This window comes from Lissotriton helveticus, chromosome 2_1 (assembly GCF_964261635.1).
Source record: "Lissotriton helveticus chromosome 2_1, aLisHel1.1, whole genome shotgun sequence".
Lineage (NCBI taxonomy): Eukaryota > Metazoa > Chordata > Amphibia > Caudata > Salamandridae > Lissotriton > Lissotriton helveticus.
In genome coordinates this window covers 744,729,172-744,873,350 of record NC_136059.1, presented here as the reverse complement: position 1 = coordinate 744,873,350, position 144,179 = coordinate 744,729,172, and positions in this window count along the sequence as shown.

Here is a 144,179-nt window from a genome sequence, read left to right as displayed (position 1 = left end):
AATGTCTCCACCAACCAGCGGTCGGAACACAACCCCTTTCAGCAGGCTAAATAGTTCTGTTAAATGACAACAGAAGGGACAGGCAACAAGAACCATCAGTCAAAGAGGGGAGGGCTAGTTCTTCTCTACCGGGTTACATTGGGGCGCTACCGGAACTGATCGAATTGGTAGTCTACAGTGTTTCTGGATGTTTCAGACTGAAGCTGGGGTTAGCATGAGAGCAGCACCATTTCGTAGCTCCGTTGTGGCCATTCCGCAACCAATCATGGCAGCCGCTCTTTATCGTTATTTTGGGCGGGGTGGGTGGCGGAGCCGAGCTGTTTTGCAGCCATCATTGTGTGGAGTTCAGTTCATCTCACTAGTTTTGTATTTGTCATGAGGGGTTGTTCCTAATGTTTCTATTTTAGCGAGGTCAAAAAGAGATCCCATTAGTGGCCTACTGATTTTACTCGATTCCTTTTCTTTTTTTTTACACGATTTTTCGTTATCTGCAAAGACTAAACAGAGTATTGCGACTCTGTGTTTGTTTGTAAATAGAGAATGAACCAAAGAGAACTAATTCTAAAACAGTAAATACTTGGATAACAATCAATCAAATGGAGAGAGAAGCAGGCACGACGGATTACAACGGGGGCAAAGGCCTGCGTTAACTACCTTTCACTATCTGCAAAGAGAGAGTACTCCTAATAGAAATGAGGGGGGGGGGCACCATTCAAAGCAGATCAGTGTGCATAAACACGAAAATGTTTTCACTTACCACGTACTTGACATTCGACAGCTTATGATATTTTCTATTAAAAAACCATTGAAATTCACTGCAAAAACCATAGGTTATAGACCATATATAGTTAGAAATTAGCATTTACAAAACCTTGAAAATTCACTGAAAAAACCATAGGTTATAGACCATATATAGTTAGGAATTAGCATTTAAAAAACCTTATTTTACTCACACAAAACCATTGAAATTCCATATATAGTTAGTTGCACTAACTATATATCGCGCACCCGCAATCCACTGCTGATCATGTCACATATTACATCATTCATGACATGGTCAGTGACATCACTGATGACATCACTGATGACATCTCAAATGACATCACTGATGACATCACTGATGACATCTCAAATGACATCACTGATGACATCACTGATGACATCTCATTTGACATTACTGATCACATCACTGATGACATCATTCATGTGATAATACGATGAACCTCTTCAGACTCTAATATAACCTTAGATACACTCAGTGTAAACAGACACTCACAGACTGTCACTCATCCATGGAGTTACTCACACACCTAGTCAGTCATGCAAAGAATCAATCACACCTCCATTTCCTCAACTATACAGTTATACACACCTTACTTATTCAAACATATACTAACACATATTTACTCTATTATACAATCCCTGATACAAGTTCACAGTGATCCATACAGCCACTCACACATTCACTGGCTCTTATGCACAGTTATTTATATATGTCAACTCTCACATGTACTGTGTTTTACATATGTACTTACTTTGACATGCAGCACTGAGATATCCATTCACTCACCAATACACTCATGCACACAGTCAACCGCCCATACAGCTGTTTCCACATGCACTTTTGAACCCATACATCTAGTGAATCAACTGCTCACACATCTATGCACAGAGTCATACACCTCCCAGCCACCCACACACACACTCAGTCTCCCATACAAATACTTGGGCAACCAATCAATAACCCATATAGTTACTCATATAGCTACTGATCAACACATGCAGCAGTTTACAGAACAACAGACATAATGATGCACAAATTAAGACAGTTTAGTCACTAACCCATGCACTCAGTGAGACACATTTAATCACTCACTCATACATTCAGTCATGCACCTACTAAATCCTTTGTCCAGACACTTATACTTCCACTCATTCTTCAATATGTAAGACACATTTTAACTTTACAGAAACATACAGTCACTGGATGTTGTCATCAGTGATGTCATTTGAGATGTCATCAGTGATGTCATCAGTGATGTCACTGACCATGTCATGAATGATGTAATATGTGACATGATCAGCAGTGGATTGCGGGTGCGCGATATATAGTTAGTGCAACTAACTATATATGGAATTTCAATGGTTTTGTGTGAGTAAAATAAGGTTTTTTAAATGCTAATTCCTAACTATATATGGTCTATAACCTATGGTTTTTTCAGTGAATTTTCAAGGTTTTGTAAATGCTAATTCCTAACTATATATGGTCTATAACCTATGGTTTTTTCAGTGAATATATATATATATATATATATATTTATATATATATATATATATTAATATATATATCAAAACCAATACTCTTCTCCTAAGACAGAAGGGGCCGACACATGCTCGGTGAGGTAAGGGACTTTTAATTGCCAGTTTCCATCAGCGCACAACACAAGTATTTACAGCAGCGAAACGCTAGGCAGACGCGTTTCAGGCATTCGCCTTTCTTCAGTGCCAATTTCACTTCCGTGTTCACATTGCACCTGGGGGCCTGTTTTAAATATACGATAGTTCACTCCCATCGGAGTCAGTTGGAACGCCCCCTGCCCTTGGTTGCAAAAAGCGCAGGTCCTGTCCTGATCCTGTCCCCTCCGGGTTTGGCAGAAACCGCTGCAGGAACCTATATGCAGTGATTAGGCTCCCGAACACCATGTGGTGCCCCACCTTACTAGCCATGGACACAAAACTCGTAGGACAGCTTCATTGGGAGGCATTGTTGGTAAGTCTCTTCAGCACACACCTTTTCCCAAACCGTACGGGTACATCTCTCCCCAACAGTGATTACGATCACAGTGGATGTTCTTTCCTGCCAGGGGGGCGTTGCGCTGTATTTTCAATACATCACCACAAAGTTTCGCAAGCTGTCACGAAGCTCCTGAACGAGAGGGCGTGCCGGTACTCGGTGCTTGCAACCCTGAGATAAACACCAAAACCAATCCTCTTCTCCTAAGACAGAAGGGGCCGACACATGCTCGGTGAGGTAAGGTGCTTTTAATTGCCAGTTTCCATCAGAGCACAACACAAGTATTTAAAGCAGCGAAAAGCTAGGCAGACGCGTTTCAGGCATTCGCCTTTCTTCAGTGCCAATTTCACTTTGTGTTCACATTGCACCTGGAGGCCTGTTTTAAATATACGATAGTCCACTCCCATCGGAGTCAGTTGGAACGCCCCCTGCCCTCGGTTGCAAAAAGTGCAGGTCCCTGATCCTGTCCCCTCCGGGTTTTGCAGAAACCGCTGCAGTAACCTATATGCAGTGATTAGGCTCCTGAACACCATGTGGTGCCCCACCTTACTAGCCACGGACACAAAACTCGTAGGACAGCTTCATTGGGAGGCATTGTTGGTAAATCTCTTAAGCACACACCTATATACCTATATATATACTGAAAAAAACATAGGTTTCAGGGATGTTATAGTTAAAGATTAGCATTTAGAAAACCTTAGAAATTCATTGAAAAAACTAAGATTTCAGGAACGTTATAGTTAGGCAAAAGCATTAAAAAAAACTTAGAAATTCATTGAAAAAAAACGTAGGTTTCAGGGATGTTACAGTTAGGCTGACATTTCACTCATACAAACCCAGAGAAATTTGACTTTTATATTTAGCTGAGCTAACTATAACTTGCGCCCCCGCAATGCACTGCGAATGACATCACATATTACATCACTCATGACATGGTCAGTGACATCACTCATGACATCACTGATGACATCTCAAATGACATCACTGATAATATCATCCACGTGATCATCTGATGCACCTCTTCACACCCTAATATAAACTTTGATACACCCACTCTAAACTACGGCTACCAATCTCGAAACCATTGACAGACCAATACCAGTTAGTACATACCCGCTCACTGATTCATACGTCTACATACACATCCACTCACTAACCCAAATAGTCACTAATTCACGCAATCATTCATCAATACAGTCACTGATATATCCACTAATACACCCACACACACGCTCACACCACCACTCACCCAAAGAGTTACTCAAACACCTAGTCAGTCAGCCAAAGAATCAATCTCATGCCATTTACTCACCTATCCAGTTATACACACACACCACCTCACTTATTCATACAGATAGTACCATATACTTACTCTCTTCTACAATCATTGACATAAGCGTACATTTATCCATGCAGCTACTGTCACAATCACTCACTGTCACATTTAGTCACTTATACATTCCAACACTCACGTATACTGCCAGTCACTCACCAACACAGCTGTATGTACACCTACTCACTCATACAGCCCCTAACACACTCACTCATGAACCCATACACCCAGTAAATCACCCACTCACACATCCATGCAGGGAGTCACACACATATCCCTCACACCCATACAGACACTCAGGCACCCATACAAGGAATCAGACAAACAATCATTAACCCATATAGACACATGCAGCCACTCACCAACCCATGCAGCCTCTTACACACAAACTGACTGAATGACACACAAATTCGCACAGATTAGTCATTCACCCATGCATTTACTAGAGTATGTTAAATCACTCACTTATACAGTCAGACACACACCCACTAAATCATCCATTCAGACACTCATATACCCACTCATTCTTCAATATACCTTGGCATATATATAAATAACATTCATCAACTTTTAAGAAACACTCATGGTCACTGGATGATGCCATCAGTGATGTCATTTGAGCTGTCATCAGTGATGTCACTGACCATTTTATGAGGGATGTAATATGTGACGTCATCAGCACTGCATTGCAGGGGCGCGAGTAACAGCCATATTTCTCTGGTTTTGTATGAGTAGAATGTCAACCTAACTATAACGTCCCTGAAACCTAGGTTTTTTCAATTAATTTCTCTGTTTTTTTAAATGTTAATCCCTAACCATAACATCTCTGAAACCTGTTTCTTTTTTCAGTGAATTTCTAAGGTTTTTTAAATGCTAATCCCTAAATGTAACGCCCCTGAAACCTCTGTTTTTTTCAGTGAATTTCTAAGGTTTTTTAAATGATAATTTCTAACTATGCCCAACTAGGTTGGACATGTGCAGGAAGAGGAAGAAAGGAACAGAAAGAAGCAAGATAAGTGCAGAAAGAGGAAGAAAGGTACAGGAAGAAGCAAGAGATGAGCAAAAAACACAACAGGGGTGCAGAAAGAGGCCTACTTTAACTGCGCCATGTAATATACTCATACAAAGTACCCTAATCACTAATCGTTCTCTGAAGATGTCTTAAACCTCACTTTTCTCTTGAAGTTTTACTATTATTCTACTGCTCAGAATATTAGGCCTACCAAATATAAAACTGAAATCCTAAGTATATCACTGTTGTAAGTCTGACCAAGTTTGTGAAGGTATGTATGCATCTCTATGCTTTTACTTAGTGACATGTTAAATGAAAATAAACCTACAAACACTTGAATACCTGTGTTTCAAACAGCATACTCTGCACATTTATGTACAACAAGGTGTATGTATTTCTGATCACAATATAGGGCACATGGGTATACAATAGTATTTGAAGGAGTATTTAACACATATATACATAAGACATGTCTGCCTGTACATACAACCGAATGACAGAGCAGAACTGATAATATCTACCCACCTATAGGAGAAGATACCAGCTTTTTAAGCTACCATCTTCAGATGCATAACACATGTACGAACACATATACAACTAGACATATACCTCAGTCATAAGAGCATGCATACCTTTAAAACTTGATAGCTTGCACTTCCGAATTGAGTACAGAAAGACGCGAGAGAAGTTCCAAAAGAAGCAAGGGAGTTGCAGAAACAGGAAAAAGAGGTGCAGAAAGAGGGAACATGGGTGCAGAATGAGGAAAGAGCGGTGTATAAAGAGGTAGGATTTGAGCCAGAAAGGGGAGGAAGGGTGCAGAAAGAATCAAGAGAAGTGCAGAAAGAGAAAAGTAAGTTGCAAGAGGCAAAAGAACTGCAGAAGGAGGCAAGAGAATTGCAGAAACAGGCAAAAAGGGCACAGAAAGAAGTAAGAGGGGTACAGAAAGAGGCAAGAGGGATGCAACCATTTGTAACAGAGGTGCACAAAAAGCAAGAGCAGTGCAGAGAGAAGAAACAGGTGCAGAAAGCGGCAAGAGGGGTCAGAAAGAGGCAAGAAAAATACAGAAAGAAGTAAAACAGGTGCAGAAAGAGGCAAGAAAACTGCAGAAAAGGTAAGAGATATACAGAAAGAGGCAGGAGAGGTGCACAGAGAAGCAAAAGGGGTACTGAAAGAGGCAAGAGGGATGCAGAAAGAAGCAAGATAAGTGCAAAAAGAAGCAACATAGGTGCAGAAAAAAGCAAGAAGTTTGCAGAAAGAGGAAGAGAAGTGCAGAAAACAAGCAACAGAGGCAAGAGAAATGCAGAAACAGGCAAAAGAGGTGCAGAAAGAACCAACAGAGGTACAGAAGGAGGCACGAGGGGTGCAGAAAGAGGCAAGAGAAGTACAGAAAGAAGCAACATAGGTGGAGAAAGAGACAAGAGAACTGCAGAAAGAGGCGAGAGAGTTGCAGAAACAGGTAAAAGATGTACAGAAAGAGGGAACCGGGATGCAGAAAAAGGCAAGAGAGGTGCAGAAAGAGGGAAGAAGGGTACAGAAAGAGGCAAGAGGAGTGCAGAAAGAAGCAACAGAAGTGCAGAAAGAAGCAAGAGAGGTGCAGAAAGAGGGAAGAAGGGGGCAGAAAGAGGCAAGAGGGCTGCAGAAAGAAACAAAATAGGTACAGAAAGAAGGAAGAGAATTACAGTAAGAAGCAATAGAGGTGCAGAAAGAGGCATGAAAGGTACAGATAAAGGCAAGAGAAGTGCAGACAGAAGCAACAGAGGTACAGAAGGAGGCAAGAGAAGTACAGAGACTGGAACAAGAGGTGCAGAAAGAAGCAAGAACAGTGCAGAAAGAACCAACAGAGGTGCAGAAGGAGACAAGTTGGGTGCAGAAAGAGGAAAGAGGGGTGCAGAAAGTTGCGAGAGAGGTGCAAGAAGAAGTAACAAAGGTACAAAAGGGGACAAGAGAATTGCAGGAAGAAGCAAGAGGCTTGTAGAACCAGTCAAGAGAGGTTCAGAAAAAAGGGACGGGGAGCAGAGAGAGGCAAGAGCGGTACAGAAAGAGGGAAGATGGGTGCAGAAAGAGGCAAGAGGGGTGTAGAAAGAAGCAACAGAAGTGCATAAAGAAGCAAGAGACGTGCAGAAAGAAGCAACAGAGGTGCAGAAAAGGCAAGAGGGATACAGAAAGAGGCAAGAGAAGTGAATAAAGAAGCAACAGAGGTACAGAAAGAGGCGAGAGAGGTATACAAAGAGGGAAGAGGGGTGCAGAAAGAGGCAAGAGGGTACAAAAAGAACCAACAAGGGTGCAGAGACAGACAGGAGGGGTGCAGAAAGAGGCAAGAGAAGTTCAGAAAGAAGCAACAGAGGTGCAGAAGGAGGCAAGTTCCGAAATAAGCAAGAGAAGTACGGAAAGAAGCAAGATAAGTGCAGAAAGAAAAGGCAGAGGTCCAGAAAGAGGCAAGATGGGTGCTGACAGAGGCAAACGAGGTGTAGAGAGAGGGAAGAGGGGTACAGAAAGAGGCTAAAGGGGTGCAGAAATTTACAAGACAGGTACAGAAAGAAATAAGAGCAGTACAGAAACAACCAAGAGAGGAACAGAAACAGGCTAGAGGGGTGAAGAAAAAGGCAAGAGAAGTGAAGAAAGAAGCAACAGAGGTACAGAAAGAGGCAAGAGAACTGTAGAAAGAGGCAAGAGAATTGTAGAAACAGGCAAGAGATGTACAAAAAGAGGGAACAGGTGTGCAGAAACAGGGAACGGGTGCAGAAAGAGGTAAGAGAGGTGCATAAAGAGTAAAGAGAGGTGTAGATACAGGCAAGAGAGGTGCAGAAAGAGGGAAGAGGAGTGCAGAAAGAGGCAAGAGAGGTGCAGAAAGAGGAAAGAGGGGTGCAGAAAGAAGCAATAAGGGTACACAAAGAGGCAAGAGAGATACAGAAAGAAGCAACAGAGGTGCAGAAAGAGGCTAGAGAGGTGCAGAAAAAGGCAAGAGAAGTGCAGAAAGAGGCACAAGAGTTGCAGAAAGAAACAAGTGTTGCAGAAAAAAGCAAGAGAAGTACAGAAAGAGGCAAAATAAGTACAGAAAAAGGAAGAAAGGTATAGAAAGAAGCAAGGAAAATGCAGAAAGAGGCAAGAAAGGCACAGAAACAAGCAAGAGTGGTTTGTACACCATTAGTACCAACCAAACACCCACATTTAGCAATAAGTAAGAGGTGACCTTTTGAGGTTTGCAAAGGCCTTCCATCATGCTATACCACATGTCGCTGTATTTTTATTAGCGTTTGAGTCATTTGAGCTAGAAACAAGGGTTTGTTCAAATCTGTAGATTATGCTGCAGATGATGGATTATGTGGCAAATGCAGAAAATGTACAATAGTGTGAATCTTGGTACAGCCAAACAGTCACATAATTCCAGTGGCCCTGCTCATACCTCTGACTAGGTCCACAAGTGCTTGTCAGTGGTTCCTTCTTTTGTTTGTCTCATTGAATTTATAGTTTAGCTTCTATGGAAACAAGGAAGACTAAACCTGAGGTTACCACTCCACAACACGGACTACGATACCAAATAATTAATTTCCATAACACATAATCCCATGCAACATAATTCCTTTACACTAAATACCACATACTTTCTATCCACATAATTTAACTGCACAACATACTACATAATTTCACTACACACAACATAGATCCACTCCACTCCAAAAAAGTTAGTAAAATACCTTTACATTTACAATGCCAAAAGCTCTAACTCTCGCAAATGCAATGCCTATTACATTGCAAATGCTTCTTTAACTGGAAGTCGCGATTGCAGAGTGGTGGAGAAAGGGGGCTGGGCCTCTAACCAGCGCTCAGGAATTCCGCTATGTAGGACTTACAGGAGGTACCAAGAGGGATTCTTGACCTCCAAAGTTGCTCCGGAGAAATGTGGACTTCATCCCCCCCACGCGTAGTGTACCAGGAGGTGCATTTGTTGGGCCTGGGGAAAGCATCCCCCAGGGCCTGAGACATTTATTTTTTTTAGCCGGAAGAGGTCCACGCGGCCCCTCTCCAGAGGTGGATTTCAGCCCCGGGTGCCCTATCACGCCGAGCATGGCCATTACTATTTTTTTTTAATGTATTCACATTTATAGGAGGGAGGCGTGCATCCACCCTCCTGAGAAAATTTCTGGCCCCGGGTATCCCATGCCCCTGGGCTTTGCCTCTTTTTAAAAAAAGTTACATTTTTGATTGAAGGGGGCCACAGGGCCCCCCTTCCCAGGGCCACTTTTGGCCCCTGGGACCTCATCCCCAGGGCCTGCCCAGCCTTTAATTTTTTTTTCATTTTGGAGGGGGGCACATGGCCCGCCTTCAGAGGCTAATTTTGGCCCCGGGGACCCCATCCCCCAGGGCACGGCCTTATTAAAAAAAGAATGTAAGGCAAAAGGGGAGGGGCCTCCTGGCCCCCCTCCTGAGGCCACTTTTGGGCCTTGGGAACCAAAAAACATTTACATTTACAACGCCAATAGCTCTGACTCCTGCAGTTGCAAGACCTATTGCTTTGCAAATGCTTCTGTAACTAGTAGTCACGTTTACAGAGCATTGGTAAAAGGGGGCTGGGCCGTTGGCCTGTGCTCAGGAATTCAGATGCGTAGGGCTCACACGAGGCACCAGGAGGGCTTCCTGGTCCCCAAAGTCCCTCAGGAGTATAGTGGACTTCATCACCCAACCAATAGTGTGCCAGGAGGCGCGTTTGCAGGGTGATGAGCAAAGGGTGGCATTACCTTCAAAGACGACTTAGCAATCCCACTGTGTAGGACTTACTGGAGTGATGGGGTAGTTTTCCCCCATGGAAATCCATAGGGAGGGTGCCTTCTATTACCTCCAGTAAGTCTCACTCAGCAGGATTGCTATGTTCTCATAGCAGGCCATGTCCCCTTTGCCCACCACCCTATAAACATGCTTCCTGGGGTGCTCTTGGTCATGGAATGAAGTCCCCTTCACTGCTGGGGGTACTTAGGGGCCAATTAGCCCACCTGTTACCTCTAGTAAGTCCCACACAGTGGGATTGTTGAGAGGTTGTCAGAGGCCACTCCCCCTTTCTCCATCACTCTGAAAACGCTCTTCCTGTTGCGCTGTTGAATGGGGATACAGTCCCCTTAGCTCTTAAGGGGCCCTGGGGGGCAACTAGCCCTCCTGTTACCTCCAGTAAGCCTCACACGGCTGGATTGCTGAGAAATAGTCAGTGGCCATGACCCCTTTTTACACCACTCTACAAACATGGCTCCTGGTGCACTGTTGTTTGGTGGATGAAGTCCAGTGTAGTCCTGAGGTCCTCTGGACACAAGGGGACCTCATCGCCCCACCACCAGTGCACAGAGAGGTGCATATGCAGAGTGGTGTAAAAAAAAGGGCATGTCCTCCTACCACCTCTCAACACACCAGTTGTGTAGGGCTTACTGGAGGTACCTGGCAGGTTAGTTGGCACCTAAGAACCCTCAGTAGTTTCAGGGACTTCATTCCCCAACCAAGAATCCACCAGGAGGCGCATTTGCAGTGTAGTGATGAAAGGGGGGGGTCCGGCGAGTAGCTGGTCTATCTATTTTTATTTAGGAAAGGGGGCTTTCCCTTGGTGCTTTTTCGCCCCGGGAACCCCATCCCCTGAGCCTGACCGATTTAAAATTATTTTTACATTCAAATGGGAGGCAGTATGTGTGGCCTCCCCACCCAAGACCTTTTCAGCCCTGGGCACCCTATCCCAGAAGCCCAAGCAATTCTTTAAAACAAATGATAAGGGAGGGGGGCCGGAGCGGCCCCCTCCCCCTGCTATATTTGGCCCTGGGGACCCCATCTCCCAGGGCTTTGCAAATTTTTATATTTATTTTAAGGAAGGGGGTCACACAGCCCCCCTTTTCCAGGCCGATTATGGCCCCAGGGACCCCATCCCCTGTGGCCAGGCAACTTTATTTTTTTTTAAAAGGGGAGGGGTGCTGAGTGGCCCCCCTCTTGGGCCATTTTCATCCCTGGGGACCCCATCCCCTGCAGCCTGGACTCTGTGTTGGAGACTGAGGGTATCCCCAATGCCCCCGCGGTCCCTGCCGGCTCCCCGCCTGCTGCAGCAGCTAGAATTGCTTTTGGACAAAGGCAGCTGCTGACATCAATCATTCAATCAATCCGAGTACTTGTAGAGCTTGCTACTTACCCGTGAGGGCCTCAAGGCGCAGAGGGGAGGGGGTGCTGCTACTGCTCGAAGAGCCAGGTCTTGAGGAGTGTTCTGAAAGCGAGTAGGTTTTGGGTCTGCCGTATGTGGGTACGGAGGGTGTTCCAGGTCTTGGCAGCGAGGTAGTAGAAGGATCTGCTGCCGGAGGTCGTTCGTTGGATGCGGGGGACAGGGGTGAGGGCGAAGCTGGCAGAGCGGAGCTGGCGGATGGGGGTGTAGACGCTGAGTCTGCTGTTAAGGTAGGCTGGTCCGGCGTTGTGGTGTGCTTTGTGTGCGTGGGTGAGGAGCTTGAAGGTGATCCTCTTGTCGACGGGGAGCCAGTGTAGGTATCTCAGGTACGGAGTGATGTGGCTGTGGTGGGGGAAGTTGACGATCAGTTGGGTGGAGGCGTAGGTGTTTGGCTGGGATTCCTGCATAGAGTGCGTTGCCGTAGTCCAGTCTGCTGCTGATGAGGGCCTTTGTCACCGTTCTTCTTGTTTCGGTCAAGATCCACTTGTAGATCCTGCGGAGCATGTGGAGAGTGTTGTAGCGGGAGGAGGAGACATGCTTAGCCATGGAGAGGGAGGAATCAAGGATGAATCCTAGGTTGCGTGTATGGTCGGTGGGTGTTGGTGCTTTTCCCAGTGTGGTCGGCCACCAGGAGTCATCGCAGGCTGAGGGGGTGGGTCCGAGGCTGAGTACCTCCGTCTTGTCCGAGTTTAGCTTCAGATGGTTGCTCCTCATCCAGTCAGCTATGGCCTTCATTCCATCGTGGAGGTTGGTTTATGTGGTGTGTAGGTCCTTGGTGAGGGAGAGGATGAGCTGGGTGTCGTCGGTGTAGGAGATGATGTTGGGGTTCTACTGGCGGGCCACTTGTGCGAGGGGGACCATGTAGATGTTGAACAGCATTGGGCTGAGGGATGAGCCCTGGGGGACGCCGCAGATGATGTTGGTGGCTTCGGATTGGACGGGTGGGAGGCAGACACTCTGAGTTCTGCCAGAGAGGAAGGACTTGGTCCAGTCAAGTCCCTTCTCTTGGATTCCGGCTTCTACTACGCTTGTCTTTAGAGTGCGATGGCAGACCGTGTCGATCCACTGTCTGAGGTTGCGGGCTGCAGCGTCTGGGTTGGTGGGGTCGGTGGGTGGGTTCTGGGCAAGGGTGGTGATCAGCCGGTCTTCGGTGACTTTGCTCCAGCAGCGGCATGGCAGCTGTTTGGTGCGGTGGTGCGTGGTTGGTTTCTTGAAGGTGAAATGAATGCAGCGGTGGAAAGGAATGCAGTGGAGTTCGGTGGAGTGGTCGAAGGTGACGTGGGTGCCTGTGGAGAAGACGGGGTCTAGCGTGTGGCCGGCGGCATGGGTGGGTGCGGTGACGAGTTGTTTGAGGCCAAGGTTGGCAGGTTGTCGATCAGGGTGGCGGAGTTGGCGTTGTTGTTGTTCTTGAGGTGGAGGTTCAGGTCCCCGAGGAGGATGTAGTCCGTGGAGGCAAATGCGTGGGTGCTGTTGTTTGAGGCCGAGGTTGGCGAGGTTGTCGATCAAGGTGGCGGAGTTGGCATTGTTGTTGTTCTCGAGGTGGAAGTTCAGGTCCCCAAGGAAGATGTAGTCCGTGGAGGTGAATGCGTGGGTGCTGGCGAGGTCGGCGATAGCATCGCTGAACTGAGTCTGGGGTCTAGGGGGTCTGTAGATGAGAGATCCTCTGAGGGTGGTGTTCTGGTCGGTGTAGATCTGGAAGTGCAGGTGTTTGGCGGTGTGGATGGTGTCATCTGCGTGGGTGGCGACCTTGAGGGTGGACTTGTGGACGATGGCTATTCCTCCTCCGGTCCCGTTAGCGCGATCCCTGCGGGTGATCCTTTAGCTGTCCGGGATGGCTATGGCGATGTCGCTCACCTAGGAGTCGTTCCACCAGCTCTCGTCAGGAAGGCCACGTCTGGGGCGGAGGTGTCGAGCAGATCCCAGAGCTCGATGGCATGTTTGCGAGCGGAGCGAGTGTTAAGGGGTATGCAGTGCCGGTGGTTGGGTCCAGTCCTTGGAGGTTTGGTGGTTCTGTAGCAGGTGAAGCTGCAGGTGTGGCAGGAGAAGGGTCCATGGGTCGGTTTCGGGGTGGCCTGGAATCAGGTGTGATTTTGGACGGCATTGAGTGCATGGAGGCTGCTGGCGTTGTAGTGGAGTCTAGTGTCGTGGCATTCACGGAGTCCAGGGGTTCTGGCGCAGGGCACGGTCCAGACGGACTTGACTTAGGCACGCCTTCGGCGTGCCAGTGGCGTGGCCGCGCAACTGATGCCATTTGAAGGGGAGCTGGGAGGCGGGAGGCAGGGGAGTGTGAATGGGCGCGGGGGCGGGGCCGCAGGGGCAGCAGTGGTGGAAAATGAGCAGTGGGCACGGGGGGGCGAGGCAAAGAGCAGCGCCCAGGAATGGGCAGAAAACAGACCAAGATGCTGGCACAAGCGCAGGTGGAGCTGCAGCGGGGGAGCGACCTACCTGGAAGGTCAAGGGTCGCTCTCCTCACCGCGCAGCTGCCGCCTTATGAAGGGGAGCTAGGAGGGAGGAGCAGCTGGGAGGCGGGAGGCAGGTGACAGCAAATGGGCATGTGGTGGCGGGGTCAAGCGCAGGTGGAGCTGCAGCGGGGGGAGAGACCTATCTGCATATCCATTTTCCCAAAAGCAATTCTGCTTTGCTTCATGGAAGCAAGAGCAGTTTTTCTGCTCTTGCTTCCATGAGGCGAAACAGAAGTTTGCTATGGCATAGCAGGAACTTTGCACCTGCAATGCCTTAGCAAATTGTAATGTCCTGGGAGTGGGCACCCCGGATTATTGCCGGAGTCGGGCTGGGGGTCCCAAGGGCCATGGAGGTTTCCACAAGGGGTGCAGCGTGATCCCCCTCCAACATGAGTGTACCCCGGGAAAGTTGAGGTCCTTGGTCCACAACGGACCCCTATATTTAAATTATTAGTGCCCCAGGGAGGTGGTGGTCCCCAGGGCAATGTGGGGGGATTCGAGCCCCCCACACTTAGTTTTTAAAATAAGCCACAGGGAGGTGGCAGTCCCCGGGACTGCGGCGTCTGTCCACCCTATTAAAAGCACATAGCCCTGGGGAGCTAGTGGTCCCTGGGGAAATGTGTGTGGCAGGAGCCCCCTATGACACATTTTTTTTTAAAAAGCCCCAGGGATGTGACTTTCCCCGGGGCTCTGGGAGACCCATTTGCTCCCTCTTATCATTAGCATAGCCCAGGTGCGGGAGACCACACTTCATTTAAAAAAAAAAAATTGACAGGGTCCTTGACTTTTCTGTGGTGAAACAGTAGATAGTCATGAACTATGCATTGTTAAAGGACAAAGGTTAAATTAAAGCACTAAGCTTAATTAAAAGTATAAGACTACAACTCCCACACAACTTGTGAGCATTTAAATCTTGGCAATTAGCAAAACAAACAGTCAACACCCAATTGAGAAAAAAAAAATGCTGAAATGTGTCATGAGAAATTGTTGTTTGAATAAATGGATTGTCAACTACCCCTGGGCGTGAAGTGTTATCTCCTTTGGTGAACAATATTGTGGGGGATGGTGGTCTTTGCTCACCATAAGGAGACAACTTTGTGTAGCAGTCTAATTCAGCGGTAGTGCTGGGCATGACATCTAAAGGAAGTTGACGAGGAGATACAAGCTGTCAGAGCAAGTACTTTACTCTGGAAAACTGCAGTTGGTTTGAGGTCAGGATTTGCAGTGGTGTCAAACACAGCTTCAACGGTGTGGCAGAGGATCTTTAAGCAATATGGGAATCAAAAATGATTGCCCATATAGCACAATGTGTCCCGTTATTGCTGATTGGGAAAAAGGACAAGGAGGTCGGAGGTTTTTCAGTGGTGAAACTGTACATAGTCATGAACTATGCATTGTTATGGGACACAGGTTACATTAAAGCTATAAGCTGAATTAAAAGTATAATACTATAACTCCCACAATGCTTGTTGGCATATAAACGATGGCAAATAGCACAACAAACAGTCAGCAACCACTTGAGACAGACACAATGTTGTAACGTGTCATGAGAATTTGTTGTTTGGATAAATAAATTGTCAACTGCCCCCGGGAGTAAAGCATTGTCTCCTTTGCTGAAAATTATTGAGGGGGTTTGTGGTCTTTTACCCCCAACGGTGCACCTGCAGTGAGAACGCGCCTTTTGGAGACCATTTTGTGTTGCAATATATTTGAAATAACTTTAGCGCCGGTTGACGAATCTTCTCAAAATTGTTGAAACTGGTGGGGCGCTCCGGTCCACACCTACCCTGAAAGTCTTGGGGTGATTCGTGAAGCGGGGTCTGAGAAAAAAGGGGGTCCCAAAACGTGTTTTCCCCATGAAATTTTCCATAGGTTCCGTTAATTGCAGCTAAAGCCCTAACGGCTGAACGGAATTACAACACATTTGGCCAAGTTGTAGTCCTTGGTTCAGACTCATGCCTTTTGCTTATATGGTGGAAATCTGTTCAGTAGTTCCTGAGAAAATTACAATTAAAATTACATATATGACTATGGCCTTGGTGGATCCGCGCATCCTGCTCGGATTATAAGTACACCGTCCCGATCACGCGCTGAATGCTGATTGGCTGTAAAGTGGTTGTCCACATTCAAATCCAGGAAGTGTTGGCACCCATTTTGAGCCTCAGTAGAAGCGAGGATTTAGAAGTTAGTGGAACAAGTGTTTAAAACTTATAAAGGGGGCAGGTAAGAAATATTTTGACCCTCTAGGCCTGCTTAGGTGTACCACAATGAATTTCTAAGGTTTTTTAAATGATAATTCCTAACTATAACCTGCCTGAAACCTATGGTTTTTTCAGTGAAAAAAAAATAAAATATATATATATATATATATATATATATATAAAAAAAATATATATATATATATATATATATATTCACTGAAAAAACCATAGGTTATAGACCATATATAGTTAGGAATTAGCATTTACAAAACCTTGAAAATTCACTGAAAAAAACATAGGTTATAGACCATATATAGTTAGGAATTAGAATTTAAAAAACCTTATTTTACTCACACAAAACCATTGAAATTTGCATATATAGTTAGTTGTACTAACTATATATCGCTCACCCGCAATCCACTGCTGATCATGTCACATATTACATCATTCATGACATGGTCAGTGACATCACTGATGACATCACTGATGACATCTCAAATGACATCACTGATGACACCACTGATGACATCTCAAATGACATCACTGATGACATCACTGATGACATCTCATTTGACATTACTGAGCACATCACTGATGACATTATTCATGTGATAATACGATGAACCTCTTCAGACTCTAATATAACCTTAGATACACTCAGTGTAAACAGACACTCACAGACTGTCACTCATCCATGAAGTTACACACACACCTAGTCAGTCATGCAAAGAATCAATCACACCTCCATTTTCTCAAATATACAGTTATACACACCTTACTTATTTAAACATATACTAACACATATTTACTCTCTTATACAATCCTGGATACAAGTTCACAATGATCCATACAGCCACTCACACATTCACTGGCTGTTATGCACATTTATTTATATATGTCAACTCTCACATGTACTGTGTTTTACATATGTACTTACTTTGACATGTAGCACTGAGATATACATTCACTCACCAATACACTCATGCACACAGTCAACCGCCCATACAGATGTTTCCACATGCACTTTTGAACCCATACATCTAGTGAATCAACTGCTCACACATCTATGCACAGACTCATACACCTCCCAGCCACCCACACACACACCCAGTCTCCCATACAAATACTTGGGCAACCAATCAATAACCCATATAGTTACTCATATAGCTAATGATCAACACATGCAGCAGATTACAGAACAACAGACACAATGATGCACAAATTAAGACAGTTTAGTCACTAACCCATGCACTCAGTAAGACACATTTAATCACTCACTCATACAGTCAGTCATGCACCTACTAAATCCTTCATCCAGACACTTATAAATCCACTCATTATTCAATTTGTAAGACATATTTTAATTTTACAGAATTATACAGTCACTGGATGTAGTCATCAGTGATGTCATTTGAGATGTCATCAGTGATGTCATCTGTGATGTCATTTGAGATGTCATCAGTGATGTCATCAGTGATGTCACTGACCATGTCATGAATGATGTAATATGTGACATGATCAGCAGTGGATTGCAGGTGCGCGATTTATAGTTAGTACAACTAACTATATATGCGAATTTCAATGGTTTTGTGTGAGTAAAATAAGGTTTTTTAAATGCTTATTCCTAACTATATATGGTCTTTAACCTATGGTTTTTTCAGTGAATTTTCAAGGTTTTGTAAATGCTAATTCCTAACTATATATGGTCTATAACCTATGTTTTTTTCAGCGAATTTCAATGGTTTTTTAATAGCAAATATCAAAAGCTTTAAAATGTATTCTTCTTTAATTCCAAAAATATATTTTATATCTTTTTAATACAATTTTTTTATGTATTTTTTTTTATAATTTTTTTTTGTTTCGCTCCCGGTCCGCGAACCGGTTAGCTTCCCGTTAGCTCAATTTGGTGCCGCGATCCGGTCCGCGAACCGGTAAACGTTCCGTTTGCGCAACTGCCGCGTTAGAAAACAACATCGTGACGCGTCCCGTAAGCGCGACGTATGGCGTTCTCGCGTAATGCTCCGGAGCGCGAACCGAGGCGCGAAGCGCAGCTCCCCGGAAGCGATCCGGGGCGCGGCGCGCAGCGCGTAACGTAAGCGTAACAGGTCATGTGACTTGTTAATAAAACTTTCTATTGGTTCATTTCACTTTTGGTTTCCTAATGATGTAAGGCTAGGTCATGTGACCAAAAAATAACACTTTTCATTGGTTTACAACTATTTTTTTTCCAAAATGATGAAAGCCCCCACCTTTTTTCTCACTCTGACTTTCAACTTTGTGAGAGGAAGACCTATTTTCCTTACTAAGAAATGGTTTCAGTAGTAGCTGCAGCTGGTGCACCCACACCACCACCACCACCACCTCCTAGGAAGAGAGGACCACCTCTTCAGGTTATCCTTCAGCAAGAGGAGGAAGAAGAGGAAGAAGAGGAAGAGGAGCAAGGGACAAGGTAGTTTTTGCGTGAGGAGCCAAGGAGGTCCCATGTAAAAGAAAATTTCATTTGGCAATTTTACAAATTTCCCCGGGGCCAAAAGAAAGTAAATGCCCGCTATGTTACATGTCTCATCTGCAAAAAAGATTTGTCCAGAGGGACTGAGAAGAAATACAGCTATGGCAATTTCACCATGCATCGCCACATGGAGAGGTGGCACCCTATTAATTATAGTGCTGCGCAGGTACGTGACCTGCAGGATAACCCCCCTCCTGTGGCCAGAACATCAAATGAAGAGACAGTGACGGGACCAGAGGCGAGGGAGACGGTCTCAAATATCCAGCTGAACTTTGGGAATGTGAAACAAGTGTGCGTTTATTGCGGCCAATTGATTTGCTACAGGGAGAGTACCATAAATTTAATCAACGTAGCTATTGACAATCATAATTGTCCAAAACGCCCCAGAAAATAAATTATCTTTTTTTTTTGTTGCTCCTGTTGAGCTCTTTATAATGAATAATTTTCGTTTCCCCCCCCCCAAAAAAACATAAAAAATATAAAACCGTTCAAACAATACAAAAAAAGTACAAAAAGTTCAGAAAAATAATTAAAAAAATATAAAACAACAAAAACAATAAAAAAAAAGTTCTTTTCAGAACTACCTCCCATTTATAAAAAATTGCTAGAATGTTTAGCACTCTGGCAACCTCTATTTCTTTTGATTCGCTTCCCGGTTCGCGCGCCGGTACGCGAACCGGAAGCGAAACAAATGTTTTTTTTTTTTTAAAAAAGGAAGAGTGAGTATAAGGGAAGGAAACAGAGAGTAATTTTAAAAGAAAGACAGCTAGAGGGAGTAACACAGAGATACTGTTTAATAGATCTATTTACCGAAGAAAAGATGGAAGAGGGTATAATTGTGAAAAACAAAATAGATAAGGAAGTAAAAGAACAAAAGGAGAGTAGAAGAATAATAAACAAGAGTTTCTTAGAGAATGTGAGTGAATGTTGAAATTAAGAAGAAAAACAGTAAAAGATGTGGAATGAGAGGTAGGGATAGAACCGGACTAAAAGAACAACCCTGAGGGAAAGTGTTAAGAAAACAGTGAGCGAAAGTAAATAGGAATAAAACAAGATGTATGACAGTGACTAAGGTTAAAACATGTGGAATAACAGAGAGAAAAAACAGAAAGCAGAAAAGAAGAAGTGACAGAAAAAGAATGATTGAAACAGCAAAGAAATGTAAATAACATAGTGTGCTTGAACTACAGGGAGAAAGCATAATGAACAAGTAGTGAAAGAGTGATGAGTCAGAGATAGTGAGAGTAATAGAGACGGAGTGAGTGAACAGGAGTGAGGAACTATGAGAACAGAGGGACTGAGAAAAGGAGTGGAAGGAGTAGAGTAAGTAAGTAATAGAAAAAGAAATGAGGGAAGTAGCAAAGGCAGAAAACTGAGGGTTAAAGAAATGAAGCAGTGGAACTAATAGAAGTTAAATGTGATAGAAATGTAACGAAAAGAGTACAAAACACTTACCTTATAATTGTCGTTTACTTAGTCACTTGTTATTTTTATACTTTCAATCTGTGAAAGAAACAACAAAAATTTGAAAAATATTAAAACATGTATTTAAAAATTAGAAAAGACAAGGGAAAAGATTGACAATCAGCCAATTTTACAAAGAAATAAAGTTAGAGATAAACATGCAGAAAAAAAAGAGAAAGAAATGGTGATAGACAGTCAGTGACAGAAAAGAAGGATAGAAGAGAAAACTAAATTGAAGTTGTGTAAGCTACTAAAAGAAAGTGAGTAAGGTAAACTATATAAGGAAAGGGTGAATAAGGAAAAGAGAGTGAGGGAGAGAGGAGACAGAGGAAGTGAAGGAAAGGGTGTCAGATATAGACTGAGTGAGGCAACAAAGAAAGATAAATGAGTCAGGGTGAGTTATACTAACTGATTGCACCAAAAAAGGAGAACCCAAAAATATTTAATTTAGAAAACAAAGGGAGGAAAGATGGAAAAGACAAGCGAATCAGAAGGTGTAAAAGCTGGAAAATGGTGCAAGCGAGAAAAGCAAAAAGCAGAGTTGGATTAGGGAAACAAAGGTTGAAAGATAAGTGGAGTTAGAGAGCAAGGGTGAAAGAGAATAAAACAAAAGGCAATGTGAGTATGTAAGGAGGATTGATAGAAGGTAGTAAAAGATGTGTGAGCATGAGATAAGACGAGTACAAATTAAAATTAACTATACAAAGTACAGAATTATTTATACATGTTAAATGGTTTAGTTTTGCTGTTCTCAGAATATATCAAATTTCACTAAAAACAGTGAGTTGAAGGTATTCATCATATAACAGCGGGGAAAAAAAACCACAATCAAAATGATTGTGTTTAAAAAACCCATATAACATAACCAATCAGAAATCAGAACTCCTTAAAAGTAACTTACTTTCCATGATGTCGAAGGATGTCCTATGAACAGATTATACTCTGTTGTGCTGTTATTATTTTCAGCCCGCCACTTTCTGAAAGAAAAGCTCCATCGTTTTGACAAATATGTTACATACAATAAATGACTTCTCGCTCTCTACCGCACTTCTCCTCAAGGCCAAATCGCGTAAGAGCCATTTATAACTCTTGGAATTCTTCTAAGCAAATCCCGTCATTTTCTTTTTCCGCAACTTTCAGAAAGAAAACGTTCAAGATCACTTTCAAAATCCTGTACTAGTAATTTCTCACCCTTCTTGCCCACTCATATTCCACATTTCCTATGACACTGATACTGCTTAATATGAGGCAGACTTACACTACCTCTATGACTATTACAATTATTTAATTCTCTTGATAACTGTTCATCACAAAGCAATTTAAAACAGTACATAAAATTATATCAACTCCTACAACCATTATAGGCCAGTTACCTACCCTAAATTCTCTCTTGTGAAAACACAAAGTAAGAATATTTTAAGTCAAAAGGCAACATTGTTTCATAGTCAAATGAGAATCATTTCCGAAACACCAGCTTCTTTTACATTTTAAATAAGCTGTGTAATAAGCGGATGTTGTCAAAGGACCATCATGTCATATAATAGCTGCAGTTACAAATGTTCTTCCTAAAATCAACGACTGTGTAGCCACAACATTGGTAATTAAAGTTGAAAACTTACTTTCATCACGTTTATATAGTTGGAATTTTAAAATGACATTATAACCAAAAGTTTGTACAAAAAATGTGGACAGCATTGCAGACTTACATTACCTATATTCCATGTTTTGATTGGCTGCTTGAATTAGCTTATTAAAAGAAACAGTTTTTCTGAACTCATTCAAAGTGCAGTTATTTTTCCATGACGTCAAGTGTTATGGTAAGAACACCGTTTGCTTTGGGAAATACTCTGTTGTCCTTTAACTAATCTGTGCCCACCACTTTCTGTAAGAAAACCTTCTTATTTTTCAGGAACTACTTAAAACTCAAGAATAACTTTTCACTCTGTACTACACTTATCCTCAAGGCCAAATAGTGTAGGAGCCATTAGAACCTCTTGAAATTCCTCAGAGCAAATCCCGAGATTCTTTCCCTAAAATTTTGGTTGTAAAAACACCAGGTAAGAATTTGTAAGGTCAAAAGGCAATTTTTTTTTTAAAGTTAAAAGAGAATCATTGCAGAATGACCAGCCATTTCTAGACTTCAAATAAGCTGTGTAATGTCCTGATGTTGTTGAAGGACCGTCATGATATATAATTGCTGCAGTTACAAAAGTCCTTCCTGATATTGACAACTGCGAAGCCACAACATTTTTAATTAAAGTTGTCAATTTTGTTCCATCAGGCCTACATCGTTGGAACATTAAAATGACATACTGGCCATATGTTTATATAAATAATGTGGACAGCATTGCAGACTTACATTGGCTACACTCCATGTTGTGATCGGCTGCTTTTACTAGCTTATTAAAGGACACTGATTTACTGTCTGGCAAAGTTAAATATATAAATCTTTCTGAGTCTACACTAGTAGTACTTGATACGCTACAGTTCTCACAGTCATGCTGCCATTGATAAGAAAGGCCAAACAGATGATCTACATCTACACCTTCATCTTGCAATACATCAAGCATATATATTAAAAACTCCTGACAATCTTGCTGAATATTTTTAGAGAATTGCGTTTGACCTGAACATTTGTCTAACAGATTTCGAATTTCAGACACACTTTCTATTTTTGTTCTATCAGTGCTACATTTCTGTAACACAGAGTTCAGTAAACAGCAAAAACTTTGATCCGAATAGATCACAATCTGTTCTTTTAAAGTTTCTAGAGAAAAGACAACATTAACCACTACATTAGCATAGCAGTTGACACCAGAACTATTTTCAAATTGAAAACCAACAACATCTTCAACAGAATCCTTTTTCTTTCTGCTTATAATTTCAGGTTCATTGACTTTTCGTCTTTTTGCTACAACCTCTCTACTATTGGTCACATTTCTTCGTTTCCGGCCTACCACACGTTTCTCAAACAAAGGATATTGAGGCAAATGTGGCGCATACTCTCTTCTTAACCTATTGTATTCCTTAACACAATCTAGATCCGCACAAATGTTTGTGACATCACACTCAATGATGTACAATCCCGATAAAGTTCTGACTCGTGACAATGCCACATATGCCATACCCTCCTTGAACACAGAACTGCCAATATTCACCAATGCACTGTCTACACTTAAACCTTGCGATTTATGGATTGTCACCGCATATGCCAAGCAAACAGGAAACTGCTTACGGCGAACATATAAGTCTTTTACAAGCAAAAACCTAGCAGAGCAACGACCAATTAGCTGTACTTCCTCAATGCCATCAAATTTAATTTTTAAAAATTCAATTCCATCTCTATTTCTGTATTTCTCAAAATCAACAACATTACCCATTGATCGATTTACCAGACCTCTTTCAACATGTAAATTCCTTCTCAAAATGATACGGCAATTTAAGCACACATTCAGAGTCTTTTCAAAACCAGCAGTTTTAGATATAGTCTTCTCTAATGAATCCAATTTAGATTTCAAATTCTCAGACAAAATAATTGTTGCTCCCATATGCTCTATTCTGTCAATAGCTTCCAGTTTCACAATCTCTTGGTTTTCTAAATTCAACATTTTGTTGTTGAAGATGGCACATTCTGCAAGAGTTGGCATCAAACATATTCCAGATTTCTTCTCAGTAATTTTCCGAAAAATATTCTTTGGCACAACGTCTTCTTCTGGATACAAATTTGACAGTAATCATGCATGTAAAGCTTCTTTCCCATGCTCGGTCACTTTTCCGATTCTAACATCTTGTAGAATATTCTTATAATCTTCATCCTTCGCTTGACGCATATTTTCACGCAGTTCAGCATAATTGAAGTTAAACCATATATTAACGTTGCCAATGCTCCCTAGGCACTTCCTGGTATCTTCATGCGTAAGTAGTTTAAAAACTGGTTGTCCTTTCACTGGTGTCAGCTGCAGAAGATCACCGAAAACAATGATGTGTTTGCCACCAAATAACACATCATACTCTGTTTTGAGAACTTCTTGCATTCTCAAATGCACAAAGGCAAGCATGACATTGGAAACCGTGCTTACTTCGTCAATGATAAGAAGTTTCATTTTCCTCAAGACTCTGGAAACTTCACAACAAGCATCTCCAGATAACTTGTGGTATTGTAATTTGTTATCATGCTTCACTGGCAGCATCAGTAGACGATGCAAAGTAATACCTTTAATGTTATGTGCTGCCAGTCCAGTTGGAGCGGTGACAACACAAGACAGCGATGACTTAGTCCTTTTCTGCAAATAACATAAAATTGCTTTAATGAGGAAACTATTTCCAGTTCCCGCTTCTCCACTCACGTATAGTCGGACAGGCTTCAACGACGTACATGAGCACTCTTTCTTCTCATGACTTAATCCATGATCAATTTGGTTGGTAACTTCGTCATATATTTTCCTCTGCTCAACGTTGAGTTGTCTTTCCAAGTCTTCTAAGTAAACCGCATCCTCCTGAGCATGTGCCATGGCTCTTTCCACTTCAATCATGGCAGTGGCAGCTTCATTTTTGATAACTGGTCCTCCTAGTGGATCCTGACTCAATGAAACAGAACTCTGACTGTCCTGAGAACTGTCTCTAGCAATCTCGGCTGCAATCGTTGCTTCCTGCTCGATTTCCGCATTCAACATTTCTACATATTTGGGAAAAACAGGACATTCTATGGTCTCCTTGGCGGCATTGAAAGAGTCTTCGTAACAGAGGAAATCTCCAAGCAGTTCCTCTTCTGCTCGCCAAGGCTTGAAAAGTTGCAAAAGAGCTAAATAGAAAAACTCTTTTCTTTCAGGAGATTCGCCACTCAATTTTCGATGGTTTACCAATTGGCATTTTCTTTGCTTGACCAGACATCCCTCACTTCCAATTACAGCATACACTCCTTTATCAATATCTTCTTTGATGTTCCTCTTGAATATGTAATTTTGTAGAACCTCATACAGACAAACATTCTCGAGGTGACTGCTTCTATTTGGATAATATGTATCCAACATGTTGGTCTTCAAAATATCGGTACTGTTTGGCTCCTTTTCCGCCAAATACTCAATTTCCCGCACAGGTTTCAGAACTCGACTACGCGTTGCAGCAAGACCAAGACTCGCCCAAATGATACTCCTAGATTTGGCATAGAGACTTGCTGAAGATAACCGGTCAGAACATTCGTAAGCTCCGATTTATCGATGCGACAACATCTTCAGACTGAAACTGTACAACTTCTTACTGAGGCTCTTTTCATGGGAAATGTCCTCCCACATATCCTTCAATTCTGTCTTTTCTTTTTTGGTGATGTAAGATGTCACATACCGAGCCACAGCCATACAGTTATCAGCCACAAACTGTATATCCATGTTAGCATTCCACATGGACAAAATCACTGGGTTGTAGTCGTTGATGTACTTGGACTCTTCGTTCCTTTTCAAATCGTATGTATTTTTGGGTGATTTCCTCGTCACATTATGTCGCAGCGAAGACATCAAACTGTTCACTCTTCCTTTTGAAATCACCGGTCGTAGAAAGCTGAAACGACATTTTGTGTAGAACTTGTCCTTGTTTCTGAATTTACAACGACAGTACTTTCCACAACGATGGCTTTGAAAGCGTAAAACTTGTTCTCTTAGGCTTTTCTCTTCCTTTGTCTTTGGAACAGCACATGTAGAATACTGTTCTATGAAACTCATCACTAAGTCATCCGGATCTGTTCCAAATTTGGGTGCATCTTTGATCCATAGCAGCATATGTATATGAGGAGCACCTCTTGCTTGGTACTCCTTTCTCCAGAAGAAATCCAACACCTCTCCAAGAGGTGGATTTTTCTTGTTCATGATGAAAGACATCATAGCTTCAAATCTATCATTGAAGTACCTGCATACATTCACTGGATCCAAAGAGCACAGTTCTCCGGGTGTCTTGAATTCGATATTTTCAATGTTTCCATTTGCCTCTCGTAGAAATTCAATTAAGTCTTCCCAGCCATACTCGGCACAGCTGAGAGTGAGGAACCATGTGGGAGTTCCTAAGTTCCTCAGCATACATTTTAAATCACCATGACGACGGTACCAGTACTCATTAGTACCACGCTGACACGCCATGAGATTAATCAGGTGAGAATCCAAAATACTGTCTTGCACATTGACTTTATCCATAAAGTCCCTTGCCGAGATATTTTGCATCTGTACACCACTTTTCAAAATGTGGTTCACTGCATATGACAGTCCAGACAGATCGCTTTCAAACAGTAGATGAAACAAATAGGGAATGCATTGACGAAACCTAGGATCTTCTGCATACAATCGTAAAGCCTGGTATTCAGAAGCAGGAATTTGATGAGGTCGCTCATCATATCGTCCTCCTTGACCTGTTGGAAATAGCTGTGGGAAACACCGAGCTTCCAAACTTTCCTCCCAAACACTAATGGGACTCCCTTTGGCTTGTTTCATTTGAAACAACTCAATAGCATTCCCCATGACTTCCTTGGAATGCAAAGGATGAACACTATAATGTTCATATATTTCTTCATTTTTAGAGGCTTCTACTTTCTCAATTTGTCCAGCACACAAATCACTGTCCTCTTCTTCACTTACTTCCTCTTCTGCAACACATACATTCATGTCGTGCTGATTGTTTTTCATCAAATACAATGTTGCCTTTTTGACTTTCCTAACATCCACTAAATCTTGCCAGAATTTTTTACTCTTTGTCGGAACCCCGTTAACTAAGATAACCAGAGGTTCCTCTTCCACTTTCTCTACTCCAATTGTATTAATGTTTTTCTTCAAATCTAGAGGCAAATAAACAACTCTTCCCTTTAATCCTCTCTGTAAATCTGATGGAGGCAATTTCCCAGTCTTTGGCTCCATTCGTACAATAGCCTGAAAGGAATGGACACTTTGAATCAAAATAGATTCATAAGTATTTAAATCCTTCAATTCAGAAGGAATGTCAACCAATTCCAGATTATTATGAACCGCTCTAGCAGCCATCTGGTTTTGATTTAATTTGCTACAACAATAAGTAATGATTCAGAAAAGGGGGTGGTGATGATCAGAGTGCCTGAATTAAGCAGACCACTCTTACCCAGTCCAAAGATCAGGGCTTGATCCATCACCGTTTTTTAGCTCACTGCACTATCCCAGCTCAGAACTTGGCTATATGCAAATTAGTCTGTTCCTGTCCCAGTGCATGATGGGAACAGGGCAAACCAAACTACCAAGCCAATTCTTATACTGGGAAGGAAACAAGCTTCCGGGGATCGGTTTCTGCCATTTCAGGCGTCGTCGGCCCGGCTTGCTTGAATCCTGATGGTGCAATGAGCAAGGGACTCACATCTGAGTATACCCTTCCACGCTTATGGTGGACAAAATGATTCAGAAAAGGGGGTGGTGATGAACAGAGTGCCTGAATTAAGCAGACCACTCTTACCCAGTCCAAAGATCAGGGCTTGATCCATCACCGTTTTTTAGCTCACTGCACCATCCCAGCTCAGAACTTGGCTATATGCAAATTAGTCTGTTCCTGTCCCAGTGCATGATGGGAACAGGGCAAACCAAACTACCAAGCCAATTCTTATACTGGGAAGGAAACAAGCTTCCGGGGACCGGTTTCTGCCATTTCAGGCGTCGTCGGCCCGGCTTGCTTGAATCCTGATGGTGCAATGAGCAAGGGACTCACATCTGAGTATACCCTTCCACGCTTATGGTGGACAAAATGATTCAGAAAAGGGGGTGGTGATGAACAGAGTGCCTGAATTAAGCAGACCACTCTTACCCAGTCCAAAGATCAGGGCTTGATCCATCACCGTTTTTAGCTCACTGCACCATCCCAGCTCAGAACTTGGCTATATGCAAATTAGTCTGTTCCTGTCCCAGTGCATGATGGGAACAGGGCAAACCAAACTACCAAGCCAATTCTTATACTGGGAAGGAAACAAGCTTCCGGGGACCGGTTTCTGCCATTTCAGGCGTCGTCGGCCCGGCTTGCTTGAATCCTGATGGTGCAATGAGCAAGGGACTCACATCTGAGTATACCCTTCCACGCTTATGGTGGACAAAATGATTCAGAAAAGGGGGTGGTGATGAACAGAGTGCCTGAATTAAGCAGACCACTCTTACCCAGTCCAAAGATCAGGGCTTGATCCATCACCGTTTTTTAGCTCACTGCACCATCCCAGCTCAGAACTTGGCTATATGCAAATTAGTCTGTTCCTGTCCCAGTGCATGATGGGAACAGGGCAAACCAAACTACCAAGCCAATTCTTATACTGGGAAGGAAACAAGCTTCCGGGGACCGGTACCTGCCATTTCAGGCGTCGTCGGCCCGGCTTGCTTGAATCCTGATGGTGCAATGAGCAAGGGACTCACATCTGAGTATACCCTTCCACGCTTATGGTGGACAAAATGATTCAGAAAAGGGGGTGGTGATGAACAGAGTGCCTGAATTAAGCAGACCACTCTTACCCAGTCCAAAGATCAGGGCTTGATCCATCACCGTTTTTTAGCTCACTGCACCATCCCAGCTCAGAACTTGGCTATATGCAAATTAGTCTGTTCCTGTCCCAGTGCCTGATGGGAACAGGGCAAACCAAACTACCAAGCCAATTCTTATACTGGGAAGGAAACAAGCTTCCGGGGACCGGTTTCTGCCATTTCAGGCGTCGTCGGCCCGGCTTGCTTGAATCCTGATGGTGCAATGAGCAAGGGACTCACATCTGAGTATACCCTTCCACGCTTATGGTGGACAAAATGATTCAGAAAAGGGGGTGGTGATGAACAGAGTGCCTGAATTAAGCAGACCACTCTTACCCAGTCCAAAGATTAGGGCTTGATCCATCACCGTTTTTTAGCTCACTGCACCATCCCAGCTCAGAACTTGGCTATATGCAAATTAGTCTGTTCCTGTCCCAGTGCATGATGGGAACAGGGCAAACCAAACTACCAAGCCAATTCTCATACTGGGAAGGAAACAAGCTTCCGGGGACCGGTTTCTGCCATTTCATGCGTCGTCGGCCCGGCTTGCTTGAATCCTGATGGTGCAATGAGCAAGGGACTCACATCTGAGTATACCCTTCCACGCTTATGGTGGACAAAATGATTCAGAAAATGGGGTGGTGATGAACAGAGTGCCTGAATTAAGCAGACCACTCTTACCCAGTCCAAAGATCAGGGCTTGATCCATCACCGTTTTTTAGCTCACTGCACCATCCCAGCTCAGAACTTGGCTATATGCAAATTAGTCTGTTCCTGTCCCAGTGCATGATGGGAACAGGGCAAACCAAACTGCCAAGCCAATTGTTATACTGGGAAGGAAACAAGCTTCCGGGGACCGGTTTCTGCCATTTCAGTCATCGTCGGCCCGGCTTGCTTGAATCCTGATGGTGCAATGAGCAAGGGACTCACATCTGAGTATACCCTTCCATGCTTATGGTGGACAAAATGATTCAGAAAAGGGGGTGGTGATGAACAGAGTGCCTGAATTAAGCAGACCACTCTTACCCAGTCCAAAGATCAGGGCTTGATCCATCACCGTTTTTTAGCTCACTGCACCATCCCAGCTAAGAACTTGGCTATATGCAAATTAGTCTGTTCCTGTCCCAGTGCATGATGGGAACAGGGCAAACCAAACTACCAAGCCAATTCTTATACTGGGAAGGAAACAAGCTTCCGGGGACCGGTTTCTGCCATTTCAGGCGTCGTCGGCCCGGCTTGCTTGAATCCTGATGGTGCAATGAGCAAGGGACTCACATCTGAGTATACCCTTCCACGCTTATGGTGGACAAAATGATTCAGAAAAGGGGGTGGTGATGAACAGAGTGCCTGAATTAAGCAGACCACTCTTACCCAGTCCAAAGATCAGGGCTTGATCCATCACCGTTTTTTAGCTCACTGCACCATCCCAGCTCAGAACTTGGCTATATGCAAATTAGTCTGTTCCTGTCCCAGTGCATGATGGGAACAGGGCAAACCAAACTACCAAGCCAATTTTTATACTGGGAAGGAAACAAGCTTCCGGGGACTGGTTTCTGCCATTTCAGGCGTCGTCGGCCCGGCTTGCTTGAATCCTGATGGTGCAATGAGCAAGGGACTCACATCTGGGTATACCCTTCCACGCTTATGGTGGACAAAATGATTCAGAAAAGGGGGTGGTGATGAACAGAGTGCCTGAATTAAGCAGACCACTCTTACAAAGTCCAAAGATCAGGGCTTGATCCATCACCGTTTTTTAGCTCACTGCACCATCCCAGCTCAGAACTTGGCTATATGCAAAATAGTCTGTTCCTGTCCCAGTGCATGATGGGAACAGGGCAAACCAAACTACCAAGCCAATTCTTATACTGGGAAGGAAACAAGCTTCCGGGGACCGGTTTCTGCCATTTCAGGCGTCGTCGGCCCGGCTTGCTTGAATCCTGATGGTGCAATGAGCAAGGGACTCACATCTGAGTATACCCTTCCACGATTATGGTGGACAAAATGATTCAGAAAAGAGGGTGGTGATGAACAGAGTGCCTGAATTAAGCAGACCACTCTTACCCAGTCCAAAGATCAGGGCTTGATCCATCACCGTTTTTTAGCTCACTGCACCATCCCAGCTCAGAACTTGGCTATATGCAAATTAGTCTGTTCCTGACCCAGTGCGTGATGGGAACAGGGCAAACCAAACTACCAAGCCAATTCTTATACTGGGAAGGAAACAAGCTTCCGGGGACCGGTTTCTGCCATTTCAGGCGTCGTCGGCCCGGCTTGCTTGAATCCTGATGGTGCAATGAGCAAGGGACTCACATCTGAGTATACCCTTCCACGCTTATGGTGGACAAAATGATTCAGAAAAGAGGGTGGTGATGAACAGAGTGCCTGAATTAAGCAGACCACTCTTACAAAGTCCAAAGATCAGGGCTTGATCCATCACCGTTTTTTAGCTCACTGCACCATCCCAGCTCAGAACTTGGCTATATGCAAAATAGTCTGTTCCTGTCCCAGTGCATGATGGGAACAGGGCAAACCAAACTACCAAGCCAATTCTTATACTGGGAAGGAAACAAGCTTCCGGGGACCGGTTTCTGCCATTTCAGGCGTCGTCGGCCCGGCTTGCTTGAATCCTGATGGTGCAATGAGCAAGGGACTCACATCTGAGTATACCCTTCCACGATTATGGTGGACAAAATGATTCAGAAAAGAGGGTGGTGATGAACAGAGTGCCTGAATTAAGCAGACCACTCTTACCCAGTCCAAAGATCAGGGCTTGATCCATCACCGTTTTTTAGCTCACTGCACCATCCCAGCTCAGAACTTGGCTATATGCAAATTAGTCTGTTCCTGACCCAGTGCGTGATGGGAACAGGGCAAACCAAACTACCAAGCCAATTCTTATACTGGGAAGGAAACAAGCTTCCGGGGACCGGTTTCTGCCATTTCAGGCGTCGTCGGCCCGGCTTGCTTGAATCCTGATGGTGCAATGAGCAAGGGACTCACATCTGAGTATACCCTTCCACGCTTATGGTGGACAAAATGATTCAGAAAAGGGGGTGGTGATGAACAGAGTGCCTGAATTAAGCAGACCACTCTTACCCAGTCCAAAGATCAAGGCTTGATCCATCACCGTTTTTTAGCTCACTGCACCATCCCAGTTCAGAACTTGGCTATATGCAAATTAGTCTGTTCCTGTCCCAGTGCATGATGGGAACAGGGCAAACCAAACTACCAAGCCAATTCTTATACTGGGAAGGAAAAAAAGCTTCCGGGGACCGGTTTCTGCCATTTCGGGCGTCGTCGGCCCGGCTTGCTTGAATCCTGATGGTGCAATGAGCAAGGGACTCACATCTGAGTATACCCTTCCACGCTTATGGTGGACAAAATGATTCAGAAAAGGGGGTGGTGATGAACAGAGTGCCTGAATTAAGCAGAACACTCTTACCCAGTCCAAAGATCAGGGCTTGATCCATCACCGTTTTTTAGCTCACTGCACTATCCCAGCTCAGAACTTGGCTATATGCAAATTAGTCTGTTCCTGTCCCAGTGCATGATGGGAACAGGGCAAACCAAACTACCGAGCCAATTCTTATACTGGGAAGGAAACAAGCTTCCGGGGACTGGTTTCTGCCATTTCAGGCGTCGTCGGCCCGGCTTGCTTGAATCCTGATGGTGCAATGAGCAAGGGACTCACATCTGAGTATACCCTTCCACGCTTATGGTGGACAAAATGATTCAGAAAAGTGGGTGGTGATGAACAGAGTGCCTGAATTAAGCAGACCACTCTTACCCCGTCCAAAGATCAGGGCTTGATCCATCACCGTTTTTTAGCTCACTGCACCATCCCAGCTCAGAACTTGGCTATATGCAAATTAGTCTGTTCCTGTCCCAGTGCATGATGGGAACAGGGCAAACCAAACTACCAAGCCAATTCTTATACTGGGAAGGAAACAAGCTTCCGGGGACCGGTTTCTGCCATTTCAGGCATCGTCGGCCCGGCTTGCTTGAATCCTGATGGTGCAATGAGCAAGGGACTCACATCTGAGTATACCCTTCCACGCTTATGGTGGACAAAATGATTCAGAAAAGGGGGTGGTGATGAACAGAGTGCCTGAATTAAGCAGACCACTCTTACCCAGTCCAAAGATCAAGGCTTGATCCATCACCGTTTTTTAGCTCACTGCACCATCCCAGTTCAGAACTTGGCTATATGCAAATTAGTCTGACCCCTGTCCCAGTGCATGATGGGAACAGGGCAAACCAAACTACCAAGCCAATTCTTATACTGGGAAGGAAAAAAAGCTTCCGGGGACCGGTTTCTGCCATTTCAGGCGTCGTCGGCCCGGCTTGCTTGAATCCTGATGGTGCAATGAGCAAGGGACTCACATCTGAGTATACCCTTCCACGCTTATGGTGGACAAAATGATTCAGAAAAGGGGGTGGTGATGAACAGAGTGCCTGAATTAAGCAGAACACTCTTACCCAGTCCAAAGATCAGGGCTTGATCCATCACCGTTTTTTAGCTCACTGCACCATCCCAGCTCAGAACTTGGCTATATGCAAATTAGTCTGTTCCTGTCCCAGTGCATGATGGGAACAGGGCAAACCAAACTACCGAGCCAATTCTTATACTGGGAAGGAAACAAGCTTCCGGGGACTGGTTTCTGCCATTTCAGGCGTCGTCGGCCCGGCTTGCTTGAATCCTGATGGTGCAATGAGCAAGGGACTCACATCTGAGTATACCCTTCCACGCTTATGGTGGACAAAATGATTCAGAAAAGGGGGTGGTGATGAACAGAGTGCCTGAATTAAGCAGACCACTCTTACCCCGTCCAAAGATCAGGGCTTGATCCATCACCGTTTTTTAGCTCACTGCACCATCCCAGCTCAGAACTTGGCTATATGCAAATTAGTCTGTTCCTGTCCCAGTGCATGATGGGAACAGGGCAAACCAAACTACCAAGCCAATTCTTATACTGGGAAGGAAACAAGCTTCCGGGGACCGGTTTCTGCCATTTCAGGCATCGTCGGCCCGGCTTGCTTGAATCCTGATGGTGCAAGGAGCAAGGGACTCACATCTGAGTATACCCTTCCACGCTTATGGTGGACAAAATTATTCAGAAAAGGGGGTGGTGATGAACAGAGTGCCTGAATTAAGCAGACCACTCTTACCCAGTCCAAATATCAGGGCTTGATCCATCACCGTTTTTTAGCTCACTGCACCATCCCAGCTCAGAACTTGGCTATATGCAAATTAGTCTGTTCCTGTCCCAGTGCATGATGGGAACAGGGCAAACCAAACTACCAAGCCAATTCTTATACTGGGAAGGAAACAAGCTTCTGGGGACCGGTTTCTGCCATTTCAGGCGTCGTCGGCCAGGCTTGCTTGAATCCTGATGGTGCAATGAGCAAGGGACTCACATCTGAGTATACCCTTCCACGCTTATGGTGGACAAAATGATTCAGAAAAGGGGGTGGTGATGAACAGAGTGCCTGAATTAAGCAGACCACTCTTACAAAGTCCAAAGATCAGGGCTTGATCCATCACCGTTTTTTAGCTCACTGCACCATCCCAGCTCAGAACTTGGCTATATGCAAAATAGTGTGTTCCTGTCCCAGTGCATGATGGGAACAGGGCAAACCAAACTACCAAGCCAATTCTTATACTGGGAAGGAAACAAGCTTCCGGGGACCGGTTTCTGCCATTTCAGGCGTCGTCGGCCCGGCTTGCTTGAATCCTGATGGTGCAATGAGCAAGGGACTCACATCTGAGTATACCCTTCCACGATTATGGTGGACAAAATGATTCAGAAAAGAGGGTGGTGATGAACAGAGTGCCTGAATTAAGCAGACCACTCTTACCCAGTCCAAAGATCAGGGCTTGATCCATCACCGTTTTTTAGCTCACTGCACCATCCCAGCTCAGAACTTGGCTATATGCAAATTAGTCTGTTCCTGACCCAGTGCGTGATGGGCTCAGGGCAAACCAAACTACCAAGCCAATTCTTATACTGGGAAGGAAACAAGCTTCCGGGGACCGGTTTCTGCCATTTCAGGCGTCGTCGGCCCGGCTTGCTTGAATCCTGATGGTGCAATGAGCAAGGGACTCACATCTGAGTATACCCTTCCACGCTTATGGTGGACAAAATGATTCAGAAAAGGGGGTGGTGATGAACAGAGTGCCTGAATTAAGCAGACCACTCTTACCCAGTCCAAAGATCAAGGCTTGATCCATCACCGTTTTTTAGCTCACTGCACCATCCCAGTTCAGAACTTGGCTATATGCAAATTAGTCTGTTCCTGTCCCAGTGCATGATGGGAACAGGGCAAACCAAACTACCAAGCCAATTCTTATACTGGGAAGGAAAAAAAGCTTCCGGGGACCGGTTTCTGCCATTTCAGGCGTCGTCGGCCCGGCTTGCTTGAATCCTGATGGTGCAATGAGCAAGGGACTCACATCTGAGTATACCCTTCCGCGCTTATGGTGGACAAAATGATTCAGAAAAGGGGGTGGTGATGAACAGAGTGCCTGAATTAAGCAGAACACTCTTACCCAGTCCAAAGATCAGGGCTTGATCCATCACCGTTTTTTAGCTCACTGCACTATCCCAGCTCAGAACTTGGCTATATGCAAATTAGTCTGTTCCTGTCCCAGTGCATGATGGGAACAGGGCAAACCAAACTACCGAGCCAATTCTTATACTGGGAAGGAAACAAGCTTCCGGGGACTGGTTTCTGCCATTTCAGGCGTCGTCGGCCCGGCTTGCTTGAATCCTGATGGTGCAATGAGCAAGGGACTCACATCTGAGTATACCCTTCCACGCTTATGGTGGACAAAATGATTCAGAAAAGGGGGTGGTGATGAACAGAGTGCCTGAATTAAGCAGACCACTCTTACCCCGTCCAAAGATCAGGGCTTGATCCATCACCGTTTTTTAGCTCACTGCACCATCCCAGCTCAGAACTTGGCTATATGCAAATTAGTCTGTTCCTGTCCCAGTGCATGATGGCAACAGGGCAAACCAAACTACCAAGCCAATTCTTATACTGGGAAGGAAACAAGCTTCCGGGGACCGGTTTCTGCCATTTCAGGCATCGTCGGCCCGGCTTGCTTGAATCCTGATGGTGCAAGGAGCAAGGGACTCACATCTGAGTATACCCTTCCACGCTTATGGTGGACAAAATTATTCAGAAAAGGGGGTGGTGATGAACAGAGTGCCTGAATTAAGCAGACCACTCTTACCCAGTCCAAAGATCAGGGCTTGATCCATCACCGTTTTTTAGCTCACTGCACCATCCCAGCTCAGAACTTGGCTATATGCAAATTAGTCTGTTCCTGTCCCAGTGCATGATGGGAACAGGGAAAACCAAACTACCAAGCCAATTTTTATACTGGGAAGGAAACAAGCTTCCGGGGACTGGTTTCTGCCATTTCAGGCGTCGTCGGCCCGGCTTGCTTGAATCCTGATGGTGCAATGAGCAAGGGACTCACATCTGGGTATACCCTTCCACGCTTATGGTGGACAAAATGATTCAGAAAAGGGGGTGGTGATGAACAGAGTGCCTGAATTAAGCAGACCACTCTTACAAAGTCCAAAGATCAGGGCTTGATCCATCACCGTTTTTTAGCTCACTGCACCATCCCAGCTCAGAACTTGGCTATATGCAAAATAGTCTGTTCCTGTCCCAGTGCATGATGGGAACAGGGCAAACCAAACTACCAAGCCAATTCTTATACTGGGAAGGAAACAAGCTTCCGGGGACCGGTTTCTGCCATTTCAGGCGTCGTCGGCCCGGCTTGCTTGAATCCTGATGGTGCAATGAGCAAGGGACTCACATCTGAGTATACCCTTCCACGATTATGGTGGACAAAATGATTCAGAAAAGAGGGTGGTGATGAACAGAGTGCCTGAATTAAGCAGACCACTCTTACCCAGTCCAAAGATCAGGGCTTGATCCATCACCGTTTTTTAGCTCACTGCACCATCCCAGCTCAGAACTTGGCTATATGCAAATTAGTCTGTTCCTGACCCAGTGCGTAATGGGAACAGGGCAAACCAAACTACCAAGCCAATTCTTATACTGGGAAGGAAACAAGCTTCCGGGGACCGGTTTCTGCCATTTCAGGCGTCGTCGGCCCGGCTTGCTTGAATCCTGATGGTGCAATGAGCAAGGGACTCACATCTGAGTATACCCTTCCACGCTTATGGTGGACAAAATGATTCAGAAAAGGGGGTGGTGATGAACAGAGTGCCTGAATTAAGCAGACCACTCTTACCCAGTCCAAAGATCAAGGCTTGATCCATCACCGTTTTTTAGCTCACTGCACCATCCCAGCTCAGAACTTGGCTATATGCAAATTAGTCTGTTCCTGACCCAGTGCGTGATGGGAACAGGGCAAACCAAACTACCAAGCCAATTTTTATACTGGGAAGGAAACAAGCTTCCGGGGACTGGTTTCTGCCATTTCAGGCGTCGTCGGCCCGGCTTGCTTGAATCCTGATGGTGCAATGAGCAAGGGACTCACATCTGGGTATACCCTTCCACGCTTATGGTGGACAAAATGATTCAGAAAAGGGGGTGGTGATGAACAGAGTGCCTGAATTAAGCAGACCACTCTTACAAAGTCCAAAGATCAGGGCTTGATCCATCACCGTTTTTTAGCTCACTGCACCATCCCAGCTCAGAACTTGGCTATATGCAAAATAGTCTGTTCCTGTCCCAGTGCATGATGGGAACAGGGCAAACCAAACTACCAAGCCAATTCTTATACTGGGAAGGAAACAAGCTTCCGGGGACCGGTTTCTGCCATTTCAGGCGTCGTCGGCCCGGCTTGCTTGAATCCTGATGGTGCAATGAGCAAGGGACTCACATTTGAGTATACCCTTCCACGATTATGGTGGACAAAATGATTCAGAAAAGAGGGTGGTGATGAACAGAGTGCCTGAATTAAGCAGACCACTCTTACCCAGTCCAAAGATCAGGGCTTGATCCATCACCGTTTTTTAGCTCACTGCACCATCCCAGCTCAGAACTTGGCTATATGCAAATTAGTCTGTTCCTGACCCAGTGCGTGATGGGAACAGGGCAAACCAAACTACCAAGCCAATTCTTATACTGGGAAGGAAACAAGCTTCCGGGGACCGGTTTCTGCCATTTCAGGCGTCGTCGGCCCGGCTTGCTTGAATCCTGATGGTGCAATGAGCAAGGGACTCACATCTGAGTATACCCTTCCACGCTTATGGTGGACAAAATGATTCAGAAAAGAGGGTGGTGATGAACAGAGTGCCTGAATTAAGCAGACCACTCTTACAAAGTCCAAAGATCAGGGCTTGATCCATCACCGTTTTTTAGCTCACTGCACCATCCCAGCTCAGAACTTGGCTATATGCAAAATAGTCTGTTCCTGTCCCAGTGCATGATGGGAACAGGGCAAACCAAACTACCAAGCCAATTCTTATACTGGGAAGGAAACAAGCTTCCGGGGACCGGTTTCTGCCATTTCAGGCGTCGTCGGCCCGGCTTGCTTGAATCCTGATGGTGCAATGAGCAAGGGACTCACATCTGAGTATACCCTTCCACGATTATGGTGGACAAAATGATTCAGAAAAGAGGGTGGTGATGAACAGAGTGCCTGAATTAAGCAGACCATTCTTACCCAGTCCAAAGATCAGGGCTTGATCCATCACCGTTTTTTAGCTCACTGCACCATCCCAGCTCAGAACTTGGCTATATGCAAATTAGTCTGTTCCTGACCCAGTGCGTGATGGGAACAGGGCAAACCAAACTACCAAGCCAATTCTTATACTGGGAAGGAAACAAGCTTCCGGGGACCGGTTTCTGCCATTTCAGGCGTCGTCGGCCCGGCTTGCTTGAATCCTGATGGTGCAATGAGCAAGGGACTCACATCTGAGTATACCCTTCCACGCTTATGGTGGACAAAATGATTCAGAAAAGGGGGTGGTGATGAACAGAGTGCCTGAATTAAGCAGACCACTCTTACCCAGTCCAAAGATCAAGGCTTGATCCATCACCGTTTTTTAGCTCACTGCACCATCCCAGTTCAGAACTTGGCTATATGCAAATTAGTCTGTTCCTGTCCCAGTGCATGATGGGAACAGGGCAAACCAAACTACCAAGCCAATTCTTATACTGGGAAGGAAAAAAAGCTTCCGGGGACCGGTTTCTGCCATTTCAGGCGTCGTCGGCCCGGCTTGCTTGAATCCTGATGGTGCAATGAGCAAGGGACTCACATCTGAGTATACCCTTCCACGCTTATGGTGGACAAAATGATTCAGAAAAGGGGGTGGTGATGAACAGAGTGCCTGAATTAAGCAGAACACTCTTACCCAGTCCAAAGATCAGGGCTTGATCCATCACCGTTTTTTAGCTCACTGCACTATCCCAGCTCAGAACTTGGCTATATGCAAATTAGTCTGTTCCTGTCCCAGTGCATGATGGGAACAGGGCAAACCAAACTACCGAGCCAATTCTTATACTGGGAAGGAAACAAGCTTCCGGGGACTGGTTTCTGCCATTTCAGGCGTCGTCGGCCCGGCTTGCTTGAATCCTGATGGTGCAATGAGCAAGGGACTCACATCTGAGTATACCCTTCCACGCTTATGGTGGACAAAATGATTCAGAAAAGTGGGTGGTGATGAACAGAGTGCCTGAATTAAGCAGACCACTCTTACCCCGTCCAAAGATCAGGGCTTGATTCATCACCGTTTTTTAGCTCACTGCACCATCCCAGCTCAGAACTTGGCTATATGCAAATTAGTCTGTTCCTGTCCCAGTGCATGATGGGAACAGGGCAAACCAAACTACCAAGCCAATTCTTATACTGGGAAGGAAACAAGCTTCCGGGGACCGGTTTCTGCCATTTCAGGCATCGTCGGCCCGGCTTGCTTGAATCCTGATTATGCAATGAGCAAGGGACTCACATCTGAGTATACCCTTCCACGCTTATGGTGGACAAAATGATTCAGAAAAGGGGGTGGTGATGAACAGAGTGCCTGAATTAAGCAGACCACTCTTACCCAGTCCAAAGATCAAGGCTTGATCCATCACCGTTTTTTAGCTCACTGCACCATCCCAGTTCAGAACTTGGCTATATGCAAATTAGTCTGTTCCTGTCCCAGTGCATGATGGGAACAGGGCAAACCAAACTACCAAGCCAATTCTTATACTGGGAAGGAAAAAAAGCTTCCGGGGACCGGTTTCTGCCATTTCAGGCGTCGTCGGCCCGGCTTGCTTGAATCCTGATGGTGCAATGAGCAAGGGACTCACATCTGAGTATACCCTTCCACGCTTATGGTGGACAAAATGATTCAGAAAAGGGGGTGGTGATGAACAGAGTGCCTGAATTAAGCAGAACACTCTTACCCAGTCCAAAGATCAGGGCTTGATCCATCACCGTTTTTTAGCTCACTGCACCATCCCAGCTCAGAACTTGGCTATATGCAAATTAGTCTGTTCCTGTCCCAGTGCATGATGGGAACAGGGCAAACCAAACTACCGAGCCAATTCTTATACTGGGAAGGAAACAAGCTTCCGGGGACTGGTTTCTGCCATTTCAGGCGTCGTCGGCCCGGCTTGCTTGAATCCTGATGGTGCAATGAGCAAGGGACTCACATCTGAGTATACCCTTCCACGCTTATGGTGGACAAAATGATTCAGAAAAGGGGGTGGTGATGAACAGAGTGCCTGAATTAAGCAGACCACTCTTACCCCGTCCAAAGATCAGGGCTTGATCCATCACCGTTTTTTAGCTCACTGCACCATCCCAGCTCAGAACTTGGCTATATGCAAATTAGTCTGTTCCTGTCCCAGTGCATGATGGGAACAGGGCAAACCAAACTACCAAGCCAATTCTTATACTGGGAAGGAAACAAGCTTCCGGGGACCGGTTTCTGCCATTTCAGGCATCGTCGGCCCGGCTTGCTTGAATCCTGATGGTGCAAGGAGCAAGGGACTCACATCTGAGTATACCCTTCCACGCTTATGGTGGACAAAATTATTCAGAAAAGGGGGTGGTGATGAACAGAGTGCCTGAATTAAGCAGACCACTCTTACCCAGTCCAAATATCAGGGCTTGATCCATCACCGTTTTTTAGCTCACTGCACCATCCCAGCTCAGAACTTGGCTATATGCAAATTAGTCTGTTCCTGTCCCAGTGCATGATGGGAACAGGGCAAACCAAACTACCAAGCCAATTCTTATACTGGGAAGGAAACAAGCTTCTGGGGACCGGTTTCTGCCATTTCAGGCGTCGTCGGCCAGGCTTGCTTGAATCCTGATGGTGCAATGAGCAAGGGACTCACATCTGAGTATACCCTTCCACGCTTATGGTGGACAAAATGATTCAGAAAAGGGGGTGGTGATGAACAGAGTGCCTGAATTAAGCAGACCACTCTTACCCAGTCCAAAGATCAGGGCTTGATCCATCACCGTTTTTTAGCTCACTGCACCATCCCAGCTCAGAACTTGGCTATATGCAAATTAGTCTGTTCCTGTCCCAGTGCATGATGGGAACAGGGAAAACCAAACTACCAAGCCAATTTTTATACTGGGAAGGAAACAAGCTTCCGGGGACTGGTTTCTGCCATTTCAGGCGTCGTCGGCCCGGCTGGCTTGAATCCTGATGGTGCAATGAGCAAGGGACTCACATCTGGGTATACCCTTCCACGCTTATGGTGGACAAAATGATTCAGAAAAGGGGGTGGTGATGAACAGAGTGCCTGAATTAAGCAGACCACTCTTACAAAGTCCAAAGATCAGGGCTTGATCCATCACCGTTTTTTAGCTCACTGCACCATCCCAGCTCAGAACTTGGCTATATGCAAAATAGTGTGTTCCTGTCCCAGTGCATGATGGGAACAGGGCAAACCAAACTACCAAGCCAATTCTTATACTGGGAAGGAAACAAGCTTCCGGGGACCGGTTTCTGCCATTTCAGGCGTCGTCGGCCCGGCTTGCTTGAATCCTGATGGTGCAATGAGCAAGGGACTCACATCTGAGTATACCCTTCCACGATTATGGTGGACAAAATGATTCAGAAAAGAGGGTGGTGATGAACAGAGTGCCTGAATTAAGCAGACCACTCTTACCCAGTCCAAAGATCAGGGCTTGATCCATCACCGTTTTTTAGCTCACTGCACCATCCCAGCTCAGAACTTGGCTATATGCAAATTAGTCTGTTCCTGACCCAGTGCGTGATGGGAACAGGGCAAACCAAACTACCAAGCCAATTCTTATACTGGGAAGGAAACAAGCTTCCGGGGACCGGTTTCTGCCATTTCAGGCGTCGTCGGCCCGGCTTGCTTGAATCCTGATGGTGCAATGAGCAAGGGACTCACATCTGAGTATACCCTTCCACGCTTATGGTGGACAAAATGATTCAGAAAAGGGGGTGGTGATGAACAGAGTGCCTGAATTAAGCAGACCACTCTTACCCAGTCCAAAGATCAAGGCTTGATCCATCACCGTTTTTTAGCTCACTGCACCATCCCAGTTCAGAACTTGGCTATATGCAAATTAGTCTGTTCCTGTCCCAGTGCATGATGGGAACAGGGCAAACCAAACTACCAAGCCAATTCTTATACTGGGAAAGAAAAAAAGCTTCCGGGGACCGGTTTCTGCCATTTCAGGCGTCGTCGGCCCGGCTTGCTTGAATCCTGATGGTGCAATGAGCAAGGGACTCACATCTGAGTATACCCTTCCGCGCTTATGGTGGACAAAATGATTCAGAAAAGGGGGTGGTGATGAACAGAGTGCCTGAATTAAGCAGAACACTCTTACCCAGTCCAAAGATCAGGGCTTGATCCATCACCGTTTTTTAGCTCACTGCACTATCCCAGCTCAGAACTTGGCTATATGCAAATTAGTCTGTTCCTGTCCCAGTGCATGATGGGAACAGGGCAAACCAAACTACCGAGCCAATTCTTATACTGGGAAGGAAACAAGCTTCCGGGGACTGGTTTCTGCCATTTCAGGCGTCGTCGGCCCGGCTTGCTTGAATCCTGATGGTGCAATGAGCAAGGGACTCACATCTGAGTATACCCTTCCACGCTTATGGTGGACAAAATGATTCAGAAAAGGGGGTGGTGATGAACAGAGTGCCTGAATTAAGCAGACCACTCTTACCCCGTCCAAAGATCAGGGCTTGATCCATCACCGTTTTTTAGCTCACTGCACCATCCCAGCTCAGAACTTGGCTATATGCAAATTAGTCTGTTCCTGTCCCAGTGCATGATGGCAACAGGGCAAACCAAACTACCAAGCCAATTCTTATACTGGGAAGGAAACAAGCTTCCGGGGACCGGTTTCTGCCATTTCAGGCATCGTCGGCCCGGCTTGCTTGAATCCTGATGGTGCAAGGAGCAAGGGACTCACATCTGAGTATACCCTTCCACGCTTATGGTGGACAAAATTATTCAGAAAAGGGGGTGGTGATGAACAGAGTGCCTGAATTAAGCAGACCACTCTTACCCAGTCCAAAGATCAGGGCTTGATCCATCACCGTTTTTTAGCTCACTGCACCATCCCAGCTCAGAACTTGGCTATATGCAAATTAGTCTGTTCCTGTCCCAGTGCATGATGGGAACAGGGAAAACCAAACTACCAAGCCAATTTTTATACTGGGAAGGAAACAAGCTTCCGGGGACTGGTTTCTGCCATTTCAGGCGTCGTCGGCCCGGCTTGCTTGAATCCTGATGGTGCAATGAGCAAGGGACTCACATCTGGGTATACCCTTCCACGCTTATGGTGGACAAAATGATTCAGAAAAGGGGGTGGTGATGAACAGAGTGCCTGAATTAAGCAGACCACTCTTACAAAGTCCAAAGATCAGGGCTTGATCCATCACCGTTTTTTAGCTCACTGCACCATCCCAGCTCAGAACTTGGCTATATGCAAAATAGTCTGTTCCTGTCCCAGTGCATGATGGGAACAGGGCAAACCAAACTACCAAGCCAATTCTTATACTGGGAAGGAAACAAGCTTCCGGGGACCGGTTTCTGCCATTTCAGGCGTCGTCGGCCCGGCTTGCTTGAATCCTGATGGTGCAATGAGCAAGGGACTCACATCTGAGTATACCCTTCCACGATTATGGTGGACAAAATGATTCAGAAAAGAGGGTGGTGATGAACAGAGTGCCTGAATTAAGCAGACCACTCTTACCCAGTCCAAAGATCAGGGCTTGATCCATCACCGTTTTTTAGCTCACTGCACCATCCCAGCTCAGAACTTGGCTATATGCAAATTAGTCTGTTCCTGACCCAGTGCGTAATGGGAACAGGGCAAACCAAACTACCAAGCCAATTCTTATACTGGGAAGGAAACAAGCTTCCGGGGACCGGTTTCTGCCATTTCAGGCGTCGTCGGCCCGGCTTGCTTGAATCCTGATGGTGCAATGAGCAAGGGACTCACATCTGAGTATACCCTTCCACGCTTATGGTGGACAAAATGATTCAGAAAAGGGGGTGGTGATGAACAGAGTGCCTGAATTAAGCAGACCACTCTTACCCAGTCCAAAGATCAAGGCTTGATCCATCACCGTTTTTTAGCTCACTGCACCATCCCAGCTCAGAACTTGGCTATATGCAAATTAGTCTGTTCCTGACCCAGTGCGTGATGGGAACAGGGCAAACCAAACTACCAAGCCAATTTTTATACTGGGAAGGAAACAAGCTTCCGGGGACTGGTTTCTGCCATTTCAGGCGTCGTCGGCCCGGCTTGCTTGAATCCTGATGGTGCAATGAGCAAGGGACTCACATCTGGGTATACCCTTCCACGCTTATGGTGGACAAAATGATTCAGAAAAGGGGGTGGTGATGAACAGAGTGCCTGAATTAAGCAGACCACTCTTACAAAGTCCAAAGATCAGGGCTTGATCCATCACCGTTTTTTAGCTCACTGCACCATCCCAGATCAGAACTTGGCTATATGCAAAATAGTCTGTTCCTGTCCCAGTGCATGATGGGAACAGGGCAAACCAAACTACCAAGCCAATTCTTATACTGGGAAGGAAACAAGCTTCCGGGGACCGGTTTCTGCCATTTCAGGCGTCGTCGGCCCGGCTTGCTTGAATCCTGATGGTGCAATGAGCAAGGGACTCACATCTGAGTATACCCTTCCACGATTATGGTGGACAAAATGATTCAGAAAAGAGGGTGGTGATGAACAGAGTGCCTGAATTAAGCAGACCACTCTTACCCAGTCCAAAGATCAGGGCTTGATCCATCACCGTTTTTTAGCTCACTGCACCATCCCAGCTCAGAAATTGGCTATATGCAAATTAGTCTGTTCCTGACCCAGTGCGTGATGGGAACAGGGCAAACCAAACTACCAAGCCAATTCTTATACTGGGAAGGAAACAAGCTTCCGGGGACCGGTTTCTGCCATTTCAGGCGTCGTCGGCCCGGCTTGCTTGAATCCTGATGGTGCAATGAGCAAGGGACTCACATCTGAGTATACCCTTCCACGATTATGGTGGACAAAATGATTCAGAAAAGAGGGTGGTGATGAACAGAGTGCCTGAATTAAGCAGACCACTCTTACCCAGTCCAAAGATCAGGGCTTGATCCATCACCGTTTTTTAGCTCACTGCACCATCCCAGCTCAGAACTTGGCTATATGCAAATTAGTCTGTTCCTGACCCAGTGCGTAATGGGAACAGGGCAAACCAAACTACCAAGCCAATTCTTATACTGGGAAGGAAACAAGCTTCCGGGGACCGGTTTCTGCCATTTCAGGCGTCGTCGGCCCGGCTTGCTTGAATCCTGATGGTGCAATGAGCAAGGGACTCACATCTGAGTATACCCTTCCACGCTTATGGTGGACAAAATGATTCAGAAAAGGGGGTGGTGATGAACAGAGTGCCTGAATTAAGCAGACCACTCTTACCCAGTCCAAAGATCAAGGCTTGATCCATCACCGTTTTTTAGCTCACTGCACCATCCCAGCTCAGAACTTGGCTATATGCAAATTAGTCTGTTCCTGACCCAGTGCGTGATGGGAACAGGGCAAACCAAACTACCAAGCCAATTTTTATACTGGGAAGGAAACAAGCTTCCGGGGACTGGTTTCTGCCATTTCAGGCGTCGTCGGCCCGGCTTGCTTGAATCCTGATGGTGCAATGAGCAAGGGACTCACATCTGGGTATACCCTTCCACGCTTATGGTGGACAAAATGATTCAGAAAAGGGGGTGGTGATGAACAGAGTGCCTGAATTAAGCAGACCACTCTTACAAAGTCCAAAGATCAGGGCTTGATCCATCACCGTTTTTTAGCTCACTGCACCATCCCAGCTCAGAACTTGGCTATATGCAAAATAGTCTGTTCCTGTCCCAGTGCATGATGGGAACAGGGCAAACCAAACTACCAAGCCAATTCTTATACTGGGAAGGAAACAAGCTTCCGGGGACCGGTTTCTGCCATTTCAGGCGTCGTCGGCCCGGCTTGCTTGAATCCTGATGGTGCAATGAGCAAGGGACTCACATCTGAGTATACCCTTCCACGATTATGGTGGACAAAATGATTCAGAAAAGAGGGTGGTGATGAACAGAGTGCCTGAATTAAGCAGACCACTCTTACCCAGTCCAAAGATCAGGGCTTGATCCATCACCGTTTTTTAGCTCACTGCACCATCCCAGCTCAGAAATTGGCTATATGCAAATTAGTCTGTTCCTGACCCAGTGCGTGATGGGAACAGGGCAAACCAAACTACCAAGCCAATTCTTATACTGGGAAGGAAACAAGCTTCCGGGGACCGGTTTCTGCCATTTCAGGCGTCGTCGGCCCGGCTTGCTTGAATCCTGATGGTGCAATGAGCAAGGGACTCACATCTGAGTATACCCTTCCACGCTTATGGTGGACAAAATGATTCAGAAAAGGGGGTGGTGATGAACAGAGTGCCTGAATTAAGCAGACCACTCTTACCCAGTCCAAAGATCAAGGCTTGATCCATCACCATTTTTTAGCTCACTGCACCATCCCAGTTCAGAACTTGGCTATATGCAAATTAGTCTGTTCCTGTCCCAGTGCATGATGGGAACAGGGCAAACCAAACTACCAAGCCAATTCTTATACTGGGAAGGAAAAAAAGCTTCCGGGGACCGGTTTCTGCCATTTCAGGCGTCGTCGGCCCGGCTTGCTTGAATCCTGATGGTGCAATGAGCAAGGGACTCACATCTGAGTATACCCTTCCACGCTTATGGTGGACAAAATGATTCAGAAAAGGGGGTGGTGATGAACAGAGTGCCTGAATTAAGCAGAACACTCTTACCCAGTCCAAAGATCAGGGCTTGATCCATCACCGTTTTTTAGCTCACTGCACTATCCCAGCTCAGAACTTGGCTATATGCAAATTAGTCTGTTCCTGTCCCAGTGCATGATGGGAACAGGGCAAACCAAACTACCGAGCCAATTCTTATACTGGGAAGGAAACAAGCTTCCGGGGACTGGTTTCTGCCATTTCAGGCGTCGTCGGCCCGGCTTGCTTGAATCCTGATGGTGCAATGAGCAAGGGACTCACATCTGAGTATACCCTTCCACGCTTATGGTGGACAAAATGATTCAGAAAAGTGGGTGGTGATGAACAGAGTGCCTGAATTAAGCAGACCACTCTGACCCCGTCCAAAGATCAGGGCTTGATCCATCACCGTTTTTTAGCTCACTGCACCATCCCAGCTCAGAACTTGGCTATATGCAAATTAGTCTGTTCCTGTCCCAGTGCATGATGGGAACAGGGCAAACCAAACTACCAAGCCAATTCTTATACTGGGAAGGAAACAAGCTTCCGGGGACCGGTTTCTGCCATTTCAGGCATCGTCGGCCCGGCTTGCTTGAATCCTGATGGTGCAATGAGCAAGGGACTCACATCTGAGTATACCCTTCCACGCTTATGGTGGACAAAATGATTCAGAAAAGGGGGTGGTGATGAACAGAGTGCCTGAATTAAGCAGACCACTCTTACCCAGTCCAAAGATCAAGGCTTGATCCATCACCGTTTTTTAGCTCACTGCACCATCCCAGTTCAGAACTTGGCTATATGCAAATTACTCTGTTCCTGTCCCAGTGCATGATGGGAACAGGGCAAACCAAACTACCAAGCCAATTCTTATACTGGGAAGGAAAAAAAGCTTCCGGGGACCGGTTTCTGCCATTTCAGGCGTCGTCGGCCCGGCTTGCTTGAATCCTGATGGTGCAATGAGCAAGGGACTCACATCTGAGTATACCCTTCCACGCTTATGGTGGACAAAATGATTCAGAAAAGGGGGTGGTGATGAACAGAGTGCCTGAATTAAGCAGAACACTCTTACCCAGTCCAAAGATCAGGGCTTGATCCATCACCGTTTTTTAGCTCACTGCACCATCCCAGCTCAGAACTTGGCTATATGCAAATTAGTCTGTTCCTGTCCCAGTGCATGATGGGAACAGGGCAAACCAAACTACCGAGCCAATTCTTATACTGGGAAGGAAACAAACTTCCGGGGACTGGTTTCTGCCATTTCAGGCGTCGTCGGCCCGGCTTGCTTGAATCCTGATGGTGCAATGAGCAAGGGACTCACATCTGAGTATACCCTTCCACGCTTATGGTGGACAAAATGATTCAGAAAAGGGGGTGGTGATGAACAGAGTGCCTGAATTAAGCAGACCACTCTTACCCCGTCCAAAGATCAGGGCTTGATCCATCACCGTTTTTTAGCTCACTGCACCATCCCAGCTCAGAACTTGGCTATATGCAAATTAGTCTGTTCCTGTCCCAGTGCATGATGGGAACAGGGCAAACCAAACTACCAAGCCAATTCTTATACTGGGAAGGAAACAAGCTTCCGGGGACCGGTTTCTGCCATTTCAGGCATCGTCGGCCCGGCTTGCTTGAATCCTGATGGTGCAATGAGCAAGGGACTCACATCTGAGTATACCCTTCCACGCTTATGGTGGACAAAATGATTCAGAAAAGGGGGTGGTGATGAACAGAGTGCCTGAATTAAGCAGACCACTCTTACCCAGTCCAAATATCAGGGCTTGATCCATCACCGTTTTTTAGCTCACTGCACCATCCCAGCTCAGAACTTGGCTATATGCAAATTAGTCTGTTCCTGTCCCAGTGCATGATGGGAACAGGGCAAACCAAACTACCAAGCCAATTCTTATACTGGGAAGGAAACAAGCTTCTGGGGACCGGTTTCTGCCATTTCAGGCGTCGTCGGCCAGGCTTGCTTGAATCCTGATGGTGCAATGAGCAAGGGACTCACATCTGAGTATACCCTTCCACGCTTATGGTGGACAAAATGATTCAGAAAAGGGGGTGGTGATGAACAGAGTGCCTGAATTAAGCAGACCACTCTTACCCAGTCCAAAGATCAGGGCTTGATCCATCACCGTTTTTTAGCTCACTGCACCATCCCAGCTCAGAACTAGGCTATATGCAAATTAGTCTGTTCCTGTCCCAGCGCATGATGGGAACAGGGCAAACCAAACTACCAAGCCAATTTTTATACTGGGAAGGAAACAAGCTTCCGGGGACTGGTTTCTGCCATTTCAGGCGTCGTCGGCCCGGCTTGCTTGAATCCTGATGGTGCAATGAGCAAGGGACTCACATCTGGGTATACCCTTCCACGCTTATGGTGGACAAAATGATTCAGAAAAGGGGGTGGTGATGAACAGAGTGCCTGAATTAAGCAGACCACTCTTACAAAGTCCAAAGATCAGGGCTTGATCCATCACCGTTTTTTAGCTCACTGCACCATCCCAGCTCAGAACTTGGCTATATGCAAAATAGTCTGTTCCTGTCCCAGTGCATGATGGGAACAGGGCAAACCAAACTACCAAGCCAATTCTTATACTGGGAAGGAAACAAGCTTCCGGGGACCGGTTTCTGCCATTTCAGGCGTCGTCGGCCCGGCTTGCTTGAATCCTGATGGTGCAATGAGCAAGGGACTCACATCTGAGTGTACCCTTCCACGATTATGGTGGACAAAATGATTCAGAAAAGAGGGTGGTGATGAACAGAGTGCCTGAATTAAGCAGACCACTCTTACCCAGTCCAAAGATCAGGGCTTGATCCATCACCGTTTTTTAGCTCACTGCACCATCCCAGCTCAGAACTTGGCTATATGCAAATTAGTCTGTTCCTGACCCAGTGCGTGATGGGAACAGGGCAAACCAAACTACCAAGCCAATTCTTATACTGGGAAGGAAACAAGCTTCCGGGGACCGGTTTCTGCCATTTCAGGCGTCGTCGGCCCGGCTTGCTTGAATCCTGATGGTGCAATGAGCAAGGGACTCACATCTGAGTATACCCTTCCACGCTTATGGTGGACAAAATGATTCAGAAAAGGGGGTGGTGATGAACAGAGTGCCTGAATTAAGCAGACCACTCTTACCCAGTCCAAAGATCAAGGCTTGATCCATCACCGTTTTTTAGCTCACTGCACCATCCCAGTTCAGAACTTGGCTATATGCAAATTAGTCTGTTCCTGTCCCAGTGCATGATGGGAACAGGGCAAACCAAACTACCAAGCCAATTCTTATACTGGGAAGGAAAAAAAGCTTCCGGGGACCGGTTTCTGCCATTTCAGGCATCGTCGGCCCGGCTTGCTTGAATCCTGATGGTGCAATGAGCAAGGGACTCACATCTGAGTATACCCTTCCACGCTTATGGTGGACAAAATGATTCAGAAAAGTGGGTGGTGATGAACAGAGTGCCTGAATTAAGCAGACCACTCTTACCCCGTCCAAAGATCAGGGCTTGATCCATCACCGTTTTTTAGCTCACTGCACCATCCCAGCTCAGAACTTGGCTATATGCAAATTAGTCTGTTCCTGTCCCAGTGCATGATGGGAACAGGGCAAACCAAACTACCAAGCCAATTCTTATACTGGGAAGGAAACAAGCTTCCGGGGACCGGTTTCTGCCATTTCAGGCATCGTCGGCCCGGCTTGCTTGAATCCTGATGGTGCAATGAGCAAGGGACTCACATCTGAGTATACCCTTCCACGCTTATGGTGGACAAAATGATTCAGAAAAGGGGGTGGTGATGAACAGAGTGCCTGAATTAAGCAGACCACTCTTACCCAGTCCAAAGATCAAGGCTTGATCCATCATCGTTTTTTAACTCACTGCACCATCCCAGTTCAGAACTTGGCTATATGCAAATTAGTCTGTTCCTGTCCCAGTGCATGATGGGAACAGGGCAAACCAAACTACCAAGCCAATTCTTATACTGGGAAGGAAAAAAAGCTTCCGGGGACCGGTTTCTGCCATTTCAGGCGTCGTCGGCCCGGCTTGCTTGAATCCTGATGGTGCAATGAGCAAGGGACTCACATCTGAGTATACCCTTCCACGCTTATGGTGGACAAAATGATTCAGAAAAGGGGGTGGTGATGAACAGAGTGCCTGAATTAAGCAGACCACTCTTACCCAGTCCAAAGATCAGGGCTTGATCCATCACCGTTTTTTAGCTCACTGCACCATCCCAGCTCAGAACTTGGCTATATGCAAATTAGTCTGTTCCTGTCCCAGTGCATGATGGGAACAGGGAAAACCAAACTACCAAGCCAATTTTTATACTGGGAAGGAAACAAGCTTCCGGGGACTGGTTTCTGCCATTTCAGGCGTCGTCGGCCCGGCTTGCTTGAATCCTGATGGTGCAATGAGCAAGGGACTCACATCTGGGTATACCCTTCCACGCTTATGGTGGACAAAATGATTCAGAAAAGGGGGTGGTGATGAACAGAGTGCCTGAATTAAGCAGACCACTCTTACAAAGTCCAAAGATCAGGGCTTGATCCATCACCGTTTTTTAGCTCACTGCACCATCCCAGCTCAGAACTTGGCTATATGCAAAATAGTCTGTTCCTGTCCCAGTGCATGATGGGAACAGGGCAAACCAAACTACCAAGCCAATTCTTATACTGGGAAGGAAACAAGCTTCCGGGGACCGGTTTCTGCCATTTCAGGCGTCGTCGGCCCGGCTTGCTTGAATCCTGATGGTGCAATGAGCAAGGGACTCACATCTGAGTATACCCTTCCACGATTATGGTGGACAAAATGATTCAGAAAAGAGGGTGGTGATGAACAGAGTGCCTGAATTAAGCAGACCACTCTTACCCAGTCCAAAGATCAGGGCTTGATCCATCACCGTTTTTTAGCTCACTGCACCATCCCAGCTCAGAACTTGGCTATATGCAAATTAGTCTGTTCCTGACCCAGTGCGTGATGGGAACAGGGCAAACCAAACTACCAAGCCAATTCTTATACTGGGAAGGAAACAAGCTTCCGGGGACCGGTTTCTGCCATTTCAGGCGTCGTCGGCCCGGCTTGCTTGAATCCTGATGGTGCAATGAGCAAGGGACTCACATCTGAGTATACCCTTCCACGCTTATGGTGGACAAAATGATTCAGAAAAGGGGGTGGTGATGAACAGAGTGCCTGAATTAAGCAGATCACTCTTACCCAGTCCAAAGATCAAGGCTTGATCCATCACCGTTTTTTAGCTCACTGCACCATCCCAGTTCAGAACTTGGCTATATGCAAATTAGTCTGTTCCTGTCCCAGTGCATGATGGGAACAGGGCAAACCAAACTACCAAGCCAATTCTTATACTGGGAAGGAAAAAAAGCTTCCGGGGACCGGTTTCTGCCATTTCAGGCGTCGTCGGCCCGGCTTGCTTGAATCCTGATGGTGCAATGAGCAAGGGACTCACATCTGAGTATACCCTTCCGCGCTTATGGTGGACAAAATGATTCAGAAAAGGGGGTGGTGATGAACAGAGTGCCTGAATTAAGCAGAACACTCTTACCCAGTCCAAAGATCAGGGCTTGATCCATCACCGTTTTTTAGCTCACTGCACTATCCCAGCTCAGAACTTGGCTATATGCAAATTAGTCTGTTCCTGTCCCAGTGCATGATGGGAACAGGGCAAACCAAACTACCGAGCCAATTCTTATACTGGGAAGGAAACAAGCTTCCGGGGACTGGTTTCTGCCATTTCAGGCGTCGTCGGCCCGGCTTGCTTGAATCCTGATGGTGCAATGAGCAAGGGACTCACATCTGAGTATACCCTTCCACGCTTATGGTGGACAAAATGATTCAGAAAAGGGGGTGGTGATGAACAGAGTGCCTGAATTAAGCAGACCACTCTTACCCCGTCCAAAGATCAGGGCTTGATCCATCACCGTTTTTTAGCTCACTGCACCATCCCAGCTCAGAACTTGGCTATATGCAAATTAGTCTGTTCCTGTCCCAGTGCATGATGGCAACAGGGCAAACCAAACTACCAAGCCAATTCTTATACTGGGAAGGAAACAAGCTTCCGGGGACCGGTTTCTGCCATTTCAGGCATCGTCGGCCCGGCTTGCTTGAATCCTGATGGTGCAAGGAGCAAGGGACTCACATCTGAGTATACCCTTCCACGCTTATGGTGGACAAAATTATTCAGAAAAGGGGGTGGTGATGAACAGAGTGCCTGAATTAAGCAGACCACTCTTACCCAGTCCAAAGATCAGGGCTTGATCCATCACCGTTTTTTAGCTCACTGCACCATCCCAGCTCAGAACTTGGCTATATGCAAATTAGTCTGTTCCTGTCCCAGTGCATGATGGGAACAGGGAAAACCAAACTACCAAGCCAATTTTTATACTGGGAAGGAAACAAGCTTCCGGGGACTGGTTTCTGCCATTTCAGGCGTCGTCGGCCCGGCTTGCTTGAATCCTGATGGTGCAATGAGCAAGGGACTCACATCTGGGTATACCCTTCCACGCTTATGGTGGACAAAATGATTCAGAAAAGGGGGTGGTGATGAACAGAGTGCCTGAATTAAGCAGACCACTCTTACAAAGTCCAAAGATCAGGGCTTGATCCATCACCGTTTTTTAGCTCACTGCACCATCCCAGCTCAGAACTTGGCTATATGCAAAATAGTCTGTTCCTGTCCCAGTGCATGATGGGAACAGGGCAAACCAAACTACCAAGCCAATTCTTATACTGGGAAGGAAACAAGCTTCCGGGGACCGGTTTCTGCCATTTCAGGCGTCGTCGGCCCGGCTTGCTTGAATCCTGATGGTGCAATGAGCAAGGGACTCACATCTGAGTATACCCTTCCACGATTATGGTGGACAAAATGATTCAGAAAAGAGGGTGGTGATGAACAGAGTGCCTGAATTAAGCAGACCACTCTTACCCAGTCCAAAGATCAGGGCTTGATCCATCACCGTTTTTTAGCTCACTGCACCATCCCAGCTCAGAACTTGGCTATATGCAAATTAGTCTGTTCCTGACCCAGTGCGTGATGGGAACAGGGCAAACCAAACTACCAAGCCAATTCTTATACTGGGAAGGAAACAAGCTTCCGGGGACCGGTTTCTGCCATTTCAGGCGTCGTCGGCCCGGCTTGCTTGAATCCTGATGGTGCAATGAGCAAGGGACTCACATCTGAGTATACCCTTCCACGCTTATGGTGGACAAAATGATTCAGAAAAGGGGGTGGTGATGAACAGAGTGCCTGAATTAAGCAGACCACTCTTACCCAGTCCAAAGATCAAGGCTTGATCCATCACCGTTTTTTAGCTCACTGCACCATCCCAGCTCAGAACTTGGCTATATGCAAATTAGTCTGTTCCTGACCCAGTGCGTGATGGGAACAGGGCAAACCAAACTACCAAGCCAATTTTTATACTGGGAAGGAAACAAGCTTCCGGGGACTGGTTTCTGCCATTTCAGGCGTCGTCGGCCCGGCTTGCTTGAATCCTGATGGTGCAATGAGCAAGGGACTCACATCTGGGTATACCCTTCCACGCTTATGGTGGACAAAATGATTCAGAAAAGGGGGTGGTGATGAACAGAGTGCCTGAATTAAGCAGACCACTCTTACAAAGTCCAAAGATCAGGGCTTGATCCATCACCGTTTTTTAGCTCACTGCACCATCCCAGCTCAGAACTTGGCTATATGCAAAATAGTCTGTTCCTGTCCCAGTGCCTGATGGGAACAGGGCAAACCAAACTACCAAGCCAATTCTTATACTGGGAAGGAAACAAGCTTCCGGGGACCGGTTTCTGCCATTTCAGGCGTCGTCGGCCCGGCTTGCTTGAATCCTGATGGTGCAATGAGCAAGGGACTCACATCTGAGTATACCCTTCCACGATTATGGTGGACAAAATGATTCAGAAAAGAGGGTGGTGATGAACAGAGTGCCTGAATTAAGCAGACCACTCTTACCCAGTCCAAAGATCAGGGCTTGATCCATCACCGTTTTTTAGCTCACTGCACCATCCCAGCTCAGAAATTGGCTATATGCAAATTAGTCTGTTCCTGACCCAGTGCGTGATGGGAACAGGGCAAACCAAACTACCAAGCCAATTCTTATACTGGGAAGGAAACAAGCTTCCGGGGACCGGTTTCTGCCATTTCAGGCGTCGTCGGCCCGGCTTGCATGAATCCTGATGGTGCAATGAGCAAGGGACTCACATCTGAGTATACCCTTCCACGCTTATGGTGGACAAAATGATTCAGAAAAGGGGGTGGTGATGAACAGAGTGCCTGAATTAAGCAGACCACTCTTACCCAGTCCAAAGATCAAGGCTTGATCCATCACCGTTTTTTAGCTCACTGCACCATCCCAGTTCAGAACTTGGCTATATGCAAATTAGTCTTTTCCTGTCCCAGTGCATGATGGGAACAGGGCAAACCAAACTACCAAGCCAATTCTTATACTGGGAAGGAAAAAAAGCTTCCGGGGACCGGTTTCTGCCATTTCAGGCGTCGTCGGCCCGGCTTGCTTGAATCCTGATGGTGCAATGAGCAAGGGACTCACATCTGAGTATACCCTTCCACGCTTATGGTGGACAAAATGATTCAGAAAAGGGGGTGGTGATGAACAGAGTGCCTGAATTAAGCAGAACACTCTTACCCAGTCCAAAGATCAGGGCTTGATCCATCACCGTTTTTTAGCTCACTGCACTATCCCAGCTCAGAACTTGGCTATATGCAAATTAGTCTGTTCCTGTCCCAGTGCATGATGGGAACAGGGCAAACCAAACTACCGAGCCAATTCTTATACTGGGAAGGAAACAAGCTTCCGGGGACTGGTTTCTGCCATTTCAGGCGTCGTCGGCCCGGCTTGCTTGAATCCTGATGGTGCAATGAGCAAGGGACTCACATCTGAGTATACCCTTCCACGCTTATGGTGGACAAAATGATTCAGAAAAGTGGGTGGTGATGAACAGAGTGCCTGAATTAAGCAGACCACTCTTACCCCGTCCAAAGATCAGGGCTTGATCCATCACCGTTTTTTAGCTCACTGCACCATCCCAGCTCAGAACTTGGCTATATGCAAATTAGTCTGTTCCTGTCCCAGTGCATGATGGGAACAGGGCAAACCAAACTACCAAGCCAATTCTTATACTGGGAAGGAAACAAGCTTCCGGGGACCGGTTTCTGCCATTTCAGGCATCGTCGGCCCGGCTTGCTTGAATCCTGATGGTGCAATGAGCAAGGGACTCACATCTGAGTATACCCTTCCACGCTTATGGTGGACAAAATGATTCAGAAAAGGGGGTGGTGATGAACAGAGTGCCTGAATTAAGCAGACCACTCTTACCCAGTCCAAAGATCAAGGCTTGATCCATCACCGTTTTTTAGCTCACTGCACCATCCCAGTTCAGAACTTGGCTATATGAAAATTAGTCTGTTCCTGTCCCAGTGCATGATGGGAACAGGGCAAACCAAACTACCAAGCCAATTCTTATACTGGGAAGGAAAAAAAGCTTCCGGGGACCGGTTTCTGCCATTTCAGGCGTCGTCGGCCCGGCTTGCTTGAATCCTGATGGTGCAATGAGCAAGGGACTCACATCTGAGTATACCCTTCCACGCTTATGGTGGACAAAATGATTCAGAAAAGGGGGTGGTGATGAACAGAGTGCCTGAATTAAGCAGAACACTCTTACCCAGTCCAAAGATCAGGGCTTGATCCATCACCGTTTTTTAGCTCACTGCACCATCCCAGCTCAGAACTTGGCTATATGCAAATTAGTCTGTTCCTGTCCCAGTGCATGATGGGAACAGGGCAAACCAAACTACCGAGCCAATTCTTATACTGGGAAGGAAACAAACTTCCGGGGACTGGTTTCTGCCATTTCAGGCGTCGTCGGCCCGGCTTGCTTGAATCCTGATGGTGCAATGAGCAAGGGACTCACATCTGAGTATACCCTTCCACGCTTAGGGTGGACAAAATGATTCAGAAAAGGGGGTGGTGATGAACAGAGTGCCTGAATTAAGCAGACCACTCTTACCCCGTCCAAAGATCAGGGCTTGATCCATCACCGTTTTTTAGCTCACTGCACCATCCCAGCTCAGAACTTGGCTATATGCAAATTAGTCTGTTCCTGTCCCAGTGCATGATGGGAACAGGGCAAACCAAACTACCAAGCCAATTCTTATACTGGGAAGGAAACAAGCTTCCGGGGACCGGTTTCTGCCATTTCAGGCATCGTCGGCCCGGCTTGCTTGAATCCTGATGGTGCAATGAGCAAGGGACTCACATCTGAGTATACCCTTCCACGCTTATGGTGGACAAAATGATTCAGAAAAGGGGGTGGTGATGAACAGAGTGCCTGAATTAAGCAGACCACTCTTACCCAGTCCAAATATCAGGGCTTGATCCATCACCGTTTTTTAGCTCACTGCACCATCCCAGCTCAGAACTTGGCTATATGCAAATTAGTCTGTTCCTGTCCCAGTGCATGATGGGAACAGGGCAAACCAAACTACCAAGCCAATTCTTATACTGGGAAGGAAACAAGCTTCTGGGCACCGGTTTCTGCCATTTCAGGCGTCGTCGGCCAGGCTTGCTTGAATCCTGATGGTGCAATGAGCAAGGGACTCACATCTGAGTATACCCTTCCACGCTTATGGTGGACAAAATGATTCAGAAAAGGGGGTGGTGATGAACAGAGTGCCTGAATTAAGCAGACCACTCTTACCCAGTCCAAAGATCAGGGCTTGATCCATCACCGTTTTTTAGCTCACTGCACCATCCCAGCTCAGAACTAGGCTATATGCAAATTAGTCTGTTCCTGTCCCAGTGCATGATGGGAACAGGGCAAACCAAACTACCAAGCCAATTTTTATACTGGGAAGGAAACAAGCTTCCGGGGACTGGTTTCTGCCATTTCAGGCGTCGTCGGCCCGGCTTGCTTGAATCCTGATGGTGCAATGAGCAAGGGACTCACATCTGGGTATACCCTTCCACGCTTATGGTGGACAAAATGATTCAGAAAAGGGGGTGGTGATGAACAGAGTGCCTGAATTAAGCAGACCACTCTTACAAAGTCCAAAGATCAGGGCTTGATCCATCACCGTTTTTTAGCTCACTGCACCATCCCAGCTCAGAACTTGGCTATATGCAAAATAGTCTGTTCCTGTCCCAGTGCATGATGGGAACAGGGCAAACCAAACTACCAAGCCAATTCTTATACTGGGTAGGAAACAAGCTTCCGGGGACCGGTTTCTGCCATTTCAGGCGTCGTCGGCCCGGCTTGCTTGAATCCTGATGGTGCAATGAGCAAGGGACTCACATCTGAGTATACCCTTCCACGATTATGGTGGACAAAATGATTCAGAAAAGAGGGTGGTGATGAACAGAGTGCCTGAATTAAGCAGACCACTCTTACCCAGTCCAAAGATCAGGGCTTGATCCATCACCGTTTTTTAGCTCACTGCACCATTCCCAGCTCAGAACTTGGCTATATGCAAATTAGTCTGTTCCTGACCCAGTCCGTGATGGGAACAGGGCAAACCAAACTACCAAGCCAATTCTTATACTGGGAAGGAAACAAGCTTCCGGGGACCGGTTTCTGCCATTTCAGGCGTCGTCGGCCCGGCTTGCTTGAATCCTGATGGTGCAATGAGCAAGGGACTCACATCTGAGTATACCCTTCCACGCTTATGGTGGACAAAATGATTCAGAAAAGGGGGTGGTGATGAACAGAGTGCCTGAATTAAGCAGACCACTCTTACCCAGTCCAAAGATCAAGGCTTGATCCATCACCGTTTTTTAGCTCACTGCACCATCCCAGTTCAGAACTTGGCTATATGCAAATTAGTCTGTTCCTGTCCCAGTGCATGATGGGAACAGGGCAAACCAAACTACCAAGCCAATTCTTATACTGGGAAGGAAAAAAAGCTTCCGGGGACCGGTTTCTGCCATTTCAGGCATCGTCGGCCCGGCTTGCTTGAATCCTGATGGTGCAATGAGCAAGGGACTCACATCTGAGTATACCCTTCCACGCTTATGGTGGACAAAATGATTCAGAAAAGGGGGTGGTGATGAACAGAGTGCCTGAATTAAGCAGAACACTCTTACCGAGTCCAAAGATCAGGGCTTGATCCATCACCGTTTTTTAGCTCACTGCACTATCCCAGCTCAGAACTTGGCTATATGCAAATTAGTCTGTTCCTGTCCCAGTGCATGATGGGAACAGGGCAAACCAAACTACCGAGCCAATTCTTATACTGGGAAGGAAACAAGCTTCCGGGGACTGGTTTCTGCCATTTCAGGCGTCGTCGGCCCGGCTTGCTTGAATCCTGATGGTGCAATGAGCAAGGGACTCACATCTGAGTATACCCTTCCACGCTTATGGTGGACAAAATGATTCAGAAAAGTGGGTGGTGATGAACAGAGTGCCTGAATTAAGCAGACCACTCTTACCCCGTCCAAAGATCAGGGCTTGATCCATCACCGTTTTTTAGCTCACTGCACCATCCCAGCTCAGAACTTGGCTATATGCAAATTAGTCTGTTCCTGTCCCAGTGCATGATGGGAACAGGGCAAACCAAACTACCAAGCCAATTCTTATACTGGGAAGGAAACAAGCTTCCGGGGACCGGTTTCTGCCATTTCAGGCATCGTCGGCCCGGCTTGCTTGAATCCTGATGGTGCAATGAGCAAGGGACTCACATCTGAGTATACCCTTCCACGCTTATGGTGGACAAAATGATTCAGAAAAGGGGGTGGTGATGAACAGAGTGCCTGAATTAAGCAGACCACTCTTACCCAGTCCAAAGATCAAGGCTTGATCCATCATCGTTTTTTAACTCACTGCACCATCCCAGTTCAGAACTTGGCTATATGCAAATTAGTCTGTTCCTGTCCCAGTGCATGATGGGAACAGGGCAAACCAAACTACCAAGCCAATTCTTATACTGGGAAGGAAAAAAAGCTTCCGGGGACCGGTTTCTGCCATTTCAGGCGTCGTCGGCCCGGCTTGCTTGGATCCTGATGGTGCAATGAGCAAGGGACTCACATCTGAGTATACCCTTCCACGCTTATGGTGGACAAAATGATTCAGAAAAGGGGGTGGTGATGAACAGTGTGCCTGAATTAAGCAGAACACTCTTACCCAGTCCAAAGATCAGGGCTTGATCCATCACCGTTTTTTAGCTCACTGCACCATCCCAGCTCAGAACTTGGCTATATGCAAATTAGTCTGTTCCTGTCCCAGTGCATGATGGGAACAGGGCAAACCAAACTACCAAGCCAATTCTTATACTGGGAAGGAAACAAGCTTCCGGGGACCGGTTTCTGCCATTTCAGGCGTCGTCGGCCCGGCTTGCTTGAATCCTGATGGTGCAATGAGCAAGGGACTCACATCTGAGTATACCCTTCCACGCTTATGGTGGACAAAATGATTCAGAAAAGGGGGTGGTGATGAACAGAGTGCCTGAATTAAGCAGACCACTCTTACCCAGTCCAAAGATCAGGGCTTGATCCATCACCGTTTTTTAGCTCACTGCACCATCCCAGCTCAGAACTTGGCTATATGCAAATTAGTCTGTTCCTGTCCCAGTGCATGATGGGAACAGGGCAAACCAAACTACCAAGCCAATTCTTATACTGGGAAGGAAACAAGCTTCCGGGGACCGGTTTCTGCCATTTCAGGTGTCGTCGGCCCGGCTTGCTTGAATCCTGATGGTGCAATGAGCAAGGGACTCACATCTGAGTATACCCTTCCACGCTTATGGTGGACAAAATGATTCAGAAAAGGGGGTGGTGATGAACAGAGTGCCTGAATTAAGCAGACCACTCTTACCCAGTCCAAAGATCAGGGCTTGATCCATCACCGTTTTTTAGCTCACTGCACCATCCCAGCTCTGAACTTGGCTATATGCAAATTAGTCTGTTCCTGTCCCAGTGCATGATGGGAACAGGGCAAACCAAACTACCAAGCCAATTCTTATACTGGGAAGGAAACAAGCTTCCGGGGACCGGTTTCTGCCATTTCAGGCGTCGTCGGCGCGGCTTGCTTGAATCCTGATGGTGCAATGAGCAAGGGACTCACATCTGAGTATACCCTTCCACGCTTATGGTGGACAAAATGATTCAGAAAAGGGGGTGGTGATGAACAGAGTGCCTGAATTAAGCAGACCACTCTTACCCAGTCCAAAGATCAGGGCTTGATCCATCACCGTTTTTTAGCTCACTGCACCATCCCAGCTCAGAACTTGGCTATATGCAAATTAGTCTGTTCCTGTCCCAGTACATGATGGGAACAGGGCAAACCAAACTACCAAGCCAATTCTTATACTGGGAAGGAAACAAGCTTCCGGGGACCGGTTTCTGCCATTTCAGGTGTCGTCGGCCCGGCTTGCTTGAATCCTGATGGTGCAATGAGCAAGGGACTCACATCTGAGTATACCCTTCCACGCTTATGGTGGACAAAATGATTCAGAAAAGGGGGTGGTGATGAACAGAGTGCATGAATTAAGCAGACCACTCTTACCCAGTCCAAAGATCAGGGCTTGATCCATCACCGTTTTTTAGCTCACTGCACCATCCCAGCTCAGAACTTGGCTATATGCAAATTAGTCTGTTCCTGTCCCAGTGCATGATGGGAACATGCACAGAGTTATCTCCTGCTCTAGCAGTAACATGTTTGATTGGCCTTTCCTTTCCGTTTTAATTGGCTCTCTTTTTCTGGACTAAAACATGTTCTGTACTGATACTTTTTTTTCTGGAAATGTTTCTTAGGAATGATTTCGTTGTCTTACCCGGAGCTTTCTTGGTGACTTGACGAGTTTTTATTGTAGAGGACTGCTGCAAGCATTTAGTAAGCTGCTCCTTCTTTCCTTCGAAGGCATTCTTGAATTTTGAAATGATCTGCAGTTGAATCTGTGGTAAAATATAATAAAAAATGTTATTAACCACTATTACCAAACAGTAAATCAATAACAGTCATCAAAAAATTAACACACTAGTTATCAATTCTACATACAATAATTTTTAGTGCATTGACAATTTTAAAACTTACAAATAGTAGCAAAGAAATGGAATGCTTCTACATTTGACCTGTGCTCTTTTATATGTGAATCTCAACTAATTGTATTAGCATATTTCACTATTTTATTAAAGACACTTCACACAAGCTGTTTTTGAAGTTCTATTTAATTTTAAATGAAACGGTTAACATGGTTACTTTTCATTTCCAGTAATTTAAATTTATTTTTAAAAATCTTTATAGGTTAATAGACTCGAGCAGGTCAGCTGCCCACCCTATGTCATACAATTCTGACAAATCAGCATCCTCATCATATTCTTCATCATCCACAGGATATAATTCATCCAACGGATCTACTTCCACTGACGTTTCAATGACAAGTTCAATGATAAGATCGAGATCAACAGATTGCTCATTATCACTCATGGTTGATGTCCTCGTTATCTTTAAAGAAAGAGAACAACAATGAGATGTTGCAGAGTAAGAGACAAATCTCAGAGACTATAATAGTAAAATTGTTTAACAAGAGTAACATTTTGCAGATATTATTTAGCCATGTCTATCGATGCTGAGGAGATAAGGCCTATGTCCAAGTTTTCAATGAACAGGACTGATCTCTTCTTAACCTTGGATAAGCCTCACTGACTCTGTGTCCCCTGCTCATACTTAAATGTAAAGGGGCAGATTTATGTTAACTGGCGCATCCCCAGGGATGCACCAGTTAACGTGCGCCGCTGCTCTGCCACCCATGGTGTGCCGCATTTACAATACGGAGCACTATGGGGCAAAAACAGCACAGATGCATCACGCATCTGTGCCGCAAAAGCAGCTCATTGCAGGAATCATGTCGCAAGCGCGACATGACTACTGCAATGCATATGGGCAAGCCACAAATTGCATGGTTCGTCACTCCTTATGCCTGTTTCAAACAGGCGTAAGGATTTGATTGAGCAATGCCATAAAGCTGACTCAGTGAACTCTTGTAAATTTCACTGTGTTAGTTTTACAGGGCTTTCATGCAAGTGAACGCCCACCCTGCAACAAAACGCCCACATGAAACCTGACGCAGGTTTCATGTGGGGCAATTACAGCGTGTTGTAAATATGTCGCAACATAGCGCATCTTTTGCTCCGCCGCTGCGTCACAAAAGTGACGCAACTGAGGCGCTAAAGAGGCGCACGGCCATCATAAATCTGCCCCTAACATTTTAAATGATTGTTTCAGGATGCCGATAAGGTGTGGCCTATCCAGAGATTTGTTTGAGGTGAGGCCTACTCAGGGTTACAGATTAAATTTAGGTTTGTTGAAGAGTACAGAGGAGATAATACATGTGCAGGCCTACCAATGAAGTGAGTCATGTCCACTGCACTCTTGGGCATCAAGTTGTAAATATGTCGCAACATAGCGCATCTTTTGCTCCGCCGCTGCGTCACAAAAGTGACGCAACGGAGGCGCAAAAGAGGCGCACGGCCATCATAAATCTGCCCCTAACATTTTAAATGATTGTTTCAGGATGCCGATAAGGTGTGGCCTATCCAGAGATTTGTTTGAGGTGAGGCCTACTCAGGGTTACAGATTAAATTTAGGTTTGTTGAAGAGTACAGAGGAAATAATACATGTGCAGGCCTACCAATGAAGTGAGTCATGTCCACTGCACTCTTGAACAAAGGCCAGACCTCCTCTGTCTCCCTGGACATGCCTAAACCTCATCTGCACAATGTGATTCGTAATGTTAGGAAACACAGGTGATATAATTGAAAAACGTGCAAATATTTTTGCTCATTTAACAATCACATCACCTGTATTTCCTCAGCTTAGGTATCTCAGGTGATGTAATTGAAAAACATGCATTTTTTTTCCTCATTTCACAATCACATCACCTGTGTTTCCTTTGCTTAGTTATCTCATTGTGCAGATGAAGTCTAGCATATGAAAGAGTACGCAGAAGGTGAGCACTGTATACAACAACTTTGCCACTTACAGAAGCCTCAGCTTCTCCATGCCCCCTACACAGTCCTAAATATATACAGTTTAAACTGACGGTATCTTGTTGCAGATGAAGTGAGGCCTATCTTGCAACATGGTGCATCTTTTGCATCACTGCTGCGTCACAAAAGTGACGCAACAGCGGCGCAAAAGAGGCGCACGGCCATCATAAATCTGCCCCCAACATTTTAAATGATTGATTCAAGATGACGATAAGGTGTGGCCTATCCAGAGGTTTGTTTGAGGTGAGGCCTACTCAGGGTTACAGATTAAATTTAGGTTTGTTGAAGAGTACAGAGGAGATAATACATGTGCAGGCCTACCAATGAAGTGAGTCATGTCCACTGCACTCTTGGGCATCAAGTTGTAAATATGTCGCAACATAGCGCATCTTTTGCTCCGCCGCTGCGTCACAAAAGTGACGCAACGGAGGCGCAAAAGAGGCGCACGGCCATCATAAATCTGCCCCTAACATTTTAAATGATTGTTTCAGGATGCCGATAAGGTGTGGCCTATCCAGAGATTTGTTTGAGGTGAGGCCTACTCAGGGTTACAGATTAAATTTAGGTTTGTTGAAGAGTACAGAGGAAATAATACATGTGCAGGCCTACCAATGAAGTGAGTCATGTCCCATGCACTCTTGAACAAAGGCCAGACATCCTCTGTCTCCCTGGACAGGCCTAAACCTCATCTGCACAATGTGATTCGTAATGTTAGGAAACACAGGTGATATAATTGAAAAACGTGCATTTTTTTTCCTCATTCCAGAATCACATCACTTGTGTTTCCTTTGCTTAGGTATCTCATTGTGCAGATGTAGTCTAGCATATGAAAGAATACGCAGAAGGTGAGCACTGTATGCAACAACTTTGACACTTACAGAAGCCTCAGCTTCTCCATGCCCCCTACACAGTCCTTAATATATACAGTTTAAACTGACGGTATCTTGTTGCAGATGAAGTGACGCCTATCTTGCAACATGGTGCATCTTTTGCACTGCTGCTGCGTCACAAAAGTGACACAATGGCGGCGCAAAAGAGAAGCACGGCCATCATAAATCTGCCACTAACATTTTAAATGATTGTTTCAGGATGCAGATATGGTGTGGCCTATCCAGAGGTTTGTTTGAGGTGAGGCCTACTCAGAGTTACAGATTAAATTTAGGCTTGCTGAAGAGTACAGAGGAGATAATACATGTGCAGGCCTACCAACGAAGTGAGTCATGTCCACTGCACTCTTGAACAAAGGCCAGACCTCCTCTGTCTCCCTGGACAGGCGTAAACCTCATCTGCACAATGCGATTCGTAATGTTAGGAAACACAGATGATATAATTGAAAAACGTGCAAATATTTTTGCTCATTTAACAATCACATCACCTGTATTTCCTCAGCTTAGGTATCTCAGGTGATGTAATTGAAAAACGTGCATTTTTTTTCCTCATTACACAATCACATCACCTGTGTTTCCTTTGCTTAGGTATCTCATTGTGCAGATGTAGTCTAGCATATGAAAGAGTACGCAGAAGGTGAGCACTGTATACAACAACTTTGACACTTACAGAAGCCTCAGCTTCTCCATGCCCCCTACACAGTCCTAAATATATACAGTTTAAACTGATGGTATCTTGTTGCAGATGAAGTGAGGCCTATCTTGCAACATAGTGCATCTTTTGCATCACTGCTGCGTCACAAAAGTGACACAACAGCGGCGCAAAAGAGGCGCACGGCCATCATAAATCTGCCCCTAACATTTTAAATGATTGATTCAAGATGACGATAAGGTGTGGCCTATCCAGAGGTTTGTTTGAGGTGAGGCCTACTCAGGGTTGCAGATGAAATTTAGGCTTATTAAAGAGTACAGAGGAGATAATACATGTGCAGGCCTACCAATGAAGTGAGTCATGTCCACTGCACTCTTGAACAAAGGCCAGACCTCCTCTATATCCCTGGACAGGCCTAAACCTCATCTGCACAATGTGATTCGTAATGTTAGGAAACACAGGTGATGTAATTGAAAAACGTGCAAATATTTATGCTCAATTCACAATCACATCACCTGTATTTCCTCAGCTTAGGTATCTCATTGTGCAGATGTAGTCTAGCATATCCAAGAGTACGCAGAAGATGAGGACTGTATGCAACAGAGCAATGTACATTACTCACCTCCCTTGACACTTACAGAAGCCTCAGTTTCTCCATGCCTCCTACACAGTTCTAAATGTATATCATTATCATCATAGTGACTATGAAACTCTTGCAGAACATATTGTGAAACCTTAATGACTTCAAGAAACGTGTTTTTAAACCGGCAAACAAGGAAAATTATTCTCACATATTCATGGTGGAAAGTGAAATATTTATTTAAAGAAGCAGACACCAATATGACCTTCTCATAAATGTGAAAAGCATTTCTTTTAAAAAAAAAACGATTTTCTGGTCATAATTTGAAAACACAACACAGGTCCTATGTAGAAGCACACCCTGTCAGTACTTAAATTTGCCAAGCACACATGGGGGCGTATTTACAAGGACCTTGCACCACGGGGAAATGTCTTAAATTAAAATGGGAAAAATAACATCAAAGTGACTCAAAGTCCTTCTAAATATGCCCCAGGCAGCCTATGAAACTCTAGCAGTACATATCAAGAAACCTAATTGACTTCAAAAAACTTTTTTAAACACATCAAATAAACCAATTATTTTCCCACAATCATGAGGAAGTGACTTAAAATGCCCTAACACACATGAAAGCGTATTTTTAAGGCCCTTGCACCATTTTTGCGTCACTTTTAACATGGCTATGTAACTCAAAGAAACAAAGTCTAAATTTGTCAAGCACACATGGGGGCGTATTTACAAGGACTTTGCACCACGGGGAAATTTCTTAAATTAAAATGGGGAAAATAACATCAAAGTGACTCAAAGGCCTTGTAAATATGCCTCAAGCAGCCTATGAAACTCTAGCAGTACATATCAAGAAACCTAATTGATTTCAAAAAACGTTTTTAAACACATCAAGTAAATCACTTATTTACCCACATTCATGGGGAAGTGACTTAAAGTGCCCTAATACACATGAAAGCGTATTTTTAGGGCCCTTCCACCACTTTTGCGTCACTTTTAACATGGCTATGAAACTCAAAGAAACTAAATCTATTTGTAAAACACTTGACACAAAGCAACATTTTAAATACACAACTTTCTTCATAAATTTATCCCTAAAGCATACTATTCTCTATCTAAATTAAATGAATCTTTTCTCACCTTAGCAAATACTTTTTGAGTTTCAAAACAGTCTCAGACACACACCAATTTTTCTTTAGCAGAGCAAAGGGTATGCACTCCAGAGGCTGCAACCAACAATGGCACAGAAATGCTGTAATTCATCACACATATCTCTCATGTCACCCAATCAAAACTCTTCCCTCACTTTTTTCAAATCAACACCCTTCCCCCCTCTGCCCTTTCTGCCTTTTTTCCATAGCAACCACCTCCTGAAAGACCTCTCATGTTTACAAGTTCACACAACAATGCTTCAATTGAACTCTGAACTCTCAGTACACCTGCGTATCCAGTGCAATCTTTCATAAAATGATTTTTTCTTGACCATTCAAATTACATCTTTCAAAGAACTCATCCATGCATCCTAACTTTCTGTTTTCAGCAATCAAAATCCACCAATCACTGCTACTGATTCATTAGCACAGAAACTCCACAGTTTTTTTCATTACATACTCCTACTGTTTCAACTGCCATTTCATTACCACACTTCATCTGACTGCAGCAGAACCTCCTCTCACCATGTTTTCTGTCTGGATTGTTGGACATAGTTACATCCACTGGGCTCAAAGGTATGCTGATAACAGAAATTTACACAACCTCAATTTATAAAATGTGGAAATCAACTGGATTGGCCACAGAGGATTAAGATGTCACCAATTGATACCATTGGTGAAAACCTTTTTGCATTTGCCAAAACCTGACCTGTTAATTGTGCACTGTGGAGGAAATGACTTGGGCACTTTGACTGGGGTAGGTCTGGAAATGCTTTTAAAGGACACCTTTGAGCAATTGATGGCACTTTTTCCTCAAACTGCCTTGGTATATTCAAATATATGCCAAAGACAGAAATGGAGGTGGTCAAACGAATTTTGTCCACAAATTGAGAAATCGAGGAAGCATGTAAATAAGTCTGTTTCAGCTTACATGAGAGACCATGGAATGGGCTCCATCTACAACAATAACTTGCGTTACTACATGCAAGATATCTACAGAGAAGATGGAGTTCACTTCTCAGATGAGGGGAACAGAGTTTTCATCCTGAATTTAAGACTATGTATTGGTACCTACTTATAAGTACCTAAATCTACCACAGACCCAAAAGCTCTTCTCAGAGCTACCCTAACTATGATCACTATAAACACATTTTAAATGTAACTTTTTTTTTACAAATTTTCACAATTTACGCTTTCCGGAGCGCTACCCGGTACGCGCACCGGACGCTAACCGCGCGAAAATTTGAAAAAAAATGTTTTTTTTCCGCACATATGGGCCTCCTCAGCCACCCTCAGAAAACCTAGGGGGTCAGGATACGTCTACCGTGCCCCCTTCTACCCATTCTGAACATTATTTGCCCTCCATCTTGTATCTCAATTCTACCGAAACACAAAATGGAGGACTCCAGTAACGCTGCCGGTTCGCGTACCGGGGCGCGCACCGGGAAGCGCTCGCTTAAAAAAGGTGGGAAAGTAATTCACAGAAAAACCACTGGAGACACTTTCACCAAATATAGATTAGCTCATACTACATACCAATCCCTACCATTTTCACAAATTTGGTTGGAATTCCATTTAGCCATTTAGCCTGTAGACCTCTCTAAATACCCTGAGGTAAATTACTTCACAAAACACATCTGAAGTGTTGGAATTGACAACCAATTAAAATGTTACTTTCATTTTCTACTTTTTTTACCTGACATTTGATTGGTTATGTACCTGAGTATATATAAAGAAAGAGAGAGAAACACAGCCATTTTGACTACTACTTCCTGAAGTACATTGCAAGAGCATTTTCACTGACAACTTAAACTTGTTTTTAAAAGGTAAGATGTTATTTTGAAAACTGAAGTATATTGTGCACTTTAAGTTAATATGGAAAACTTTTTCTGATAGTTATATACTATCCCTCTGTAATAGTTATAGATTTAGATAGACTTCTCTGTTATAGTTATGGATGGATTTAGGCTTGTCTTGTAGAATTATGAATTTACTTACGTTTCATCACATACACTTTTTTATATTTCTACTTCCAGTCTGATACCATACACTGCCCAAAGATAAATTCACTGTTAAAAACTACCTATCTAAAATTAATCCCAACAGTGCCCTATCTCTACTGATATATATTTTTTTATGCAAATTTCAGGCAAAATGGAAGGAGAACAAAAAGTGTCATTTGAAATTGTCCTTGCAGAGACCAATCAAGAAAACATTGAACCAAATGACATTGAATTCATGGATGAATCACGGGACCATGAACTACTACAATGTGTACAATCTGTAGATTTCCTCCTTCAAAATGAGGACATTTCAGACACTCCAATGTTGCAAGTTATGTTCACTCAAAATAAGGACATTTCGGACACTCAAATGTTGGAAGTTATGTTCACTGAAAATAACGACATTTCGGACAGTCAAATGTTAGACGCTCTATTAAATTTTGAAAAACAATCACAAAAATAAATTTATATTTAATAATCAAAAATTGTTCGAGACTTTAATCATTTTTATACGTAATTCATAAACTAGTACCAAATTGATTATAATGTAAAGTCAGACTTATAGTATACTGTGCAACTTTTTTATGTTACATAGTAATTTTGCTCATAGTTACTTCCTTTCTCCAACTATATTATCTCCAATGTGTATTTAACATCTCTTTATCATCTCCTGCCTCCATATTGTTTCTGCTTTCCTGACACACTATGGTATGAATTCCATATTCCACAATAACTTCTGAAACAACATGCAAGATATCTACAAATAAATTAAAGAAATTAATTTTTTGACTCTGCATTGGTACCTACATATTGCTACTTAAATAAAAAAAACAAAAAAAAAAACAACAAAACGAACAATCAATAAACATACAATATTTGAAAAGTCTATCATTCTTTTTTCCTCATAGTACGCTCCCCGGACCGCTTCCCGGTGCGCGTACCGGGCGCTCCCCACGCAAAAAAACGATTTTTTTTTTTTTGTTTTGCCCCGCGGGGCCCTTTTAAAGCCTCCACATCAAACCTAGGGGGTCAGGGAGGATCTACTATGCCCCCTTATGGTCATTTCCCCCTTTGTTTTGGCCTCCTCTTGTCTCTCGAGCCTACCGAGAGACAAGATGGCGGCCGCTCCAGACTGTTTAGAATGTTGACAGACACCGGAGAGCCAATCAGCTTCGCTTCGCGAAGTTCCGTTACGCGTCAGGTACGCGAACCGGGCGCTAACCGGAGCGCTGTTACAGATATATATATATTTTTGAACGTTAATTTATCAAAATCCACTGGAGCACATATATTGAGACCTAGCAAAGGCACATCGGGCAAACAATATCTAGAATTTTGCCAAGTTTCGTGGAAATCCATTCAGCCGTTCGAGCTAAAAGTGAGTCCAACCGCCCCATGGAAAATTGCATGGGAAAAATGTGTTTTGGGACCCCCCTTTTTTCTCGGCCCCCCCTTGACGAAACCCCCCCAAATTTTCAGGGGCTGCTCAGACACTAAATGTGAAATTTTCCTGAAAATTTCAGCCAATTCCGTCCTATATATATATTACCTACTGGCGGTCGCCAGTAGGTATATATAGTTAGGATTTTTTTCCTATGGGATTTTTGAAATTTCTATGTCGAATAACTTTGGTGTTTGAGGACGGAATTGGCTGACATTTTCAGGAAAATTGAACATTTAGTTTCTGAGCAGCCCCTTAAAATTTGGGGGGGTTTCGTCAAGGGGGGGCCGAGAAAAAAGGGGGGTCCCAAAACACATTTTTCCCATGTTAATTTCCATAGGGCGGTTGGCCTCACTTTTAGCCCGAACGGCTGAATGGATTTGCATGAAACTTGGCAAAATTGTAGGGACTGTTAGCCCGATGTGCCTTTGCTAGGTCTCAATATATGTGCTCCAGTGGATTTTGATAAATTAACGTTCAAAAAAATATATATATCTGTAACAGCGCTCCGGGTAGCGCTCCGGTACGCGTACTTGACGCGTAACGGAACTTCGCGAAGCGAAGCTGATTGGTTTTCCGGTGTCTGTCAACATTCTAAACAGTCCGGAGCGGCCGCCATCTTGTCTCTCGGTAGGATCGAGAGACAAGAGGAGGCCAAAACAAAGGGGGAAATGACTAAGCATTGGCGGATTTTGCGGATCCACGATTAACGGATTTGCGTATTCACGGATCGTGGATCTGCAAAATCCGCATATTTGCGGATTAGCTGATTTGGGGCGGGGCTTCCATGCGAGTGCGTATAAAAGGTCAGAGACCGATCAGAGCAGCGGATGAAGAAGATACAGAAGCTCCTGGCCACAGGAACAGCACGAGGATTGCGCTCGTGACAGTCAAGGATGCAAAGGCCTCTGTCCAGCATCACAGACGATTTTCGATGGTATATTTGGGAAGAGGGCACAGCTGCCTGGCCTGTTAACTATTTTACGATGGCGCCGGCAAGCTGCCAGCGCCATCCTAAAATAGTTACTAAATTAGCTTCAACAGGAAGCTCGAATAGATAAAATAAAGCAGATGCACGAGCGCCTGCTTGATTTTATCTATTAGTGCTTTCTGTTGAAGCTAATTTAGTAACTATTTTACGATGGCGCTGGCAGCTTGCCGGCGCCATCGTAAAATAGTTACAACAACAGGCCAGGAAGGCTTGAACTTTTGGCCTCGGAATCCGCCGCTCGCGGATTGCGAATTTTCGGTAAATTCGCGAGAGTTCGCGGATCGCGGATTTACCGAAAATTCGCAAAATCCGCGAGCGTAGCGGATTTTGCGCTCATGCTTAGAAATGACCATAAGGGGGCATAGTAGATCCTCCCTCACCCTCTAGGTTTGATGTGGAGGCTTTAAAAGGGCCCCGCGGGGCAAAAAAGAAAAAAAATAAAATAATAAATTTTGCGTGGGGAGCGCCCGGTACGCTTTTGTGCAATGGGCGGTGGTAATCTAAATGATGCGGGGGGGGCAGCGTTCAAAGCACATCAGCGTGCATAAACACAAAAATGTTTTTATCTACCACGTACTTGACTTATCTCTAGCTTTATTAATACAATAATCAATAATGAAAAATCGACATCAATAGGGTTGTCCGTATTCCCAGTCAGTACCCTTCCCCGCCCGCCATGTGCACAAAGACCGCATACATCCCCCATAACGTCAAGGCTAAGTAACTAGAACGTCATAAGGAGTTGCAAGTCGCTCCCATAATGGCGCCATTTTGGTCGAGGCCAGGCAGGTCCAGAGTATAGTTCAATGTCTCCAATAAGTAGCGGCAGGACCAGAATCCCTTTCGGCAGTTCTGGCTTCGTCATTACGAGCACTAGAAAACAACACATTCTGGGCAATACCACCCTTGACGCAGCCCTTTATTCTACAAGATGGTGTCTTTCAAAAGCCAGGGGTATAGGAGTATGTAACAAGCGAGCCATTTAATTGAAAAAACTAAACGTGACAAACGGTTGCAGGATCAGTGAAGGTTGATTTTATAATTGAAAGTATAACAGGATCAGTTACAATAAAATCGTTCATACGCACACCATGGGCGAGTATCATGGGTAACATTATTTCGAAGCTTTATTAATACAATAATCAATAATGAAAAATCGACATCAATAGGGTTGTCCGTATTCCTAGTCAGTACCCTTCCCCGTCCGCCATGTGCACAAAGACCGCATACATCCCCCATAACGTCAAGGCTAAGTAACTAGAACGTCATAAGGAGTTGCAAGTCGCTCCCATACTGGCGCCATTTTGGTCGAGGCCAGGCAGGTCCAGAGTATAGTTCAATGTCTCCAATAAGTAGCGGCAGGACCAAAATCCCTTTCGGCAGTTCTGGCTTCGTCATTACGAGCACTAGAAAACAAGACATTCTGGGCAATACCACCCTTGACGCAGCCCTTTATTCTACAAGATGGTGTCTTTCAAAAGCCAGGGGTATAGGAGTATGTAACAAGCGAGCCATTTAATTGAAAAAAATAAACGTGACAAACGGTTGCAGAATCAGTGAAGGTTGATTTTTTAATTGAAAGTATAACAGGATCAGTTACAATAAAATCGTCCATACGCACACCATGGGCGACTATCACGGGTAACATTACTTCGAAGCTTTATTAATACAATAATCAATAATGAAAAATCGACATCAATAGGGTTGTCCGTATTCCCAGTCAGTACCCTTCCCCGCCCGCCATGTGCACAAAGACCGCATACATCCCCCATAACGTGAAGGCTAAGTAACTTGAACGTCATAAGGAGTTGCAAGTCGCTCCTATACTGGCGCCATTTTGGTCGAGGCCAGGCAGGTCCAGAGTATAGTTCAATGTCTCCAATAAGTAGCGGCAGGACCAGAATCCCTTTCGGCAGTTCTGGCTTTGTCATTACAAGCACTAGAAAACAAGACATTCTGGGCAATACCACCCTTGACGCAGCCCTTTATGCTACACGATGGTGTCTTCCATTCAGAAAATATTGTTGGCAGCATTTTGAAAGGAAAGATAAACGGCCGTTCTCCTAGTGAGTCTCACATTGTTACATTTATGAAGAATGTTGAAGAGTAGTATGTTGAAAATCTGAAGCCATCGTTCTACAAACTCTCAACCAGCCTTGGATGGAAAAATCCTGAAGAATGTACAAACTGAAAACCAGTTTTTGTCTGCATAGCATCAGCAGCAACACTTGAGTCAGCTTTGTGTGAAGCCGTCATCTTGATCCAATCAATACCGTCCCCCTGCACACATTCAGGGACCAGGCCGCATTGCAAGGGCACCGCAAGACGTGTCTTCAGGTCAAACGGATTGTGGGACAAGGTCCAGAATGAAGAGTCACCAAAAGGCAAAAAGTTCCGCCGGACCCCGGGAGCCGGCCGCCTATGTCGGGGGCGATCTCAGGCCACACCAGGGCAACAAGACTTGGGGAGGGGGCAGGAGCCAAGCACCCCCTCCCAGTCCGCGCCACCACACCGCCCCTCGGGGGCCTCCGTCAAGCGGATCAGGGAGGCACCGCAGGCAGCGGTTCTTCAGATCAGTGGCTCTCACCGGCAAGGCTCCCCTCAGTCATCAGCGGAGGCCCCGCCTAGTCAACGCCCCGGCATCTCCATGTCGTAGGCCGCAAGAGTGGGCGCAACTCAGCTGGATGGCGGTGAGACGCTGTAGCCGCAAGAGTAGGCGAAACTCAACCAGCCGAGTGAGGCACTGTGCCGCAAGAGCGGGCGGAACTCAGCTGGCCGAGCGAGGCACTGTGCCGCAAGAGTGGGAGGAACTCAGCTGGCCGAGTGAGGCACTGTGCCGCAAGAGCGGGCGGAACTCAGCTGGCCGAGCGAGGCACTGTGCCGCAAGAGTGGGCGGAACTCAGCTGGCCGAGCGAGGCACTGTGCCGCAACAGTGGGCGCAACTCAGCTGGTCGAGCGAGGCACTGTGCCGCAAGAGCGGGCGTAACTCAGGTGGCTGAGCGAGGCACTGTAGGTCTTCCTCTCACAAAGATGAAAGTCAGAGTGAGGAAACAAGGAGGGGTTTTCATCATTTGGGACAAAAAAATAGTTCTAAACCAATGAAAAGTGTCATTTTTAGGTCACATGACCTAGCCTTACATCATTAGGAAACCAAAAGTGAAATGAACCAATGAAAATTTTTATTAACAAGTCACATGACCTGTTATGCATACGTTACGCGCTCCGCGCCGCGCCCCGGATCGCTTCCGGGAAGCTGCGCTTTGCGCCTCGCTTCGCGCATCGGTTGCGCTAACGCGGCGCGTCATATGACGCATTACGCGACAACGTGATACTACAGTGTTTCTGGATGTTTCAGACTGAAGCTGGTGTCAGCATGAGAGCACCCCGTGGCTACGTCGTGACCGTTCCGCGAGCAATCATGGCAGTCGCTCCCCACCGGAAGTCTGCGGGAGTCGGGGGCCCCGGTGACTCTTGTAGAATCTTCAAGGCTGAGGGGACGCTTTTGGGAATGGGGCCCATGCCCTAGCAGTCAAGCGTCCGAGTTCCAGGGTTGCCCAGAGCCATCCTTGCAGGCCAGGCCCAAGTCTGTGGAGCCGACCGCCATTTCGTGAGCTCCGTGGCAGCCGCCTGTCGCTGTACCGCAACAGTGGGTGCAATTCAGCCGGATGGCGGGTGAGACGCTGTATTAGCAAGAGCAGGCGTAACTCAGCTGGCCGAGAAAGGCACTGTGCCGCAAGAGTGGGCGTAACTCAGCTGCCGAGTGAAGCGCTGGGGTGCAGCTGAGAAACCTCCACCTGGGGAGGTGGGGGAGGCTCGTTCGCGCCGCCTCTCCCTTCCAGTGCACCCCACGCCGTCTCCTGGCACAGGTATATGTGATGGTCGGACCAGGGCACCGCAGGACGTGTCTTCAGGTCAAACGGATTGTGGGACAAGGTCCAGAATGGAAGAGTCACCAAAAGGCTAAAAGTTCCGCCGGACCCCGGGAGCCGGCCGCCTACGTCGAGTGAAGCGCTGGGGTGCAGCTGTGAAACCTCCACCTGGGGAGGTGGGGGAGGCTCTTTCGCGTCGCCTCTCCCTTCCAGTGCACCCCACGCCGTCTCCTGGCACAGGTATATGTGATGGTCGGACCAGGGCACCGCAGGACGTGTCTTCAGGTCAAACGGATTGTGGGACAAGGTCCAGAATGGAAGAGTCACCAAAAGGCTAAAAGTTCCGCCGGACCCCGGGAGCCGGCCGCCTATGTCGGGGGCGATCTCAAGCCACACCAGGGCAACAAGACTTGGGGAGGGGGCAGGAGCCAAGTGCCCCCTCCGAGTCCGCGCCACTACACCGCCCCTCGAGGGCCTCCGTCAAGCGGCTCAGGGAGGCACCGCTGGCAGCGGTTCTTCAGATCAGTGGTCTCACCGGCAAGGCTCCCCTCCGTCAGCAGCGATCGTTGGCGCTGTGGTTGCGTCCGGAGGCCCCGCCTAGTCAACGCCCCGGCCTCTCCATCTCGTAGGCCGCAGAGTAGTCGGGGAGAAATCCCGGGAACGGCGGCATGTATTTGGATCGATGTTGCAGCAGGCTGCCATGTAAATAGTTATTTAATAAAACGTTTTACCCTGTTACTTTGCTGGTGTGTTGTATATATTTATAATATTTGCATAGGGTTTGTCGTTATTTTGGGCGGGGTGGGCGGCGGAGCCGAGCTGTCTTGCAGCCATCATGGCGTCGAGCTCGGTTCCTCTCACTAGTTTCATATTTCTCATGAGGGGTTGGTCCTAATGTTTCTATTTTAGCGAGGTCAAAAAGAGATCCCATTAGTGGCCTACTGATTTTGCTTGATTCCTTTTGTTTTTTCTAACGATTTTTCACTATCTGCAAAGACTAAACAGAGTATTGCGACTCTGTGCTTGTTTGTAAATAGAGAGTGAACCAAAGAGAAGCAATTCCAAAACAGTAAATGCTTGGATAACAATCAATCAAATGGAGAGGGAAGCAGTCACAACGGATTACAACGGGGGCAAAGGCCTGCGTTACCTACCCTTCACTATCTGCAAAGAGAGAATACTCCTAAAAGAAAAGAGGGGGGGGGGGCAGCGTTCAAAGCACATCAGCGTGCATAAACACGAAAATGTTTTTACCTACCACGTACTTGACATTTTAAAGCTTTTGATATTTGCTAATAAAAAACCATTGAAATTCACTGAAAAAACCATAGGTTATAGACCATATATAGTTAGGAATTAGCATTTACAAAACCTTGAAAATTCACTGAAAAAAACATGGGTTATAGACCATATATAGTTAGGAATTAGCATTTACAAAACCTTATTTTACTCACACAAAACCATTGAAATTCCATATATAGTTAGTTGCACTAACTATATATCGCGCACCCGCAATCCACTGCTGATGATGTCACATATTACATCATTCATGACATGGTCAGTGACATCACTGATGACATCACTGATGACATCTCAAATGACATCACTGATGACATCACTGATGACTTCTCAAATGACATCACTGATGACATCTCAAATGACATCACTGATAACATCTCAAATGACATCACTGATGACATCACTGATGACATCTCAAATGACATCACTGATGACATCTCATTTGACATCAATGGTCACATCACTGATGATATCATTCATGTGACAATACAATGCATCTCCTCACACTTTAATATAACCTCTGTTACACCCAGTGTTAAATACAGAATATCATTTTTTAAACCATTGACACACCAATACTAGTTACTACGTACGCACTCACTGATTCCTACGTCTACACACACATTCACTCATTCACCCATACAATCATTCATACATACAATCACTCATCTTTACAACACTATCATATGCACTCATACACCTATACAGACACTCACACTCTGCCACTCATCCATGGAGTTACTCACACACCTAGTCAGTCCTGTAAAGAATCAATCACACTTCCATTTTCTAATCTATACAGTTAAACATAGAGTACCTTACATTTTCAAACATATACTAACACATACTTATTCTCTTATACAATCATTGATACAAGAACACATTGATCTGCACAGAGTCACACATCTCCCAGCCAGCCACACACACACTCAGTCTCCCATACAAATACTTGGACAATCAATCAATAACCCATATAGTTACTCATATAGCTACTGATCAACACATGCAGCAGTTTACAGAACAACAGACATAATGATGCTCAAATTAAGACAGTTTAGTCACTAACCCATGCATTCAGTGAGACACATTTAATCACTCACTCATACAGTCAGTCACGCACCTACTAAATCCTTCATCCAGACACTTCTACATCTACTCATTCTTCAATATGTAAAACATATTTAAACTTTACAGAAACACAGAGTCGCTGGATGATGTCATCAGTGATGTCATCAGTGATGTCATTTGAGATGTCATCAGTGATGTCATCAGTGATGTCATTTGAGATGTCATCAGTGATGTCATCAGTGATGTCACTGACCATGTCATGAATGATGTAATATGTGACATCATCAGCAGTGGATTGCGGGTGCGCGATATATAGTTAGTGCAAATAACTATATATGGAATTTCAATGGTTTTGTGTGAGTAAAATAAGGTTTTGTAAATGCTAATTCCCAACTATATATGGTCTATAACCCATGGTTTTTTCAGTGAATATATATATATATACACACACATATATAATATATTCTATCCAGTTGTATTATTCGTTAACACAAAACAGAGCAGACTTCATATGTGGTAAATGTTTCTTTTATTCTTTTTCAGTCAGCCTTGCATAACGCATTTCGGTCGCCTCAGCGACCTCGGTCACATGAACAAGCAATCCCCGGTCACATGAATATGCTATTGCAGAGGGACATGCATGTGTGTGTGTGTGTATATATATATATATATATATTCACTGAAAAAAACATAGGTTTTACACATGTTATAGTTAGGAAATAGCATTTACAAAACCTATGAAATTCACTGAAAAAACCATAGGTTTGACACCAGTTATAGTTAGCTGGAAATTTTACTTGCATAAAACCAATGAAATTCCCACGTTATAGTTAGTTGGACTCACTATAACTTGCGCGTGCAATGCACTGCTGATGACGTCACATATTACATCACTCATGACATGGTCAGTGACATCAGTCATGACATCACTGATGACACTTTCCAGTGAATGTGTGTCTTTTTAAAAAATAAATATGTGTTATATATGTATATGTAAAAGTTGATGGAAGAATAAATGTTTAAATAAGTGATTACTTAGATGTTTTGTTTTAAAAAAATTGATTGGTTAACTGGTTTATTAAGTGTATCTTAGTGAATACATATATTAGAGAGTAATGTTTACATATTTAAATATATGTATTAGTGTTTCACTTTGTGTATAAGTGGTTGCATGGGTTGGTGAGTAGCTACATGTGTATGTATATGGGTTATTAGATGTTTTTGTTAGTATCAGTATGAGTGTTTGTATGGTTTGGTGGGGGTATTACTTAACACATAGATGCATGAATGACTGACTCTCTCTTTGTATGTGTTTTGAGGACACCATATGTGCAGGACTGTATGGGTGGAAGAGTGTGTATATGTGTGTGTTAGTGAGTGAATGACTGTCTCACTAGTGTCTTTATCAGTAACTACATATGTTTTAATCTAATATATGTGAATATTGATGTATATAAATGAGCATATGTGAGAGAAAGAGATTGTAAGAGTTCCTGTTTAGATAAGTATGTGTTTCTATAAGTGATTGTTTAAGAGATTAAGTATGTGTAAGTTTCCATAGAAGTAAGGTGGTTGTGTGTGTATAGCTGTATATGCAAATAAATGGATGTTCAATAGTTTATTTGCATGTGTGAATATGTGTGAGAGTATCTTTTGGATGACTGTCAGTGTGTAACAGGATGTATAGGTGTATCACTACATATCATGAGTGAGTATATGTACGAGTGACTATATAGAACTGTTGATTAATGAGTGGATGTGTATATAGATGGTGGAATTATTGAATTGGTTGTTGTAACTGGTATGGGTATCTCCATTTTTTTGAAGATTTTAGTTTCTATTTTTGAATATGTGTTTCAAGGGTTACATTACAGTGAAAAGAGGTCTGTCACTCTGTCACAAGGATGGTGTCATCAGTGAAGTCATGACTGATGTCACTGACCATGTCATGAGTGATGTAATATGTGACGTCATCAGCAGTGCATTGCACGAGCAAGTTATAGTGAGTCCAACTAACTATAACGTGGGAATTTCATTGGTTTTATGCGAGTAAAATTTCCAGCTAACTATAACTGGTGTCAAACCTATGGATTTTTCAGTGAATTTCATAGGTTTTGTAAATGCTATTTCCTAACTATAACATGTGTAAAACCTATGGTTTGTTCAGTGAATTTCATAGGTTTTTTAAATGCTACTTCCTAACTATAACGTGTTTAAAACCTATGGTTTTTTCAGTGAATATATATATATATATATATTTATATATATATATATATAACATTTCTATGGCAAAATGAAACCCCTCATTTTGTTCCTTTTCAAATTAAATGTATTAAGTGTTACCACTTTATTCCAATCAAGATGACTTCAGGTGTGCCATGCTTTTGTCATAAGTAAGACTGTTAGTGTTCTAGTTGTTCTTTAGAACACTCTGGGACATTCTGTCATTGGGCTATAGTTGGGCTACATCTGGCTGATATTTGGGCTACATTTGTTTTTTTTTGTCTCTGGTGGCCATCTTTGGGCTACATTGGGCTAAATTGGGCTACATTGGGCTACATTTGGGCTCCAACATATATATAGCCCAATGTAGCCCAATATATATTTTTTCAAAGTTAATTTTCTCAGCAACTACTGAACAGATTTACACCATTCAAAGAAAAGTGTAATCTGCGAGCCGGACTCTACCTTTCTACCAAATTTCTGGAGCAGGGAATGCCGTGTGAAAGGACTATGAAATATGGCCCTGCGGGGAGTCTTCAGCTCCCTTTCAACCCACTGGGGTTTAAATTTGGATTCAAGTGAGTGAGGAGAAAGGCACCCACTGTGGCAATAAACCAACAGGAACTCTAAGTGCCAGCATGCTTTGCATGCACACGCCCACTGAGGCGGGACTGTTAGGGTGCATATCAGCTGCTCCTGTTTGACTGCCTGCTCCCTCCCTCTGCCATTTGCCCGTGAACAAGAGCATCGTAATGCTTGAAACGCGTTGGGCTGCTTCACGAATTTGAGAGTGAGACTGTTACCCTGCGGTGCCACAGCCTTTCATTAAAGGCATTGAACTCTCTGCTGTGTGGCGTCTTCACTTTGTGGCAGTTTGATTGGATATATATATATATATATATATATATATATATATATATATTTTTTTTTTTCACAAACGCCCTAGAGCTTTTCAGGACGCACTCGTGTTCCGCCTGCCATCCGGCCTCACTGGATTATCTCCCCACTGGCTCACAGGTGTGTCATGATGCTTGCCTGACGCGTTTCGGGGTCACTCGCCCCTTAATCATAGGCGGCTCAGAATGTGATTACAGAGACTTCATTTAATTTGTTGTTAACATGCACGCATTCCATTGGTTGAGGATTGGCGTTTGAGTTCATGTTGCATGCTGGGAATTGTATTTTTGCCAAGCTCTGGGTCACAGACTTTGTTTTGAGCAATTGTTCATTCCTGAGTGGAAAACCGTGATACCAAGGAGAGTTGCGTTCAATCCGGCTTTACACGCTGTATGGAGCGGCAGAGTTCCGTTCCCCAGCTCCTCCAGTCCGTTCCCCGCTGCGCGGTGACTCGAGACGGTGCATCCTGACGCGGTAAGGACCCCGCGCTGCATAATTTTTCACAAACGCCCTAGAGCTTTTCAGGACGCACTCGTGTTCCGCCTGCCATCCGGCCTCACTGGATTATCTCCCCACTGGCTCACAGGTGTGTCATGATGCTTGCCTGACGCGTTTCGGGGTCACTCGCCCCTTAATCATAGGCGGCTCAGAATGTGATTACAGAGACTTCATTTAATTTGTTGTTAACATGCACGCATTCCATTGGTTGAGGATTGGCGTTTGAGTTCATGTTGCATGCTGGGAATTGTATTTTTGCCAAGCTCTGGGTCACAGACTTTGTTTTGAGCAATTGTTCATTCCTGAGTGGAAAACCGTGATACCAAGGAGAGTTGCGTTCAATCCGGCTTTACACGCTGTATGGAGCGGCAGAGTTCCGTTCCCCAGCTCCTCCAGTCCGTTCCCCGCTGCGCCGTGACTCGAGACGGTGCATCCTGACGCGGTAAGGACCCCGCGCTGCATAATTTTTCACAAACGCCCTAGAGCTTTTCAGGACGCACTCGTGTTCCGCCTGCCATCCGGCCTCACTGGATTATCTCCCCACTGGCTCACAGGTGTGTCATGATGCTTGCCTGACGCGTTTCGGGGTCACTCGCCCCTTAATCATAGGCGGCTCAGAATGTGATTACAGAGACTTCATTTAATTTGTTGTTAACATGCACGCATTCCATTGGTTGAGGATTGGCGTTTGAGTTCATGTTGCATGCTGGGAATTGTATTTTTGCCAAGCTCTGGGTCACAGACTTTGTTTTGAGCAATTGTTCATTCCTGAGTGGAAAACCGTGATACCAAGGAGAGTTGCGTTCAATCCGGCTTTACACGCTGTATGGAGCGGCAGAGTTCCGTTCCCCAGCTCCTCCAGTCCGTTCCCCGCTGCGCGGTGACTCGAGACGGTGCATCCTGACGCGGTAAGGACCCCGCGCTGCATAATTTTTCACAAACGCCCTAGAGCTTTTCAGGACGCACTCGTGTTCCGCCTGCCATCCGGCCTCACTGGATTATCTCCCCACTGGCTCACAGGTGTGTCATGATGCTTGCCTGACGCGTTTCGGGGTCACTCGCCCCTTAATCATAGGCTGCTCAGAATGTGATTACAGAGACTTCATTTAATTTGTTGTTAACATGCACGCATTCCATTGGTTGAGGATTGGCGTTTGAGTTCATGTTGCATGCTGGGAATTGTATTTTTGCCAAGCTCTGGGTCACAGACTTTGTTTTGAGCAATTGTATATATATTACCACAGCACCGGGTCCGGATAAATTGCATTTATTCATTAGGCGCAGGCAACAGCAAGCAAGATTATCCTGACGCGTTTCTGCGGAATGCCTTTGTCGAAGGATGAACAATCTCAGTGCAATCACTTGTGCAGTGTCCCAGGTGTGATATATGGTGTTCAAAGTCACGTGCCTGCATATGCCAAACTGCCATTCCCACAATACACTTGGGTTCACAGTGAAAATATGTTCTGCTTAGTGGCGTTTTAAACACTGTAAACATCCCATTTACTGTTTTCAGGTATGTATGGCATTCACAGGAGAAGGCTGGTGCACATCAAACAAAAATGTACCGTGCCGCCATAATGTCAATCTGCGCTGTGTCTGGATCCTGCCGAGCGGAGGTATCGACCTCACTTGGCTCCCTTTCACGTCTCTGTTGCAGTAATCTCAGGTAATCCCAGGGCTTGCAGCGAGGCGAGCGGGTCATGCCCCCCTCTTTAAACATTAACAATTCCAAACATTGTCGTCGGGGGCCCCATACCCTGCAGGGCGGCTGTGGTGCGGGAGACAGAGATTCCCGTAATAATTACCAAAGAGAAAAGTTACCACAGCACCGGGTCCGGATAAATTGCATTTATTCATTAGGCGCAGGCAACAGCAAGCAAGATTATCCTGACGCGTTTTGGCGGAATGCCTTTGTCGAAGGATGAACAATCTTAGTGCAATCACTTGTGCAGTGTCCCCGGTGTGATATATGGACCTCACTTGGCTCCCTTTCACGTCTCTGTTGCAGTAATCGCCGGTAATCGCAGGGCTTGCAGCGAGGTGAGCGGGTCATGCCCCCTTCTTTAAACATTAACAATTCCAAACACTGTCGTCGGGGCCCCCAACCCTGCAGGGTGGCTGTGGCACTACTTCCACAGGTGTAGTGCAGCGGCCAGAACAAAAACAGGACAATGGACCTTCCCAAAATACCATGGCCCCTCTGCCGCACGATAACTGAATGTTGGGAGATGTGGCAACCAACTATATGAAGAAAGCAAGTCACCCATCAATAATAATGCACAAAATTCCAAGTATAACACTGATGTGCTGCACAGACCTCACTATGCAAACCACAAACCTCTCCATGTGGAGATATACTATTGATACTTGTAGTGTAGTGCACAGTGGATGCAACCATATTACCTCAGGCAGTGGGGAAGATCTCGGTCATGTAGTTGTGTTGTCCCCCCTGGAAGAGGTAGCGGAGTGGTCTGATCCAACGTATGCCACTTCTATGCTCGTTCAGTGGTGTGATGTTGCCAGATTGTGTGACATATGCACCTTGTTGGTGTGTTTCATTTTGGCTATTGTTTAACTATACTTGTGCTGTACTTGATTGTACATGTGTGCCATTGTGCCCAACTCCCTCGACTATCACTGGATGATGTCATCAGTGATGTCATCAGTGATGTCATTTGAGATGTCATCAGTGATGTCACTGACCATGTCATGAATGATGTAATATGTGACATCATCAGCAGTGGATTGCGGGTGCGCGAAATATAGTTAGTACAACTAACTATATAGGAGCAATTTCAATGGTTTTGTATGAGTGAAAAGTCCAGCTAACTATAACACCCCTAAAACTTATAGTTTTTTGAGTGAATTTCAAAGGTTTTTAAAAAGCTAATTCCTAACTATATAAGGCCTGAAACCTATGTTTTTTTCAGTGAATTTCAAAGGTTTTTTAAATGCTCATTCCTAACTATATAAGACCTGAAACCTATGTTTTTTTCAGTGAATTCGCAAGGTTTTTTAAATGCTAATTCCTAACTATATAAGGCCTGAAACCTATGTTTTTTTCAGTGAATTTGCAAGGTTTTTTAAATGCGAATTCCTAACTATATAAGGCCTGAAACCTATGGTTTTTTAAGTGAATTTGCAAGGTTTTTTAAATGCTAATTCCTAACTATATAAGGCCAGAAACCTATGGTTTTGTCATTGAATTTCGAAGGTTTTTTAAATGACAATTTTTAAATGTATTAATTGTTATTTTTTTATACTGATTTACTACATTTTTGCAGGCAGGTGTTCAGATGGCACGCCCCCTTTTTACAACACTCTGCAGCGCAACCCCTGGCGCGTGTGCAGAGGAGGAACTAATTCCCCTTGCATACTGGGGGTCCCTGGGGGGCAACTAGCCCACCAGGAGCCTCCAGTATAAGCCAGGGAGCTGCATTACAGAGAGGTGTAATGAGGCCACACCCTTTTTTACACCTCTCTGCAACGCAGCCCCCGGGCGTGCTTGCAGAGGGGGAACTAATTCCGCTTGCATACTGGGGGTCCCTGGGGGCCAACTAGCCCACCTGGAACCTGCAGATGCGACAAGGGGCTGCATTGCAGAGAGGTGTAATGAGGCCACACCCTTTTTTACACCTCTCTGCAGCGCAACCCCTGGCGTGTTTGCAGAATAGGAACTATTTCCCCTTGCATACTGGGGGTCCCTGTGGGCCAAGTAGCCCACCAGGAGCCTCCAGTATGCGCCAAGGGGCTGAGTTGCTTTGTCCCGGGGGCAGCGGTCCCCGGGGCAGTGTGAGGGGAATTGTGGACCCCCCACACTTCTTTATCACTATGCCGCCGCAATTTGGTTACCCCGGGGGGTAATTTTTAACAAAACAGACCAGTTTTTTTTTTTTAAATGTGGGCCTTTTTTGTCCTTGTGGGACAACCTGGGCAGGCCTAGGGGGTCAGGGTGTATCTACCCTGCCCCCTTTTTGTGTTCTTCACGTTTGTTTTTCTGCTTTCTTGTGCCTCGGTTTATCGAGCACAAGATGGATGCCAACACTTCCTGGTTAGAAGTGTTGACAGCCAATGAGCATGCAGCTTTCTCGGGAAGGCATGCTGATTGGCTGCCACTGTCTGTCAACACTCCAAACCAGAAAGTGTTGGCAGCCATATTGTGCCTCGGTAGAACCATGGCACAGGAAAGCAGAAAAACAAACGTGTAGAACTCAAAAAGGGGGCAGGGTAGAAGCACCCTGACCCCCTAGGCCTGCTCAGGGGGTCCCACAAGGACCCCCCAGGCCCCCCAAAATTATACTTTTTTTTAAAAAAATCATGGGGTACGCATACCGTACGCATAGGTACGCGTACCATACGCGTACGGTACGCGTACCCCGCGATTAAAAAAAAATACATTTTTGGGGCCTGGGGGGTCCTTGTGGGACCCCCTGAGCAGGCCCAGGGGGTCAGGGTGCTTCTACCCTGCCCCCTTGTTGAGTTCTACACGTTTGTTTTTCTGCTTTCCTGTGCCTCAGTCTACCGGAGTGTTGACAGACATTGGCAGCCAATCTGAATGCAGCTCGTACTCGTGAAGGTACAGAGTACAGTAAGCTTACTGTAAGCTTATATAGATATATACATTTTTTCAAATTCAATTGTCTCAACAACTACTGGAGGGATTTACACCATTTAAACAAAAGGCCGTACTGCGTACCAGTCCCTACCATTTTGCCAAGTTTGGTGTAATTCCGTTCAGCGGTTCGGGCTGTAGCCGTGTCTAATCGTCCTATGGAAAATACCATGGGGAAAACACGTTTTGGGACCCCCATTTTTTCTCAGCCCCCACTTGACGAATCCCCCCAAAACTTTCAGGGAAGGAGCGGGCCATCTTCTTTGAGAAATTCGCGGAGATTCATCAACCGGCGCCAAAGTTATTCCCAATAGAATGTTGCGGATTTCCTATGGAAACTAGGTCCTAACTATATATACCTACTGGCGACTGCCAGTAGGTGATATATATATATATATATATATACATATATATATATATTCATTGAAAAAACCATAGGTTATAGACCATATATAGTTAGGAATTAGCATTTACAAAACCTTGAAAATTCACTGAAAAAACCATAGGTTATAGACCATATATAGTTAGGAATTAGCATTTAAAAAACCTTATTTTACTCACACAAAACCAATGAAATTCCATATATAGTTAGTTGTACTAACTATATATCGCGCACCCGCAATCCACTGCTGATCATGTCACATATTACATCATTCATGACATGGTCAGTGACATCACTGATGACATCACTGATGACATCTCAAATGACATCACTGATGACATCACTGATGACAACATCCAGTGACTGTATTTTTCTGTAAAGTTAAAATATGTCTTACATATTGAAGAATGAGTGGATGTATAAGTGTCTGGATGAAGGATTTAGTAGGTGCATGACTGACTGTATGAGTGAGTGGTTAAATGTGTCTCATTGAGTGCATGGGTTAGTGACTAAACTGTCTTAATTTGTGCATCATTATGTCTGTTGTTCTGTAAACTGCTGCATGTGTTGATCAGTAGCTATATGAGTAACTATATGGGTTATTGATTGGTTGCCCAAGCATTTGTATGGGAAACTGAGAGTGTGTGTGGGTGGCTGGGAAGGTGTATGACTCTGTGCATAATGTATGGGTTCAAAAGTGCATGTGGAAACAGCTGTATGGGTGGTTGACTGTGTGCATGACTGTATTGGTGAGTGAATGGATATCTCAGTGCTACATGTCAAAGTAAGTACATATGTAAAACACAGTACATGTGAGAGTTGACATATATAAATAACTGTGCATAAGAGCCAGTGAATGTGTGAGTGGCTGTATGGATCATTGTGCTCTTGTATCCAGGATTGTATAAGTGAGTAAATATGTTTAGTATATGTTTGAATAAGTAAGGTGTGTTTAACTGTATAGTTAAGGAAATGGAGGTGTGATTGATTGTTTGCATGACTGACTAGGTGTGTGTGTAACTTCATGGATGAGTGACAATCTGCGAGTCTGTGTTTACACTGAGTGTATCTAAGGTTATATTAGAGTCTGAAGAGGTTCATCGTATTATCACATGAATGATGTCATCAGTGATATGATCAGTAATGTCAAATGAGATGTCATCAGTGATGTCATTTGAGATGTCATTTGAGATGTCATCAGTGATGTCATCAGTGATGTCATTAGTGATGTCATTTGAGATGTCATCAGTGATGTCATCAGTGATGTCATTTGAGATGTCATCAGTGATGTCATTTGAGATGTCATCAGTGATGTCATCAGTGATGTCATTTGAGATGTCATCAGTGATGTCATCAGTGATGTCACTGACCATGTCATGAATGATGTAATATGTGACATGATCAGCAGTGGATTGCGGGTGCGCGATATATAGTTAGTACAACTAACTATATATGGAATTTCACTGGTTTTGTGTGAGTAAAATAAGGTTTTTTAAATGCTAATTCCTAACTATATATGGTCTATAACCTATGGTTTTTTCAGTGAATTTTCAAGGTTTTGTAAATGCTAATTCCTAACTATATATGGTCTATAACCTATGGTTTTTTCAATGAATTTCATTGGTTTTTTAAAAGCTAATATCTATAGCTGTAAAATTTATTCTTCTTTAAATCCAAAAATATATTTTATATGTTTATTAATAATTTTTTTTAAATATTTTTTTTGTTTCGCTCCCGGTCCGCGAACCGGGAAGCTTCCCGTTAGCTCAATTTGATTCCGCGATCCGGTCCGCGAACCGGTAAGAAATCAACATAGTGACGGTATCGCATTGCCGCGTAATGCGTCTTATGACGTACTGCGTTAGCGCACCCGGAAGTGCCACGGGGTGCGGACCGAGGCGCGAAACGCAGCTCCCCGGAAGCGATCCGCGGCGCGAAAGCGCGACGTATCGCGTTGCCGCGAAATGCGTCTTGTGACGTATCGCGTTAGCGCACCCGGAAGTGTCCTGGGGCGCGGACCGGGGCGCGAAGCTTAGCGACCCGGAAGCTAACCGGGGAGCGTTCCGCAGCGCGTAACATGAGCGTGAGAGGTCATGTGACTTGTTAATAAAACTTTTCATTGGTTCATTTCACTTTTAGTTTCATAATTATGGAAGGCTAGGTCAAGTGACCTAAAAATAACACTTTTCATTGGTTGAGAAGTATTGTTTTTTCCAAATGATGAAAACCCCTCCTTCTTTCCTCACTCTGACTTTCATCATTGTGAGAGGAAGACCTATTTTGCTTGTTGGAAGACCTATTTTGCTTGTGTGAAAATGGCTTCATTGGTTGCTTCAGCTGGTGGACCCCCACCACCACCTCCACCTCCTCATGGGAAGAGAGGGCCACCTCCCCAGGTGATTACCAACACTGAGGAGGAAGATGAAGAAATGGATGAGGAGGGAGAAGAACCACAATTCCTGGAAGAGTTGCCCCGGGTTTCCAGAAAGAAAGCCAGTTTCATCTGGCAGTTTTTTTCGATGCCTCGTGGACAAAAAAAAGTCACCGCGAGGTATGTCACCTGCCTCATATGCAAGGAACAATTGTCCAGAGGGACGGACAAAAAATACAGTTATGGTAATCACACCATGCATAGGCACATGACGAGGAAACATCCCCTAAATTACAGCCGGGCGGAATTAAGGGATATGCTGGACAATCCTAGACCAACTCCTGTGGCCAGACCAACAATACCGGTTTCTTTAACACCAGAGGAGGCACGGGAAACTGTGCCAAATATCCAACAAAATTTTGGGCATATGATACATTTATGTATGCACTGTCGTGCATTATTAGCTTGTGGCAACATGAGCATCAATGCACTCAACCTTGCATATGAACACCATGATTGCCCTAACCGCCCCCAGTAATTTTTTTTTGCTCCTGTTGAGCCCTTTTCAACGCCTGTTTTTTGTTCTTTCCCCCCCCAAAAAAAACAAAAAAAATATAAAATCGTTCAAAAAATACAAAAAAAACAAAAAATGTTCAAAAAAAAAAAATATATATAAAACAACAAAAATATAAAAAAAAAGTTCTTTTCAGAACTACCTTCCCTTTCAAAAAAAATTGCTACAATGTTTAGCACTCTGGCAAGCTCTATTTCTTTTGGTTCGCTCCCGGGTTAGCTTCCCGGTACGCGGACCGGGAGCTAACCCCAAAATTTTTTTTTTTTTAAAAAAAGTGTAAGTATAAGGAAAGTAAACAGAGAGTGATGTTAAAAGAAAGACAGCTATAGGGAGTAAAGAAGAGATACTGTTTAATAGATCTATTTACCGAAGAAAAGACAGAAGAGGGTATAATTGTGAAAAACAAAATAGATAACGAAGTGAAAGAAAAACAAGCATTGGCATAGCCAATAGGTCTCGCCTTTGGGACCTTCTAAGTATTTAGTTATGCAGCATAATATCCTTGGTGCAGCAACATCAACTGTTGCATGGCTAAACACGTATAAGGTCCCAAAGGCGAGACCTATTGTCTATGCCAATGCTTGTTTCTTAAGTAGTATTGCAATACGTCTGACTCTTCCATGTGAAAAGATCTTATCTTGTGCTCTAAAGATTGCTAAAGTCTCGACAGAGAACAGGCTAGGCTGTAAGTAGGGTAAATTGCGCTTGGTGATCTGTTTGAGGGAGCGTCTGCTTTGCCTGGTGTCTTTGGAGAGCAATTTTGATTGGTATACTGGACAATGTTAGTTTTATTGGTCCAGTAGACAATTAAACTGCTGCATGACCACACTGTGTGATCCTGGGCACACTTTACAAATCCTACCTACCATCCAGCGGCTGAAGTGCAAATTGTAAAACCTGATAGCTGGGCACAATTACAGTGTCATTGCAGGCACACCCTGTGTGATCTTGGACATTTATCACATCTCAAAGTACTTTTAAATGCTTGAGCTTGGGATAAACCCTAGAAAAATACTCTCATGCATTTGACCTACCCAGGTGTTTGCTGCTACGTGCTTGATAAGAAATAATGCAACACACAATTGCAACTTCTGTGCCCCTTCCAAATAAACACTAGAAATCAGAGTTGTAATTAGTCTCTAGAATGAGTAAGATGCCCTCCAGCCTCCACTTGAAAGCAGGGGTGTATAGTTTGAGGGGAGTGAGGGGGGGGGCGAGGGAGGCATGCAATACTTTAACGCAGGTAAAAGTGTCCAAAGTCACACCATCTGCCCACTAAAGAGCTGCTCGCAGTGGCCGGCTGGCCCGGCTGATTAGGGGAGCTGTTGGTGCCGAGCCTGGTGGGACAGGTCCCAGCTGTGCTCTGCCGGGCTGCAGGCAGCTCAGTTATTAGGCAGCTGGTGGCGTGGGGACCACTGCTATTCCGTCTGTAATGTGCCCGAGCCTCCCGGCAGACGGGGGGATCACAAGAGCGACCGCTCCCACCCTCGGAGGCTAATTAATTGGCAGAACAAGAGCGCATTAAGGCGGATATAGGAGGGAGCCCTGTGCTGGCACCTTCTGAGTGTATGAGCTAAAGGCAGGTGGTTGTGTGTTTCAAATGCCTCTCAGACTACAAAACGCAGCGAATGCTACGTCCAAATCTGAAATTAGGAGTGCTCGTGTGCACGTGCCTAGGTATGTCTATCTAAGTGTGTGTGCTTCATAGTAATAGTCTATGTGTCACTGCATCTTAGACTGTGTGTCACTTTAAGCATGTAACAGTGTGAGGGTATGCACTACTGCGCTTGTGAGTCACGCTGTTTGCGAGTGGGTTTGTACCTGACAATTACTGACCTTGCAGTTGTGTGTGACTCACTCTGTGTCTGTGCCACTTTATGCGTGTGCATTTAACCTTGAGTGCCTGTGTATGTGGAGCGTGATGTACTGCGTGTGTGTGCGCGTGTGTGTACAGCGAGTTACTGTATGTGGCCTACTGTGAGTGTGCGTGTGTGAGCCACTGTGTTTGTGTGCGTGTCCCACGCTGTGCTGTGTATCTATCTATGTTTGTTAGTGTGTGTGTGCTGCTGTGTAGGTACCACTGTATGTGTAAGCGGGTGCTGGAGTGTATAGACAAACACACGTGAATCCTCAGTTTGTATGCAATGTACGTCACACGTAATTTACGGTCCTGTTCCGCTTTATTTTATTTTGATTGCAGTATAAAAAATGCTTGTTTATATTAGACTGGGGAATACAAACAGGAATCTAGTCTTCAAAGGGAGAGCTGCATGCCAAGGTAGAACAAGCACCGGCCAGCTTATAACCCTACTCTGCGATGTTCTTGACTCCCATGCCATTGTTCACCATTTGAGTGAAGTCATGACCCCGCCTACCGAGCGGGGTAAGAAATGCTGTTCACAAGTGTGGTTGTAGCTGTCTGGGCACTTAAATATGTTGCAGCTGTCACGTTACTTAAAAACATTGTGAGAGCCTAAGTAAAACTAGAGTGAATTATCGCATGGCATTTTATGTACAGCCCTAATGCTGCTGCGGCAGAATGGCACCATGTCCTGGAAATACAATAACAGAGACCAGAGCGTCTGTAAATGTCCATGAATCGGGCACCACGCTGAGCCAGGGAAACACTCGAACAATAACAAGGAGAAACACGAGAGATGGCCTGCGGCCGTCAAAGTGAAAGTACGGCCGGCGGAGGAGAAATGCGACACGGCGGGCAGGGGAGGGGGCGGAGCGGGGAGAGCGGCATGAGGGTGTGAAGCAGCAGGGGCCTGAGACGAGGCCGCCTTGCCTTTGATGTGGTAATGCGAGGCAAGCGGCTGGTGGCATTGTGCACGCGCTTTCACGTGCACTGGAAGAAATCGCCTGGGAATCGCCTGATCTCGGTAAGCTCTGTTTAAGCTGCAATAGATCGAGCTCCCGATCTCAATGCGCACATGCGCATTGAGATAGGTCACTCGACCTAAAAAAGAGAGTATAACATTAACAAAGAAGAGTTTCTTGGAGAATGTGAGTGAATGTTCAAAATAAGATTAAAACATGGGGAATAACAGAGAGAAAAAATAGAAAACAGAAAACAAAAAATAACAGAAAAAGATTAATTGAAACAGCAAAGAAATGTAAGTAACATAGAGCCATATCATCAACATAGGCAATAAAAGTTTTGCAGCTTTTATTGGCAGAAATGTGTCGCTAAAGCTGCTTTTGCGGCAGAAAACTGCCACTAAAACTACTTTTGCACCAGTTTTCTGCCAATAAAAACAGCAATAATTTTATTGGCTGTGTTCATAATATGCCCCTTAGTGTGCTTCAACTACACAGAGAAAGCATTATGAACAAATAGTGATACAGTGATCAGTCAAAGACACTAAGAGTAATAGAGACGGAGTGAGTGAACAAGAGTGAGGAACTATGAGAAGAGAGGGACTGAGAAAAAGAGTGGAAGGAGTTGAGTAAGTAGGTAATAGAGAAAGGAATGAGGGAAGTAGCAAAGGCAGGAAACTGAGGATTAAAGAAATGAAGCAGTGGAACTAATAGTAGTTCAATGTGATAGAAATGTAACGAAAAGAGTACAAAATATTTACCTTATAATTGTCGTTAAATTACTCACTTTTTGTTTTTATACTTTCAATCTGTGAAAGAGAGAACAAACATTTGAAAAATATTAAAACATGTATTTAAAAATTACAAAAGACAAGGGCAAAGATTAAAGGACAAACAGTTTTTCAACAACTTTGACACTTACAGAAGCTTCTGCTTCTCCAGGCCCCCTACACAGTCCTAAAGATATACATTTTAAACTAACAGTATCTTGATGCAGATGAAGTGAGGCCTATCTTAAAACATGGTGCATATTTTGCATTGCTGTTGTTTCAGAAAAGTGTCGCAAGACACTAAAATTTTAAATAATTGCTTCAGGATGCCAATAAGATGTCTACTATCCAGAGTTTTGTTTCAGGTGAGGCCTACTCAGGGTTGCAGATGAAATTTCGAGTTGTTGAAGAGAATAGAGGACATAATACATGTGAAGGTCTACCAATGAAGTGAGTCATGTCCACTGCACTCTTCAACAAAGTCCAAACCTCCTATGTTTCCCTGGACAGACCTAAACTTGATCTACACAATGTGATTCGTAATGATAGGAAACACAGGTGATGTAATTGAAATACATGCAATTTATTTTGCTCATTTCACAATCACATCACTTGTGTTTCCTTTGCTTAGGTATCTCATTGTGCAGATGTAGTCTAGCATATGAAAGAATACGCAGAAGTGCAGCACTGCATGCAACAACTTTGACACTTACAGAAGCCTCACCTTCTCCATGCCTCCTACACAGTTCTACATATACATCATAAATGCAAACAGTACAGAATTAATTATACATGTTAAATGGTTTATTTTTGCTGTTCTCAGAATGTATCAAAATTCACTAAAAACAGTGACTTGAAGGTATTCATCATGTAACAGCGGGGAAAAAAAAACACAATCAAAATGATTGTGTTTAAAAAACCCATACAACATCAGAAATCAAAATTCAGAACTCCTTAAAGTTAACTTACTTTCCATGACGTCCAAGGATGTCCTATGAACAGCTTACACTCTTTTGTGCTGTTATTACTTTCAGCCCGCCACTTTCTGAAAGAAAATCTCCATCGTTTTTAAAAACACGTTACATGCAATAAATGACTTCTTGCTCTCTACCACAATTTTCCACAAGGCCAAATCTGGTCAGAGCCATTTATAACTCTTGGATTTCTTGTAAGCCAATCCCGTCATTTGGCATTTCCGCAACTTTCAGAATTAAAATGTTGAAGATCATTTTCACAATCCTGGAATAGTAATATCTTCCCCTTCTTGCTCAGTCATGTTCTACTTTTCCTATGACACTGATACAAGCAGACTTATACTACCTCTATGACTACTACAATTATTTAATTCTCTACATCACTTTTAATCACAAAGCAATGTAAAACAGTAGACAGCATTGCAGACTTACATTCCCTCTACTCCATGTTTTGATTGGCTGCTTCAATTAGTTTATAAAAAGAAACAGTTTTTCTGAACTCATTCAAAGTGCACGTATTTCTCCATAATGTCCAGTCCTATGGTTAGAAGTTATGTCTCTGAACTACACTTATCCTCAAGGCCAAATTGTGTAGGAGCCATTAGAACTTCTTGAAATTCCACAGAGCACATCCCGAGATTATTTCCCTAAAATTTTGGTTTTAAAAACACCAGGTAAGAGTTTTTAAGGTCATACGGCAAATTTTTTTTTGAAAATTAAAACAGAATCATTGCAGAATGACCAGCCATTTCTAGACTTTAAATAAGCTGTGTAATGTCCTGATGTTATTGAAGGGCCGTCATGATATATAATTGCTGCAGTTACAAAAGTCCTTCCTGATATTGACAACTGCGAAGCTACAAAATTTTTAATTAAAGTTGTCAATTTTGTTCCATCAGGCCTACATCGTTGGAACATTAAAATGACATACTGGCCATATGTTCGTATAAATAATGTGGACATCATTTCAGATTTACATTGGCTACACTCCATGTTGTGATCAGCTGCTTTTACTAGCTTATTAAAGGAGACTGATTTACTGTCTGGCAAAGTTAAATATATAAATCTTTCTGAGTCTACACTAGTAGTACTTGATACCATACAGTTCTCGCAGTCATGCTGCCATTGATAAGAAAGCCCAAACAGCTGATCTACATCTACACCTTCAGCATGTAATACATCAAGCATATACAGTAAAAACTCCTGACAATCTTGCTGAATATTTTGAGAGAATTGTGTTTGGCCTGAACATCTGTCTAACAGATTTCGAATTTCAGACACACTTTCTATGTTTCTTCTATCAGTGGTACATTTCTCTAACACAGAATTTAACAAACTGCTAAATCTTTGATCAGAATTGACCACAATCTCTTCTTTTACATTTTTTAGAGAAAACAAAACATTAACCACTACATTAGCATAGCAGTTGACACCAGAACTGTTTTCAAACTGAAAACCAACAACATCTTCAACAGAATCCTTTTTGTTTCTGCTTGTAATTTTAGGTTCATTGATTTTTTGTCTTTTTGCTACAACCTCCCCAGTATTGTTCTCATTTCTTCGTTTCCGGCCTACCACACGTTTCTCAAACAAAGGATACTGAGGCAAATGTGGCGCATACTCTCTTCTTAACCTATTGTATTCCTTAACACAATCTAGATCCGCACAAATGTTTGTGACATCACACTCAATCAAGTACAATCCCGATAAAGTTCTAACTCGTGACAATGCCACATATGCCATACCCTCCTTGAACACAGAACTGCCAATATTCACCAATGCACTGTCTACACTTAAACCTTGCGATTTATGGATTGTCACCGCATATGCCAAGCAAACAGGAAACTGCTTACGGCGAACATATAAGTCTTTTACAAGCAAAAATCTAGCAGAACAACGAGCAATTAGCTGTACTTCCTCAATGCCATCAAATTTAATTTTTAAAAATTCAATTCCATCTCTATTTCTGTATTTCACAAAATCAACAACATTACCCATTGATCCATTTACCAGACCTCTTTCAACATGTAAATTTCTTCTTAAAATTATACGGCAGTTCAAGCACACATTCAGAGTCTTTTCAAAACCTGCAGTTTTAGATATACTCTTCTCTAATGAATCCAATTTTGTTTTCAGATTCTCAGACAAAATAATTGTTGATCCCATATGCTCTACTCTATCAATAGCTTCCAGTTTCACAATCTCTTGCTTTTCTAAATGCAACATTTTGTTGTTAAATTTGGCACATTCTGCAAGGGTTGGCATCAAACATATTCCAGATTTCTTCTCAGTAATTTTCCGAAAAATATTCTCAGGCACAACATCTTGTTCTGGATATAAATTTGACAGTAATCGTGCATGTAAAGCTTCTTTCCCATGCTCGGTCACTTTTCCAATTCTAACATCTTGTAGAATAGTCTTGTAAACTTCATCCTTCGCCTGACGCATATTTTCATGCAGTTCAGCATAATTGAAGTTTAACCATATATTGACGTTGCCAATGCTGCCTAGGCACTTCCTGGTATCTTCATGCGTGAGCATTTTGAACACAGGTTGCCCTTTCACTGGTGTCAGCTGCAGAAGATCTCCGAAAACAATGATGTGTTTGCCACCAAATAACACATCATACTCTGTTTTGAGAACTTCTTGCATCCTCAAATGCACAAAGGCAAGCATGACATTGGAAACCATGCTTACTTCGTCAATGATAAGAAGTTTCATTTTCCTCAAGATTCTTGAAACTTCAAAACAAGCATCTCCAGATAGCTTGTGATATTGTAATTTGTTGTCATGCTCCACTGGCAGCATCAGTAAACGATGTAAAGTAATCCCTTTAATATTATGTGCTGCCAGTCCAGTTGGAGCAGTGACAACACAAGACAGCGATGACTCTGTCCTTTCCTGCAAATAGCATGAAATTGCTTTAATGAGGAAACTTTTTCCAGTTCCCGCTTCTCCACTCACGTACAGTCGGACAGGCTTCAACGACGTACATGAGCACTCTTTCTTATCATGACTTAATCCATGATCAATTTGCATGGTAACTTCGTCATATATTTTCCTCTGCTCAACGTTGAGTTGTCTTTCCAACTCTTCTAAGTTAACCGCATCCTCTTGAGCATGTGCCATGGCTCTTTCCACTTCATTCATAGCAGTGGCAGCTTCATTTTCGATAACAGGTCCTCCTAGTGGATCCTGACTCAATGAAGCAGAACTCTGACTGTCCTGAGAACTGTCTCTGTCAATCTCGGCTGCAATCGTTGCTTCCTGCTCAATTTCCGCATTCAAAATGTCTACATATTTGGGAAAAGCAGGACATTCTATGGTCTCCTTGGCGGCATTGAAAGAGTCTTCATAACAGAGGAAATCTCCAAGCAGTTCCTCTTCTGCACGCCAAGGCTTGAAAAGTTGCAAAAGTGCTAAATAGAAAAACTCCTTTTTTTCAGGAGATTCACCACTCAATTTTCGATGGTTTACCAAGTGGCATTTTCTTTGCTTGACCAGACATCCCTCACTTCCTATTACAGCATACACTCCTTTCTCAGTATCTTCTTTGATGTTCCTCTTGAATATGTAATTTTGCAGAACCTCATACAGACAAACATTCTCGAGGTGACTGCTTCGATTTGGATAATATGTATCCAACATGTTTGTCTTCAAAATGTCGGTACTGTTTGGCTCCTTTTCCGCCAAATACTCAATTTCCCGCACAGGTTTGAGAACTCGATTACGCGTTGCTGCAAGACCAAGACTCGCCCAAACGATACTCCTGGACTTGGCATAGAGACTTGCTGAAGACAACCGGTCAGAACATTCGTACGCTCCGATTTCTCGATGCGACAACATCTTCAGACTGAAACTGTACAACTTCTTGCTGAGGTTCTTTTCATGGGAAATGTCCTCCCACATATCCTTCAATTCTGTCTTCTCTTTTTTGGTGATGTAAGACGTCACATACCGAGCCACAGCCATACAGTTATCAGCCACAAACTGTATATCCATGTTAGCATTCCACATGGACAAAATCACCGGGTTGTAGTCGTTGATGTACTTGGACTCTTGGTTCCTCTTCAAATTGTAAGTGTTTTTAGGTGATTTCTTCATGACATTGTGTCGCAGCGAAGACATCAAACTGTTTACTCTTCCTTTAGAAATCACCGGTCGTGGAAAGCCGAAACGACATTTAGTGTAGAACTTGTCCTTGTTTCGGAATTTACGACGGCAGTACTTTCCACATCGATGGCTTTGGAAACGCAGAACTTTTTCTCTTAGGCTTTTCTTCTCCTTTGCGTTTGGAACAGCACACGTAGAATACTGTTGGATGAAACTCATCACTGAGTCTTCTGGATCCGTTCCAAATTTAGGTGCATCCTTGATCCACAGCAACATATGTATATGAGGAGCACCTCTTGCTTGGTACTCCTTTCTCCAGAAGAAATCCAACACCTCTCCAAGAGGTGGATTCTTCTTATTCATGATGAAAGACATCATAGCTTCAAATCTATGATTTAAGTACCTACATACATTGACTGGATCCAAAGAGCACAGTTCTCCAGGTGTCTTGAATTCGATGTTATCTACGTTAGCATTTGCCTCTCGTAGAAATTCAAGTAAGTCTTCCCAGCCATACTCGGCACAGCTCAGAGTGAGGAACCATGTGGGAGTACCTAAGTTCCTCAGCATACATTTTAAATCACCATGACGACGGTACCAGTACTCATTAGTACCACGCTGACACGCCATGAGATTAATCAGGTGAGAATCCAAAATACTGTCTTGGACATTGACTTTATCCATAAAGTCACTTGCCGAGATGTTTTGCATGTGTATACCACTTTTCAAGATGTGGTTCACTGCATATGACAGTCCAGACAGATCGCTTTCAAACAGGAGATGAAACAAATAAGGTATGCATTGTCGAAACCTAGCATCTCCTGCATACAATCGCAAAGTCCGGTATTCAGAAGCAGGAATTTGATGAGGTCGCTCATCATATCTTCCTCCCTGACCTGTTGGAAAAAGCTGTGGGAAACACCGAGCTTCCAAACTTTCCTCCCAAACACTAATGGGACTCCCTTTGGCTTGTTTCATTTGAAACAACTCAATAGCATTCCCCATGACTTCCTTGGAATGCAAAGGATGAACACTATAATGTTCATATATTTCTTCACTAGTAGAGGGTTCTACTTTCTCAATTTGACCAGCACACAAATCGCTATCCTCTTCCTCACTTACTTCCTCTTCTGCAACATATACATTCTTATAGTATTTATTATTTTTTTTCAAATACAATGTTGCCTTTTTAACTTTCCTAACATCTACTAAATCTTGCCATATTTTCTTATTCTTTGTCGGAACCCCATTAACTAAGATAACCAGAGGTTCCTCTTCCACTTTTTCTACTCCAATTGTGTTAATGTTTTTCTTCAAATCTAGAGGCAAATAAACAACTCTTCCCTTTAATCCTCTCTGTAAATCTGATGGAGGCAATTTCCCTGTCTTTGGCTCCATTCTTACAATAGCCTGAAAGGGATGGATACTTTGAATCAAAATAGATTCATAAGTATTTAAATCCTTCAATTCAGAAGGAATCTCAACCAATTCCAGATTATTATGAACTGCTCTAGCAGGCATCTGGTTTTGATTTAATTTGCAACAACAATAAGTACACACACGTTGATCCAATCCCAAATCAAAACAATTTTCTACCATCAAGTATGTTGCAAAATCCTTCCATTCACTATTATTTTCCCTTTCACTTTTTGCATATAAATCCACTAACTTAGTCTGATTCTTATAATAAGTGCGTCGACAACACACACAAGTGAAATTAGGCCTCTCACTTGATTTCACCTCAAACGTCGCAATTTCCCTCTGGAAATTATCTGTACTGGAAACCTGTACACTATCTTCCACATGACCCTCTTCTTCTTGCTCAATTTCAACATTCTCCTCTTTACTTCCAAAGTAACAAAACTCAATTTCTTCACATATATTCTTCACATCTATTTCAGAACCATGCAAAAGAGCAGCGCATAATTGTTTAAGCATAATTGCTGGACTCTTAGCATAATACAACATTCTAACTAATTTCCTCACTTTGTTATGATGCACTGCTAGCATCCTGAAATGATGAAAAACACTCTGGCATACTCTCCTGGAAAGACAAGCCAGTGAATGTCCATGCAAACCTGTCACTTCTCTTACTCTGCAAGGATCTAATTCTTGCAACAACATCATTTTCTGCTTCAAACTTTTCTTATTAAATGACCGTACAAAATCACAAAGCAAATTGATGGAATCCTGTCGCACACTGCAAATACTACTACACTTCCAGGTGTACACAGGACCCTTAGCACGTCTTCCTAAAACCTCATTACCTAACACCTCTTCTGCCTCTGTTGTCACAAGTTTTTCTTTTTCAACTGGACAACCATCTTTCACTTCATAAGCACGACCACTGGTGTCAACTGCATGCACCAAATCATTATCCTGGAAATAACTCTCCTCATTAAAAAATGCCTCACAGCTTGAACTATGCATCCATTCTCCAGAAAAAACTTCACAAAAATTACTACGATTAACTATTCTCTTCCATCTACTATTTCTTTTGAAATCAAAAATTGCCTTGTTTAGCTTCCTAATTCTATTGATTATCAAAATAAATGACTTACGTTTAATTTCAAATGCCTGATCAATAACTTTCTCAACTTTTTTTTTTGTCTTATAAAAAACCAGTTTCTGTTGACCTTTCTTAATATTTTTTAACAAATTGCCAATTATCCTGTTCCGGAACATTCGTTTACGAATCTCCCTAAACTGTTGTTTCCTTCTACTATCATGCACAGAGTTATCTCTTGCTCTAGCAGTAACATTTTTCATTGGCCTTTCTTTTCCATTTGATTTCCTTCTCGTTTTATGGACTGAAACATTTTCTGTAGTAATATTTTTTTTACTACACATATTTCTTATAAATTGTTTTGTGCTCTTACCCGGTGCTTTCTTCGTGACTTGACAAATCTTTTTGTTAGAAGACTGCTGCGTATTTTTTTTCACCTGCTGTCTTTGACGTTTTGCAGCCTTTCTCTGTCTTTCTATTGTAGGCATGGTGAAATCTTGAAATGATCTGCAGTTGAATCTGTGGAAAAATATAATAAATAATGTTATTAACCATTATTACCAAACAGTAAATCAGTAACAGTGATAAAAAACTTAACACACTACTTGACATTTTAATTAGAAGATTTTTTAGTCGTTGGCAAATTTACAATACAGAAATACCAGAAAAGAAATGACATTTATATTTATGTTACCTATGCTATTTTATATGTGAATCTGATCTAATTTTATGAGCATATTTTAATATTTTATTGAAGACACTACACATAACCTGCTTTTGAAGGTGTCTTTATTTTTAAATTAAACGGTTTACCTTTTTACTTTTTATTAATTATAAATTTTAAAAATAAATGTTTATATTTCCAAAGGCTCAAGCAGGTCAGCTTCCCATCCTATATCATATAATTCGGACAAATCTGCATCCTCATCACGCTCTTCTTCATCCTCAGGATTTAAATCATCCAAGGGATCAACATCCACTGATGTTTCAATTACAAGTTCAATGATGAGGTCAAAATCAACTGATTGCAGATTGTCGCTCATGTTGAGGTTGTCTTTATCTTTAAAGAAAGATAACAACAATGAGATGTTGCAGAGTAAGAGACAAATCTCACAGATTATAATAGTAAAATTGTTTAACAAGAGTAACATTTTGCAGCTATTATTTAGCCATGTCCAGCGATGCTGAGCAGGTGAAGCCTATGTCTAATCTTTCACTGAACAGGACTCATCTCTTCTTATCCTTGGATAAGCCTCACCGACTCTGTGTCCCCTGCACATACTTAAATGTAAAGGGGCAGATTTATGTTAAATGGCACATCCCCAGGCATGCACCAGTTAACGTGCACCACTGCTCTGCCACCCATGGTGTGCCGCATTTACAATCAGATAGGAGAAACCTGCGTCAAAACCCTGCGCCTGCTTCAAGCAGGCATAGGTCTTGACGCAACATTGTGGAGATGGTGCACCCCTGAGCCTTGCTGGAGCTGCATCGCACTTGCGATACAACTCCAGCAATGCGCCACCTTAACGGCACAGATGCGTCAAGCATCTGTGCCGTTTTTGCCCCATGCTGTGCCGCATTGTAAATGCAGCACACCATGGGTGGCGGAACAGCGGCGCAAGATGACTGGCACATCCCTGGTGATGCGCCAGTCATCATAAATCTATCCCTAAGCTTCTTATCTTGTTAGAGATGAACTGCCATATGTATCATCAAAATATTTTGCATTTCCTAAATAGCGAATTTTAAGGAATAAATAGCGATTCTTTACCATTCCTAATTTGCGATGAGCAAATTGCTAATTGCAAGTTACCCATTCATTTCCATGGGCTAGGAGGCTCATAGGAATGAAGGTTTAATTTGCGATTAGCAATTTGCTCATCACAAATTAGGAATTTTTCCAAGGGTGCAGGGGTGTCTCAAGAACACCCTGCTGCACCCCTGAAAATGAAATTTGGGGGCATATGGCACACATACATGCCCTAAGGGCATGTGTTGGCGTCATATGGGACCTTTTGTTTTTTTAAAAAAAAGCTTTTTGAAAAGAATTCACAAATTACCACCAATTTACCACAATAGTTTCCAAATCCTTAATGTCATTTTTTACATATTTTTTGTTTGATACATTGCATTTAAGTAGTCACAAAATTTGCAAATCCTTCAGTGCAATTGCAAAATAAGGAATAGCAAATTTTGCTACTCCTTATTTTGCATCAAACTTGTTTGATACATACCATTTGTCTAATTAACATTCGCAAAGGCCAAAATTCGTAGAATTTTGATCTTTGCGAATGCTAATTAGCTTGATACATATGGCCCCAAGTGAGGCCTGTCTTACGACATGGTGCATCTTTTGCATCACTGCTGCATCGGTTTCATGTGGTACGTTTTTTTTACACCATGACATATCTGCCTAAATGCATCAATTTGTAATGTTGTCGCCTCATAGCAAATCTTTTGCACCGCCGCTGCATCATAAAAGTGACGCACAGTGGCACAAAAGAGGCATACACCTATCATAAATCTGTCCCTAGCATTTTAAATGATTAATCCAGGATGACGATAAGGTGTGGCCTATCCAGAGGTTTGTTTAATGTGAGGCCTACTCAGGATTGCAGATTAAAGTTACGCTTGATGAAGAATACAGAGGAGATAATACATGTAAAGGCCTACCAATGAAGTAAGTAATGTGCACTTTATTGCGCCAGTCATCATAAATGTATCCCTAAGCTTCTTATCTTGTTACAGATGAACCACCATATGTACCATCAAACTATTTTGCATTTCCTAAATAGCAAATTTTAAGGAATAAATAGCAATTCTTTACTATTCCTAATTTGCAATGAGCAAATTGCTAATTGCAAATTACCCATTCATTTCCATGGGCTAGGAGGCTCATAGGAATGAAGGTTGCAATTTGCGATTAGCAATTAGCTCATCACAAAATAGGAATTTTTTCAAGCGTGCAGGGGTATCTCAAGAACACCCTGCTGCACCCCTGAAAAATAAATTTGGGGGCATATGGCACACCTACATGCCCTAAGGGCATGTATGGGCGTCATATGGGACCTTTTGTTTTTTGGAAAAAAATGCTTTTTGAAAAGAATTCGCAATTTACCACAAACTAGAAGTTGGTGGTAGTTTCCAAATCCTTAATATCTTTTTTACATATTTTTTGTTTGATACATTGCATTTAAGGAATCGCAAATTTTGAATTAAGGACATTTTAAGTCATTTCCACATGTGCAGTGTTTTCAAATTATGATTTGAAAATCGTTTTTGGGGAAAAGTAATGGTTTGCAAATTTATGACAAGGACATAATGGTGTATGCTTCTCTATAAGGCATTTCAGTGTCTCTGATGTCATTTTTCCCATATTACATTATATGACCTTTCCCCATGGAGCACATTCCTTGTAAATATGCTCCCACCTGTGCATGGCGAATTTAGATTTTGACTGTTTGAGTCACATAGCCATGTTAAAAGTGACCCAAAAAAATTGCAAACGTTTTAAAAAAACACATTCATGTGTCTTAAGGACATTTTAAGTCCTTTCCCCATGGACAATGTTTTCTAAGTGGCGCAAAAGAGGCATACACCTATCATAAATCTGTCCCTAGCATTTTAAATGATTAATTCAGGATAACAATAAGATGTGGCCTATCCAGAGGTTTGTTTAAAGTGAGGCCTACTCAGGATTGCAGATTAAAGTTACGCTTGATGAAGAATACAGAGGAGATAATACATGTAAAGCTCTACCAATGAAGTAAGTGATTTCTACTTCATTGCGCCAGTCATCATAAATGTATCCCTAAGCTTCTTATCTTGTTAGACATCAACCGCCATATGTATCATATAACTATTTTGCATTTCCAAAAAAGCGAATTTTAAGGAATAAATAGCGATTCTTTACCATTCCAAATTTGCGATGAGAAAATTGCTAATTGCAAATTACCCATTCATTTCCATGGGCTAGGAGGCTCATATAAATGAAGGTGCAATTTGCGATTAACAATTTGCTCATCACAAATTAGGAATTTTTTTCAAAGGTGCAGGGGTGTCTCAAGAACACCCTGCTGCACCCCTGAAAAAGAAATTTGGGGGCATATGGCGCACATAAATTTTAACAACATTCCTTTACCTCAAAAACGATTTTCAAATCATAATTTCAAAACACTACACATGGGAAAATTACTTAGAATGTCCTTAAGACACATAAAAGCGTTTTTTGATTGCCTTTCCTGCATGGTTGGGTCACTTTTAACATGGCTATGTAACACAAACATTCAAAATCTAAATTTTCCACGCACATGTGGGAGCATATTTACAAGCAATTTGCGCCACAGAGAAAGGTCTTACACTAAAATGAGAAAAATAACATCAGGGACAGTCAATTGCCTTATAAAGAAGCATACACCATTATGTCCTTGTCATGAATTTAAAATCAATTCCTTTTCCCCAAAAACGATTTTCAAATCATAATTTCAAAACACTGCACATGGCAAAATTACTTAAAATGTCCTTAAGACACATAAAAGCATTTTTTCATTGCCTTTCCTGCATGTTTGTATCACTTTTAACATGGCTATGTAACACAAACATTCAAAATCAAAATTTTCCATGCACCTGTGGGAGCATATTTACAAGCAATTTGCGCCACATAATTCATAATTTTCTCCTTAAAGCACACCATTCTCTATCTAAATTAAAGAAATATTTTCTCACCTTAGCAAATACTTTGAGTTTGAAAACAGTCTCAGAAACACACCATTTTGTCTTCAGCAGAGCAAAAGGTATGCACTCCAGAGTCTGCAGCTATCAAAAGCACAGAAATGCTGTAATTCTTCACACATATTTCTCATGTCACCCAATCAAAACTCTTCCCTCACTTTTTTTCAAATGAAAACCCTTCCCCCCTCTGCCCTTTCTGTCTTTTCTGCATGGCAACCACCTCTTGGAAGACTTCTGGTGTTTGCAAGTTCACACAACTTTGTTGCAATTGAACTCTGAACTCTCAGTGCACCTGCATATCCAGTGCATTCTTTCATTTAATGATTTTTTATTGACCATTCAAAATACATCTTTCAAAGAACACATCCGTGCACCCTAACTTTCTGTTTTCAGCAATCAAAATCCACCAATCACTGTTACTGCTTCATGAACACAGAAACTCCACATTTTTTTCATTTTAAACTCTCATTTTTTCAACTGCTATTTCATTGCCACACTTCATCTGACTGCAGGAGAACCTTCTCTCACCATGTTTTCTGTCTGGATTGTTGGACATAGTTATATTCACTGGGCTCAAAGGTACGTTGAAAACAGGAAATTACCTAACCTCAATTTACAAGATGTGGAAATTAAGTGGTTTGGCCACAGAGGATTAAAATGTCACCAATTGATACCATTGGTGAAAACCTTTATGCATTTGCCCAAACCTGACCTGTTAATTGTGCACTGTGGAGGTAATGACTTGGGCACTTTGACTGGTGTAGGTCTGGAAATGCTTTTAAAGGACACCTTTGAGCAATTAATGGCACTTTTTCCTCAGACTGCCTTGGTATATTCAAATATATGCCAAAGACAGAAATGGAGGTGGTCAAACCAATTTTGTCCACAAATTGAGAAGTCGAGGAAGCATGTAAACAAATCTGTTTCAGCTTACATGAGAGACCATGGAATGGGCTCCCTGTACAACAATAACTTGCGTTACTACATGCAAGATATCTACAGAGGAGATGGAGTTCACTTCTCAGATGAGGGCAACAGAGTTTTCACTCTGAATTTAAGAATGTGCATTGGTACCTACTTATAAGTACCTAAATGTACCATAAACCCAAAAGCTCTTCTCAGAGCTACCCTACATCTGATCACTCACAATTATTATTTTACTCTAAAATTTTTCACTAATTTCCAACAAAGTACGCTCCCTGGGGCGCTACCCGGTACGCGAACCGGGAGCTAACCTCGCGAATTTTTTTTTTTAAATGTTTTTTTTTCGCACATATAAGCCTCCTCACCCAACCTCAGAAAACCTAGGGGGTCAAGATAACTCTACCGTGCCCCCTTCTACCCATTCTGAACATTATTTGCCCTCCATCTTGTATCTTAATTCGACCGAAACACAAAATGGTGGACTCCCGGAACGCTTAAGGTTCGCGAACCGGGGCGCTCAACGGTTCGCGTACCGGGTCGCTCTCTGGGAAGCGCACCATCAAAAAAGGTGGGAAAGTAGTTCACAGAAAAGCCACTGGAGACAATTTCACCAAATATAGATTAGCTCATACTACATACCAATCCCTACCATTTTCACAAATTTGATTGGAATTCCATTTAGTCATTTAGCCTGTAGACCTCTCTAAATACCCTGAGGTAAATTACTTCACAAAACACATCTGAAGTGTTGGAATTGACAACCAATGAAAATGTTACTTTCATTTTCTATTTTTTTTACCTGACATTTCATTGGTTATATACCTGAATATATATAAAGGAAGAGAAGAAAACACAGCCATTTTGACTACTACTTCTTGCTGTACATTTCAATAGTATTTTCACTAATCCCTTCAACTTCTTTCTAAAGGTAAGTTTTTATTTTTAAAACTGAAGTATATTGTGCACTATAAGTTAATATGGTAAACTTTTTCTGATAGATATATACTATCCCTCTGTAGTAGTTATAGATTTAGAGAGACTTCTCTGTTATAGTTATGGATGGAGTTAGGCTTCTCTTGTATAATTATGAATTTACTTACGTTAAATCACATACACTTTTTTATATTCCTACTTCCACTCTGATACTATACACTGCCCAAAGATAAATTCACTGATAAAAAATGCCTATCTAAAATTATTCCCAACATTGCCCTATCTCTACTAATATATATTTTTTTAATCCAAATTTCAGGCAAAATGGAAGGCGAAAACCAAGTTTCTTTTGAAATGGACCTGCAAGAGAGCAGCCAAGAATTGATTGATACAATTGATCAAATTGACATTGAATTTTTCGATGAAACTTGGGACAATGAACTACTGCAATGTGTACAAGCAGTAGATAACCTCCTTGCAAATGAGGACATTTTACACCCTCAGAGACTACAATGTATATTCCATGATAATTATGAAATTTCTGACAATGAAATGTTAGAAAGTTTAATAAATTATGAAACACAATCACATTAAAAAAAAATGCTTAAAAAATAAAGAAAATAAAAAATAATCAACAAAAACAACAATCAATTAACATACAGCATTTGAAAAGTCTATCATTCATTTTTCATTGCAGTACGCTGCCCAGAACGCTTCCCGGTTCGCGGACCGGGCGCTCCCCACGCAAAAAAAAAAATTTTTTTTTGTTTTTTTTGCCCCGCGGGGCCCTTTTAAAACCTCCACATTAAACCTAGGGGGTCAGGGAGGATCTAGTATGCCCCCTTATGGTCATTTTCGCCTTTGTTTTGGCCTCCTCTTGTCTCTCAATCCTACCGAGAGACAAGATGGCGGCCGCTCCGGACTGTTTAGAATGTTGACAGACACCGGAGAGCCAATCAGCTTAGCTACGCGAAGTTCCGGTACGCTTAAGGTCCGCGGACCGGAGCGCTGCCCGGAGCGCGCTTACAGATATATATCTTTTTTTAAACGTTAATTTCTCAAAATCCACTGGAGCACATATATTGAGACCTAGAAAAGGCACATCGGGCTACCAGTCCCTACAATTTTGCCAAGTTTCATGGAAATCCATTCAGCCGTTCGGGCTAAAAGTGAGGCCAACCGCCCTATGGAAAACTCAATGTTAAAAACACGTTTTGGGACCCCCCTTTTTTCTCGGCCCCCCCTTGACGAAACCCCCCCAAATTTCCAAGGGCTGCTCAGAAACAAAATGTTCCATTTTCCAGAAAATGTCAGCCAATTCCGTCCACAAACGCCAAAGTTATTAGACATAGAATTTTCAAAAATCCCATAGGGAAAAAATCCTAACTATATATACCTACTGGCGACCGCCAGTAGGTAATATATATATATATACATATTCTGTCCCTGCCATGCACTGCTTATGACCCCATTTGTCACATCACTCACGGCATGTTAAATTTCATCTTAAATGACATCCCATATGACATCTCAAATTACATCATTTATGATATCACTGATGACATCATATAATTATTGTGATACTATCCTAAAGACCTTGTGGACTGTTTGGATTTTTAAACAGTAGTTTTAACCTCATTTCAACCCTCATCTTTAACATCACTTTAACCTTTGATGTTTGGTGAATTTTCTTGTTTTTTAATGTAAGCGGAAATCTTAAAACCACAATTAACCATAAGGCTACGATATCACTCTAGCGTTTGTTTTATATAAATGAACAGTACGTGAAAATATTTTAGACACACTATTTGATTTGTAAAAGCTTCACAATAGTGACTTGTTATCGAACGAAAACATGTTTCATGACTGTTACATCATTGCGTTTAGCATAAACCAATTTAGATTTGCTTTAGAGAGAGATGGTAACAACAGGCGTCACCTCTGACCTTCAGGTTAATGAAAAGCTCCACTGTATAATTGCCACGGTTTAGGATGACACGGTGTGTGAACATTTGCTGCTGTAAAATATTGTTTTTCACATGATGCAGTGGAAGAAAGTAATTTCTTTGTATTCAAAAAATGATCTGCTCCTAACTGAAAACACACACTGGGTTTGAATTGTGTCCCTCTGTTACTCTTTCTGTAGAAGTTAATTAAAGAGGAAAAATGAAAAGTATTTATTATCAAACTGGTATAGTTGGCACATTATGATTACCTACACAAAAAGGCCCACAACAGAGCAATGACCATGCTTAGAATGAAATTATATTTTTGAAAATGATAGTACAATTGACACAAGAGTTCAGGGCCTCAGCATTGTGTTAAATATATTGTATATGACATATCGTCATGGGCAAAGCCTTTCTATTCCATTGCATAAGAACACGTGATGGTGACTGTTTATAGGCCTGCAGTGGTCTAAATACCTGCCCCTCAGCAAAATAAGTGGGGTAAGACTGCAACAACATTGATAAACTTACAGACCTCCTAATTGCCAAAATTCCAATTATTTTACTCAAGTTAGAGGTGGGGAAAAATCCACTGACCAATGTGGGACTGCTTTTAGCTCTGCGCCGGGAAATCACGGAAGGACACCCATTAGGCACAGAGAGGCCTGCCATCTTTGCTGAGTTTAGATGCTTACCCTATTTAGGGCATGCCTCCAATACAAAGTTTGCAAGAGCAGCACGACCATGTGAGCCATGTTGTTAGAATTGGGTGTCTCTAGTTGGCACAGGAAGGTATTTGTGACAAGTAGGGACCCTCTCCTCTAGTCAGGGTAAGGGGCACACTCCCAAGATAACCCCTGCTCACCCCTTGGTAGCTTGGCATTAGCAGTTAGGCCTATCTCAGAGGCAGTGTGTAAAGCATTTGTGAACACATCCAGTAATCAAGTGACAACACTACAAATGGACACCACACAGGTATTATGACAAAAAATAGTTAGCTTTTATATAAAGACTTAGCACAAGACCAAATAACGACAAACATAATCCACAATACTATTAGCAATAAAGAGTTCTTGTTAAAATGCGTAGTTTTAGAGTTCTGTGCGATTCGTACTCTTTGTCTGGCTTTTACGGCAATGAAAATAACACAAAGAGTCTAACAAACGCATCGGACGCTTCGGTCCGATACGTTCAGGATGTTTGTTCGAGTCGTACACAGTACCTTTACTTGGTGCATCCGGCAGGGACGAGGTGTTGCAAAAAGAAAGCGATGCACAATGCGTTGTCGGCTAGTCACGGTGCGAGCTCCGGCTCGGTGATGTCGTCTGTCCGAGTCGTAGAGCGGAGAGCTGCGTTGATTGAGGACGGTGCTGGATGTGGTGCGCTCAGCTTACGTTGCGGCGTACGAGCCGTACTGCGGGAGCGGCGTTGTTCAGTCTTTGATGCGGTGCGAGGCGGTGCGACGCGGATGTGCAAAGCGTACCCCTCTCCAGGTGCTATCGGTAGACTCGAACTCAGCGGCAGTGTACGGGTCTTTCCGACCAGGGCGATTCGATGTGGTGAAGCGTTGTACCTTGCATTGTCGGCCAGTCACGGTGCGAGCTGCGGCTCTGGGACGTCGATGGTATGAGTCATAGAGCGGAGAGCCGTGTTGATTGAGGCGGACGATGCCTGATACGATGCTTTGCAGGATACGAGTTGATCGTACGAGGCGTTCACAGCTCCCGGCGTCGGTAACTATGGAAAACAGCATTTCCCACAGCTCTCTTCGAGGCGGATGAAGTCCACTGGTCCAGTTGAAAATAAAGTCTTTCAGTCTTTCTCCTCTCCTTCAGCAGCAAGGCAACCACTGCAGGCCAATTCCCCTGGTCAGGGACAGTATTCCTACTTCAGCTTTCCCAGTTCCTTCTCTTCAGGCAGAGGTTTCTACTTGTAACTTCAGAGGTTTCAGAAATATCTTCTTGTCAAATCTGTATGTAATTTCTTGGGAGCAGGGTCCCAATACTTATATCCCTAAATCCTTTGTTCCTCTGGGGTAGAGGGGCCTTTGGCCAGCCAAAACCAGTTCTTGAGCACTTTGTTGACATGACTCTGACCTTTCATTCAGGGAGCAGGCAAGAGACATCAGACACTCCACAGGAGGTGGAGCCAGCATTGTGGTAGAAAGGCACAGTCATATTCAGAGCCCAGGTGCACTCCTCCCACCCATCTGGGCGTAAATCTCTCTATTCACTACCTGGCTACCTAGCCCTGCCCTCTGGAATTCCTCAGCCCTGTCACTCACAGAACCCAGACAGCAGATACACATCCTAGCAGAGGCGGGCTGAATTGGTTAGGCAAGCAAATACCTACTTTCTAAAAGTGGTGTTTGCAAACACAGAATAGTAAAATAACCTTGACTGAAAGATGTATTTTATTATTCTGAGTTCAGGCATACTAAACTCGAATTTCTACCATGTTCCCTGAATCTGTTAGGATTATAGAATGTAACAATTCTAACAGCCAATTCTGGCCTATGGAGAACAGGTAGCCTTGCAATAGTGATAAGCGAAAATGGCTGTAATTCACTATTAGGACATGCCACACACATCAGGGCTTGTCCTGGCTTATACTTACAATGCACCCTTCCCTTGGGCCTACCCTAGGGGTGACGAACATGAAGGCAAGGGAAGGTTTAGGGACTGGCAAGTGGGTGCACTTGTCCAGTCAGCATGACAGTACCAGACTGCACCCTGGCTCTGCAATGGCAGACCTTACACACATTTTACAAGGCCGCTTCCGTGGGTGGCATAACCAGTGCTGCAAGCCCACTAGCAGCATTTAGAGGTACAAGCCCTGGGCACTCCTGGTGCACTGTACTATGACAGTAAATCAATTACGCCAATCATGGAATCCAATCAATATAGCAATTTACACAGGGAGCACTTGCACTGTGGCACTGGTTGTCAGTGGCACAGTGCTCTGAGCAGCTAACACCAGCGAAAACATATGAGGCACAGCAGCAAAAAGTGGAAGGGAGACCCACACCAAGGTGCCAGATCTAACACATGTTTGTCATCAAAAATCCTCACTGACCTCACATACAGGGTGAAAACTTACTGCTTATTAGTGTTGTCCATTTTTTGCTTCTTATAAACTAAAAATAATGCCAATGTGGCTTCCACAACATGCTGGTTAGCCAGACTTTCATTTCAGATGTCGGATGTCAGTGAGCCCCTAAAGGAAAATAACACATTCCAGTTCAGAAAGTAAAAAACGCTGGTCTCTGTGAGAGAGTTGCACATTTTAAAAGCATATTTTCTAACTTTAGAGACATTCACGAGGAATGTTTGCTGGTTGCAACGGAAATTGTTTCACCAGTGGCTCTTCGATCAGCAATATAGCTTACATCAATCTAATCCAAGGACTAGTCTTTCACCACTCGTAACACGTACAGTCAGGGTATCATGCTAATATTTAAAACACTAGGGGGGATATTCTCAAGAACGTGTGATAACCATCGCAAAATTAGCTTAACCCAACTTTCAACATTCACGGGGAAATAACGCTGTGTTAACTAAGTATTCACAACATGGCTGCACCATTCGATAGGCCCCCAACAATGTGTCAAATGTCCGCGATAAAGTCAACGCGATGCAGCAAAAATGCGAAACACCAACGTGAAAAAAGCTGCAATGAGTCCAATCACGATACAAAAAGCACTGAAAACCAGCGACAGGCCTGCAAATCCCACACGTCAGGTGGGAAAATGCACTGTAAAAGCAACAAAACGAACTCACCAAAATAATTCAAAGTGCGTAGCAACATGGATTCACCCGGACCGAGTGCAGAGGTTCACGCAAACCCAACAAGCCCCACAAACCACCAGCAAGGAACAACGGGGTTGGGGAAGGCCAAGGAGAGGAGGGAGAGGAAGACGGGGTGCAGTCCGCAAGAAACCCAGGACAGCTTCAAGGAGGTGAGAGAACACTACCATCAACTGACCCACAATTAGCCTACCTTGAATGCAGTTGGAGTGTCGAGGAGGTCAATGGAGGAGGCCATGAGGCGCTGGCCTGATATGAAAAGCTAAACCAAGCACAAACCCGCTGCCAAGAGGAAGGCAGCAACGGCAACAGGAGGTGGGAGTCCAGGGCCACAGGAGGAGCTGGAGGAAATGGAGGCCATAGTCATCAGTGTGGAGATGGTGCAAGGAGTTGGGAGTCCGGACACAGCTTGAGAGGACCTTGCACAACATCAACAGGGTGAGTAACCACCAGGGACTGGGGGGCCAGTGGAGATGGGCACAATGGCACACATGCACAACAATGTGTAGCACACTGCACACCCACAATGACCCTGGATCATGTCCCTGAACCCTGTGGCACACTACAGCACACACATAGCAATAACAGCACATCCAAATTGATGACAATGTGGTACAATGTACAACCCCGACACTGCAGAACAGAGGACACAACTGGGTCCGCATATGTGCAGAAACAGGACAACTACATCTAACAGAGCATGAAACTGTGAGATTGAAATGTATGCATACAAACTCACATCTGTCATGTAGTCCAAATGCCCACTGTACAGCATCAAATTCCAGCACCTCCCAACCAGTCACAATGTACATTGTCATACAGTTTGCATGTAAACAAGAACCATGCGCCAACATACATGTCAACACATTGTCAACATGCATCTCCCCTTTACTTTGCAGAGGCACAAACAACACCTCCAGCAGAGCAGAGCAGACAACTCATCAGTGATGCTGGAGAGGACCACCACACCTTCGACACCAACACCCTACAACAGCACATGGACATCCCATGTAACCCATCACCAGGACCAGGGTAGCCAATCTACATAGGGGAGAACCCAGCCCCTGCAGAGACCACACAGCAGGAAGAACACGCCAGCTTGGCTGGCTCCCAACACTTCACTGAGCCACACATGGCATTCCAATGCCAGGTGTCTGAATTCCAAAAGGAGGTGGCCGAACAGGTATGGGTGGGGAATTCAAACTAGATCACATACCTAGGTGCCTAATTTCCTGCAAGGACCACCTAAACACCACAAAGGAGACCCACACTGCAACAGAGACACATGCATTTGAACATTTACAGTACAGAACCATGCCAAGAGACACGCAATTGTCATTCACACACCCACACTGGACCTGCGTATGATGGCCCAGTCCACTACTCTTACGTATTGAGCGGGTGATGACAAAGCTACATGTCCAAGCTCTAACCTGCTGCCTGTGGTGACATTGTTGCATGTGCTATACACAGCACAATCAATTTACAAAAAACAGTGGTCCCTACATGTGGACAAGATAACATACAAAAATCATTAATCATACACCTGATAAGTAGTATGTCTTTTGTCCAGCCGGACAAGAACATTTATTTTAAATGTTCTGGTTGATAAAGTGAATTTTAAGAAACAAAAAAGATAACAAGTGGGCACAGCCGTGACCCACAACAATCAAGACAAAACAACAAAGAAATGGCCAAAAGGGCAAAGCGAAAATCGGTCTGTATACTTGTGGTCAGTGCTACAGACTCAATCTCTTAAACATAACCATACCATTGCATCAAATAATATAGCATTATCATATTGCATATGGGGTTTTTTAGTCGACGACGTTTCGATCCCTTTTTACATTTGTGACATCATCATCAGGACAAGAATGATCAACATTATTGTTTTGTACAACAGTTATTAACACAATGCCTATTATCGCATTACTTTACATGAAGGAAATGGGAGGCAAGGGGGAAGGAAAAACAGGAAATATATATCAGTTTAGGCATGTTGGAGACAGTTTTTTTTAAAAACGAGTGACTTGAGAATTGCGGTGAGTGAAGAGGTGAAGATTGTGACCTAGGAGGTGTTCAGGCATGCGTGTGGTTGGACGGAGCGGGTAATCGGCGAGTGAAGGGGATAGTGATATAAACACAAGTTCAAGGTCTCTATAGAGATCAATGGGATGTGACGTAGAAATAATTTAATCAATATTGGCTTGCTGGCTAAGTGGTCGTTCTGGTGATCGAATGGAAATAAGTCTAAGGCAATTGCATGGCTGGGCCGTGAATGACGTGAAGAAATAATGTGACTATGTCTCTGGATGTGACAATAATCGCGGGCGGTGGCAGGAGAAAGAACCGAGTAACCTACATTTTGGTTTCCTCGTAGGTTCAGGAATACTGATGAGTAAACGCTGATAGATGTGCTTTCTGAGGAAAAAAGGTGTGGGGTTAGTGATTCCGGTCGTCTGTCTTAGGCGGAGTGCCGGAGTGAGGGGGTAGGACATATTTACCTTTCACATCAAGTCCAGGGCTTCCATCAGGTTTGTATGGATTTGCCAGGAAAGGAGCGCGATGGCTCAATCTAAACAAACGGAGCGGGGTAGGACAGTTAGATACCTGCAATGCAGTGTATTAGATTGCTTCTTGCTTAATTACCAAAGGGCGAGAGTCACTTACTTGTGATGGCCGGAGCGCTATGGCGAATACGGCAGTCCGATGGGATCGATCTTCCGGTCAGCCAGAGGAACAGGCTTTTCAAGCCACATGGTCCGTGGAAACCGATGAGGGACTTACTGTGACTTGGTATCTGGTGGAGAATGTGCAGCAGTGAGGCGGCCATTTTGGAGTGGTGAAAAGATCATTGTGATTGTGTGAGACTAATAGTGCAGCATGCACTAAGGGCAACAGGTGACTTTCTAAAAACGGTTTTCATTAACATAATGACATATAACAAAGATTACAATAAGGAGGTCCAGTCTTCAAGGCGGTTGAGGCCTTTTCTGATACTGTCAGTTTTTAAAATCCAATGCAGTTCCTCTTTATTGAGCAATTGGGAAAGGTCCGCTCCTCTGGGAGGTGGTTTGATGATAGAAACAACTGTCCAAAGTAAGTCTTCCTCGCTGTGGCCTTTTTCATAGAAATGTTCCACAAGTGGTGCATTAGCTGTGTTACACCGGATCCTGCTTCGATGTTGGCCGATTCTTAGTTTTACTTTTTGACTCGTCTGCCCTATATAGCCATCACGCTCCTTTCCTGGCAAATCCATACAAACCTGATGGAAGCCCTGGACTTGATGTGAAAGGTAAATATGTCCTACCCCCTCACTCCGGCACTCCGCCTAAGACAGACAACCGGAATCACTAACCCCACACCTTTTTTTCCTCAGAAAGCACATCTATCAGCGTTTACTCATCAGTATTCCTGAACCTACGAGGAAACCAACATGTAGGTTACTCGGTTCTTTCTCCTGCCACCGCCCGCGATTATTGCCACATCCAGAGACCTAGTCACATTATTTCTTCACGTCATTCACGACCCAGTCATGCAATTGCCTTAGACTTATTTCCATTCGATCACCAGAACGACCACTTAGCCAGCAAGCCAATATTGATTAAATTATTTCTACCTCACATCCCATTGATCCCAATAGAGACCTTGAACTCGTGTTTATATCACTATCCCCTTCACTCGCCGATTACCCGCTCCGTCCAACCAAACGCATGCCTGAACACCTCCTAGGTCACAATCTTCAACTCTTCACTCGCCCCAATTCTCAAGTCACTCGTTTTTTAAAAAATCTGTCTCCAACATGCCTAAACTGATATATATTTCCTGGTTTTCCTTCACCCTTGCCTCCCATTTCCTTCATGTAAAGTAATGCGATAATAGGCATTGTGTTAATAACTGTTGTACAAAACAATAATGTTGATATTTCTTGTCCTGATGATGATGTCACAAATGTAAAAAGGCATCGAAACGTCGTCGACTAAAAAACCCCATATGCAATATGATAATGCTATATTATTTGATGCAATGGTATGGTTATGTTTAAGAGATTGAGTCTGTAGCACTGACCACAAGTATACAGACAGATTTTCGCTTTGCCCTTTTGGCCATTTCTTTGTTCTTTTGTCTTGATTGTTGTGGGTCACGGCTGTGCCCACTTGTTATCTTTTTTGGTTCTTAAAATTCACCTTATCAACCAGAACATTTAAAATAAATGTTCTTGTCCGGCTGGACAAAAGACATACTACTCATCAGGTGTATGATTAATGATTTTTGTATATTATCTTGTCCACATGTAGGGACCACTGTTTTTTGTAAATTGATACTGCCCAAGGTCCCTATGGCATACCTTTCGGGTTCTCTTGTCTTTGTGAAAACATACACAGCACAATGTCTTGTTGTAGGGCCCGGGGCCCTCATGGATACATTATGACCACACGGACACACTCAGATAGTATATGGAACTGGCTACAGGCACATGCACCCGGCCCCTTTATTGGCAGGGTCACAGTTACAGTGACGCCTGTGCTGAATGTGTGTGGAGTGAGTGTAAGCCAGCCCTCACGGAGTGGTTGGTGCTGGCAACAACTTAAACAGTGAACACAATTAAAATAGAAACAGAAAACACCAGCATTACAGAGACAACTGCGGAGCATGATGGTGGTAGCCAGAGCAAGTACAGAGGTCACCCAATATGCAAACAGAAGTCTCCGTGAGTTGCAGTGCACTGAGGTTGGGGCACTAGAGCTGAGAGTGCTAATGTGAATGAATTATCTAGGATTGTGTCCCTTTGAGATATACCTGATGCAGCTTCAGTGGGGTGTGTTACACCTGCATCATCTTCCTCATCATTGTCCCAGGTCTCCCACACTGCCTGACGTGATATTGCTGCGCAACCTCTCCACAGCACAAAAGTCAATCAGTAACGGTCCATGGGTTGCAGTGCACTGAGTTAGGGGCACCTGGAGTGCTGAGCATGGTATCAGGCAGAAAATGGCATTGACGACAGTTGTGAGCAACTCCGTTAGTCTGCCAGGACGACAGTTTCGACTCTGGCAGGTGGCGGTTGCAGGTGGTCCTGGCGGTGGTGGCTTGTGCCTCCAGCGGTGATGCGACGTCCGGGCCGTTCAGGACTCGATTTGATGTGTGAGCTCTGTTGGACCACAGTTGAGGCCGGAGGCAGTGGACAGTGCAGGGCCATAGACATGTGGCGTTGATGACCCCAAGGCCATCATCTCAGAGGCCACCCAATATCTCAGAAGACAGGGTCCCTGACTTGAGCTGCACAGAGTTAGTGGCCCAGGATGCACTGCGACCAGCCCAAGCTGGTGACTTACGGTGCACTAAGGTAGGGCCACACGGACTGAGCAGGTCCTCATCTAATGTCCGAGGTGAATGTGGCGGAGGGTTGCGGGGGACAGTGGAAGGTGTCCTCCAGGGCATGATGCAGAGGTCAGAAGTCTTCCAGAAGCAGCAAATGGAGGAGTGGAATGCTACAACCCCATTTTACCCACCAATTCGGTATCAGCTACATGAGGCTGAAGACAACCCCGAGTCCATAGACTCTGATGCCACCAAAGTTCAACCATGAATGTCGGGGAACTGACTTAGTGGCACCGGTGCTGAGAGGGGATTTAGTCTGTGATAATGCTGGTGCAATGATATGAACTCGGACATTGCTAAATCAAGACTCAGTCCCAAATAAGTGACCTACTCGACCGCAGTGCAGGCCGCAATAAGCGGGCAGCAGTGGCCCACAGCCACGTGTCATTGGTTCGCGATGCACAGAGTTAGTGACACCAGGGCAGTTGTCAGTAGTCTTCGATCACCTCCGTAATGATGATAATTTTTTCCTCCTGACTGGAGCGCATCATCCTCTTACACCTCTCCTTGCAATCACTGTTATGTACTCTGCCATTGAAATATCAAGACTCCAAATGTGGGACCCACTCCAGTGCATTGTGGCCCGAGGCCAGTAGTCAACGTGGGCCGACAGACACGTTTGGTTGAAATGCTATACACAGACTTGAAGGCACCATATCGAAGGGAGTATAGTGATATAAACTCTACCATAAATAATGTTCTCTGCCATGGAGTAATCAAGACTCAGTTCAAAATGTGTGGCCTACTAGCCCGCTGTGTGTGCCGGTGGAGTACGTCAATGAGAAAGGAGTACTGTGGGCCTGAGTCGCGGAGAGCGTGATGGTCTAGGAGGCTGCCAGGGTTGCGGCCCTCGGACTTGGAGCATGCACCGGCATGTGGTGGGCCCTCTTCGACACACGCCGGTGTCAGCAGGTGAGCATTGAGGCCTGGGTGTGCAGGGGCGGGCAAGACTGGTTCAGGGATTAGCGGCCCAGGTTAAAACAAAATTGCAGGCAACACCGCTCACGGCGACGGTATCGGCCTTGTGGCGGGGTGAGAGGCGCCTCCCTGGCAGAGCCGTTGGGCATTCCAGAAGAGAACCACGCCCAGAGTTACTTGCTTTTTATTCACACCGCTACGCAGGACTGGCCTACACCGGGTCAGTTCACTCGGCTCACGCTTACTGGGGGATGTAACAAGCTACATTTCCGTGAACTTCCCCTCTGGCTGGGGTGACATGGTTGCGTCCACTGTCCGCTACACTCCAAACACCAGCAGTGTATGTCGACATGGATATGTGTGTGGTCTCCATACTGCAGTCTGGCCATCACATCCACGCCACATTTGGCATTGAGCACATTCTCATTCATCGGTCACTTGCCTCCTTCGCACATGTGTGGTCCCCACCTCTTCCCATATTCTGCTATTGTGTGGCTGATGTGCCATGCCGTTGATGGCTTATGTGCATGGCTGGCCCAGGTTCCCACAGTAAGTTGTGCTGTCGTGTCTGGTGGATGGGCATGCTGTTTGGCATGTTGTATGTGAGTTTGTAACATGTGCATTCCCAGTGTTGTGAGTTGCATGATTGTGGAGTTGAGGTGTGCGGTGTGTTGATTTGATACTTGCCAACGAGCAGTGCATTTCCGTGGGTGCCCTTCTGGTAGCGCAGGTTAATGATCGACTGTCGTAAGATGCTGGAATCATGCACACTGCCTGGGTGGTTGGCGCCGACATTGGTGGAGATTCCCCGGAGGTTCACTATTGCCTGCACATTGATGGAATACGTGTGCTTTCTGTTGCGGTTATTGTGTGCAGTGTTGCCAGGGGGCACAAGTAGGACTCAAGTGCAGTCAATTGCCCCATTAAATGTGCAGGAAGCCAGCTATGGCGTAGACGCCTTGCTTGGTCTCCAGCTGTTCCTGCGCAGTGTGGGTGAAGTATAGAAGTATAGATAGTGGGTTATCAAGCTGATGGTGTCATCCTTGACCGTTGTAAGGGACTTGGGTTGGGCTGGCTGTGAGACTCCTCCGACTCAGGCGGTTGTTGGCTGGAGGGTACCAGAGGACAACAGCTGCAGCACGTTCAGCAGCTTTGTCTGAGGTGGGATGTTGGGTGTCTGGTGTGTTGCTACTATCAGCCTGTGGGGAATGGTGGTCAGGATGCCAGGGATGGTTGTCCCTTTATGAGCCTGTAGTGGGCAATGACTTTCTCTGGTGTTGGGTCTGTGAAGTTGGTGCGTTTTCTGAAGGTTGCTGTATTTGTCTGCACTGCCTCAGTGTTTGTCCAGGGGGGCCGTGAGGGTCCGGGGTGGTCTTGGGGTGGTGGCGGTGGGTGTTGTGGCCCTCTTGGGAGTCTGGCCCACATGATCAGTGGCTCCAATGGATCTGTTGCCCTTCAGGTGTTGCTCTGGCCAGGGCTCCCTTTTGTGGTGCAGGCTGTCGTCCTACTTTACACCAGGTCAGAGCAGGTGTTAATTTCCTGCTGCTTACGCGCCTTATCACATGTTTTGTGATCTTATTGCTGATCTGTCTGGTCGTTGAGAATGTTTCGGAGTGGTGTTGTCACGGATTTTGGCACGGAACGCCTACTCTGCATCTCATTAGCGATAGCTGCCGGGATCATCTGTGGTGATGTTTTTTGCGGCTGCTGTCGCAGGCTAACTGGTTATATGGGCTGTTATCACCAGCTTGTGAATGGGCCGATAAATGTATTGCCACTTTGGCTGTGATAAAGTAACATTAACTCGGCAATAAATCCTTGAGCATATGCCCCTATCATGACAAATACTGCTTGCCCCAATGCCTAGCAAAGAGCAGCTGTGCCTGAATTGAATTTTTTTTTTTTGAATATACATGCATTTGTATAGCGCACATCTACCTGGCGGTTTCATGGCGCTGGAGGATGCCTAACCGAGGACTGGAGCACAAGGAATCACTGGGAGGGGAAGTCACGTGAAAAGAGGAAAGTCTTAAGGGCCCCACGAAATTCAAGATAGCAGGTGAGAGATCTGATCTGCAAGGGTAGAGTGTTCCAAAAGATAGGGGCTAGAACAGCAAATTTCAGACCCCCTGATCTGCTTTTCTTGAACCGGGAAACAGAAAGAAGGTGGAGGAGCGAAGGTCTCTGTTAGGACAATAAACCTGTTACCCTCTTTGGTAAAATCGGCACTGATTCTATAGTCTCAGCTACCATGACATCTAATATTTTTTTATGAAATCCCAGCTTACTTGATTGTGTTTTCATTTTTTGTTGTATCTTTTACAGAATTTCAATGTGTTACTATATTTGCCTTTTATAGTTTTTTGCAAATTTATAATTGAAAAGATATGCGTTAAGGAATTTTGCAATGTGATACGTACTTTAAAGTATGTAGACTGTGGAAATGTGGTAAGGTATTTTGTAATGTGATGTTTTTATAAATTATGTAGACTGTGGATGCATTGGAAAGAATTCGCAGTTACACATTTTTTAGCATCTTTTATATCTTTGTTTTAAAGACAAGCCCCCTTCCTCTTTGCCACCCATTTTATTTTTCTTGGCCCCTCGTTGTTTGTTCTAGATGTATTATACTCTCGATTTTTCGTGGATATGTACTTCCCATGGCCGTATTGTTTTATACACAGAAAATGTATTTTCAACCGCACCGTAGCATTCACTTGCCTCACACAAGACACTGTAATTACTGCGGCCATTTTACATATGATGACTTACGTTAATGAACACAGATTTGGTATTGCTTGCCACTCATATCATGTTTGTTTGTGCATCCATCCTCTTAATTTCCGTTAGATTCGTGTTATTATTGTGAAAGAAGCAGGGGAGATGTATTGCACCGATATTTTATTACAGCAACGCATATGCTCTATCTGGGGGCAGATATATCAAAATAGCAGCGTTTGCGAGAAAAAAACCGGGAAATGCGATGTATGAAAAAAATCGCAAAATTTGCGATTCCTTAATTTTGTGCTACCATTTAAGGAATTGCAAAAAGCGATTCCTTAAATGGTATGTAAGAAACAAGAAAGTTTTGCGATTTCACACTAAGAAATCGCAAATTACCACCAACTTGTAGTTGGTGGTAATTGGCGAATTCTTTTACAAATGCACATTTTGCAATTAGTAGAGGTGGCATGTGACGCTCATACATGCCCTTAGGGCATGTATGTACGCCATATGCGCACACATATCAATTTCAGGGGTGCAGCAGGGTGTCCTTAAGACACCCTTGCACCCTTGAAATTATTCTCAATTTGCGATTAGCAAATTGCGAATCACAAATTGAGAATAATTTCACATTCATTCATATAGGCCTCCTGGCCCATAGAAATGAATGGGAAATTATTCCTTAATTGCGATTAGCAATTTGCTAATCGCAATTAAGGAATTTTAAGAAATCGCTAAAAAATAGCAAATTTCTACAAACATACCATTTTGCAATTCTCAAATAGCGATTCCTTAAAAATCGCAAAAGGGTATCTTGATACATCTGGCCCTGAGTCATTAAAGGTGTGCACAATTGCGTAAGTTGTTATTCTAAACTTCTGAGCAATTCTGGGAAATGTATGCGAAACTGAATGTATAGGATGAAAAATGCACTTTGTGTTATCTCAGGTGAAAACTGCTCACGAAAACATACTCATGTTCAAACGTTTTTCAAGATACCGGCAAGGGTACATTGGGAAAGTGTCACTAGTGGCTAATTTTCTTCTCAAACTTGTCTCCTTTAAGACACGTTCTGCTCGAACCGGTCTCCGCAGCAAAAATTAAGTGACATTTTAACTAGCATAATATTTAATGTTTTGTTAATTAGCATAATGCAAAAGTGAATGAATTACTCACTGAACAAAAGTAACACCATTTTTGCACGGGGTCTTGATGAACCCATGGCAAAAGCTCACACATAGTAGCTTTATGCTTTTTTGCAAAAAATGTAGGGCCTCATTTATGAGGCTGTGCGTCACTTTTATGCTGCCGGTGCGTCACTTTTTGTGACTCATCAGTGACGTAAAAAATGCGCCTTGTTGCGCCATATTTACAAAGTGACGCATCTAGGTAGATGCGTCACTTTGTAAAACCCTGCGCCACATTATACCTGCGCCAGGTATAATGTATGCAAGGGGGGCGTATTGACGCAAGAAAGGGTCGTAGAAGTGACGCAGAGAAAACTATAAGATTTCACTGCGCCACTTCTAGGATGCAAATGCGTCAATATCTTACGCCTGCCTCAAAGCAGGCGTAAGACTGACGCAGGCCCTTTCACATGGGGCTTGCTAGTAACTGATGGGCATTTCCTTTGCCGTTAAAATGCTAGTGCCTATAAAAGGCACCACTATGGAAACGTCAGAGGAAATTCCAACAATGCATGGAGTCAAAAGTCAACGTCATGCTGGAACATCTGTGCATGTACAAAGGGGGAACATGTTGTGCCACCCTGTGTGCATCCACAAGGTGTGAGGCACAAGAGGGCCCTGTTGGCCCCCTTTCTTTCTCCAGTGCTACTGTTTTCATGGAGTAAAGACATAAAATATTGTATGAAGAAAATGAAAATGTAAAACATTTTGTTGGACCGCTAAATCAATGGTAAGACTAAAGGGGGATATGTACAATGAAGTGGTGGAGTGTGTCATTAACGACACGCCCCGCCACTTCGGAAATGCAAGGCTGCACCATATTTACAAGAATGTGGTGCAGCCTTGTGTTTCCCCCTTCAATGGCGCTAAGTTTAACAACTTAGGGCCAATGCAGGCACCCTTGCACCAGAGTGCAGGGGTTTCTGTGTCAGCGGAGGATTAGTTATGTGTAAGAAGGCATCCCTTCCTGCACATAAACAATGCTAAAATGCCATTTTGTAACTTTCATGTGTGCTGCTTTATGCAGCACACATGAAAGTTACATGATTGCATTTTTTAAAAAGGTCTGTTTGGGGGGCGTGGCTTAGCGCCCAAGACGGATGGACGCCTCGGGGTGAGGCTCCGTCTACACCGAGGACTTTCAGCGGCCCCAGCCTTCACTGGACGATATGCTGCACCGCAAACGGCAGCGGAATACTCCAGGAATGTAAGCAGTGCCTCGCTGCTCTCTGTTTCTTCCTCCCTGCCCGGCATCTTCAACTCTGCTTCGGTCGCGGCTCTTTCACCGCCGCGACCGCCATTTTAATGCCTCTGCCGGCGCCTGCATGAAGAGCGCGCACATTGCGCATTTTGCCTGTAGCAGCGGGCATATTTCTCCAAATCGGCCCGAAATTGCAGGAGATGACGGCGCTTCGCTAACACAATAAAAGGTGACATTGTTTTTCATATGGAACTATTTTTTTTCGTTTTTACTCGACTTACAGCTCTCTCCTCAGCTTTGGCGGCCATTTTGCGATTCCTATTCACTCTTTTGATCTACCATCCCTGCTATTTACTTGGTATTGCTCAGGCTACGCACATTTCTTTTTCATTTTTTCTTGGCTCGTCCTGGATTTACCACCACTTCCTCCTCTAACTGACTTTGTTGGTTTTTCCTCACTTCTCTGGTGTCTATCTACTATATTCGCTCCTGGGGCTTCCTCATCATTGCAGTCTACATGGCGCAGGGTCCTGGAAAAACCCCTAAGCGCAACGTTGTTAAAAATTCACGGCTATTTACCACGTTGGCTCAATTAGAAGCCTCTGCGGGCTCCTCCAGTTGCGAATCTTCTCTTAACATGGACGCCCCCTCCTGCCAGGAGCAAAAACTACTCCTAAGAGATTGAAACACAATCCTCCGTCTCCCCCGAAGTCACCATCTGACATCTCCATGGAGCTCCTCCTTGAGGAAATACGAGCATTGCGCCCATATATGGAGGAGACCAATTCAAAGCTTCAAATTTTGACTGACAACTGGTCGTTAATGGACACCAGAGTCTCTGCAGTGGAAAAGTCTGTGTCAACTCTCCAGGAAGCTGCTACTAAGTCGGTACATATGGATATGCAACTCACCACCCTCCAGAAGCAAGTGGAGGACCTTGAAAACAGGAATAGGCGCAATAATCTCCGTCTTTACGGCCTGAAGGAAGGTTGCGAGGGGAGTGATGCCATCGCCTTCTTCAAGTCCTTCTTGCCCAAGCTCCTGCATCTTCCTGAAGGCACTTCTCTTAACATACAGCGCGCACATAGGCTTGGTAGAGCTCCCTCCAGTATTTCTCCTGAGACAAAACCTAGAGGCATCATAATGTACTTTCTTGAGTACACAGATCTGCTAAAAGTTCTTTTCGCAGCTAAAGCAATACCTCACTTGAAATGGTCGGATTCCACTTTGTTTATTGCCCAGGATTACGCCAAAGCTACTGCCTCTCGCCGCAAAGCATTTCTTGACACGAGAGCGGAACTGAGATCCATTGGAGCCAAATATGGTCTTTTTCACCCTTGTTTATTTAAAGTCACTTATTTTTTTTTTTTAAACATATTTTTATTGCAGAGTTAGAAACCACAGGATACAAACAATCAACCAGTGCTCTCGTGACACCCCACCGTCCAATAATAAATCCAAACTGTACACAGCCATTCAGCCCGCATCCCGGGGGCCGGGCGGCATGTTGTCACAAGCAATAGGAGAAAATCACGGTGTAAGTCCCACGGGGGCCAAGGTCGAAAAGCCATCGTACGTATCTGCTTTTACCCCCCCCCCCCACAACAAAACCTTCGTCAGCCATCCCAAAAATAATGCAGTGACATCCCGTACTTCGGGGCCACCCCCAAGCGCCCCCGCCCCAACTCGTCTGGCCGCTCCCCTCAGCCCTCCCATACTTCACATCGTGCAAACCTCCCTAATAGAGCCTAGGCACCCAGGCGAGCCACCCCCTAATGGCTTCCGTCCCACCCCAATTCCCATGAACCAGTCCCCCCCAAGACCCCCCCCCCCCTGGCAACTGCTAGGAGTACCCCTCGTCCTGTCGAGTTAGATGGATCCACCACAGCGCGGAAATTAGCTCTTCTGTGTGCGCCCCGTGGTGTCCACCGGCTCAGTTCTCCCCATCCTCGTCATCTACCAAAAAGTCACGCAAGGCCTGCACCACCTGTTCCCATGCACGCGCCGCTTCCAAAACCTTCTCATTCCCCAACTTAACAGCCTGTTTCATCCGGAGCACACTCTCGCAAGCAGACCACCGCAGCAATTCATTCTTCCACCTACGCAGCGAGGGCCCCCCCCTGGACTTCCAATGCCACGATATCTCCCTCTGCGCCAGTATCAGACCCAGATCAATAAATTTGCTCGTCACCTTGGTGTGTTTGGTGTGCGGGAACCAGAGCAACAGGCACGCCGCCATATCGAAGTCCACCTCCCTGGTAGACACTTCATTCAGGAGTTCCCCTACCTCCGCCCAATAGGTCCCCAATTGCGGGCACCCCCAAAACAAATGATCCACGTCCGCACCCAGAGACGAACACCGTGGGCATCGGGCATCCGGCACCCGGAAGTACCGCTGTAATTTCTCCGGGGTTAAATAGGCCCTATGAAGCACATAGAAATGCACTTGTTGAAAGCGCGCATTTCTCGTGCCCTTCCACGTACGCCGCAGGATGTGTCCCCATGCCGTATCCGGTATGGGGCGGCCCACACTCTCTTCCCATTTAGCCTTGAGCCCTAGGAGAGGCTCCAGTCCCTCATGCAGCATCCTATTATGGAGGCACGTCACAGCTTTAACCGTGCCAGCTGCCATCACCACATATTGGCACGCCATAGTCGTCTTTGGTTCTACGAGCCCCCCTTTCCAGTGCTTCTGTATGGCAGCCACCACTGCCGCGTGCAAGAGGAACCCCCCGTCGGGCAGCCCAAACTGGTCCCGGAGCACCTCAAACGGTGCCAACGCCCCATCTATGTACAAGTCACCTACCACCTGCAATCCCATCTCTTCCCAAGCCAGCAACGGGGACCAATCACCCCCGTGCGGCAAGGCCGTCAGCATGCCGATCGGAATCTCCGGTGCATAAGGCCGCGAAGCCCTCGCTCTCCGAAGGCTCCTCTGCCAACACAAGCGGAGCGTCCTTTCCTCCATGGTGAGGGCCCGTAACTCAAGCCTCTGCTGCATGACAATATAGGATAACACATGGCGTTGTATCCCCCGATCCCGGTCCTCCTCTGGGCCCCTGAACACCCTAGCCACGTTCTGTGTAAGAACCTGCAGCTGTGCCGCTAGATAATACAGCTCGAAATCAGGCACAGCCATACCCCCTTCCATCTTAGGGCGGAGGAGCGTGTTCAGGGCCACTCTACGGCGGCCATGCCCCCATAGGAAGCCAATAATCATCGACCTCAGGTCTCTGAAGACCCCTTGGGGAATCCATATAGGTAGCGTCCGGAAATAATGGAGAAAGCGGGGGAGTGCCACCATCTTCAAAAGGGCAATTCTGCCTAGAACCGTCAGCGGGAGGGTCGACCAGAAAGACAAGCTGCCCCGCAGTGCCCGGATACAGCGACCAATGTTGCCCTCCAATAGGTCCGCGGTAGCGTGGTAAATGCGAACACCCAGATAGGTGAAACAAGATGGCTCCCACACCACGTCCAAGTCGCCACCAGGATCAGGTGAACCCGCTCGCAGCGGGAACACACAAGTCTTCGCCCAATTGACCCTAAGACCCGACAGCCGGCCGAACTCCGACAGCAGCTCCATTGCACCGGCCAACGCCCGGGAGGTGTCAGCCAGGTACAGGAGCAAGTCATCCGCATATAGCGATATATAATGCCACTGCCCGCCCCTGGCTATCCCCATGTACTCGACACCCGACCTCGCATGGACCGCTAAAGGTTCCATCGCCAGAGCAAACAACAGGGGAGACAGAGAGCATCCCTGCCGCGTGCCCCTGCCCACCGGGTACGCCGCCGACACCAGGCTGCCCAAACGTACTCTCGCCGTCGCCGATGCATACAAGACCCTTGTCCATCTGCGGAACCCCTCACCCATACCAAACCTCTCCAAAACTCCGTCTAGGAACGGCCATTCCAAACTATCAAAGGCTTTCTCAATGTCCACAGATAGGACCGCCGGGGCTCCCTCCCCGTCCAAGATGGCGTCCATTATCCCCACCAGTCGGCGAACATTCAGCGCCGTGCTCCTCGTGGGTATGAACCCGGCCTGGTCCCTATGTACCAGGCCCGTCATATACGGGGCCAGCCTGGTGGCCAATATTCGGCTCAGAATCTTATAATCCACCGTCAGCATGGATAGTGGGCGATAAGACCGCACGTCCGCTGCATCCCGGCCAGGCTTCAGGAGCGGCACAATCAAGGCCTCCCGCATGGATCCGGGCAGTGCCCCAGCCTCGAAAGCTTCAGCATACACCGCCAGCAACCTGGGGGTCAAACTATCCGCATACAGCTGGTAAAATTCAATCGGTAGTCCGTCCACCCCGGGCGTTTTGTTGCGGGCCATATGCTTTATGGCCGCCCGTATTTCCGTGAGCGTTACCGGGCCGCCCAGTTCCTTCGCGTCCTCCTCATCAAGGACCGGAAGCTGCCTCTCCCCCAAGTATTCCACAATGTCCTGGACCCCCACCCCTAGCTGACTCTGGTACAGTTCCTCATAGTACCCCCTAAAACATTCCAATATCGCTGCCTGGGTGTACACCATCTCCCCCTGCGCAGTACGAATGCCGAGGATCGGGGAGCCCCTAAGTTCCGGGTTGGCCAGTCTGGCCAAGAGGGTACCCACCTTGTCCCTTTCCGCATGCGCCCTGATGATATACTGCTTGTAGTCATAGCACCGCAAACGTTCCGTCTCGGTGGCGACCACTTCTTTCGCTTCTAATAGCTGGGCCTGTAAGTCCGGCCTAGCCGGCCTGCGGCGCTCCAAGTCCCTCAACCTATCTTCCGCTGTCACGAGGTCATTCAACACAGCCGTGCGAGCATTCGAAAACCTACCCAAACACACCCCTCTCACCACCACTTTCATTGCATCCCATTCAGTGGACCTGCTCGTGGCCGTGCCCGCATTCAGTCCGAAATAGCTATCAATGCCTTGCCGAACCGCGTCTTGGAAGACAGGATCCTCAAGTGTCTCCGGCCGAAGCCGCCACGTTGGTATGACTGAGCGCTCTCTCTGCCACTGAATGTGCACCAATAGGGGATTATGATCTGAGATAGTCCTAGCCAAGTACTCCGCATGGGAGACCAACGGAGCTAGGGGTCCACCGCAGAGCACCGAATCAATCCTAACATGCAGGTCATGAAGTGCAGAGTAAAAGGAGTAATCCCTGGCCTCCCTGTGCCGCTCCCTCCAGACATCCAGCAACCCCCATCTATCCTGCCAGTCCTTCCTGTGCGCGGCCAGCCTGCGCACCGGGGAGTCCACCAGAGGGGGATGGGACCTATCCAGAGCCACATCTGTAATCGAGTTAAAGTCCCCCCCTAGCACTATCGGGCCCGCCAGGAAGGAGGCTAACGCCCCTGAGAGGCTATCAAGATATCGAGCTTGATCAGTATTTGGCGCATACACACAGCAGAAAACCACATCCCGTCCATATAACCTCCCCTCCACCGCCACAAACCGGCCATCCGGATCCACGACTTGATTCAACAATTGAAAGGGTATCCCCGCCCTCACCCAGATCAGCACCCCCCTGGCATACGCTGAGTAGGTGGTGCCAAACACCTGGCCCCGCCATCTTTTCTGCAAGGCAGTACATTCCTTCTTAGTGAGATGAGTCTCTTGAAGCATAGCAATCTGAACCCCCCTACGTACTAGATATGCATGGACCTTATGCCCCCGGACATTCCACGTCAGGCATTTCAGATTAGGTAATGTCCCCATTCCAACTTCGTACAGTCCGAATCAAATAACGAATGTTCATAACCCCTCCAATGCAGTTGCCCCTCCCCGAACACACCCAGAACAGAAAAACTTCCCAAACCCCACTCCCCAGGACAGAGCACACAAACCCAATGTCCGCCCCCATCCAAACCTTGAAACAACTTCTCACACTCTTACCCTGTGGTCTCCACCACAGGCGGCCTTAAGGGCCCAAGGGGGGTGAATCACCGCCGACCCCAGCAAGCGGAGCCCGCGCCCCGCGCCTCCATCCCTCCTGAAGCACAGATCTCCCCCTCCCGGCATCCCGTCCCCCATCAACAGGATACCACCCTACCATGAAGTCCCGATCTAGCTCAATCCAACCAATGTCAGCCACAAAAGATACCATCCGAGGTCTGTGGGGTCACCTCCGGCCCCTTCGAACTGTCCGCTTCTGAGAGTTCCTCTCCCGACCTGCCGCCTTCCCCTCCCGAGTCAGTGTCCGCACGTTCACTGTTCTGTTGCGACCCTGTAATGGCCGCCGTCGCTGCGAGTGCATCCCTCTTTTCCGCCGCCATCTGAGCCTCCCGCCTCTCCCGCTGGCGCCTGTTGCGAGATCTGATGCGTTGCGATTGCCTCACCCGGGGCTGCTTGGGTTCATCTCGCCTACTTTTATGCGATCTGTCCGTCCCCGCTCTATACAACTCCAGCCAGTGCCAAACCTCGTCTGGAGTCTGGAAAAAGTGCGTAGACCCATCCATCATGATCCGCAACTTAGCTGGGTAGAGCAAGGAGTACTGAATGCTTTCCTCCCTGAGCTCCTTTTTCACTGCCAGGAACGATGCCCGGTTTTTCTGGACCGTTTGGGTGTAGTCCGGGAAGATCGTAACCCTACTATTCTCCACCTCATAGGGGCCCGACATCCTGGCCCGCTGAATGAGGAGATCCCGGTCCTTGTAGTGGAGGAGTCTCACCAACATCGGGCGGGGGGGGCGACCAAGCCCCGGCGGGCGAGCAGGTACCCGGTGGGCCCTCTCCAGCGTAAAGAAAGGAGTGAGCCCCTCCGGCGCCACCACAGTGCGGAACCAGTTCTCCATATAGGCCACCGCATCCTCCCCTTCAATCCGTTCCGGAAGGCCTACGACCCGCACGTTGTTCCGCCTATTGCGGCCTTCTGCATCCTCTGCCCTCCGTTCCAACGAGTCCAGCCGGGCCAACATATCAGTGATCTTATGCTCCGCGGCCACCACCGATGGTTTCAGGTCCAGCAATAGTTGGTCATGGTCCTTAACTCTGTCCGCTAGCTTCGCATGATCTGCGCGTAGCAGCCCCAGGCCCATGGCCACTTGGGCGATGTCTTGGTGCAACGCGTCCTTGGTCGAGGCGATCGCATCAAGTATGGCATCTAGTCGCCGGTTCAGCCGTTGTTCTCGATCGAGCTCCGGGGAGGGACTCTCGCCCAGCTGGGTTGAAGTCGCCGAGTCCCCCTCAGTGCGTCTCTCGCTCATCGGCCCACCCGTCGCCGCCATTCCAGGGCGCTGCGTCACAAGTCCAGGAGCCCGTTTATCGTCAGCTCCCGCGGGCAGCGCCAGTCGCCGGCAGTGCAATGTCCCCACCGACACTCACAGGCACAAGAGCCACGGCCTGCGAAGCACACTCCACTCGGCCGCCCCCCTCGGGAGCCTGAGGGGGAGAGGATAAGTCTCAGGGTGGTGGCCAGCTAGGGTCCCCAAGCTCCGGATGAGTCAAGGCAGCGTTCCGTGGCCTCAGGGCACAGCCCCGCCGACCCTAGCGCCTCGGTCAGCGGATTGCAGGATCACTCGCCAGGATCCCTCGCCAGTCGGCGACAACTCGGCTCAGGGCTGAAGTTCGGGGCCTTCCGACCACCCCGCCGCCATTTTCTTCGCACCCTCGGCAACACCTCAGCCGCTGCCTCGACACGGTCTCCTCGGGGGCGGCAGTCCCCCAGCAGTTCACCAATTGCACCCAGCCGTTCCCTCGCACTTCAGAGGGCAGGAGGGTCGTCTCCGGGTCGCCTAGGGTTCCGAAAACAGGAGAATTAGCGGGATCCTGCGCGGAGCTGCGAGCTCACGCCGCCATCCCGATCGGCGTCCAAGCCACGCCCCCTATTTAAAGTCACTTATAACAATAAGACTATGACTTTTGAAGATCCTCTCCGACTTCGCAGTTTCCTCAATTCCTGTGGTCCGGCTGATATGGAATTCTCTGGCCCTTCTTCTTCATTTCCACCATGACTTTGTTGCTAGTATAGCCTGCCTTTCCTGGAATTTATGATATTTTGTTGTTCTTATAACGATATGTTCTTTTTTCCACAGGTTCCTTAGTTAATGTTGGACCTCATTGGTCCCAGCTCATTCTCGTCTAGTTTTCTTCTCCAATTGTTCATTCCTGTGCTTTTTCCCGTTATATAGCCGTTTGTTTGTTCTAATCTCACTGTTTTTCTTTTCCTCACAGATCGTCTTATTGTGTTCCGTCATGGTCCTCCGGTGGGACGTCCCGTGCCCCGTTTGCTTGTCCTCCGTTGGTTGGCCTTTCCTCCCTCCTCACGTCTCCGTTGCTTCCCTTCTGTTTCCTGTCCTTTGACAACCCACCCCTCATCATTTTTTGTAAGTATTGCCCCATGTTTTCTCTCTCCATTGTTCACATGTCCCATGCATTTCCGCTGGTTTTCGTCTTCATCGTTTCCTTGTTCTTCCACGTTCTTCTGAGCTCTATTCTCTTTCGACCATTCTTGCTTTGCTTTTCCTTTCTTTTTTTCTCTTTTTCATCCTCTCTCATTTTCCTTCAGACATCATTTCTATTACTTTTCTGCCCCTTTTTCGGTCATTTCTACTTATCAGCTTTAACTTCTACTCTATCAACTTTTTTCCTTACTGTCTTCCCTCTTCAGCACTTTCCTACTATTTTTCCAACACGATTCTCTTTCCTTCTCATCAATTTCATGCTCTCTTCTTTTCGCACTTCTCTGCATGTTTTCTTCCTTACACTTTCCTACTTCCATTCCTTTTTTCATTTTTTCCCTCTCGAATCCTTTGAGGCTTCCTCATACTTTTGCTCTGCACTATCCCCTTTCATATCTCCTTAATGTCTGTCCGCATTGTTTCATGGAACCTTAAAGGTTTGCATTCGCCCATCAAGAGGCAAAAGATACTCTCTCATTTAGCTAAATTCAATGTTGACATTGCCTTTTTACAGGAAACCCACTTAACTGATAGTGAAGCTGCTAAACTCCAGAGAGGTTGGGTGGGTACGGTTTTTTCCGCCCCTGGTGATGGCAAAAGAAATGGTGTTGTTTTGTTAATCCGTAAATCTTTTACTCATTCAGTGCTACATTCTGACTTTGACCCTGAGGGCAGATGGTTATTTGTTAAACTTTCTTCTAAAGGTGTACCTTTCTCTTTGCTTAATGTCTATGCCCCTACAGGTGGGAATCCTATTTTCTGGAAAGCATTTGCCTCTCGTATCACTGATTGCATAGCTGATAATTTCATTTTAGCAGGTGACTGTAACCTACCATTAGATCCCTTTTTGGATAGGCGTTCCAAATCTCCATTTGTCCCTAATAAATCCCATAACCTTTTTGCCCACGCCATCTCCCAGCACAAATTAATTGATGCATGGCGACTTTGTCATCCAACCGACGAAGAATTTACGTTCTACTCCCCAGTCCATCATTCCCAATCCCGTATTGATTATATATTTCTCTCCCACCATATCTCCCAATCCCTTACCCAAGCGGAGATTGGTCCCATTGTTTTCTCCGATCATGCCCCTGTCCTGGTCAACATTGATTTTTTACCCAAATCCAGTGGTCCTAAACGATGGCGCTTCAACAATACCCTCCTAACTGATCCCAAATTTACCGCCTCCTTTATTGACTTCACTAATGAATTTTTTGTTCTTAATGAGACTCCATCCTTGTCTGCTCACACTGTCTGGGACGCTTTCAAAGCAGCTGCCAGAGACTTTATCCTTAGACATGTTGCGGCAAAACGTAAAATTGCTCGTCAACGCACTACTGATCTTCTGTCTCAGATTAAACTCCTAGAGCACTCCTACTATACATCTCATACTCAAGAGTCTTTGACAGCTCTCATCACTGCCAAAATGAACTATAATAAACAATCCACTGATGATGCTTCCCTGTACCTCCTGAAATCCAGTTCGAAATTTTATGGTGGGAAAAACAAGGCGGGGAAAATTCTTGCCAGTTATTTAAAAGTCAAACAAAACAAGTTGAATGTTGAATCTGTTTTTGATGTTCATTCGGTATTGCAACATAAAGATGCTGACATCCTGGAGGTATTTTCTCATTTCTACTCTACACTTTATTCCTCTGACACTCAACCTTCTGATCACTCTATTTCCACCTTCTTATCCAGCATACATCCTCCTTCTACCTTTCCTATTGATTTGACCTCCCTTGAAACTCCCCTTACCATTACCGAACTCCGCACCGCACTCCATTTACTCAAAAAGGATAAGGCTTCCGGCCCAGATGGCTTCACCGTCGAATTTTACCAACACTTTGCAAACCTTCTACTACCCAAATTATTTCACCTTCTTGATTCCTTCAAGACAGACGATGCCTCCTTAGGCACTTTCTCGGATGCTTACATCTGCATCATACCAAAGGAGGGCAAGGATCATCAACATTGCAAGAACTACAGACCAATCTCCCTTGTCAATATTGATTATAAAATATATGCTAAATCTTTGGCCATTAGACTTGATCCTTTTCTCCCAGATCTCCTTGGCCCTGAACAATCGGGTTTCGTTAAGGGTCGTTTTATCTCCGACAATACCAGGCTCCTTTTTAATGTCTTATCTAAGTCCCCACGATTCAATGGTTCCTTAGCTGCTATTGCCTTAGACGCCGAAAAAGCATTTGATAGGGTAGAATGGTCATTTCTTTTTTCCGTGTTAAAATGGTTTGGATTTGGCCCCAATTTCATCTCCCTTATATCCCTCCTCTATGCAAATCCTACAGCTGCGGTGTGTGCCAATGGACTCATTTCTTCATTTTTCCGTCTCGGTAGAGGCGTCCGACAAGGCTGCCCTCTCTCCCCTTTTCTTTTCAATCTCGCCCTGGAACCTTTCTTATCCAGAATACGTCAAAACCCGAACATTCATGGCTTCCCTCTTGCTCAAACGCAGGTTAAATTAGCTGCCTATGCAGATGACATTTTGCTTTTCATCTCGAATCCATCTGTCTCCATCCCCGCTTTCCTCGCTGAAGTCCGTACCTATTCCCATCTCTCTGGATATAAGCTCAATAGTGATAAGTGCGAAATCCTACCTCTCACCAAATTCACCTTTAAACCTGACTTTGCTGCCTCCACTTTCACTTGGAGTCCAGCTCATATCAAGTATCTTGGTTTGCACTTTACTCCTTCTGCCCCAGACACTATTTCGTTATGCCTTACTAAATGCTGTCAAAAATTGTCTGACCTTACTTCTAGATGGCACCCCCTATACCTTTCTTGGTGGGGCCGTCTTGACACTATTAAGATGATGCTGTCCCCAATTATCCTCTACACCATTTCTAACTTACCGCTTTCCATTCCTGCCAAATTTTTCACTAAACTAAATTCCATACTCTCAGTATTCTTATGGTCTGGTAAGAAGCCGCGTATGTCCTTATCGCGTCTCCGCCTCCCCAAATCGGAAGGTGGGGTTAATTTCCCAAACTTTCCTGCCTATCATAAGGCGTTCCTCCTGAAACAAGCAGCCGTTTGGCTCAAAGACCCTACTGACCCCCCTCCTCTGTGGGCTAAACTCGAACGTCTTTCTCTTTCTCCTTTTTCCTTTGCTGAATACTTATCCTTCTCTCGTAAGCCCCAATTCTTGTCCAGTCCAATTCATAAATACACCGCGAAACTACTTTTAGCCATTACTCCGGCTCCTCCCTCTTCTATTGCAGAACTTCTCGCCACTACGATTTGGTATAATAATAGCATTCTTATCAAATTGAAACCCTTCTACTGGAAAACTTGGCGACAGCGTGGTTTAATCTGGGTCTCCCAACTTTTCACTGGATCTGTCTTTACCCCTTTTCCGGTTCTTCGTCAACTCTTTTCTCTCCCTGCCTCCTTTGTTCATAAATACACCCTACTCAAACATGCAGTTATGTTCGCCTATGACTCTCTCTCCAACTCTACTCCGACTGTGACCCCTACTGCTCCCGTCTCTTCTCTACGCACTCAACTACGCTCTAACCCATCAGCGTCCTCCATCTATCACTCCTTTTACGATCCTCCATCACCTAGGCCTAAATCCAAAGTTGAGGAGCAATGGGAATCTGATCTTGCTGTCTCGTGGCCCACGTCCCTGTGGGATAAAATATGGACTAAAATTCGCAAGTCTTCCAGGGCTGCTTCTCTCACACAAACCCTTTTTTTCATCTACAATCGCCTTCTGTACACACCATCTATCCTCCACAAGCGTTTTCCCCTGACCCCAGATCTCTGCTGGTCCTGTTCGCACCCCAACCCCACACTTTTTCACATGCTTTTCACATGCCCTCCCACGAATGCCTTCTGGACTAAAGTCTGGAATCAAGTCAATTCTATTTTCAATACCTCCATCCCTTTTTCTATCCCTGACATTTTCCTTGGTTCACTTTCCTTTTCTTGGACTGATGTTGCAGTAAGTGTTCATATTGTTGACCTATTATTGGCTGTTGCGTTTCAGCAAATTACTGTTAACTGGAAAGACTCCAAGGGAATTACTTTTAAAGCTTGGTGGTTCAATGTCTGTTACAATCACAGACTAGATACTGCATTTGTTTATCCCACTTCCCTAGCTCCGAAAAGGCTTTCATTATGGCTCCCCGTTACCCTTTACCTAGATACATGTGCCAAACGTTCCTTTCAACTGACCCCAGTTCAACAAGAAGTCTCGAAACCCCCTTGAATGACCTTTTGTTCCTTATTATTCATTAATGCTTATTCAACTGCATATTTGTGCATTGCATCTACTGTTATATAGCTTCAATGCTTGTAATTTTTAAAGTTTTAGCCTCATTCTTATCTCCCTTTCCTTTCTCTCTTCCCTATCCTCCCTTCCTTCCTTGTCCCTCCCCCCGTTTTCTTTTATCACAATTTTTTTTTTTTTTATAATGCTCTCAGTTACTACCCATGCTATTCCTGTTGTTTTCACTTTGTATACTATGCTGCCATTATTTGATTATCTTAATAAACTTTTCTTTGAACTAAAAAAAAAAAAGGTCTGTTTATGTACAGGAAGAGGCACCTTTCTGTACATACACAAACCATGGCATTTTGCTTTTTCCATGTGTGCTGCACAAGGCATGACACATGGAAAAAGAAAAAACAAGGAGAAATAATGCATTTCTCCTCATTTCGCCAACTTAAGACCAGGATTTTCCTGGTCTTAATTTTGGTGCTGCCTCCTATGTACACCACACTTGTACATAGGGGGCAGTGTCAATACAATGGGTGTTGTGGTGGATCACCCACCACTACACCCACTACATACCCCTTTCATGCTAAACATAGCATGAAAGGGTGCCTTATGTACAAGGCAGCGTTAAGCCAAGTTAAGTGGCTTAATGCTGCCTTGTACATAAGGCAAGGCCCCTATCGCCACGGGAACGTCATAAAGAGCGACGTTTCTTTGGCGATAGGGGCTTGTCCATATGCCATATAGTTTTAAGTGCTGCTTTAAATATAGTTGTAAAAAATATCATTAGATAAAATATGATCATTGATAATATAATTTGTATGCATTTTTTTTATATGTATTTCAATGTATTTTATGTTATTTCTGTAATTTGTAAACTTTTTTTATTTGTGTGTTTAGTAAAATTAGTAATTTATTTGTGTAAATTTCAATGTTATATTAATGTGTATAATTATTTTTGATGTTATGTTATAGCAGCGGGATGTTGAGTTTATAGGGGATAAGAGAAGGGAGATTTTTTAAATGTGAATGTTTTAATTTTATGTTATATGCAACTTTTGATAATATGCAAATTAGTTTTGTAAGATTTTGAAAATTATTGTTTTTATTTTTGAAATAAGTTAATTCTTTTTTTAATATTATCAACTTATATTTAATTCACATTTTATATTATTTTGAATTTGATTATAAAATGGTAAAATATACATGAGCATTTAAAATTGTATATTGAGATTATTTATGTAGCATGTACCTAAATAATCAAGACATTAAAATTGATAAATATATATTTGGAAAATTAAGTGTATTATATTGTTTCTGGTTTTTGTTTTGAAATCATATAACGTTTATTTTTATTTTATTTCTTAATAGGTTGTGTGTAGAATAATTGTTTTATTTTAAATGTAAATAATTTAACACATTTTAAAATAATATTTAATACGTATTTTAAGTAATAAATTATTCTAAATATGTATTAAATACAATGTATTTATAAAGATGTATTTAGGTTTTTATTTTAATATGTATTATACTTTACAACAATACTATTTGTTCTGGGTGAGAAATGTTATATTTTGTGAATGATGTTAGGTTTGTGTGGTTGATATTTGATAAAGACAATTTTCGTTGGCATATGTAATTAGGGTGGGGGCTGCCCAAGACAAGCATGCCAATGCACCCACCCCCACCACCATTACAGCCTTTCTGCCCCCCCGGGTGGCAGAAACCCCACTAAACGGCATGGATTTTTTTTGTGCATTTGTTTTTAGGGTGGGGGCTGCGAGAAACAGGTACCACAATGCCCCCGCACCACCATTGCAGCCTTTCTGCACCCCCAGGGGTGCTGAAAGCCCACTTGACAATAGGGATTTTTTTGTTTTATTTGTGTAGGGGTAGGGGCTGTCCAAAATTGGCATGACAATGCACCCACAGAGAAATTCTAGTCTTTCTGCCTCCCGGAGGGCAGATGGGGGCAGTGGCCCCTGATCTGCCCCCTGAGGTGGCAGAAATCCAATGCGTGGGGCCTGCCCAAAATGAGCATACCAATTCTCTAACGACTTTTGGGAACACGGGGTGGATGGAAATTTGTGGATCAACGCAGAATCCAGAACTTTCCACCACAGAAATGTGAGGAAAATGTGGGTCTTTTGACAATTTCTTAGGTTTGCAAGGGATTCTGGGTAACAGAACTCGGTGAAAGGCAGTCAAGTTACCCCATCCTGCATTCCCCTGGGGTGTCTAGTTTTTAAAAATGTATAGGTTTTCCTTGGTACCGGCAGAGCTATGGTTGAAAATCTACAGCTTTGCACTTTGCCAAAAAAGGGTCATTTTTCACTGTGAAATTGTGTTGTGTCAACATTGCGTTTTGCGCCATTTCCTGCTGTTGGCACTAGGCCTACCCACACAAGTGAGATACCATTTTTCTTGGAAGACTTTGGGGAACAGGGTGTGGGTAGAAATATGTCGATCCACGCAGATTCTAGAACTTTCCACCATAGAAATGTGAGGAAAGTTGGGCTTTTTTGACAATTTTTTAGGTTTTCAAGGGATTCTGGGTAACAGAACCTGGTGAGAGCCAGTCAAGTCACTCCATCCTAGATTCCCCTGGGTGTCTAGTTTTCTTAGCAAAAAAAGGGTAATTTTTCATTGTGAAAATGTGGTGTGTTCACGTTTTGTTTTGAGCCATTTCCAGTCGTGGGCACTATGCTTACCCACCAAATGAGGAACCATTTTATCGGGAGACTTAGGGTAATTTAGATTTGTAAAGAACTGTTATTACCTACTGACTTTTGATGCATTTCTGCCTTCCAAACGAAACGAAAGACAATGTGTAAAAAAGAAGTCATTTTGAAAAATGACCGATAATTCTCATGCTAGTATGAGTATTCCCAATTTTGGAAATGTGCAAATTATTACTGTTTCTTAATGCTATATTTTGTTGCCATTTCAGAAATACATGGGTGTCTTTAATACCGATTTTTCCATGTATACATTTTCCCAGAATAATTGCTATATACGGTACATAATAACAAAACATTTCAAGCTGCTGCTCAGTTTTTGGCTCTGGGTTCGTAGGGTTCTTGGCGAACCTATAAGTCCTATAAATCCTCACAACCAATAAAGTCTAGCAGTTGTAACAGTATCTTGCTTTCAAAGAGTTGTCTTAATTAGAAGAAGTTACAGGTGAAAACAGTGGCACAAATGACTCTTTTTTTCAACTAATTTTTAATTTTTCCTATATTTAACTGTTAGTTTCCATAAAGAAACCTTGAAGGATCTACAGAAATGAGCCCTTGCTGAATTCAGAATTGTGTCTACCTTTCTGAAATGTATAGTTTTCCAGGATCCATTTTTGCTTTCATATCCATTTTTCTATTAACTGGAAGGAGGTTGAAAGCACAAAAAATAGCAAAAATAGACTATTTCCCAGAAATTGGCAAAATTGTGTAAAAGATGTTGGTTTTCTGTCAAAAGTCTGTCATTTCCTAAAAGCTGGGAAATGGTCATTTCCTCCCCACAACCCCTTTTTGATACCATTTGCAGGGAAAAAAACAGACGCTTTCATTTGCAGCACTTTTTTCCATTTTTTTCCGCCAAAAAACAAAGTTTAGCTATGATATGGCTAATTTCTGCGTAGCCTCCAGGGGAATCTACAAACCCTGGGTACTTTTAGAATCCCCATTATGTTGAAAGAAAACGGACGCAAATTTGGCATGGATACCGTATGTGGTCAAAAATTTACAGGGGCCTAAGCGCAAACTACCCCAAGTAGCCAAAAAAAGGCTTAGCACGGGGGGAAAGGCTTAGCAGCGATGGGGTTAAAGCATTTGTTTGGAAACCTCCACCACCATTACAGCCTTTCTGCCCCCCCCGGGTGGCAGAAACCCCACTAAACGCCATGGATTTTTATGTGCATTTGTTTTTAGGGTGGGGGCTGCCCGAAACAGGTACCCCAATGCCCCCGCACCACCATTGCAGCCTTTCTGCCCCCCCAGGGGTGCAGAAAGCCCACTTGACACCAGGGATTTTTTTGTTTTATTCGTGTAGGGGTAGGGGCTGTTCAAAATTGGCATGACAATACCCCCACAGAGAAATTCTAGTCTTTTTGCCCCCTTGAGAGCAGATGGGGGCAGTGTCCCCTGATCTGCCCCCTGAGGTGACAGAAATCCAATGCGTGGGGCCTGCCCAAAATGAGCATACCAATTCTCTAACGACTTTGGGGAACACGGGGTGGATGGAAATTTGTGGATCAACGCAAAATCCAGAACTTTCCACCACAGAAATGTGAGGAAAATGTGGGTCTTTTGATAATTTCTTAGGTTTGCAAGGGATTCTGGGTAACAGAACTCGGTGAGAGGCAGTCACGTTACCCCATCCTGCATTCCCCTGGGGTGTCTAGTTTTTAAAAATGTATAGGTTTTCCTTGGTTCCGGCAGAGCTAGGGTTAAAAATCTACAGCTTTGCACTTTGCCAAAAAAGGGTCATTTTTCACTGTGAAATTGTGTTGTGTCAACATTGTGTTTTGTGCCATTTCCTGCTGCTGGCACTAGGCCTACCCACACAAGTGAGGTACCATTTTTCTTGGAAGACTTTGGGGAATACGGTGTGGGTAGAAATATGTCAATCCACGCAGATTCTAGAACTTTCCACCATAGAAATGTGAGGAAAATTGGGCTTTTTAAAAAAAAAATTAGGTTTTCAAGGGTTTCTGGGTAACAGAACCTGGTGAGAGCCAGTCAAGTCACCCCACCCTAGATTCCCCTGGGTGTCTAGTTTTCTTAGCAAAAAAGGGTAATTTTTCATTGTGAAAATGTGGTGTGTTCACGTTTTGTTTTGAGCCATTTCCAATTGCGGGCACTATGCTTACCCACACAAATGAGGTACCATTTTATCGGGAGACTTAGGGTAATTTAGATTCGTGAAGAACTGTTATTACCTATTGACTTTCGATGCATTTCTGCCATCCAAACGAAACGAAAGACAATGTGTAAAAAATAAGTCATTTTGAAAAATGACAGATAATTCTAATGCTAGTATGAGTATTCCCAATTTTGGAAATGTGCAAATATCTACTGTTTCTAAATGCTATATTTTGTTCCCATTTCAGAAATACATGGGTGTCTTTCATACCGATTTTTCCATGTATACATTTTCCGAAAATAATTGCTATATACGGTACATAATAAAAAAACATTTCAAGGCACTGCTCAGTTTTTGGCTCTGGTTTTGTAGAGTTCTTGGTGAACCTAGAAGTCCTATAAATCCTCACAACCAATGAAGTCCAGCAGTTGTAACAGTATCTTGCTTTCAAAGAGTTGTCTTAATTAGAAGAAGTTACAGGTGAAAACAGTGGCACAAATGACTGTTTTTTTCAACTAATTTTTAATATTTCCTATATTTAACTGTTAGTTTCCATAAAGAAACCTTGAAGGATCTTCAGAAATGAGCCCTTGCTGAATTCAGAATTGTGTCTACCTTTCTGAAATGTACAGTTTTCCAGGATCCATTTTTGCTTTCATATCCATTTTTCTATTAACTGGAAGGAGGTTGAAAGCACACAAAATAGCAAAAATAGACTATGTCCCAGAAAATGGCAAAACTGTGTAAAAAATGTTGGTTTTCTGACAAAAGTCTGTAATTTCCTAAAAGCTGGGAAATGGTCATTTCCTCCCCACAATCCCTTTTTTGATACCATTTGCAGGGGAAAAAACAGACGCTTTCATTTGCAGCACTTTTTTCCACTTTTTCCCGCCAAAAAACAAAGTTTAGCTATGATATGGCTAATTTCTGCGTATCCTCCAGGGGAATCTACAAACCCTGGGTACTTTTAGAATCCCCATTATGTTGAAAGAAAAGGACGCAAATTTGGCATGGATACCGTATGTGGTCAAAAACGTACAGGAGCCTAAGTGCAAACTACCCCAAGTAGCCAAAAAAAGGCTTAGCACAGGGGGGAAAGGCTTAGCAGCAATGGGGTTAAAGCATTTGTTTGGAAACAGTTTCCTAGGTTCACCAACTGTCAGGCTCTTCCTTCCAGAATCTTTGGAATTGTGCAGGGCTATAAGAGGTCCGCCTCTCAACGGCCCCAGAGTCTAAAGTATAAATACACAGACTGCCGGGATAGTCAAGCGAGGGGAGAAAAGGATGGGAACAGCAGGGAGGGAGACCTGTGAAGACACAAAGAACACTCTATCAGTATCTATGGATAACAAGGCTAACTTTAATCCTCCCTCCTGATAGGGACTTTCTGATTCTACTCTGCTACCTGTAAAGGAAAATACTGTTGTCTTGCAATGCAAGGAGAGAATAGGGTGATACCAGGTGTTTACCAACTGTAATGGGAAACAAAAGAACACATTGTAACTACAGCCTATATTTCTATCAACATAATAATAATAATAATAATAATATTAAAACCACTTATAGAGCGCATGGTTACACTAAAAACAGTGTGTCCCCACGCTAAGAAATGCTATAGCTCCCTGAAGAGGCCGAGGACCGGGGATGGTCAGCACCCTGGGCTACAGACTCAGTTATTCCCTAGGAAAAAGGTAGGTTTTTAGTTTAGATCTGAATAATGTTTCTGAGGGCTCCATGCGCAGGTTAAGGGGGAGATTATTCCAGTGCTTGCTCGCAAGAAAGCGGAAGGAGCTGCCTCCCATCCTGCTCCTGCGCACACGAGGAATTTGAAACAGCATTGCTCCAGCAGATCTAAGGTCCCGGGAGGGGCGATGTATGGTCAAAAGGTTGCGCAGGTACCTTGGCCCTTTACCCTGTGCAATGCGGTGGGCGAAGCAGAGAGCTTTAAACTTAATGCGCTCCTCAATGGGGAGCCAGTGAAGTTTTTGTAGTGCTGTTTTGCCGGATGCCCTGCGCGGGAGATTGAGTACCATGCGGGCGGCAGCATTTTGGACACACTGTAGTTGGTGCAAGCCTTTCCTGCTCAGACCTAAAAGGAGGGCGTTGCCGTAGTCCAGATGTGGAGTCACTAGGGCATGAACAAGAGTCTTCCTGGCACTGATAGGGAGCAGATCAAGAACTTTACGGAGTGTTTTTAGTATTTCAAAACATTTGCCCGTAATTTTGCTGATCTGTTGTTTGAAGGAAAGTTCCGCATCCAGCCATATTCCTAGGTTCTTGATAGAGAGTGCTGGGTGGGGAACTACTCCTAGATCTGCGGGCCACCAGGCCTGCGACCAGGCAGAGGAGGGATTGCCTACCATCAATAGCTCAGTTTTGTTGCTATTGAGGCGAAGGCAATTATTATTCATCCAATCTGCTACTGATCGCATACAATTGGAAAAATTGGTGGCGTCCTCAGCCTGATTGTTGGAGAGGTTAATTATCAGTTGGGTATCGTCAGCGTAT